Source organism: Tenrec ecaudatus, chromosome X (genome assembly GCF_050624435.1).
Source record: "Tenrec ecaudatus isolate mTenEca1 chromosome X, mTenEca1.hap1, whole genome shotgun sequence".
Classification (NCBI taxonomy): domain Eukaryota; kingdom Metazoa; phylum Chordata; class Mammalia; order Afrosoricida; family Tenrecidae; genus Tenrec; species Tenrec ecaudatus.
Window position 1 is genome coordinate 9025517 of NC_134548.1, and position 144179 is coordinate 9169695.

At 42.4% G+C, this 144179-nt stretch overlaps 1 pseudogene; it reads left to right on the forward strand.

Annotated features, from left to right (window-relative positions):
* The first annotated feature begins 54870 nt into the window (after positions 1-54870).
* LOC142433160 (developmental pluripotency-associated protein 4 pseudogene) lies at positions 54871-96200 on the forward strand (annotated as a pseudogene).
* The last annotated feature ends 47979 nt before the right edge of the window (positions 96201-144179 follow it).

Here is a 144179-nt window from a genome sequence, read left to right on the forward strand (position 1 = left end):
TTTGTTATTGCTTGGCATATCCAGCACACTCCCATGAGGAAGCTTAGTGAATAAAATGGCCAACTGGGGTAGGTAGTAGGCTGGAAGCAGGACCAGTTGGCAATAAGGGGAAGTTTGTCTTGGGTAAATCCCACCTCCAATCTTTTCCTTTCTTCTTCACAACCCTGGTGATCCTCTCCCATTAAGCTGGCAGCTTAGAACCCCCGGGGGACAGTAGGACTCTTTCACATGGGGTCAGGGTGAGTCACCACTGACTCGAAGACCTGTAAGGACAACGTGAGTGGCAGCTCAGAACGTGGTGAGATATTACATTCCTGCTCCAGTTGCGCTTGTTGGCTCAGTGAGAGAATTTTCCACTATGGTGAATGCTTGATTACAGCTCAAAGCACTCTTCCCGCCCCCACATCTGAATTCTTATGGGAGGAGGGCTCTCAACTCTGGAGCTTTCTGGGAGTTGTATCAGAAGACAGGGGAGGGCAAATGCTTGAACTGACCCTCAAAGCAGCCCCAGTGCGTATCGGCGTGAACCTCCCTGGAATTGTGAACATCCTCCGATATGGCCTTTGCTTCCCCCTCTATTTTAGGTAAGAAAGTGATAGGAACACACCTCAGACGTTTTAAGGTTTTCTGGGAGTTTTAATGCCAAGCCAGTAGACAGAGCCTTTGTACCAACTGCAGTGCAGAAACAAGGAACTGCTTGCCCCCGTGGCGGGAACCCACCCAAACACCTGCCCTGGTTTTGCTCCGCCGGTTCAGGCAGTTGCTTCTCCAAGATGGAAAAGAAATGTACCTCCCAGGGGGAGGCCGAGTTGTGACAGCCCAAGGCTTGTCTGCTGGCCACTCGGCATCCCAGCAGGAGAAAGCGTCTTTGTTGCCATGTTATGGTGTCAGATAATCTGGACTTAAATTTCAAATCACAGTGTAGGTTGCAGCTGCAGCCCGGGGCTTTGTGCACAGCCTGCTGTTCTGGCCCCTTTCTCCATGACATCATCGCCTTTCTAATTACAGAGAAGCTTCACTCTTACTTAAGACAAGTGACAAAACAGAACAATGGGCACGCCATCACTGAGGTCTTGGTGCGGAGAAGCCAAGCGCCAGCTTCAGACGGGCAGACATTCTTATCGCCCTGGGGCCGTGGGATAAGGAAAGCTGTGGCTTTCTTTCCATGGAAAGCCCAAGAAGCCATGTTGGACCCCCTGTGTGTATCACTGTGGGGCCTGGCTTCCACCGGGACAGAAACTGCCCGCAACCCCACCAGGCAGCTGTTTCTCATTATGAAAACTGCATCCCTGATGGAAGCGATAATATTTCTAGCAAGGCCTGTTCTGGATGTCCTCTTCCACTGACCTTGTGAACCGTGGGATTTCCTGCTCTGACAGGAAGTCTGCCCTCTGAAATGCGCTGGTTTCTTCTGTCTTTAAACCAAGCTTTCAGTTGACTGTGGAAACTTTCCAGAGCTTTCCAGCAGTCTCCACCTATCCCGCTCTCTCCGCAACCTTGAACGGGAAGAAAGAAAAATAACAAGTGATATGTTTACATTCGGTTTGAAAGTGAATCAAGCCAGCCCTCACCGCTGAAGTTCAACAGAAATGTGGGATTTGTGGGAAACTGAACGATGGCTTTTGGTGAACATTCTTGCCATAGTCCACACTGTGATATCATAACAAGGCTGTTAAAGGGTTATTGCATGTTCATTTGTATTTTGAGTCGGGGTAAGAAATTCTTTGTTTGGAGCTACTGACTCATACGACCCCAAGCACAGCGAACCCAGAATGCTGCACGACCCAGTGCAGTCCCCATAAGGGGTTGGGGGGAAAGATTGTCATAACCAAGAGGGCTTTCACTGCTGAATTTTTAGAAGTAGATTGCCAACCCTTCTTCCTAATCCATCTCAGTCTGGAAGCTTCTCTGAAATCTGATCTGGAACCTATTAAAAAAAAACTAACTCACTGCCATCGAGACCATGCCAACTCACAGTGACCCTACAGGATAGGGTACAACTAACTCTGTGGGCTTCTGAGAATGGAAATCTTCATGGGAGTAGACAGCCTTATCTTTCTCCTTCACAGGAGCTGGTAGCTTCCAACTGCTGATCTTACTGATACGGGTCCATCTCCTAACCCATTACGCCTGCAGGGCTCCTCGTTCAGCATCACAGCCAAAAGCAAGTTCCCACTGAACTACCACTGCCACACATGCCATCTTCAGTCTTTGAGACGTTGCTCCTGAGGAGCTGGTGATTTCCTGCTCTCAAGGGCGACTCCCATCCCATCTTCCTACAGGGCTCTTCAGAGGGATGTTCCATCAACAAAGCCACAAGAACTCTAACTATGTTGATGGCGTCCTCGGGATCAGGAAATGAGGTGTTCATCTGTGGAAGAATAAGTGCCTCAAGAGGGGAGCTACAAATTGAGAATAATGAAGACATTTTCTATGGACAAACCCACGGGTTTATGTACTTCAGGCGAGTTGTGTTTTTAACCCTATACAAATTCTATCTGGCCTTGGAGATATGGGCAATTTTTGCTTGTTGTAATATATATCTATGTAGACAGAGTAAACATGTCGTAAAATATGTAATATCATACCTACCTATATAGATAAATTAAATATACCATTAAACATATTATATATATATATATATATATATATATATATATATATATATATATAGAGAGAGAGAGAGAGAGAGAGAGAGAGAGATGGTATTACAACAAGTAAAAGAAAATACACAAAAACTGGGAGCAGATAGCCAGGTCTTTGAAAAAAGAAAACTCAACCCAAAATATATAATATAAAGTATGATATATATATATATGAGTTTTTAATGAGTCACCACATAACTTGGATAGATGCAGAAGGCAACAAGGTTGAAAATACTATGATTAATTCCCAGTGAAGGAAAGTTGAACCTGAGTTACAAGGGTACTGCCATTCACATGGGATTTTCTTTTATAAATAATTTCCAAGAAACAAGAAAAGGTGAGTGATATAAAGGATAAGCAGCCCTGGTGGTACTGCCAGGTAACTGGTGCACAACTAATCTTAAGGTCAAGGGTTCAAACTCACCAGCTACTCTGCAGGAGAAAGATGAAGTTGTCTGCTCCCATCAAGGTGTAAAAGCCTGGGTAAGCCTCGATAGGGTAAATATGATACGGAACTGACTCAGTGGTAGAGAGTTTGGTTTGGTTTTTTTCCATAAGGGATAGTGCCTTGGATCAAGAAAGAATTTGTAATTTTTTGATGTGATATGAAATATTTTATGTTCTAATTATAAACACTAGTCTGAAACCTATGGTTAGCTCCCAAATAATGTAGCACATTAGGAAAATTTGTTGAAGTGGGTCCTAAAGCAATATCACTAGAGTTAGACAAACTAATCTATATTATTACCTTGGTTCATAGTTCAATTTCTCTCTCAAACAAAGCAAAAACAGTAGTTATCGGTAAGGCAATCATGTGTGTCGGAGTAAGGCTATGATTCATTGGGCTTCTAATGGTTGACTTTTTGGAAGTAGATGTTTGGGCCTTTTCTCTGAGCCATGTCTGGTTGATTGCAACTCTCCAACTTTGTTTGGTTAGCAGCCTTGCACACTAACCACTTACACAACATGATTGGCTATAAAACCACAGAATCTTCTAAACATCCATAAAGGAAAGACCAGTGCATGAGAAACCTAGCAAACTCAACACAAAATATAAAATTATCCATTGAAATATGAAAGCAAAAAGTCAGTCTACAAAAGTCAATAAAGGGCACCAATGAGACGATTGATTGAGTGGTGCATTCATTCAACTATTTACTGAGCACTTGCTATATACTAGATGCCCTATGAGTCACTAGAAATAAAGGGGTACAGACCATCTTACTTCCTGTGAGGAGCCCTGGTAGCAAAGTGGTTACGCGTTGGGCTGCAGTTCTCACTCAGCAGTTCAAAACCACCAGCTTCCCTGTCAACATTTATAGGACTGTAGACAGTTATGGTCTCAGAAACCCAGAAGAGCAGTCCTACCCTGGCCTGTAGGGTCACTCTGAGTAGTCATGACTCCATGGCAGGGAGTTTGGTCTTGTGTTTACTTCCTATGATCTCATAGATTGTGTTAGAAACAGACTCATTCACAGAAATTGATAACACAATATGAAGCCGTCTATAATAAGAGTGCGCACAATGTGCTGTGGGAGGAGGAGAAATTACTGTTTCCCAGACACAGCAAGAGAGTCAGTGGAAACATTTTAGGCTAACTAGTGGGGGAGTAAGATTTACCAGAAGGTGAAAGAGACTTCCCCGAAGGGGAAACCGCACAGGCAAAGGATTATCAGTGGGAAGACATAAGATGCATTGAAGGAAATAGCCTCAATTTTGATCTGGCTTCCATACAATGCACTTGGGAAGTTGGCTGTGAGGGCTACATTGGGTTTTCTCCATTAATCTACTGATGACAGCAGTGGTTGGTTGTTCCTCGATATGCTGATTATCCATGATAGCTATAATTTTGGATTTAAGTTTCAATGGAATAGCTCAGAATTAACAAAATAGGAAAAAGCATGAACATATTATAGAATCCAAAAATACAATTATACTTAGGAGAAAAATAAGAGTTCTGTACCCCACCCTTCCTCATCCTCAGTCTTTCTCCAGAAGTAACCATGAATCAAATCCTTGGCTTTTCTTCTATCATGTCTACTATCCTCCAGATGTAAAATCCTTATCTACCATGATGTAAAGTCAATATGAAGTATCTAAAAACTAAACGATTTCCCTCATATCGGTGCCTCTTCTCCCCACAGTGATATCACAGCATTTGGTTACATAATTCTTAGTACTGTTTATTACCATGTAAGTATTAGTCAGTGTTGAGCCAAGCAATGCCTAATGATTATACAATAATTCCCACAAGTCAAAATCACATCATTTTGCATCTGCTTCATTTTTTAATGTACTAACTGCTAATTCATCTCATATGTTTTAGCATATGCATTATGGATAAAAATACAACATTTCAGATGTGTTTGTTTATCATTTATTTATTTAGTTCCCTTGGAAATGCGCCGTCTCAACTTGTTGCTTTCTAAATCTGCCCTCCCAGTATCCTCTGAGGATTTCTTCCTGCTTGTCTTCTATGTTGGGTTCCATACATAGTGGTGCTTTTTGTTCTGTGCTGTTTTTGTCTCTCATGTGTTTGAAATGTACTTGCATGTCACTAAAACCTCGAAGTCTATTTCAGTTTTACTTGCCCTCCTTTATAAAGTCATTCAGACCAATATTTTGGTCAAAGGGGTAAGAGATCTGGAGGGATTTTTGTTGTTGTTGTTTGTTTTGTTTTTAAACTGTGAGCCTTCATTCTAGTTTTTGTTTGTTTTTAACTTATTTTGGTTTTTAAAGAAGCATATTGTATATAGTTATACAGCCCATCTCAACAAATGAAATCCGTAATAATATCCCATTAAGCCTCCCCACAAATCTGGGGGCGCTTTCTTTTTCTTTTCCCTCCCATCCTCCCTCCCTCCCTCCCTCCCTCCCTCCCTCCCTTGCTCCTTCTGTAATGTCCCATTCTTCCCCTTTGTAGTGGATTTAAAACAGAGCTGCACATATTTTGACTCTTCTCCCATTACCAGCGGGCTCTTAGTTCTTTCCTCTTGAATCTGGGGGGCTCGAGACAGCTTCAAATACTATAAGTGATGCTATGTGAATTCAGAAGGCCAGATCATCCATGGCCTTACAGTTCTGCCTTGTTCACTGGAAACACTTGCTGTAAGAGTTCTGAACTACCGTGTAAGAAACCAGAGGCCACCATGTTGGAAGAACACATGCGGCTCTGCAGTAGATAGTTCCACTTGGATTCTCTCTGTTGGCCAGCCCAGCCCAAGTGCCAACCCCATGAGAGAAGCAGCCATCTTGGAAGTGGATCTTACAGCCCGGGCAGTTTGAGTTATTCCTTGTCCGTTGAGTCATAGGAGACCTCATAGAGACCCCAGATATCTTGCTGTGCCCAGTTTGAATTCCTGGACACATATAGTTGGGGTTTTTTTTGCCACTGCATATTTGCGTGGCTTATTCATAGCACAGAAAAATATAACCACACCACCACATTTTGTCTCCTTAGATTTTTCCTTTCTTTCTTCATCTTGTGTTTGTTGGTTTAGTTTCCTATTTTGGTTGAGGAGATCCATCAGTAGTTTTCTGAGGGCCAATATATGGGAGATAAATCATTGAATATTTTTATATCTGGCTATTATTTTAACTATACCTTTTATAGTTACTTTGCCTGGGAAAAGGAACGTCAGTCGAAAGCTTAAAGACATTGTCTCTGCTCACTGTGGACTTATAGTAAGTAATCTGTGTCCCTATTAAGAAGTATAAGTGAGATTGTATTCCGAATTTTGTGTGTGTTTGCTCACCTTCTTTCCCAGAACCGACTCCCTCCACACCCCTGTGGACTTGGTAGTTTAAAATTTTAAAAAGATTCCTGATGGCGCAGCGGGTTAAGCATCGGGCTGCTAAGCAAAAGATTAGTGGTTCAAACCCACTGACCGTCAAGGGAGAAGGCTGAGGTAGTTTGCTTTTGTAGAAATTATAGCCTCAGACATCCTATGAAGCAATGAAACAAGTGTACTCTACTGAATAGGGGCTCTAGGAATTAGAATCAACTCCATGGCAGTCGGTAGTGTGAACTTTCATATTGCTTTATGCCAATCATGTTTCATTTCTTTTTGCTAGACTCTCAGTACGTTTCAACCTGCAGATCCATGCTCTTCTATTTAAGAATATATTCCTGTCTTATTTTGTGACCGTCTTCCCTCATTTCCCTGTTCTCTATTTCTGAAACTTATATTAATTAGCTAGTGGATCTGCTAGGCAGTCGTTTTATTCACCTTTCTCTCCCATTTTCTATTTGTATTTTACTTTTCTTTGGTCTACTTAGTTGCACACCTCCTCCCTTCACCAGACAATGTCGATTGCTTTCCACGGAATTGTTCCACAGGGCAGTGTGTCTGGGAGATTACGATGTCTTTATTGACCTTTTAATGCTATTTTTCACTTGGGCTATAAAAGAATAATTTTCTCTTTATTATGTCATTCTAATCTTGTTTAATGTATAAAGTATTGTTCTTCCTAGCTCTAAGAATATTTGTTTTGGTTTCTTTAACTATTTTCTTATTCATCTTGGTTACTTACTAGCCCCTTTCTTTGGGCATGCTTTGGCTTCTGTCTTCCTCATCGGAGGCTTTCCTTGGCTCTGTGTCCACATTTAAGACTGAAGCATGCAGAGTGAATTTAGAAGCTCTGTGAGCAGAGGGAGGGCTTGATGATAGTTGGATTTTACTGACAGCTGCGGGTAGATTTTATGCTAGTGGACCTCCCAATATTAATATCTACAGATCCTTTCTGTGAAATAGTTACTTTCTTCAGTTACCATTCCACAATTAGCTTTCCAATCCACCCCCAAATATTGGTGTGTGTATGTATGTGTGTGTGTGTGTGTGTGTGTGTGTGTGTGTGTGTGTGAGAGAGAGAGAGAGAGAGAGAGAGAGAGAGAGAGAGAGAGAGAGAGAGAGAGAGAGAGAGAGAGAAAACCATTGCTGTAACTATATACCATCCCCAAATACCAATGGCACAGGACAGGAAACACTTATTTTTTGCTAAAGTTACATGAGGACTGTTCTATCGGGACTCAGGATCCAGCTTTATTCCATGCATCTTTGAATTTCAGAACTCACGTTTAAAAGCAGACACCATGGAGAAAATTTTACTCTCCTGGTGAAAGACAGACGTACAATATAAAGAACCAAACCACAGAAACACATTAAATGCTCTGTTCAGACATATGTTAGATATTATTTGCTCACATTCCATTGGTCAAAGTCATTCAAATAACTATGTCCACTTCTCTATATGGGGTGGACAAGTAATCCCTTTGGAAAAACAGAACAGGTACAGGCAGGCAACAAATAATGATGAACAAATAATAAAATCTATCACAGTATCTCCTCTTGACTGGTGTCATTGTTTTCTATTTTCTATATCTGTGTGAAGTTAAACTGTTTTCATAATGTTGTTACTTTTTTTTTTTTTTACCATTTCAATGGCTTTGGGGAGGACCAGAGATAATATTATCACTGATCCTCCCCAAAGCCAATCTTCAATGTTGCAATGAAATTCTGCTGTTAATTTAAACACTGGGTAATATCGCTATTGTTGAGCCAAACTTAATATTTTTAGAAAAAGGGAAAAATAGAGAAATAAGAAGGAATATTTATATTTGTTTGTCTGAAAATCTAGGGAGAAAACAGTAACTGTTTAAAGAACCAAGAAATGGAGGGGAGGAGGTTGGTAGGAGCAGATCTAGCACCTAGGATGGTAAGGACTTTTGCATTATATGTCAGTTTGTACTTTCTAGGCAGCCCTGGTAAGCATTGGTTTGCTAACTGCAAGGGCAGCAGTTCAAACCCACAAGACACTCCACTGAAGAAATATGAAGCGATTTGCTCCTGTACCAGTTTACAGCTTCAGAACCTCTACATCGGATCTAGGGTTGCTATCAACTGGACTGCACCTGGTGGCAATGGGGTGATGCACAGTGAAGTCTGTGAGGACCTGAATTCAAGGAAATGGTCTTGTTTTTCTGCCTGTAACAAGCTACTGTCTTAATACCTTTTTTCTTTTAATCACTCAGTAGGAACGATTTGAGTTTTCCTTTTCTGATAGGTTTCCCATTTGCATAGGTTCCTTTTTTTTCTTCTTCATATTTTACTATATTACCTCTTCAGAAACTTCAGTTCCCCAGTAAATTCCAACATTGCTAAGTCTGAGAATGGCCATCCATTTTCAATGTTTCCAGGACTAGACTAGCCAATCAAATGCATGGTTGGCTCTCTTCCCCAAAGCCATAAATCATGTAATATCTTTCTGTTTGTTACCTGGGACAATTTTCCTAATACGTAAAATGAGAATGTGATATTAAATCTCTCATGCACCCCCCTCTCTCCCAATGATATAATTTGAAATTCCTTCTTGGGGAATAATAGATTTTCAATTCAGAGTGAAAAAAAAGACAAAACCAAACAACAACAACAAACAACCCGCCGTTTCCTAAAGCTTATTGCTCTGCTTGGAGGCATGACATTCATTTATTCCCGTTTTTTTCCGCTGGAAAAAATGGAAGTAGAAAAGAAGCTCACAAGGGAGAGAGAAAGTATTTTGCTATTTCCAGCACAGTCACAGGGAGGGTCAGAGAACAGAGGTTAAGTTCCTAAAATGATTTACTTCAAATGTTACTTTTATAGAGATTTCCTCCATCTATCCCCACCTAGTCCTGTTCCAGGAGAGCAAATATCTTAGGCCTCTGTGTAACAAAGCTCTGTTCACCCTGACATGATGGTGCTCATAAATTTGTAATGCAGTCATTGATTTATGTGTCTTTATCCTTTATTAAACTGGATTTTCTGAGCCTAGGTTATGACTTTGTAACCCTAGGAGCAACTCGGTGCCTGGTACTTCATAAAATCTCAGTGAATTGTTAATGAATGCATATGCAGTAGTTCCCTTTGGAACCGAGTTTGGTAAAACTAATAAAATGCTAACAAAAGAAACTATTCATTTTATGACACGTTACATTCCAATGCTGACATTTAGAGAAATTCTGTTTCCTTTCTGTTACCTAACTTTAGGTCCCTCCTTAATTGTTTCTGTTTTAGATGAATGGCCACAGGAAAGAAAGGTCAGGGATGCATTCATCTTTTTCCAAATGTTGTCTCCAAATTTTAAAAATAATGCAGGCTTTCTGAACTCTACAAGACAAACAAGTAAAACGATAGAACAAATGGAAAGGATGTGAAGTACAATGTGAATAAACCATTCCATAATTCTACCCTAGGGACTTTTCATAGGGGCAACAGCTTTTAGCAGGTATGGAGATGACTGCAACTAGCACACACACCCACACACACAGTAACAACCAAGAAATCAAAAATATAACCATTTAAATAAAAACTCAAGAGATAAGATGGCCTTCCAATTAAACACAAATTGGCCTCTATTCCTCCCAAAATTATATACTAAAATGGTAATAAAGAGATTTGTTATTTTGAAGGCATAACCTTATGATGAAGAGAATCAATTGAGAGATGACAATGATTACATTTTGAGAGGTGAACAATGATTTAAAAACCAACAGCCAAACTGTTCCTTGAGCTAATTCTGGCTCATGGTGACCCCTTCAGATACAGAGGGGAACTAGAAGCCGTGGCTATGATATCGATACAAGCAAGTCACTAGGTCTTTCTTCCATGCCATCAGTGAATGAACTTGAACTGCCATCTTTACAGGTTGGTAGTCATTCCATAAAGATAGATGTTGTTAGGTGCCATTGAGTTGTTCCCTCTCATAGTGACCCTTGGTGCAACAGGACACAATTCTGCCCAGTCTTCTGCCATATGCACAATGGTTCCTCTGTTTGAGTTCATTGTTACACACACTGTGTCAACCCACTTCACTGTCACTCTTCCTCTTTGCCACTGACCCTCTACTTTCCCACGCATGATGGCCTTCCCAGAGACTCGTCCCTCCTGATATCTTGACCCACGTATGTGAGATGAAGTCTCAACGTCTTCACTTCTCGGGAGCATTTTGGCTTTATTTCTTCCAAGAGAGATTGGCTTGTTCTCTTGGAAGTCTGTAGCCTACATTCAATATTCTTCATCAACACCATAATTCACAAAAATTCTGGCAATGCCCTCAGAATTTATTATTCCTTGTCCAGTGCCTGAATGCTTTTGACACAACTGAAAATATCCTGGATTGGATCAGGTACACCTTAGTTTGCAAAGCGACACTTTTGCTTTAAAATACTTTAAAAGAGTTGTGATTTTTGTTTTTTTTTGGAGCAAATTAGTCCAAATGCAATATGTTACATGATTTCATGACTGCTGCCTCTAAGGATGTTGATTGTGGATCCAAGTAAAATGAAATCCTTGACAATGTCAGTATTTTCTGTACTTATCATGATGTTGGTCGAGTTGTGAGGATTTTTGTTTTCTTTATGTTGAGGTGTAATCCAGACTGAAGGCTGTGGTCTTTGATCTTCATCAACAAGTAAGTACTGCAAGTCTTCCTATCTCTTACCAAGCAAGGTTGTGAAATCTGCATATAGCTGGTTGTTAGTGAGTCTTCCTCCAATCCTGATGCCATGTTCTTCTTCATACAGTCCAGCTTCTTAGGTTATTTTTTCAGTGTACAGTTTGAATAAGTATGGTGAGGGGATGCAACCCTGATCTACATGTTTCCTGATTTAAAACTATGCAGGATCCCCTTGCTCTGTTTCAAGTACTGCCTCTTGGGCTCTAGACAGGTTCCAAGTGAGCACAATCAAGTATTTACAAATACTCATTGTTCCTAATGGTATACGTAATTTGTTATGGTCCACATAGTTGATTGCCCTTGCATAGCCAAGAAAACACAGGTAAACATCTCTCCTAGTATTCTCTGCTATTAGCCAAGACTCACCTGAAATTAGCAATGGTACCCTTGACTCCATGTCCTCCTCTGCTATAACTTGAGTTTCGGCCCTATTGATGTACAGCTGCAACTCTTTTTTCATTATCTTCAGCGAAAATTTACTTGGTGTGATATTAATGATGTTGTTTGATAATTTCTGCTTTCGGTTGGATCACTTTTCTTTGGACTGGGCACAGATATGGTTCTAGCATTACACCCATTTGTTACAATATTCATATTGGGATTATGTCAATTCATGGAACCTTAGTTTTTGTTATTTGTTTGTTTGTTTGTTTTTAACAATGCCTTCAAAATAACTTGGATTGATTCCTTCAATATCATCAGTTCTTGGTCATATGCGACTCTCTGCTTTGGTTGCATGTTGACCAATTCCTTTTGATCCAACGGCTCTGTATTCTCCTCATGCTTCTTGAGTCATTCAGTATTGTGCCTTCAAGACTCTGTCAATATTACAACTTGAGGCTTGACTTTTTTTCTTCAGTTCTTTCTGTTTGAGAAATGCTGAGAATGTTTTTCCCCTTTTGATTTTTATATTCTATGTCTTTGAGTCATGTTTTGAAATCGTTTGTTCACCTCTTTGGTTTCATCATCTCTTTCATCCTTAGCTCATCTATGTTCAAGATGAAGTTTCAGAGTCTCTTGTGACTTGCATTCTAGTCATTAATTTTTTTCTCATAGTTTTCAGGTATGATGTCTTTGATATTCCAAAAGACACCTGGTCTTCAGTCATAGTGTCCAATGCATCAAATCTATTCTTAAGAAGGTCTCTAGATTTAGGTGGGATATAATCAAAGTTACTGGTCCAGTTATGAGGATTTTGGTTTTATGTTGAATTGCAATTCATACTGAAGGCTGCAATTCTTGATAACATCATGATACATGGAAAAGGTTAAAGTTGCCAAGGATTTTGTCTTGCTTGGTTCCCTAGTGAATGCTCATGGAAGCATCAGTCAATAGCTCAAAGGATGTGTTACATTAGGTAAATCTGCTGCACAAGACCTCTTTGGAGTATTGAAAAGCAAGGATGCTAATTTGAGGACTTGGGTGGGCCTGACTCAAGCCAAGGTATTTTCCACTGTCCCATATGCATGGGAAAATTGGACATTGAATAAGGAAGATTCAAGAATCATCGATGTCTTTGAATTGTCATGCTGGAGAAGAATATTGAAAGTACCATGGACTGCTAAAGGAACAAACAAATCTGTCTTAGAAGAAGTAAAGCCAGAGTACTTCTTAGAGGCAAGAATGGTGAGACTTTGTCTTCCATTCTTTGGACATGTTGTCAGAAGAGACTATCCCTCGAGAATGACATCATACATGGTAAAGTGGAGGGACAGCAAAAAGAGGAAAGTCCTCAATGAGATGGCTTGAAACACTGGCTGTAACAATAAGCTCAGGCATGGGAACAATGGTGAGGATGGCACAGGACCATGCAGTGTTTCATTCATGTGTTCCTAGAGTCACTATGGGTTGGAACTGACTTGATGCACCTAACAACAACAGCATAATCAGGGTTATAATTTAGCTCTAGTTGACTTGTTTTCATTTTCTTCAGCTTCAACTTGAACTTGCATGTGAGCAATTGATGGTCTGTTCTGCAGTCATCCCCTGACCTTGTTCTCAATGATGATATTGAGCTCCTCCATAATCTCTTTCTATAGGGGTACTTGTTTTGATTCCTATGTGTTCCTTCTTCACTGTTTAGGGGTTTGAAGAAAGGGATTTACAATGAATAAGTTGTTGGTCTTGCAAAAATCTACTATACTATCTCTATCTGGCTGTTTCTATCACCTAACTGTTTTTCAGCGACTGATCTTTCTTTGATTCTAACTTTTGAATCCAATCACTGGTAGTTATTAATGCAGTTGATTGCATATTTGATCAATTTCAAGCTGCAGAAGTTGGTGAACACCTCTACTTTCTTCATCTTTTGCTTTAGTGGTTGGTGTATAAATTTGTATGGTAGTCACAGTAGTAACAGCTCTTCCTTGAAGACATATGGCTATTATCCTATCACTGGCAGTATTGTACTTCGGGATATATCTTGAAATGTTCTTTTTGACATTGAATTTGACCCTGTTCCTCTTTAATTTGTTATTCTCAGCATATGTAGACCATATGACTTTGATTTAAATTGGCCAACAACAGTCCATTTTAGCTTGATAATGCCCAGGATAGCTCTCTTCAAGCACTCCTTTTCATTTTTTGACAACTTCCAATTTTCCTACATTCATATTTTGTACATTCCATATTCTGCTTGTTGTTAGATGCTTAGATGTTAGATGTAGCTGTTTCTTCTTATTTTGTGTGCCTCCCAATCTGAGGAGTTCATCTTCCAATACCATATAAGATAATGCTCTGTGAAGGTCTTTAGAACATTATTATTAGATTGCCAGGTTCACTAGGGTACTTGAAACATCAGTGGTATAACTTCCAGCATCAAACAGGCAAGCCACTACAGTATGACAAACTGACAGATAAGTGGTGGCCTTCCCAATAATAACCTTATAGATTCAAGGAGAAGTAGCTTCAAAATTCTGGAGAAAAATAAAATACTGGAGATTAAATTATTCTATACCACCATTCATTCAAGTATGAGGATAGGAAAGATACATTTAAACATGAAAAGATCTGTAACTTCTCACCATTCCCCCTTTTATTTTACCAATGGGTTGTTTGTTTTTCTTTCCTTATTTTAAAATCATTTTATTGGGGGCTCTTACACCTGTTATAACATTCCACACATCAATTGTATCCAGCATAGTTATACATATGTTGCCATCACCATTTTCACAATATTTTCTACTTTAGCCTTTATATAAGCTTCTCTCCCCCTTACCACCCAACCCCTCCCACCATCTGTTTTGCTTTATATGGTGAAGTGTGTTGCTGTGATGCTGGAAGCTATGCCAATGGTATTTCATCCATGGTGCACAGGTTTCTACAGTTTCCACACTAACGCAGACTAAGAAGAAAGGTCCAGTAATCTAGGCAATGAAAACGTTATGGAAACAATTCTGTCTGACTTGCTGACTTTGTACATAGTAGTAGGATGGTTCAGTCGCTGGAGAACATCATGTTTGATGAAGCAGAGTACCAGTTAAAGTGGAACACCCTAGGTGAGATGGATTAGCACAATAGCTGTAATGATGGACTCAAAAGTGCCAACAATTGTGTGGATGACACAGAATCAAGCAATATTTATATCTTATTCCTTTTCATTTTTATTCTATTGCTTACCCCTTTTCCCAAGTTAATTAGTCATTTACAATGGTACATAGAGTGGCCATGAATTGGAGGCAATTGGATAGGAAAGATATCTATTTCTTTCTTTGAAAGCTACAGGGGGAGGAACACCACAATAATAAGGAAATAAATAAATAAAGAGGAAGTGATGGGATCTAGAATCTACTAACTTTATACAGAAGAGAAGCAATGGGCACCGCCAAGATTATGTGGAGGATATTCTGGGGTGCTAGAGTACTCAGATATCAGCCAAATATTTTCTAGTTTCCCTCCATCAGAGATCTTGGAGGATAGATGACCACTAGATCAAAACTAATCAAATAACCAAAAACATTTAAAAAGGCAATTCTTAGCTCCAAAGGTAACCAAAAGCCAAATTGAACGCACTGTCACGGAGTTGATGATGACTCCCAATGAACTTATAGAACAAGGAAGAACTGCCTCTGTGAATTTCTGAAATTGTGACTCTTTATGGAGGAAGAAGTCTCACCTTTCTCCGGAGGAACAGGTGGTGGTTTTGAACAACAACAAAAAAGAAATTTGAGTACATTTATTAATAATCTTTATATAACCATGAAAATGTAAACACCAAATATTGATTAATTTAAGAAATGATCATGTGATTCGATTAGGAATGAGGCCTGGTGGTGCAACAGTTAAGAGCTTGTCTGCTAACTAAAAGGTTGACGGTTGCAACTCGCCCAGTGGGAGAAAGTCCTGGAAATTTGCTTCTCTATGTTATAATCTAGGAAATCCTTTTGGGGCAGTTCTACTCTATCAGAGAGAGAGGGTTGTTATGAGTTGAAAATAGACTTGACAGCACCCAACAGCAACAACAATTATATGAGGGGCTTCAGAAAATTCTTAGAAAAATCCCATTATCTTTCAATTCCATGTTTTCAGGACACTTTTGAAGCCTTCCCCTATGAGGAGGATGGGGGAGGAAAATGAATAAATACCATCTAAAAACTGGATAATTGAGAGACAGAGGAAGCAGGGTCTTGGTTTTTGTGGTGGTGGAGTTTTGCTTTCGGGTTTTTATTTTTTTAAGTGGAATTAAACCCCAGAAGAAGCATCTAAAAGATTTAAAATTGGCTGTCTATGGGGAAAGACAGGTAGGAGGAATGAGGAGAGGAGTGATATTTTGAAAGAACTATTCACGCGTCGCTTTGTGTACATATAACTCTGATGAAACCTGTTTTAGTTCCCTAGTGATGCTCTAACAAAAATGCCACGAGTGGGTGGCTTTAATGGACAGAAATGTTTGGGCTCACAGTTTAGGAGACTGGAAGTCTGAATTCAGGGTAAATATGAGGGAAGGCTTAATCTCTCTGCCTGCTCTGCAGGAAGGGCCTGGTGTCTTTGAGCTTCTGCTCTTGCATGTTCTTTGTATGGCTTGGCGTCTCTTGTTTCTCTCTCCCCATCTCTGTTCTGCTTGCTGGTTTAAACTCGTTGAGATCTTAAAAGAGAGATTTACTTAAGATAGACCCTACACTTACCCTGCCTTATTAGCACAGCAAAGATAACCCATTGCCCCAAAGGGATTATAACCAGTGATATAGGGTTAGGATTTCTGACACGTATTTGGGGGAAAACATAACTCGATTCATAACAGAGGCAAAACGTGGGGGAATAAAAGTTAATAGATGGCATAAACTTTCAACTGGCTTCACCAAGCACTCCCTGACTAAATTTCTTACAAGAAAGTCATTCTAAATCTCCACCTAATTTATAGATGATTCCCAAGCCCTGAGGATAAGAGAACACCAGCTGGGATGGGGTAAAGCAAGTGGGTGAGAGAGAGTGAGGAAAACAGCAGAAGGAAGCAGACCTTGGCCAACTTTTTTGCAAAGAGAGAACTTGGATTTTTAGCACCAAGAAGGTTTTATCTGTCGTCATTTTAGACTCATCTCATTAATGCTTCGAAAAAGCTTGAGAATTCTTTAGCGGAATGAAATTATGTTTATTATCCAAAAAGAGAACGTGCCCCCATGTTTAGGCAGTTAGCAAAAGCGGTATTTTAAAGCTGAACGTAAAGATAATTGTAGATTCTAAAGACTTGAACAGATTAGCCAGTTAGTGAGGTGACCACTTGTGAAAGAATTCAAGGCTGATGAGAAGATTTTTCCATTGGGTAAGAATCTGAGTTACCTGTAGTTTAAGTTTGTAGGATTCTCTGACCTCTTCAGTCTGACATTTGGCATTCATTTGTATACTCAGATTGCTATCTTTATACTGAGGCAAATATATTGAAAGATCATCTTGTCCACTCACTTCATTTTACAGATGAGAAGACATGATCCCGTCTATTAATGATTCCCTAATCATAGATTGAATGCATAGCCAAACTAAGATTAAGAGCTTAAAAAAAGGAACTTAAATTTAATTCTTTCTAATCCGTGTGTGTGTGTGTGTGTGTGTGTGTGTTTGGGCAATGAATGTATATTTCCCATGTTATAGTTACTCTGTGAAAATTTCAACTCTGTTGGTGAGATTTTTGTTAAACATCAAGAGACTCAACATTTTTCATTAGGAAAAATTTCAAAGATACAGTGAAGTAGAGAAAATGAAACTCTCACATACCCTTCATTCAAATTGAACAATTATAAAATTTGGCGACAATTTCTTCATATAGCTCTTTTCCCCCTTTGTTACAGAGTGTAAAATAAATCCCTAACATTATATCATTTTACCTTTAAATATTTCCCATAGAAATTCTAAAACTGCACACACACACATTTTCTTATGTAAACAATGCGACTCATGCTGAACAAAAATGAGCAGCTAATACCCAATCAATCCATAATTAGATATCCCTGATTACCTTAAAAATTCTATCTCAATCTGTATATCTCTCTCAAAGTATTAGTCTGTTTGAATATCAAAACCAATCTACTCATGGTACTATATGTTATCAATAGATTGTGGTTTGATACAAGTTAGAGAATCATTTGGGTTAATATCACACTCTGATTTTCAGTTTCTACTTCAATGAAGACTTTGGGGAAATAGAAAATAGTATCAAATACTTACCTGGTTTAAGTGAGATGTGAAATGCAATTGAGACAAGGCTAGCAGACATACCAGAAATCTTAAAACCTTTGGCCACTTCCCCCAAGATCTTAAGTATAAGATATCCTTGGAGGCAAGTTGGAGCTGATAGAGTTCAGAATTGGGGTGAATCCCTAGCTGTAAAAGACCCAAAGCCCAGATACCATTCGGCCTCTGGGAATCTCATTTTCTCCCCCTTTAAAATTTGAAGGAAATTACCTTGACTTTGTAGATAATTTACTCATCTAACAAGCTAACTGAAGAACACCAGGTAAAAGAAGTACCAAATGAATCTGCTTCTGCTACCTGGTATTTTTAAATTGTTTTATTAGGGGCTCATACAACACTTATCACAATCCATACATACATCAATTGGGTAAAGCACATTTGTACACTCATTGCCCTCATCATTCTCAAAACATTTGCTCTCCACTTGAGCCCCTGGCATCAGGTCCTCATTTTTCCCCTCCCTCCCCGCTCCCCCCTCCCTCATGAACCCTTAAAAATTTATAAATTATTATTTAGTTATATCTTGCCCTGTCTGATGTCTCCATTCACCCACTTTTCTGTTGTTCATCCCCCAGGGAGGAGGTCACATGTAGATCCTTGTAATCGGTTCCCCCTTTACAACCCACCCTCCCTCTACCCTCCCAGTTTTGCCACGCACACCACTGGTCCTGAAGGGATCATCTGGCCTGGATTCCCTGTGTTTCCAGTTCCTATCTGTACCAGTGTACATTCTCTGGTCTAGCCATATTTGTAAGGTAGAATTGGGATCATGAGTGGGCAGGGAGGAAGCATTTAGGAACTAGAGGAAAGTTGTATGTTTCATCGTTGCTACATCGCACTCTGACTGGCTCATCTCCTCCCCGAGACCCTTCTGTAAGGGGATGTCCAGTGGTCTGCAAATGGACTTTGGGTCTCCACTCTGCACTCCCCACCTCATTCACGATGGTAAGATTTTTTTTGTTTTGATGATGCCTAATACCTGATCCCTTCAACATCTCGTGATCACACAGGCTGGTGTGCTTCTTCCATGTGGGCTTTGTTGCTTCTGAGCTAGATGGCTGCTTGTTTACCTTCAAGCCTTTAAGATCCCAGATGCTATATCTTTTGATAGCCAGGCACTGTCAGATTCCTTCGCCACATTTGCTTATGCACCCATTTATCTTCAGTGATCGTATCACGGAGGTGAGCACACAATGGTACGACTTTTTGTTCTTCGATGCCTGATAACTGATCCCTTCCGCACCTCATGATCACACAGGCTGGTTGCTTCTTCCATGTGGGCTTTGTTGCGTCTGAGCTAGATGGCCGCTTGTTTACCTTCAAGTCTTTAAGACCCCAGACACTATCTCTTTTGATAGCCGGGCACCATCAGCTTTATTCACCATATTTCCTTATTTACCCGCTTTGTCTTCAGCAGTTGTGTCAGGAAGGTGAGCATCATAGAAGGCTAATTTAGTATAAGAAAGTATTCTTGCATTGAGGGAGTACTTGAGTGGAAGCCCAATGTCCTTCTGCTACCTTAATACTAAACCTATAAATATATGCACATAGATCTATTTCCCCATCCTCATATATAACTATATTTACATATATGCATGTCTTTATGTAGACCTCTGTAAATGCCCTTTGCCTCCAAGCTCTTTCCTCCTGTCCCACTATCATGCTCAGTCCCCACCAAGGTTTCAGCCGTTCCTCTTGGTTACATTATCCTTGATCATACCCTACCAGGCCTCCCTACATCCTCCTCATCACTGATTTGGCTCACTTGTTGTTCACTTGTCCCTGGGTTTGTTAACACCATGGCCTTTCCCCCCACCTCTCCCTCTCCCATGTCCTCCTGTTGTTTTCTCCTCCAGATTGTTCATCAACTTATCTGATTTAGACAGACCTGCGGAGATAATAACATGGACAAAAACAAGACGGAATAAAACCAAGCCACAATATACAACAAGACAACAACAACAACAAACCAATGACAAAAAACAAAACACATCAAGAAATAAAAGCTTGTAGTTAGTTCAAGGATCATTTGTTGGCCTTTAGGAGTGTTTCCAGTCCAGTCTGTTGGGGCACCATGCCCTGGTCCCAAAGTCCACCTTCAGCATTCACTGGGGAACTTGCCACTCCATTCCCTTGCTGTTCTGTTGCACCCCCTTAGTGTTTTGCCTTGGTGAGGAAGGATCAGTTTGGGTGCAAATAGCACACTGTGTCTCAGGTGTTGTCCCCTGAAGGGCTATGGATCAGTGAGGGACGTCATGTCTCATAGTGGGGCCAGCTATTTAGTCCTCTCTTTGTACTGGCTACTCTAATTGGGAACATCATCCTTATGGACTGGTGGGCCAGGATGTGCTCCACTCTCTCCTCCTCCCGCTTCATCTGCTCCCATGTGCTCTGATGAGATATGTCCCTCTCCCAGAGCTGCAGATTCAATACCATCCTTTGAAATAAATTCTTCTGGGGGGGGCAGGAATCCACTTAGTAGTTGTGATTAGGGCAGGCCTCCCTAGACCTCTACACTAGTTCCCTTCTCCATGCCGGCATGTTGCATTCATATCTTAGAGCACTGGGTTGAAGTCAGGTCCCTCTTTTGAGCCTTGTGACAAACCCATCTGTCAGTCCATCATCTGACCATCCACCCATTCATTGACTTTATCTATTCACTCACTTTATCTGTCTGTCCTGCCTGCCTGCATACCTACCCATCCCCCTACCTATGTACCTAACTCCTCCTCCCCTCCATTCCTAGTTTACTCATTTGGTAGACTACCATTCGATTAAAGCATGAAGAAGTGGAATCCTCTCTTCTCCTCACATTATAGGTTAAATTTTTATTCATTGGGTTATTCTTTTTGTTTTTTTAAATTTTTTTATTCTTTGCCTAGTTCCTCCTTTGAATTGGAGACCTGGGTTCCTTAGTTCAGTTCTTCATGAGGAACATACAGGCTTTAGACTTTGCTATCTACCATTGACATTTCTTAACACTTGTAGGTGGGAGAAAAAAACGAGGCTTTCTATTCCTGTAAAGAGTCACAGTCTTGGAAACCCACAGGGGAAATTCTTTAAAGTCATATAGGGCCATTATGAGTCAAAATTGACTTGATGGCAGTGAGTTTGGTTTGATGACACTTGTAGAGAAACGTGTTACACTCAACTGTCTGCAGCATCCTCTGGTTATTTCTCAGCCTTTACCTCTGTGGGTACACAGAAATTGGTTATGGATAAGTTATACTAACTACTCATTCAAAAATATAAGTTTTTATGACCTTGTAGGTCAAGCTCAGTAGAAAATATTCCTTACCAGAGCAGATAGCCATGATCTTGTAGGTTTTATCTGAAAACGGGCTTTGATTTAAAAAAAAAAAAAGACTCATATATGAGGTTTTTGGGAATTCTTATCTGTAGGTTAGAATTGTCTAGAACTGTTTTCTGTGGGAGATATCAACCATTTCCATAAACATGCTCTTGAATTGCCTTCTCCATGTGATGGGTGTGGGGGTTTTCATCTCAATAATCTATCTTGGATCAGACTCTACGATTTCTCTTTGATGGTCAAACATATGGATCTTCCCATAATTGGCAACCAAACTTTCTAACACTCTTGGCTCACATCAAGGATAATGACCTTGAATAATCTGCTCTGCCAACTTAATCAACAGCAGATTTACAAGGAAAGAACACTTTTGAATGCTTGCTTCAGAGTAATGACCAAGTAATAATCAAGACAATCCTTTGAAAGTCTTGTTCTTGATCTTCAATCATTTCACCCTACACAGAATAAATTGGTAATTTCCTTCTGCCTTATGCATTAATTCTACAATGAACGACCTCTTTAAGAAGTGGTGTCATGAAACTCATTTTTATGTTGAGAAGTTATGCAGAGAAGTTGCCCAGCATGCCATACAAACTTGCTTTTCAAAGTGGGGTCCTGAGAACAGCAGTAATGTAATCACTTGGGTGTTTGTTAGAAGTAGTGAATATTGGGCCCCCCTCCCAGAACTACGGAATCAGTATTTTTATTTTAATAAGATTCTTCGGGTGATTTGTGTGCTTGGCAGGCCAGGCAGGCTCAGCTCCCATAGCAGTCAGTATGGACTGCTCAAAGGCTGGAGACCAGCGTCATATGAAGTCTTATTGGTGTGTGGACATTAATGCCAGCTGTTGGATGGGAAGACAAAACTCCCTGGAGCAGTAGTCCAAACTCCTAATGTAGTCTATCCACATAGCTAGGACTTCCTCATAATGTGGTGGGTTAGTAACAAAGGTTGGTGGGCATCCAAGATAGAGCAAGCTGGGTGGAAGCTATATTGTTTTTCATGGCCTAGCCTTGGAAGTTAGGCTACATTATTATTATTTAAAAATTATTTTTTATTGTGAAGTAGGTAGGGGTTTGCTGACATTTCAGACCATCAACTCTACATTCAATAGTTCAAACCACTCATCAAATACCCTTCCCATATTCTATCCCACCACCGCCACACCTGATTTGTTCACCCACTTACAGATGTCTATCTTCCCTTTCATCTAAGACAATATCTGTCCACCTCATAGTCCACTGCTTCGTCTTCTCATCCTTGCCCTCCGTCCCTTGAGAACTTCTAAAGTCTAATCATTTTGGCATGCAAATCTTTGTGTTGGATTTTATCCTCATAAGCAGTGGACTCACACAATATGTGTTCTTTTGTAATGGACTAACTTCACTGAACATGATGTTCTCTAGATCCATCCATGTCGTGAGGTGCCTCATGGTTTTATCATTGTGTTTTAGCGATGCATACGATTCCATTGTGTGTCTGTGCCTAAGTTTTTTATCCATTCCTCTGCTGATGACCATTTGAGAGTTTCCAACTTCTTGTTATTGTGAATAGTACTGTGATACACATGGGAATGCACATGTCTGTTCATGGTATGGCTCTTAGTACTTTAGAGCATATACCCAACCGAGGTATTGCTGGCTCCTATGGGATTTCTACTCCTAGTTGTTTGAGGTAGTGGAAACCATTTCACTTTCCACGATAGTTACACATATTTACAGATCCACCAGCAGTGGATGGAAGTTCCAATCTCTTTGCAACCTCTCCAGAATGAGTTGTTTTCTGTTTTTCTTTTAATGGGCTTGTAATTTTTGGTGTACGGTAATATTTCATCAAATTATATTTGCTACATTCTCTTCCTATGGATTGCTACCAAAGTCTTGCCCACTTCCAAGCAGAAGGAAAATAGACTGTATTCATTGAACGGAGGGGCGACAAGATTTTAGAAGAGCATATAGGATGAGAAATGTTGCTAGGGTTGGCTTATGGAAAATATACGCTGCTTCAGCTAATCATAAGGACCTCTGGTGGCATAGTGGTTATGCATTGAACTGATAATCACAAAGTTATCAGTTAGAAGCTACCAGCTACACCATGGGGATAAGATGGAAGCGTTCTACTCTTAAGAGTTACAGTCTTGGAAACACAAAGTGGCAGTTCTACCCTGTCCTATAGGGTTTCTATGAGTTGGAATCAACTCAGTGAGAGTGAGTTTGGAGGGTTCTTTTTACAGCTTTTCATATATATTCTTTAATTATTTCAAAAATTGGGAAGGGGTAAAAGTTAATAATTGACAAGTTATTGGAGGCTATTTATTAGAAGCAATACATTTCTTTTTTTGCCCCAAGCTTATTATGAATCTTGACTTTCTAATAAACAGCTTGGTTGACCAGAAAAAGAGTTAAGAGGTTTTAAGAAACTTGTGTTCTGATTCTTCTGTTGGAGGCTCTTCTAATGCGAACCAGATCTAGCCTATGTGTTCATTTGAATTTGAGGCCACGGTGTCTGCTTTCAAGTCTCAACTGCAAAATGCATCTACAACAACAGATCATTTGGGGAGCTTGTTGAAATGCTGACCTAGAGGGTCTGAGGTGAAGCCTGAGATTCTTCATTTCTAAGAAGGTACCAGACGCAGGCACTTGGAAGGAATGCTAAAGGAAACAATGGGTGCAAAAGTACTTTTAAGGTGAGAAATATGGAACAAATATAAAAGGGCCAAGATGGTGGCTTAGGGGAAGTCATAGGCATGCTAGCAAGGAAGACATAGTTTTCTCTTTTCAGACCCAGAATGTCTATGAGCCAGAATCACCAGGGATCAAGCTTGAATGGAATCTGAATCTCTGGGAGATGTGGCCAGGAATCTGCCTTTGAAACACACCCCTCATACTGGAGTCTTGAGAACCAGGCTGCTGGCCCACCTTAGGATGTTTGATTGACCTCTGTTTGTCTCAGCTTCAGTAAGAACATGGAAAATGTCGATTTTTCCTACCTATTTCCAAGTCCCAAGTGATCTGAGCACCAGTCCTAGCTTGGCATTCCACAACCAACCAGAGCTGGCCTTTCATTTATGAGACAGTTCCATGGTCTGGTCTAGTTTCTGCATATCTGGCTCTTATTCTAGACCTCCTGAGTTCCTTTCTAAGAAGGTTCTCCGTTTTTAGCCTCGCTTCAGCTCACACTCATTGAGTGTGCTCCCAGGTTTCCCAGACTAAATCCCTAGGCAAGCTTTTGTTGCCCTTGGGGAGTAATTATCACCACCTTCTCTTTTTGAGCTACGCCTAGGGTGTCTAGGCTACCACACATCACATGAGTCAGTCTTGTCAGAGGAAACGAAGGCTCAGCAATAAGCCAAGTCATGTGGGGATCATCTCTTCACCTGTGGACAGTGGTGTGGTGACAACCTGCCCCTGCCCAAGTGCTGGCTGGGAAGCCACAGGACTAGCAGCTCATAGCACTCTTCCCCTGACTCGTTTCAGAGAAACAGCCAGACCTTCACTTAGCTATAGACTTACTACCATTGCCACAAACCTTCACCATCCAAGAACCGGGAAACTGGGATCTGTGTGTGCAGCCAAGATCACTTCAGAGTCATATTAGGTCTCAGCGACACACTGCTGAAGCCATGGTGGCGTAGTGGTTAAGTGTTCAGCTCCCAATCACAAGGACAGCCATTTGAAATCACCAGCCACTCTGGGAGAAAGACAGGGCTGTCTACTCCCGAAAAGAATTAACCGTCTCAGAAACTCACAGGGGCAGTTCTACCCTGTCCTATAGGGTCAGTGCGAGTCACCATCGACTCAATGGCAGTGAGTTTGGTTTGCCGTTTGGACACACTACTCTCTTAGCTTTCACAGAAGAAATCTATGCAACAGAAGTGAAAATTTGGCTCATACATAAGTAACAATCCACCAGCTTCAATGGACTTTTTGAGCAGATGGAAAAGTCCCATCCTAGTTAGTCTGGCTATAGATTTGAGTGTTAAGACAATCTTATTTGGCTTATTGTCTGGAAATCATTTCCTAACACATATATGTGCTTCTGAGAATGTGAGAACATTTGAAGAAGTAGATTATTTTATTCCAAGTAGCATTTGTACCTCTATTACTTTCAAGGTCCTTCTCTGGGGGTAAATAGCATAGAACTCTTCTGTCGTTATCAAGTGAAATGATGGTAGACGCGTGGAGGGGATTCCTTTCATTGGTTGGCATTCAGGCTGACTTGCTGACTTTGTTTAGAGCTCACCAATATCAACTGCTGTTGAGTTAATTTGAACTCATAGTGACCCCATGCGCTGGGTGGTGCAAATGGTTAACATACTTGGCTGCTAACTGAAAGGGTGGGAGTTCAAGTCTACCCAGAGATGCCTCAGAAGAAAGGCCTGGTGATCTCCTCCCCACCAAATCACCCATTACAAACCCCATGGGACTGGAGTAATGGTTCCTTGAGAGTAAGGCAAGGGAGTTTGGGGGAAGGGGAATGAGGGGCTAATCACGAAGAGTATGAAAATGAAGAGTGTGTTCTAAAACGGATTGTGATGATGATGATTATACAACTCTTCTTGATGTGTTTAAACTATGATTTGAATTGTATGATATGTGAATTATATGCCAATAAAACTGATTAAAGAAAACTGATTGGATTTAGGAAACAAATAAACTGAATATTAGTAAAAATTAAAAAAAACACCAAAACCCAACCAACTACCTCACCAGAGTAGAGCAGCTCTACTCTGACCCACATGGAATCGTCATGAATTGTTTAGATTCAGTTGCAGCAACTGCAGCTCTCATGCTTTGCTCTTTGTGAACAAAATCATTTTGGAGCCCAGCCACATCTATTCTTTCACATGTCGCCTGTGGCTGCTTGCATCCTCCAGTAGGAGTTGAATGGTTCTGATTGAGACTATATGGCCCATAAAGCTTAAAATACTTACTATGTGAGCCTGAGCAGGAACAGTTTGACAATCCTTGGTTCACATTGTAAGCATCTTTAGGTCAGCTCAAAACTCACTGCCATTTTGTGTTGATGCCGACTTATAGCAGCCCTATAGGACAGGGTAGACCTGCCTCTGTGAGTTCCCAAGACTGTACACTAGCTTTCTCCTGAGGAGCAGTGGTTTCAAACAGCTGACCTTGTGGTGAGCAGCCCAACCTGTAACCACTACGCCACTAGGGCTCCTTCCCAGATCAGCGAGGGTGCAGTTATTTTGTAAGGAGCGCCATACAACTCTTTATGCCTGGTGGATCCATCCTGGTGTTGGATTACTTCCAGAGCTGAAGTACATAAAACCTCTGGGTAAACAACATCAACAATAACAACAACAAAAACCCAAACTCACTTGCCATCAAGTCAATGCTGACCCCCTATGGGTTTCCAAGACTATAACTGGTTATGTTTTATCTTTTCCTTTCTCTCTTTCTCTTTTTCAACAGTTTTATTGGAACTTAATCCATGTATCATATAATTCAATAGTTCAATCATATCAAGAAGAATTGTACAGTCATTACCACCATTAATTTTAGAACATTTGGTAGTCATTGTTATTCATGCAATTATTTTTTTAATTGTGGCAAAATATACACATCAAAACATTCTCCAATTCAACAACTTACACATGTATAATTCAGTGTTATTGATTATATGCCTCGTGTTGTACAGTCATTATTGATATCCTTTTCCAAATTATTCTACTACCATTAACATAAAGTCAATGCCCCCGAAGCAGATACTCTTCCTCCTTCATCCGTGGTGACCATAGGCCAAGTTTGGTTTCCCTCTTTCATTTTTTAGTAGTTTTCTTAATATAATATTCATCTGTCATACACTTCCAGAGTTAAATCACCTTGCGAAGGATTTGTCTACACAACACAATCAGTTCTAATGTTTCCTTCCCCTTGTCGTTCTCCCAGAGAACTGCTGCAGGTTTCATGCTGCCAACCATGCTGATCGTAGTTTCATACTGCAGGTTTCATACATGCAGGTTTCATACTGCCAACCATGCTAACTAGGGTTATCTTTGAGTTAAATGATTATGTTTAAATTTAATGAAACTCTTTAATTTTCTTCTTTAGTCTTTCTGGATTTGTGAGTTTTGTAAAACTTATTATCGTACAAAATATTATTTTAAAGAAGAGTTTCTTTAAACTTCATTTATAGAATTATTTATTAAACACACATACACAAGTGTATATAACAACACATCCCAGCACACACCCCCTACCCAAGTTATTTGGTATGACTTAGGTCTTTTTAAAAAAAAACAAAACTAAACAATATGGACTACTTTTTCCCTAAAGTCAATGTGGACATGAGAGAATAAAAAATCTTTCTCAGCCAATGTATAATTGAATTGAAAACTGCAACATTCAGAAGTCTTTCTTTTTTAGCATTGTGCCCCTGTGCTAAATAATCATGAGGGTCTTTTACTCAAAAGAAAAGTTAATAGGTTTGGATTATTCTAGAATATATTTCAAGAAGCCTAAGTCCAGGTCAAAGAACTTAGTGCTAGATCACCATATTTGCCAGATTACTATTGATTGCTGAGCTGTGTGTTGGTCAGGACTTTAGGGTTGCAAGTGACAGAAAACAGGCTCAAATCACCTACACAAAAAGAGAAAAGGCATTGCTGAGGCATACACATTCAAACCAAGGAAGGCTGGCGGAACAACTGGCAAGAGCTGGAAAGCCACCATCTCTCCCTGGTTCTCACCATTACTGCTGTCTGCTCAAGAGAGTTGTTCCCTCAAGCCAGCTCATTAGATAGAGTTTGAAGGCCCACAAGTGGAGATCAGTCTGGCTTGAGTCCTAGGCTCATTCTTGGTTTGAGGATGAGGGTGGGAGATGGAAGCATATTCTGCAGGAGGAAGTGGATAGGGGTGAATTGATAAAGCCTCAGTCCCTGGGGTGGGTATGAGTAGTATAGATTGTGGCAGGCCCTGAGACTGAGGTCCACTGACTGTAGCTATATGGCACTCACAGGGCCTGGACACGTATCACCGTACATTGCTGACCTGTAGCTCATCTCAGGAAATCCAAGTTATTTTAAATGCTTAAGGACCATTCACCAAATGCCATTAATACCTAGGCCTCCAATTCCTTCTTGCCCCTCATCCATGGAAATGGAAGTGCTTTCCAAATGAAGCCCCATTTCCTGGCTAATAGAAGGATGCTGCTATGCACCATCAATGGGCAGCTCCTTCTGTTCCGCCACTCCCTCCTACATTTTGCACTCCATTCTGCTGGGTAGATTCTGGATCTCTCCTGCCCACATAGCCTCACCGCCATTTGGAAAAGCAGAAGAGCTTGCACTGGTGTGCTTTCATCTTTATATTTGATCTGCCTGGCCCTTGGAGGCATCTGAGGGCATGGGACTCTGATGTCATAGAACTTCCTTATTTTCCAGAAGAGGGAGAAGTGGTAAGACAGCCCAAATTGTTTGTCTAAGGCTCAACAGTGGAGCCAGACCTGGAATCCAAGTCTGTGACAATGACCACAGTGCTGAGGGCCAGCAATTCAAAACCACCAGTCACTCTGAGGGAGAAAGATTGGGCTTTCTACTCTTATAAAGAGTAACAGTTTGGGAAATGTGCAGGGGCAGTTCTACTCTGTCCTATAGGCTCATGATGAGGCATCATCAACTCAATGGCAGTGAGTTTTTTGGCACACATATGGGTATTGTATTATTCATTTTCCTGCTTATTCTTTCAACATTCATTCTTTATACGCAGTGTTCATATTTTCACACAAATTGAATGTTTACATACAGAGTTTAAAGATTCCAATGTATACCTAATAGCAGCATTGAACATATGACACATTTGAGCCAAACCATTTATTTAGAATTGCCTCTGAATGCTTAGAGATAGAAATGTTCCAGCAGTAATTTCTATTTTTGAAATACCAAATTGAAGCTTGCAGTGTGTTGAGAACGGATGGCTCTTTCATGTAGCAATGCAGAGTGCAAACAGCTGGTCCCTTGAGTATGTGCACCCTGGCCAAACCATTTCTCTGCCTGTCCAAGACACTTTGCATCAGCTAGGCGTTTTTCATCCCACTCACGTTTTGTCATTTTAGTATCAAACACTGGTGAAAGAATCAATGACACCAAAGCACAATCAACAAGGAACAACACAACCACAAGTCAGACAATAAACAACCCCGCAAATTCAAAATATTAGAGAGCAAAGAAGCTATGAAATGACATTTGGGTGCTGTCTTTCCCTCCTGGGTCAGCAAATTGTCCCTTGCATGCCAAATCCTGTAGCCTGCCATCTACAATCAGAATTAAAATTCTCTCAGAACACAGCCTTGCTCCTTCTCTGATGTATTGTCTATCACAGCTTTTGCATTCCACTGGGAGAGTTGATTAGTTGTGACAGAGGGTGTGGCCCACAAAAATATGGATTTACTATCTGGATTAGAAAGACAAAGCTTGCTAACTCTGCTCTTGGTTATGCATTAACTTGTAACATATGAAATTTCCAACATTTGGCCACTTTAAACTTACACATTCATGTGGTTTGTCCAAAAGCAAAGGAAAGTAATTTCATTGAAAAGTGACATCTCTGCGATACCAGGAGGGTGGAGGGAGGGTGGGCTGGAAAGGGGGAACCGATTACAAGGATCTACATATAACCTCCTCCCTGGAGGATGGACAACAGAAAAGTGGGTTAAGGGAGATGTCAGACAGTGAAGGTATGATAAAATAATATTTTATACATTTTCAAGGGTTCATGAGGGAGGGAGGAGCGGGGAGGGAGGGGGAAAATGAGGAGCTGATGCCAGGGGCTTAAGTGGAGAGCAAATGTTTTGAGAATGATGAAGGTAACGAATGTACAAATGTGCTTTACACAATTGATGTTTGTATGGATTGTGATAAGACTTGTAGGATCCCCCAATAAAATGATTAAAAACAACAACAACAAAAAGAAAAGTGACATCTCTTTTCTTGCAGGCTACAAGGTACAGTGATTTTCCAGATTCAAAATGGAATTTCACCCTGGCTATGCTTCTCAATAACATCTCTTTCTTGTCTACAAATAAATACATACAAAAAGAAAAAAACGTTTAAAATGTTTTGAGAATGATGGTGGCAACAAATGTACAAATGAAATTGACACAAGGGATATATGGATGGATTGTGATAAGAGTTGTATGAGCCACCCAATAAAATGATTTTTAAAAGAAGAAAAAAAGGAAAAAGTTTTTTGGTAAATAATATCATCCTTTCTTTCCCCAGAAAATGTATAAGGCTGCATTGATCCACTGGTTTTAAAACTGAATTTTTGATGGAAAATTTGTGCAGTTCTCTGTGGACAAACTAGGCACTTACCCAACTTCAAAGAACTCTCTACACTGCAGTTAGTCATTCTTGAACACTTCCTAATAGCTAGCTCTGCACATGCTGTCTTCAGCACTCCGTAAATGTCTATGCTTCACTGAGGAGCTGACATTAATTATTTGTATACCATGGGTGATTGCTTGTAAGTCATTGCTCATTTAATGGAACAAACCTTTACTCAGATGCCATCAAGCTATACCACACCCATAGCTGTCAATTTCTGTCTTCCTCTATAGAATTACAGAACATGGTGAGGGGAAAGAGCTCCCATTTGGGACATAGACCAACCCACTTTGTTGCTATCAGTTGCATTAATAATGAGTTGATTCTGACTCCTGGTGATCCTATGGGTGCAGAGTAGAACTATTCCAAAGAGTTTGTCAAGACTGTGACATTTTGGAAGCTGATCGCCAGGCCTGTCTTCCACTGCACTTCTGGGTGCGTTCCAACTGCCAACTTTGGGGCTCATTGTTGAAAGCTTTTTTGTTTGTGTTACCCAGGGATTCCTCAATCGACTTTGGAAATGTGGGATGAGCTCTACCAGCTTTGTGAATCTGGGCAAATTTTCTAGCTTCCATGAACACCATGTTCTATAGCTATAAGATGGGCATGATGCCTATTTTGCAGATGTTGTTATGCAGATTAATAATAATGCCAGCCTGATACTGGACCATTAGTAAATGACTGTAAATCAAATTGTATAAAATGGCTGGGAAATTTGGCAACTCTAGTTGCTTTAACCTCAAGTTGTTTTCACTGGGATTGTTATCACTGTGTATGGCTGACCAAGGCCAAGGTGATGTGGACACAAGCCCCGTGTGCCACCTGGGAATGCCAGACAGGGTGGGACTAAGATAAAACAAGTCTAGGGCCCAGAATGTAAGGAGGCACTTCCTCTCAGGTGCTGACCTTGTACTTGAATGAGTGGCAGAATAAGCACTCTGTTTCATTGAAGCATAATTAGATGCCAAGGGGAGAAAAAAAGAAAAATAAATCAGTAAGATAATGACAGACAATGGAAAAAATGGGCAAAAGACTCAGAGACTTGACAAGGAAAACATACCCACATGGCCAATCCAGACACAAAAGATGCTCAACTTTGTCAGGGAAATGCAAATGCAAACCACAATGAGATGCTTCTGCATACCTACTAGAATGGCTGTAATAAGAAAGTTGGAAAATACTCGTCAAAGAGGTAGAGAAACTGGAACCTGTACACCGTAAACTCAAACTCACTGCTATCACATCCATGCTGACTCATAACGACCCTGTAGGACAGGGTAGAACTGCCCCTGTGAGTTTCTGAGACTTTAGCTCTTCACAGGAGTAGAAACACCTGTCTTTCTCCCACAGAGCTGGCTGGTGATTTTGAACTGTCAACGTTGGGGTGAGAAGCCCAATGTGTAATCGCTATGCCAGCAGGATTCCTTTTGCACTACAGCGGGACCATAAATGTACTACTTAAGAATACAATTTGCAAGTAGTAGACTACATGTTAGACTGCTAACGGCAGGGCCAGTCGTTTGAAACCACTAGCTTCTCCTCAAGAGAAAGGTGAGACATTCTACTTCCATTAAGAGTTACAGTGCTGCAAACCTACAGGGGCAGCTCTTCCCAGTACTATAGGGTCTCTATGAGTTGAAACTGATACAGTGGATTTGGAGGTATGGACAAAGTTGATCCAACAATTCCTGGTTCAAGACCTACGTTCTACAGTTACTGAAATACATGTATGAGAACACTCATAGGAGTACTCTTCATAATAGCATCACCTGGATACTACCTAAATATGCAGAAGAATAGAAAATATAAAGACATTGTGGTATAATCTACAAATGGAACACTATACAGCGGTCGATGTGAATGAGCTCTAGCTACCACAGGCAACTGCTGAGCAGAAGTCAGACAGAATAGAATGCATATTGTATGATTCTATTTTCAGAAACTAAAAAATGGGTCAAATGAACTTCTAGGGCCCCATGTCAGAATAGTGCTTTCCCTTGGGAAGCAGGTACAGGCTATGAAACACCGTAAGTTCTGGGCTGCCCTTGATGCTGTCGATAGTGTTCTTTTCTTTCTTTTTTAAAATCTAAGTACTAGGTGCATAGGTCTAGGCATGTTCCACTTGCGAAAAAACACAAAACCTATGTGTTTAAACTAAAAGCAACAAGCTCCAAAGGAAAAGTCCTATTTGTGTGTCTTTTGCTCTAATTAAGTGGGAGGCAAACAATGGCCTTTATGGTAAATCTGGCCAGCCACCTCTTTTGGACAATAAAGTTTTATTGGAGCCCAGCCTCACCCATGTACTTATGTATTGTCTATGATGTTATTGCATGGCAGTTCTTTGGAGTTGTGTAGCGATTACATAGCCCGCATAGCCATCTACTTTGGCTGAGAAGCTTCTGATGCTGTCAGTTCTGACATTTTTTAAAATAAATCATTTTATTGGAGCTCATACAACTCTTATCACAATCCATACATACATCAGTTGAGTAAAGCACCCTTATACATTCGTTGCCCTCATCATTTTAAAAATTCGTCTTCCGCTTGGGTTCCTGGAATCAGCTCATTTTCCTTTTTTCCTTCCCCCTCCCTCCCCACTCCCCCCTCCCTCATGAAGCCTTAATAATTTATAAATTATTATTTTATCTTATCTTACACTGCGTGGCGTCTCCCCTCACTCACCTTCCTGTTGCCCATCCCCCAGAGAGGTTACATGTAGATCCCTGAGATGGGTTCTCCCTTTCTACAGCCCCTTCCCTCCCTGTGTTGCCACTCTCACCGCTGGTCCTGAGGGGTTCATCTGTCCTAGATTCCCTGTGTTTCGAGATCCCTACTGCACTGCTGTGCATGATCTGTTCCAACCAGGTCTGCAAGGTAGAATTGGGATCATAATTGGGGAGGGGGAGGGCGGGGAGGGAGCGTTCAAGAACTAGAGGAAGGTTTTGAGTTTCATTGTTACTACACTGAATCCTGAGTGACCCATGACCCATCTCCTCCCCACTACCCCTCTACAAAGGATGTCCAGTTGTCTACAGATGGGCATTGTGTCCCCATCATGCACTCCCCTCACTCACGATGATATGATTTTTTTCCCCGCCTTTGTTGTTTGAAACCTGGTCCCTTCAGCCCTTTATGATCACACTTGTTGGTGTGCTGCTTCCATGTGGGCTTTGTTGCTTCTGGGCTAGATGGCCGCTTGTTTATTTTCAAGCCTTTAAGTCTCCAGACACTATATCTCTCAATAGCCGGGCACCATCAGCCTGCTTCACCACACTTACTTATGCACACATTCGTCTTCAAATTTTATGTGGGGAAGGTGATCCCACAATGATGGATTTTGTTCTTTGGTTTTTGCTACCTGGTCTGTTCAACACCTTGTATTCACTTAGGCTGTATGCTTCTTCTCTGTGGGCTTTGTTGCTTCCGAGCTAAGTGGTCGCTTGTTTGTCTTCAAGTCTTTAAGACCCCAGATGCTATATCTTTTTGCAGCTTTGACTTCTTGAGCCCTTTTATCTCATCTTCCTCTTACCAAAGCTCCTTACCTATGCAGACAGCCTGTGATCCTCTGAGTCAATGGCAAGTGTGGTCAGGACCATGATCGCAATGTGTATGAGCCCCAATGTGTCAAAGATTTCTATTGGAATATAGCCTGAGTGTTTCAGTGATGTGCGCAATGAAATGAAATGATTACATTGTTCTTTTGGCCCTTACTAAGATGTTCCTGAACATAAAATTGAATTGGATAATGATGTTAATCAGGCCATGTGGAAGCCTTGCATACACTCAAGCTGCTTCAGTGGAAAGAGATTTATAAGTGCTCAGTTTTCGAAAAGAGACATCTCGATGAAATTGTCTGATTACTAACATCAATCCTTCTCCCGCATGTGATTACAGATGGGTTTTAGATAACCACAGCTTTGTTTGAAGGTGAGAGTATGTGACACATACCAGGTGTTTGGCAATTATTCAGCACTTATTGTTTAAATCAAGGAAATTGTCACCACCAGACAGGTGGGAACTTTGATTTTCTGAAGGGTTTTTCCTCTCCCATTTTATAATCAGTTGTCTTTTAGCTACCCTCTACCTTAAGAAAGGAGACATTGAAATGGAACAAAGCAACATTGGCAGATTGTTCCACAATAAAACCTATACACCTGGAGTGACCATGTGAACTCTCTTTTCTGTGTCCTTCCAAAGATATGCTCTGTCATCTTGGGTTTGTTTAGCCTATCACCTTTCTTCTGCAATAAGAACAATAACAAAAAATGCTAAAGTTCATGTTAACTTCCCAATTATCCAGTTAATGATTGTTGTCCAAGAGATTGTTTGAGCTACCTAGGTGAAATGAGCAATGGGATTTACATAAGAACCCCTGGGGCAAGGGCCAATACATGCTGACTGTCATTAATTTGTGATAAAGAACAAAGCTTCTTGTACCTGTACCACATCCTGGAGTGATACAATCAGAATGCTAACTCTGTGCCTTTGTCCCAGAGGAGAGAGGAAGAAGGGGGATAAAGAGAATCTTCTACAGGAAGATGGAAATTGTATGGACACACAAAGGAAAGGAGTTTCTAGTGTTATTTATTAATTCTCTCTCTCTCTCTTGTTGCTTATATGTGCTTGAATTTTTCGTTCATTCCCCAGTGCAATGATTAAGGTTATGTGTCAACTTGGTTGGGCCATGGTTCTCTGGTTTCATAGATATGGAATGGGGTGATGTGGTGGCTATGTAATGATGTAGTCATCTCTATGATGGGATCGGTCTTGATTTGATGAAAGGGAATCAGGGTAGTATGTACCATCCTTACTTGGGTCACGGCTCTGACTCAGGGATTTGTCCTGTATCAAATATGTGGGGGCTTCCTGGAAAAGGAATTCTGCATCTGGGTCTCATCAGCTGACCTCCAGTTTTGGGGACCTGAGTCAGAGGCCTGTCAATCTTCAGCTCTTGGACTTGTCAGACTCCAAAGCTCCTGAGTCAGCAGCCTGCTATTTGACTTGTTGATCTTGGGTTCCATTTTGAGTTGTCAGTCCTTGAAGTTACATGAGTCAGTATATGTACACACACACGCACATGCACACACAAACTTCATGGATTTTGCTTATCTAGAGAACTTAATCTAAGACAACCAGAAACATAAACTCACCAGATATTATGCTCAAAGTACTATTGTGACTACAAAGGATTTTAGAGTAAGAACCGTAAGTTGAAATCTTGGTTATACCTACCTCTTACAGGATATGTGGCCCTGGGAAAACTACTTAGTTTGTCTGAGCCGTTGTTCTTTCCTCCAAAAACATGGAGGTAATTATTGTTATGGATTAAATGGTCCCCTACTCCCAGACAAAAAATGTGTTGGAATTCTAACTCCTATACCTATGTATGCGATCCCACTGGATAACAAGCTTTTCTTTGTAACCTTATCAAGGACAGATCAATATAAGATGTGTCACAAACCTAATGACTTCTGAGCTATAAAAAGAGCAGGTTAGACACCAAATGAATCAAGCAAATATCCAGAAAGATGGATGTCCCATGGAGAACACCCACCATGGGACCAAGTGGCCAAGATAAGTGTCATCTTCAGCAACAACACAGATGGAGCACCTAACCTCCAAAGCTATGAGAAAATAATCTCTGTCCTTTGATAGCAGCCACTTGTATTCTTGTTACAGCAGCAATTAGAAACTAAGATAACTCTTTTTTATCGTTTTATTAGGGGCTCATACAACTCTTATAATCCATATATACATCAATCGTGTGAAGCACATTTGTACTTTCATTGCCCTCATCATTCTCAAAACATTTGCTCTCCACCTAAGCCCCTGGAATCAGCTCCTCATTTTTCCCCCTCCCTCCCCGCTCCCGCCTCCATCATGAACCCTAGATAATTTATAAATTATTATTTTGTCACACCTTGCCCTGTCTGATGTCTCCCTTTACCCACTATTCTGTTGTCTGTCCCCCAGGGAGGAGGTTATATGTAGATCCTTGTAATCGGTTCACCCGTTCCAACCCACCCTCCTTCTACCCTCCAAGTATCGCCACTCACACCACTGGTCCTGAAGGGATCATCTGCCCTGATTCCCTGTGTTTTCCAGTTCCTATCTGTACCAGTGTACATTCTCTGGTTTAGCCAGATTTGTAAGATAGAATTCGGATCATGATAGTGGGCGGGGAGAAAGCATTTAGGAGCTAGAGGAAAGTTGTATGTTCATCATTGCTACATCGCACCCTGACTGGCTCATCTCCTCCCCGAGACCCTTCTGTAAGGGGATGTCTAGTGGCCTACAAATGATCTTTGGGCCTCCACTCCACACTTCCCCACTCATTCACAATGATATGATATTTTGTTCTGATGATGCCTGATACCTGATCCCTTCAACACCTCGTTGATCGCACAGGTTGGTGTGCTTCTTCCATGTGGGCTTTGTTGCTTCTGAGCTAGATGGCCGGTTGTTTACCTTTAAGCCTTTAAGACCCCAGATGCTATATATTTTGATACACAAGCACCATCAGGTTTCTTCGCAACATTCACTTATTCAACTGCTTTGTCTTCAGTGATTGTGTTGGGAAGGTGAGCATCATACAATTTCAATTTAATAGAAGAAAGTATTCTTGTTTTGAGGGAGTACTTGAGTGGAGGCCCAATGTCCCTCTGCTACCTTAATACTAAACCTATAAATATATGCACATAGATCTATTTCTCCATCCTCATATATAAATATATTTACATATATACATGCTCTTATCTGGACCTCTATAAATGCCCTCGCCTCCTAGCTCTCTCCTCCATTTCCTCCAACTCTCCTCTTGTCCCACTATCGTGCTCAGTCTTCAGTTGGGTTTCAGTAATTCCTCTCGGTTACATTACCCTTGGTCACACCCTACCAGGCCTCCTACACCCTCCTCACCACTGATTTGGATCACTTGTTGTTCCCTTTTCCTTGGGTTTGATAACACCAGTACCTTTCCCCCCACCTTCCCCTCTCTCATGTCCCCCTGAAACTGTTGGTGTCGTTGTTTTCTCCTCCAGATTGTTCATCCAGCCTATCTCATTTAGACAGACCTGTGGAGATAATAACATGCACAAAAAGAAGACAGAGAAAAACAAGCAATAAAATACAACAAAACAACAACAAACCAATGACAAAAAACAAAACACAAGAAAGAAAAGCTTGTAGTTTGTTCAAGACTTTTTGATGGCCTTTAGGAGTGTTCTCCAGTTCAATCTATTGGGGCAGCAAGCCCTGGCCCCAAAGTCCACCTTCGGAATTCCCTGGGGACCTTGCGGCTTCTTTCCCTTGCTGTATTGTTGCACCCCCTAAGTGTTTTGCCTTGGTGTGGCAGGATCAGATCGGGCATAATTCCCACACTGTGTCTCCGGTATTGTCCACTGTCGGACTATGGGTCAATGAGAGAAGATCAAGTAAACACACACTCCTTAGCATTGCAGTGAGGAGGGAAGGGAATAATGGCTGTGAAGTGCTCAGTTGAGTGTTTGGAATGGAGCCAGCAGCAAAGATTAGCCATGACATTGTTGTCATTACAGTAAAGAGTATTTCTCAGTCAAACTTCCTTTGGGCATGAGAAAAAATGCCCCCAAGTTAGAATACAGGTAGATTACAGTGCTCTTTCAAAGCCATATTAGAATACTGTTCTATAAGCCCACCAAGAGGCACCTAATGTTTTAGGGAAAGGCACTCTTTTTAGTTCTTTGGTTAAAACCTAGCATCTCTAAGATCTGGTGATAACTTTAGAAGAAATGAATAACCCCAAATGAGTTTTATTAGCTGGAGATACAAATAATTTTTATTCACGTAGAAACATATTCCAGTTTTATTACCCAGATAGCAACTGTTTTTGCATCTCACTTAGAGATCTTATTTCTTTCTCTCAGAGACTGTAAATGTGTAAGTCTTTGGAATTTTTTGAATGAAATGTTACCATCTTGCTGGTTCTTTCATTAGTGAATTCAAAAAATCTTTAAAACATACTCCCTCACTGATGGAATTCTAGTTATGATTTTGAAAATTATAACTTGGTAGTTTCTAGCCTCATCTTCTCCCTCTTCTCATTGAATTGATTAGAAGAGGAGAGCATTTGAATCTGTAAAGATGTTCGTTGGAGAAGCAGAAATGGTTCTGTTAGGGGATGTAGGATTGTTCCCAATGGAAAATCTCTCATTATAACAAAAAGTTGTTGTGTGGCCATGCTTCTGAATACGGAGTAGATACAAAGGACTCACCACCACCCACCAATACCCCCCAAAACCACCATCCTCTCACATTTTAAAACCTAAAGTGGGTTTCCTTTCCTGTGTACAACGTATGAGTTGGATATTATAATTCTGTATTCACTCTAACAATCGCTGCCATTTGATTGAAATGTTTAATCCATTTACATTCATTGATATGGTTAAATTTACATTTGTCATTTTGCCTTTGTTTTCTGTCTTTTTTTATTCCTATTGTACTCATTTATGACCTACTAAATGGATACTTTCTTTTTTTTCCCCAAATAGATACTTTCTAATGTATCACTTCATTTATTTTAATTATTATATCTTAATTGGCTTTGCAAATAGTTTCTTAGTGTTTGACCTAGAACTTATAATATATGTCTTACTTTATCATAATCTACTTCAGGTTTGCTAATGTGATTTGTGTAAGATTATATATTTAGTAGATATATTTAGTCGATATATACTTTGTTCATTTACAGTTCTATTCGCCACACTGCGTGTGCTGTTCTTAGAATGTATATTATCGCCATGTATGTGAGAAACCCAGCAATGCATTTCAAACACACATATAACATGCCTACAGTGAGGAAGCTTTGTTATTTATAGTTATGTCTTTTCAAGAAGCCAAGCCCGGGACAGAGATCAAATATGTATTTGTGGTTTGTAATATCAACCTTCGCATGTACCATTTCTGGTTCTCTTTCTTTCTTACCATGGATCTGGGTCACTATATAGTGTCATGTCTTTCTTTCGGACAGTCACAATTTAACTTCTTTACTAGAAGTAGACTTGATGGTTTTCATAAGATGTGATAAGAAATTTCAGCTTCTGGATTTTGATAGAGTCCTAGAGATATATCCATGCCTTCTTTGTTTCATTTTATGATCTTTGTGAATACATTTTTAAATGAATCATTTTATTGGGTGCTCTTACATCTCTTATAATAATCCATATATCAAGTGTAGCAAGCACATTTGTACATTTGTTGCCGTCATCATTTCCAAAACAGTTTCTTTCTAATTGGGCCCTTGGTATCAGCTCCTCTTTTCCCCTCCATCTCCCACCTGAACCCTTGATAATTTATAAAACATTTTAATTTTAATGTTTTACACTGTCTGCCATCTCCCTTCACCCACATTTCTGTGGTTCATCTCTCGCGTCCCCCTGGGGGGTTGTACATGAACAAATTTTAAGCTGATTTCTTCACATTTAAAATGGGAATATCAGATTTTAGCTCAGGAGCATAGTTATACAGAAAGACAAAAACAAATATTTAATTAGTCTTACTTAATCTCATCCCAAATCCTTTCTCCTACAAAGATTTTTTTCTTAAATATGGGGAAATTGGGGCTCTTTTGATGACACTGGCTTATTTGGACAAACTTCAAGAGTTTGAGTAACCTAATAGAATAATACCCTTTGATTCTTCAACCTAATAGATTTTCCTGGAAAAAAAAGACAAATTGTTTTGTGTGGGTTGTTTGCTTTTTATCTTTTTCCCCCCATAAAGTCTCTGGGAATTTTGAGAAACAAATTTATAGTCTATTTGCACATTCTGGATTTTTTTTAAAAGCCTAGCTTTGCTGACAAAGTCCCCTCAGAGAAGCCTGGAGTGTCTGCCTCTGGCAATGTTAACCCTCAGATGAAGAGGCAGGAGCTCATATTTGGGCTGCAATTCTAATGCAGATGGTAGAGGGTGAGGCCAGGGATTCTACCATATGTACTAGCAAGATTCCTTGTGAAGCCAATTCTGATGGGCAGAGGACTTTACCAATTCTCAGGTTTGATGTACTTTGCAATAACCTGCAGAGTCCCATGAAAATTCACTGAAACCTAAATCCCATTCATAGAGATTTCATTGATCTGGGGTGACCCCTCAAGTGATTAGAATGTGTAAACTCATTTGTGAATCACTAGTTAAGAGGGCAAGAGACTATGATGAAGACAGGGCTATGCTGGCTCTGTCTACAACTCACAAAATCCAGGTCACTTTGGTTTCTGAGGAGTGTCTCATGATCTATTTTGTCACCTTGATCCGAACTCTTAACTTTCTTACTACTACAGTCAGATGTCTTTCTAGCGTAGCATACCAAGGAGGCCCGTTTGCTAGGGTGCCATCAATAAATGAATGCATTATCTGTGGAAGATTTTAAAACAATGGGAAGACTTTATACATACATACATACACAAATAGTGATCCCGTCAGACGACAATAGAACTTGGATCCGCCATCTCTCCAGCTCCCAGCGAGAAGCCGAACAACAACCTCTGCAACAATTATTCTGAGGGGTCCGATTTGGTCAGCGATTGTCAGCGTTCCTATATTTTGCCCAACCCCTTCCTACTCAGGATCAACCAGGGAAAGCTACATATGCTTCCCTAACCAATCCCATCACATGTCCTACGTGTCATTAAGAAGCCCTGGTGTCACAGTGGTCAGGCCTCCAGCTGCCAATGGAAAGGACCACAGAGGTTTGAATTCACCAGCCACTAGCTGGAGAAAGATGTGGCAAGCAGCCTCCAAAAAAGATGACGGCCTTGGGAACCTTCTGGGGCAATTAGTTGGAATCTGTCCTACAGGGTCACTATGAGTCAGAGTTGACGGACTACACACAAGGACATCTTTAGGTAGCTCAACAACCTCCAATCAGAGCACATTTGCTTGTTTCCTTATCAAGCTTTCCCACCTCCCTGCCTGCTTTTGTCTCTGCCAAATACACGAGATGGTGGCTGACTCCCTCACTCGCAATAGTTTCTGTTGGTTCTCAGTAGGGTAGCCTGCCGTTATTTCCACAACATAATGAAATGGACTAAAAGTCAATCTGATTTTAATTGTCAGCACGCACCAGCAATTCTCAATATTTTTTATGACCCAATGTGCCTCCTTGATGAGAGTGGACTGCTCCCATCACCGAGCCCCCTTGGCAACATCACTGCTTTGTACGTGAAAGGTAGAAAGATTAGGGATAAGGGGGTTGTCTCCATCAAATGCGTACCCTAAATAAAGTTCAGTTGACCATGCCACAATAAAGGGATTGCAAAGAAATTAGGCACACATGAGACACCTGTAGGGACTATCCAAAGGTACGCATGCCCAGACCAAAGTTACAAGTCACCTAGACCCAGGTTAAGCACAACCTGGGCTTGAGTATTAGGCACCAGGGCCATTACATCACACACATGCTCCTGAACTCAGCCACTAAGCAAGGCCAATACCTTCAACCCCCCCGCCCCCAGCTCCCAGCCCCCAGCAAGTGAGGATAGAGGGGACAAATAGATAAATAGTTGGCTGAGGGCAGGCCATGCACTCTCTCAAGTTGCTCTCTTACAGGTCAGGGGGTGGGATCTCTCCAGGTTGCATGGCACCCACGCGCCTGTGTGCCCTCTTGGGGCTCCCTCGCATCCTGGCTCTGCTCTCTTGGCTCTGCACTCTGGTTCCATGCTCCTGTTGTGGTACTCCTTTCACGTGTCTTCCTCCCCCACCCCCACCCCCTGTGCTCCCCTGAAGTGGCTATCTTTAGTCTCGAACTCTCGCGGTTCTCCACATAGCCTTGCATGTTTTCCAGAGATAGCATGCCAGCTCTGGCTCCAGGCGGCCCTGGCACTCTTGACAGCTCTCTTCCTGGAAGATGGGGGAGGGGTATGTATAACACTGTCATAGGGGATGACACCAGAATGACCGTCTATGCATTTTATGTTGTGGTGGAAAATGATTATTTCTAAAATAAGTGTAGCCCCATAGTTAGTCATAACAACAAAATATTATTTTTCCAGGCCCAGTTATATGTATCCATATACCCACATGACTAAATCTACACGCCAATTTCCTTTTAAACCAGCTAGTATGCTCTGGTTAGAGCTGCCATTATTACTCAATTACAAGAATGCTTCTAATCACATGCTTTCATTTGGCACGTGGTACAAACCCTCCCACCCCTGGCTTCATTTTCATTGCTGTTGGTGTGTTTAGAGTCACTGATATTTTTATCAAATTTCTTGGTGTTTTACCTTGAATACCACGATATTGAAACTATATCAGTAATATTTTTTTGGGGGAGAATGAAGTAGTAGTTTGAAGAAATGGAGGAGAAAAAATGTAAAAAGACTTCTACTCCATTACTGATAACATTGTAACTAATAATGTTGTGATTCAACATAAAAAGACTACACAAAACAATTTTGTTGTTTGTATTCATATCATCTAAGCAATATTTCGTGTGAGCAATTTATAATTATATTGCTTGCGATTGGCATTGGTAATAAACATGATTAAGGGTTCTGCATGGGGTGGGACAGGAGAAATTCCATGGTGGGGGGTGGGAGGGTGAGGGGTGGGGGTGGGGATTTAGAGGGTTACTGCAACTATAGTGTTGTCACTGCTCCTAGTACCCTGCCACCATACTCCGGGCTTCCCTTCACCTCCAAAGACCGTGCTTCAGCTTCAGTTCGAACTTTTCAAGATCATATTTTTTTCTAATAGGTCACCACCTCTGACTCATGCTCGGTCTTCCCAGCAGCTCTCCCCACTTCCCATCCCAACTCCCTGGGCTAGGCGCCAAACCTCCACTGTTCACTTTGTTTCTATTGTTCTATTTCCTGCCAATTGAGTTGCAAATTAACAGACACAGAATTGCATAATTAGCATGGGGTACAAGGAGGGCCGCTGATCAAGGAAAAGAGAAGAATTGGCTCATCTCCGCATTAGCAAGTTGGTCATTTAACGAGTTGCTTTCCCTGATCAGTTTAGCAGTTTCTGGTAAGAAACATTGAGCCTATAGTTGTTATTTTTTTGTTTTTGTTTTTCAGCACCACTTGGCTTTGTTTAGTTTTGTTTCTTGTTTTCCCTTTCCGGTTCCATCTATCTTCACCCTCAAAAGGCACGTCTTCAAAGTTAGAATGTGTATTGAGGGCTTTCAAGAGGCAAGACGCACATTTTCTTGCACATTCATTATTATGAATCAAACTGGAGCAGGCCGGGACTAATAAAGCAAGAAAAACCATCCCAAACTTAGAAACATAAGCAATCTTTGTAATGTCATTTTGGAACATTGTTTGCCAAGCCCACCCAAGATTATGTAATCGTCCATGGGAACATACCTACTTTGGACTCATGAAGTGATGTGTCAATTACTTTATTTTGTGTAATAGCAATGCAAATCGTTGTGGTCCAGGAGAAATGACAGCCCCAAACAATGAGCCCTGGTGGTGTAGGGGGTTACACATTGGGCTACTAACCAAAGGTCACCTCTTCAAATCCACCAGCCTCTCCTTTCTACTCCCATAAAGAGTTACAGGCTTGGAAACCCCAGGGGTTCTCGGGGCAGTTCTTCCCTGTCTTGTCGAGTGGCTGTGAGCGGAGACAGAATGGGCTCTAGGGCAGTGAGTATGGTTTGGCTCTGCAGGACATTCATCAGTTTTGTATGTAACTTATCCATCTCATTGAACTTTGTTCTTTTCCTATTTTCCCGATGCCTCTAAATATTGGATTCAAACTTCAAATTTCAATATTAGGTTCTATTAGCTTAGGGACAGGGGGTGGTCCCTCCCATGCATGCAAAGGCCCCCACAGAGGAGGTTGGGAAGAAATCAGGCAACCGTCAGACACCTATGAGGACCCCAAATTGAGCATGCTCATACTCAAGCCCCCAAGCCAGGTGGGAGGTACACCTGGGCAGTCCAAACTAGTCCCGGGGTCATGACATTGCTTTGGTGGGCTTAATTCAGCCAATGAGGCCAACCAATACCTCCACCCATGCCTTCCTCCAGCCAGGGGGTGGGCCAGAATAAAGGCAGGGAGCACACCCTGGATGCTCTCTTGTCCACTTGCTCCCTTGCCCTGCTCCTGGTCAGTGGCAGGTTGGAGGATGGGTGTGCACACGTGCTGCCGGGTGTGCCCCCTCAGGGCCCGCTCCAGGCCTACTTGGGGCCCACATGAGCTGGGGCTTCTAAACTCTTTCCGTTTTGCCCCTGCATTCTCTTGCCCTTGTCTCCCTTGACCACTTGGTCACCGAGATTCCCCTCCACCACCACCACCCTGTTCTGCACCTGTGGGTGCCATTCCCCATGTGATTCTTCGTGCCCACTTGTGAACCCCTTTGAGATTGTAAAACCTGAAACATATCTTGTGCTTCATAAAAAGCCACCTGGGGCACACAACGTGCTTCAACATGAATTCTTTCCTCGTGCAAAGCAAAGAACAGAGGTCTGACCCAGTTTGTGGGACTGCCTATGATTTACAGCGAAGGCCGAAATCTGGTTTTGAGTCTGCACATAGATTCAGCCTTCATTAAATTCTGATCATTAGCCCAGCCGTATGAATGGCTTTGCCCTCAAGCAGAATGTGTTTGGAAACAGAGCGTTCACCCTGCTAGCCAGCTGAGGGAGGGGCAGCCTAGCCCGGACAGGCTAGAGGGGGTGGGGTGGGGGTGGAGGGGGTGTGCCCTTGATGGAATATGGGGTACTAGGACCCGCATGATCACGAGTCTTGCCATGGCTGCCTTGGTCAGAGGACCCTGAACCAATCTTGTAAACTTTTCTATCTGGAATAGGGTGCATATCACAGTCATGGTTCCTGCCACCCCCCACCCCCCACCCCCAACCTCTTCCATGGTTCCCTCTGCCACTGTGATGTATCGGTTTGCCACCAATCAAACTTGTGGAACAGTTTCCCAAAGAATACTCCCTGCTCTATTTAAGTGGTCGCACCTCTGTGGATCCTTGGACACTGTTAAGGCCCCCTGCTGGTGCTTTCCCTCATCTGGCTGAGGCGTCTTTGTCCTACTTTAAGACATACTGTGTCTCCGTAAATTATATTTGAGCCGGGGCCTCTTTTCTTTCCTATAACAACACAGTTACTGCAATACTTTTTGAAACATTTTGATCTCTCATCAATATACTGCCTACCATATATGGCTTGCATCGTGTTCTGAGCTCTTTGAAAAATCCACTTTGAAAGGAGCCCCAAAAGGGCAGCATCTGAGCCAAGGCAAGTAGACACGGTTGACAGAGAGCGTCCTGATTTATCAGTGAAGCTATTCTAATCTTTTGGCCATTTCCTCCTGACAGTTATATTTTTGTGTCTCTCCCCCTACATGCCGCCTGCAAAAAAAAACAAAACAAAAAACCATACTATTAATTTCCCTCCAGGAACCATAGCTCCAGAAAAGCTCTTCGACAGCCTTAATTAAAACAGGCACCTGAAAATGTAAATAACATTTGTGGCTGCTAACCTGCAGGGTGATACGCTGGTGAAAGCACATGGATATTCGAACATAGAACAAAGGATAGCAGTCAGAGCGCGAGGCCACATGGCAGAGAACAGACCTGGCCACCATTTCCCAGAGCTCACACCAGGAAAGGAAACAGGCAATAAAGCCATCGGGTTCAAGTCTAAATGTCAGCCACAAAGTCACATTAGAGCAACAGTTAATTCAGAACACCACCAGTAAGAACGCAGACACCAGTGATTTCTAATCTTAAGCCATTGCAGCAGTGAACGATAGCAGTGCTTGCTTATGAAATTGCTTAGCAGTCAAATATTTGAACAGCTGGGGCCTGGGGATACTTTTGATGTTGGGTATTTTCACAAAGAAGTTGTCTTTATTTTCTCCACTCAAGGAAGGGGAAAGAGCTTTTCGTGGTGGTGTTTCAGAGGCAGGCATTCATTCTTACTAGGTCAGTTGGCCTGATAGTTTCTTGGGTAGCTTAGCAGACAAAATCCCTTCTCCTTGCTGATGTGTTTGAATCATCTCGTGTGTGGATTGAAGTGGCTTTTCCTAATGGAACCGGCAGTTCTTTGCGGGGAGGAGATGTTCTAAGGCATGCTTTTCTCTTCCTGGTAGCGCTGGTAATTCAGGCTGCTGTTCCCATTGCGCTCTGCTTTTTGGTGAATTTTTAGGTTTATCCCGTTTTAAAGTATTGTGTCCAACATCAGGCAAACTTGAGGAAGCTTCAAAAATTGGGAAAACAGAATGGAAAGATCTCGTGGGATTTTCCCATCAACCTTTAGAAGTCCCCTCATAGCTAGTGGTAGACATAATCGGATAGTGTTGATCTACACTGTAGATTCTGTAGCCTTCAGATCTCCAGCCTTGTGGGGGGTTGTTTCATCTTGGGTTTTTTTTCGGTTCCAAGTATGCAGGTGACCAAGTGATCATTACATAGATTAAATGAAAGGCTTATGTTTTAGAAAGCCTCCTTAAATAAAAAACCAAAAAAAAAAAAAACCAACCCCCACACAAAAAAACAAAACAAACCCCAGAGTGGTCATTATGTTAGGTAGCTAGATTTATGGACGGGGGTTGTCCCTGCCATGCTTGCAAAGGCCCCCTAGAGGAGGTTGGAAGGAAATCAGACAACCATTAGACGCCTATAAAGACCCCAAACTGAACATGCTCATACTAAAGTCCCTCAGCGTGGGCAGGAGGTACACCTGGGCGGTCCAAACTAGGTCTAGGCTCATGACTTCACCCAGGTGGGCTCAATTCAGTCAATGGGGTCAACCAATACCTTTAACCACACGTTCCCCCAGCCTGAGGCTGGTAATAGCCTGACTGTGGGAAGGTCTCTCTCTTCTACCCTGCTGCTGGTCAGAGGGTGAGGGAGCACATGCGCAGCCCAGGCACGCTCCCTCACGGCCCACAGCCTCTCTCGCCCCTTCTCTTGCCCTGTGCTCTGGCCCCCTTGCTCTCTGGCCCCCTGCTCCGCATGTGGGGGCGCTCATTTCCACGAGGCTGTACGTGCCCAGTTGTGAACCCCTTCGGGACTGTAGAAGCTGAAACTTGACCTGAGCTTCATAAAAGCCCACTTGGATTACAAAATGGGCGCCGGCGTGAATTCTTCATCGTGTGAAGCCGAGAACCGAGGTATGACCCACTCCAGAAAGCCTGCAATTTCATATTTTAAGATTGTGTTCTGAATTTATTCGCTAGAAATGCAAAGGGTTGATGCATTGTCCAGACCTAGTGCCGTTAGAGTTGGCCGATGAATTCTCTTAAACCGAACAAGAACCGAACGGTGAAGGATCCATCTGTTCCAGAATGGAACTGAGTCCTCAAACAGGCTGAGGGGTTTCCGCTACACAATGAACCTCTGAACAACAGAGATTGAACTGCAGGGGCCCATTTCATCGTGCATTTTGTTTCCTGTTGCTATGGTGGCCAGTTCGAATGGTGCTAATAACCACCAGTAAAATGTTCTGGGACATTGAGACGTTGGTCATCTCCGTGTGAGCAATGCGACTCTTCGGTAACTGCTAGTTCCTCAATCTTCCGTCCCCTAACTGCCCAGAGGAACTGCTCACACGGAGAATTTTCATTTCCCAGGGCATTTTAAATAAACATTTGCATTACTGGAGCTCATCCTCATACCAGAACCTCGAATCCAAGCCCACGGTCATGCTGACTCATAGTGAGCCTGTCCTGTATAGGGTTTCCAAGACTCCAAACCTTGATGGGATCAGACACCTTCATCCTTCTCCCCCAGAGCAGCTGGTGGCTTTGAACTGCTGAACTTGTGGTTAGAGGCCCAGCCTCTGCAGGGCTCCTTCACCACCGGAGCAACAGGAAAAAAACCAGCCCACACATAAGTGGACCTGTCCAGTTCAAACACTGTTATTCAGGGGTAAACCATAAATGACATGTGGGATTTTGACTGTGCTAGAGGTTGTTGTCCCCATCCCTGAGTTGTTCAAGGGCTAACTATAGTTCTGTCTGGCAAAACAATACCCTCTTCTACCTACGCATACCCCAAAGGCTTCTGATTGGGATTTGCTCTTCTCCTGGGACTCCCAGCATTCGCCGAGACACACTGCTTCATACATCGCTGTTCTCTTCTTTCACTGACTCCCCCTCCTCCCACATATCTTTGCTATATTTCAATGAAAAATTGGCATAGACCGTTAATGAACTCCGCTGCTCCCCAAAAGGTTGGAGGTTTGGGTCCAGTCAGAGGTGCCTCAGAAGAAAGGCCTGGTGATCGTCTGAAAAATCAGCCCTTGAAAACCCTATGGAGTACGGTTCGGTTCTAACACCCTTGGTGTCACCCTGCGTCCGAGTTGGGTTAGAGTTGTGATGAAAGGTATATTGTTTTCCTTACATGGCCTTCATGCTGACTACCTCCTAAGAGATTGTTGGAGGAAATGCTCCCTTTTTGAAATGGTTGCTTCCTTTCGGTGGTATTAGCTTAGACTTTTCCTCGGTATTTTTTTTTTTCCAGAAAGGAGCTAGACCATGTAAAAGCCTCGGGATCTGCATTACCTCTTCTTGCTTTCAGGGACTGTTGACACCCAAATACCACTTGCTCTATTCCAGGGAGACTTTCCTTTGCTGCTCCTAATTGGATTTGTAAATGGTGTGTTCACTGCAGAGCCCGGGCTTGTCTATTTCCCCTTCCGTCGTGCTGTTAGTTTCGAAGATTAATGGTGCCTCATAAATCGCTGTTCTGTTCATTTGTCTGCAATTCCTGAAAGCCATTACCCGATCAAGCAGGTAATAAAAGTGAGTGGCACAAAATCAGCAGCAAGTGGAGAGACGCATTAGAATAGCTCATTTTGTCGCATTTGTCTTGATTGTCCTTGTTCTGATCTCTTCGAGTTCCCAGGCACCCATGCCCTGGCCCCTGCATGGAGCTGCTGTAGGCTGTGGTGGTCCCCAAGCTCCTTGTTAGCATCAGTTTGTGCCTCTGACCAACTTTCCCTTCCAGACCTTTTAGGTGAGACCTGGCTTCCTCTTACCTGGAAATGAAGCCTAAAAGCAATCTCTGCTTCTCTTGTGGGTTAGATAATTTGTTGCAATGACCACACAGAACTGATCGCACCTAATCACAGTTATGATATTTATTAGGGCCATGCCCATAGGCGGGCCTCTCTTTCTTAACCCTTGCCCCATTGGCCTGGCCTCTACCCCACTCAGTCACGTGTTATAAAGCTCTTTAGCTCCATAGGTAAGTGCTGGGACACACCCCACTCTGCCAGCAAGCCTCTTGCCCCAAGGCACTCAGCTTTCTCCCTCGCTGGCTCAGCTCCACTGTGACTGTTTGTGCTAGTCTCCTGGTTCTGCTTCCCACCACCTTGGATCATCCCCAGTGTTTGACTCTCTGTCTCCTGGGTCTAGCAAGTTCTCATTACAGGGATCCTGGGTCCCAAGAATGCCCCCCCCAGCCCCCAGTCCTGGCTCCTTTTTCTTGCAGGTAGTGAGGTCCCCTCCTCCTCAATTGCTCTGGAATTCACTCTCTTTTGAAGACTAAAGGATGGCAAAAATGGACCCAATCTCCTCATTCGGGCCCCTTTCTTGTAGGGTTTCACATAAAAGCAACCCATTACATCAAAGTCACACAAAGCCCTGCCTTTTTTACATACTACATGACTTAGTTGTGGTGGCCTCTTTTCTTTTGTACTGACACCCAAGACACTCCTTAATATGTCCCTAATGTTCCTCTAAGGCTTGACCATTTTTTTCCATCCACGTCCAAACTGTCAATGAAAACAATCTTAAAACTATTTAAGTCAAGCGCACCCCACCCCCCAATAATAATTTAGCACTTTGAGACGCTCGGTCTATATTTTTTCAATGAGTAAGAAACAGATCAGAAAGCACATTACTTTGGGAAGAGAGAATTATGAACATTATAGAACAGCAATGGGTCTAAAGTAAATTAGAATCAACAGCAGCACAATTAATTATGCCTGCAGTTTGCAGAGGAATCACAGGTAAGGGGAAAGAGTTGAGTGTCACTGAGAGATGTGGAAGGGTTCTTTCAGGGCCAGAGGACAGAGCTACATGGCCCTCTGAGAGCTAAGGCTATAGAGGTGCAATGGGATGAGGGAGAGCTATGTAAGGCCAGATGGTTGCATGGATGAGTATACAGAGGGGTCATAGGCTAGATTCTGGAGCTAAGGCTGCCAGATGATGATGGGAGATAAGTATGCAGAAACGTGGCGGGACCACATGATGGAGCTGGATGGGCTCCGTGGAATAAGCTGTCATCCTGTCAACTACAGAGGCAAAAGAGGTGAGCTTTTGGTGGCAACACTGGATGGAGGCAAGGCCCAACAGCCGTTCTGGAACAAGGGTGGAGTGCTTTGTAATTGCGACCTCCACCCTGCCTGGGCCCTGGTCCTTGGTACCTGCCTTTCTTCAAGAACATTCCTGGGCACGATCAGAGGCCAGAACCCAGGGAACTGGCTAATAGGTCATGTGACTTGCTTAAAAAAAAGAAGCAGAAATGATGGTTCACCTGCTTCAAAACTGGCTGGCTGGTCAAGGCAAAATGCTGGGCACTGATGAAAATGCCCACCCCAATCTCCCGTAGATGCTTTGCTTGGCAGGATCTTCTCTCTAGCAGAAAATGGGGAATCCTTAGCAGTTTTGGAGTACAAGCATTTTCTTTCCTCTTGAGATACCAAAACCAAGTGAGGGGGGGGCCCTTTCCACCTTAGTGTACTTACTAGAGACTTCTTGGGGAACACCAAGACTAGACGTTCGATAGTTATCAGTTCCCTATCTTCGTGCTCAGAACCAACATACCCATCCATGTCTGCCTTCATTTTCACATGCAAGGTTTGGGGGAGAGTGTTCTCAGGAGAAAGGCCTTGCCCTAAAGAAATGAATGCTACAGTCCCATTTGATGATGATTGTACAGAGAATGCACCAACGTCAGACGATTGTCTGCTTGGTTATACGCTCCTTGGGATTCTCTTGGGGAACTGGCAACATAAACACCAACAAAGAGCTAGCTCCTCCTCCCCCTGAAATGCTGAGCTAATTGGTCTGAAGGTTCCTGATTTTGTTTTGAATGCTTCTGAGGCCACTTCAATATGTAGCCAAGACGTAAAACCGCTGGATTAGATTTTTTTAATCCATTCAATTTATTATTATTATTATTACTTTACTCTCTGTGGTTTAGTGATTGGCACTGATTTTCTGCTTCCAGAGAGAAGAGGTAAAATTGAGGTCATTGGCACAGGGTTGAGAAAGAGGAAACAGAGCAGCTGAGAAATTCGAAGGTGTGTCTGAGGGTGAAAGCTTTTCTGATGAAAGCCTAAACCTCCCCTTGGCGCAGATTCTATCCACATGGCATCCTAAACCCTACCCCCAACTCTATTGCTGTCAAGTTCAATTCTGACTCAAGGCTAGGAGAGGAGAACCGTCCCCTTAGGGTTTCTGAGGGTAGAATTAAAAAAAAATTATTGGGGGCTTGTACAACTCATCACAATCCATGCATACATCCATTGTGTCAAGCACATTTGTACATTTGTTGCCCTCATGCTCAAAACATTTGCTTTCAACGTGAGCCCTTGGTATCAGCTCCTCATTTTTTCCCTCCCTCCCCAACCCCCTCTCCCTCATGAACCCTTGATAATTTATAAATTATTATTATTTTGTCATATCTTACACTGTATGACGTCTCCCTTCACCCACTTTTCTGATGTCCATCCCCCAGGGAGAAGGTTATATGCAGATTCTTGTAATTGGTTCCCCCTTTCCACCCCACCTTCCTTCCACCCTCCAGTATCGCCACTCTCACCATTGGTCCTAAAGGGATCATCCATCCTGGATTCCCTGTGTTTCCAGTTCCTATCTGTACCAGTGTACATCTCCTGGTCTAGTTGGATTTGTAAGGTAGAATTGGGATCATGATGGGAGTGGGGAAGAAGCAATTAAGAACTATAGGAAAGTTGTATGTTTCATTGCTGTTACACTGCACCCTGAGTGACTGGTCCCCTCCCCGTGAACCTTCTGTAAGGGAATGTCCAGTTGCCTACAGATGGGCTTTGAGTCATTACTTCACATTCCCCCTAATTCACAATAATATGATTTTTTGTTCTTTGATGCCTGATACCTGATTTTGTCAACACCTTGTGATCACACAGGCTGCTGAGGCTAGAATTTTTATAGAAGCAGACTGCTGCCTTCGTCTCCTGTGGAGCAGCTTGTAGGTTGGAACTGCCGACCCTCCATGGGTAACTAAGTGCTTAACCTTTGCATCACCAAGGTCCCTTCACACAGCTACAAGGGTGCTCCGCAAACGCCACAGTGAGTGACTGAAAGGGGCAGAGAAGGAGTTGCAGATCTCTCCTTTATCTAAGTCACGGGTCTCAGACCAAGTTGACTGACAGGGTTGGGGCTGTTCTTTAAACCTAGGTTGCTGAGCCCAGTCCACAGGTCTGTATTTAGTCGGTTTGAGGACACGTCAAGTATTTACATATCTGACAAGTTCCCAGGAGCCAGTGATGATGAGGCTTGTGGGCCTGGCTTTGTGAAGCACGGCTCTAAGGCAAGGGAAGATAGGACGACGAAGGTAAATGTATATTAGGGAGCACCACCCAGTTCTTTTTCTAGCACCTACTATGTGCCTGGCCCCATGTCCACCTTGGGGATACAGAGGAGGAGACAGCTCTTGACTTCCATAAATGACCATTTAGAGCTCGAATAGTATCAACCAAAAAAATTACATGTTGTTAGGTTCTGTGAATGGGGAGAGGTGAGGGTGTTGCCAGCTTCTGTTCAGAGATGCAGAAAACTGGAAAGATCAAAATCCCAGACAAAGGACAAGTTCATGAGTTTTTTTGAACACATGAGACAGCTGAGGTCCCAAAGCAACCAATGAATCCCAAACCAAGGGAGAGTCAGAAATTCTACTTTTTTCTCTGTGGAGTCTAGTCAAGAGGCTGTATATCAGAGTGCTCATTCGGCCAGTCATTCAAGTACCGTGTCTGCACTAGCCCTAGACTTGTTTTACACTACTCCCACCCTGTCTGGCATTCCCAGGTGACACAATGGGCTTCTCTCTCCTTCGCCTTGACCTTGGCCAGGCATACACAGTGATAACAACCCCAGTGGAAACAACTTGAGGTGAAATCAGCTGTATTTGCCATTTTTCCCAGCCATTTCACATCATTTGACTTATTATAATTTACTAATGATCTGGCAATGAACTGGCATCATTATTACTTTTTAAATCATTTGTGTGTGTGTGTGTGTGTCCGTATGCTTTATACTCTTCCACCACAAATTTGGGGTTCTCAATTAAAAAAAACTAATTTTATTGTGGACTTGTACAACTTTTTAAAAATCATTTTATTAGGGGCTCATACAACTCTTATCACAATCTATACATCCATCCATTGTGTCATGCACATGTGTACATTTTTTGCCCCCATTGTTTTCAAAACATTTTCTTTCTACTTGAGCCCTTGTTTACAGCTCCTCATATTTTGCCCTCCCTCATGAACTCTTGATCATTTATAAATTATTTTTTTCATGTCTTATACTGACCAATGTCTCCCTTCACCCACTTTTCTGTTGTCTGTCCCCCAGGGAGTGGGTTATATGTAGATCATTGTGATCGGTTCCCCCTTTCTCCCCCCACCTTCCCCTCCTGGCATCACTACTCTCATTATTGGTTCCAAGGGGTTAATCTGTCCTGGATTCCCTGTGTTTCCAGCTCTTATCTGTCCCTGTGTACATGCTCTGGTCTAGCCATATTTGTAAGGTCGAATTGGGGTCATGATAGTGGGGCAGTGGAAGCATTGAAAAACTAGAGGAAAGTTGTATGTGTCATCAACGCTATACTGAACCCTGACTGGCTTGGGCTGGCATTATCATTCTGCACAACAATGTCTGCAAAGTAGACATCATGCCCATTTTATAGCTATGGAACTTAAGGTCCACCAAAGCCAGAAGTCTTTCCCAGGTTCACAACACGGGTAGATTTCATCCCACATTTCCAAAGTCAATCGAGGTATCCCTGGGTAACACAGAGAAGCTCTCAACAATGAGCCAGGAGATTGGCAGTTGGAACACACCCAGAGTTACACTGGAAGACAGGCCTAGCTATTTTCTTCCAAAAGGGAGTCGGAATCAATTCATTATTTAAGCAGCTAATAACAACAAAGTAGATGGATCTGCATCCCAAATAGGAGTCCCTTCCCTTCACTGAGTTCTATATTTCTAGAGGAAGACAGAAATTGACAGTTATGGGTGTGGTATAAGTTGAGGGCATCTGAGCAAAGGTGTTCTTGAAATGAGCAATGACTTGCCATGACCCATGTTATACAATTACTGTCACCTCTTCAGGGAAGCACAGATGCTTATGGCATGCTGCAGGCAGCATGGGCAGAGGCAGCGACCAGAACATCTTCAAGAATGACTAACTACAGCTCAGTGAGCAACAGCCTGGAATGGATGCAGCAGGAGTTGAATAAGAAGAATTTGATCACTAGTCGAAGAACTGATGACGGGTATGTGTGGTCTATCTGGCCCCTTTTGGGAAGTCCCGGGGTATGGCAAACCGCTGCTAGCTGAAAGATTGAAGGTTTAAGTCTACCCAGAAGCACCCCATAAGAGAGGTCTGGTGATCTCTTTCTGAAAATAGTCATTCAAAAACCTACAGAGTACAATTCTACTAATTTGACGGATTTTGAAATTCTTTGGAAGGTTCGTTTTCCAAACATCCCACTCAAGTAGCCCACAGACAAAAATGAGGAGAGTCTTAGAAAAGTTTCCTCAGGCTGCTTGTCCCCGGGGTGTGAGGGGGGAATAGCTGGAGAGGAGCTCAAACTCCTGCTAGACTCTTCTGTCTGCCTCATTCGTAACAGATGACTCACTTGATGGAGGATATGGCACCAGAAAACACATCGTTGGGAGTTGTTAGTACACTGGTGAACCCCATAGCACATCAGAGATTAAATTTTAAAAAGAAAACCAATTCCTTTGAGTCAATTCCTACTCATAGTGACCCTATATGGCAGAGTAGAACGATGCCTGTGGGTTTCCGAAGCCGTAAATCTTAACAGGAGCAGAGATCCTCATCTCCTTCCTATGGAGTGGACGGTGGTTTTGAACTGCTGACTTTACATTTAGCTGCCCAGAGTCAAATCCACAATGCCACCAGGGCTCCTAGAGAAGAGATTGTTGTTTTAGATGCCATACAGTTTGTTCCATGTAATCGTGACCCTATGTACAGCGCAACAAACCACTGGGCAAGATTCTGCGAAATCCTTAAATTGTTGTGTTTGAGCCCATTGTGGCCACTGTGCCAATCCATCTTCCTCTTTTTCACTGCCCTTCTACTTTATGAAGTATGCTGGCCTTTTCTAGGGACTGGTCTCTGCTGACAACATGGCCAAAGTACTTGCGATGAAGTCACACCATTCTTATCCCTAAGGAACTTTCTGGCTATACTTTTGCTACAACAAATGTGTTTGTTCTTTTAGCAGCCCATGGTACTCTCAATATTCTTCACCAGCACCATATATAAAAGCATAGATTCTTCTTCTGTCTTCCCTATTCACAGTCCAACTTTTACATGGCTATGGGGTGTGGCAGTTACATAATCTGTTAACTTGAACAAAGGGGTAGAGTCTAGCTGGGCAATCAGGTAGCAGCTTGATGACCTCATTTGGAGGCTTGATGGAGATAAATAACTCACTGGAGGCAAGACTCACTCTCCCTGCCTTTGAGACATTCAGAGAGCTGGAGGAGACATGTGGATACCTGCATCAGCGTTGAGAGGCTTCCACTGCCACTGGATCCACAAGATTTTTTACTCACTGACCTGTGATCTTCCTGCATTTGGTATAATTGCATGTGCTGTGTGAGTCTAAAGAGGATTTTATGGAATAAATCAGACTTATGGACTTGATCTGGACTGGGCTGGGATGTTTTCATAATATGTGATTGCTCTTTTATATAAAACTCTTTCTTATACATATATGAGTATCTTTGAATTTGTTTCTTTAGTTAACCCAGACTAACACATGAGGCAATTGAAAAACCAGGGATTGGGTCATGTGCACCTTAGTTCTTAAAGTAACATCTGTGCTTTTCCATACTTTTAAAGAAGTCTTATACAAGAGACTTTCCCAATGCAATGCATTCTTTGATCTCTTGACTACTGCTGCTACCATGAGCATTTGATTTTGGATCCAAGCAAGATGAAATCTTTGACAACTTCAATCTCTATGTTTGTTTGCTTGCTTGCTTGCTTGCCTGCTTGCTTATCTTGATGTTGTCTCTTGGTCCAGTTGGGCAAATTTTGGTTTTCTTTACACTGAGTTAGCATCTATACTGAGGGCTAAAGTTCTTGATCTTCATTAATTAAAACAAGTTCATGAGAGTCAAACAGGACCTTGAGTCTATCCTACCTGAATTTAGAGACCATCTCAAGAACAGGTTTGCAACATTGAACACCAATGACAAAAGTGATGAGCTGTGGGAAGCTGTGGGAAGATATCAAGACTATTATTCATGAAGAAAGCTAAAGGTCATAAAAAGAGACAGGAAAGATCAACGTGGATGTCAGAAGAAGCTCTGAAACGTGCTCTTACTCATAGAGTAGCTAAGGCAAAGGAAAGAAATGATGAAATCAAAGAGCTGAGCAGAAAATTTCAAAGGGCAACTGAAGAAGACAAAGTAAAATATTGTAATGAAACGTGCAAAGACCTGGAGTTAGAACCCAAAGAGGAAGTGCATGCTCTGAATATATATTTTTTAATGTAGTTTCTTTTACCTCTTTTCAAAATAATCATTTTTAGTGGGACTCGTACAATTCTTATCACAATCCATACATCCATTGTGTCAAACACATTTGTACATTTGTTGCCATCCTCATTCTCAAAATATTTCCTTTCTAAATGAGCCCTTGGTATCAGCTCCTCATTTTTCCCCTCCCTCCTTGCTCCCCCCTTCCCCGCAAACCCTTGATAATTTATGAATTATTATTTTGTGGTCTGAATATTTTAAAGTGTAAAAACTCAAGAAAATATTCACAGTCAGCATTGCAATATTGTAAGATTCTATGGGCAACATATTGAACAATGCTGGAAGCATCAATCGAAAATGGAAAAAAAGCACAGAGTCACTGTACCCCCAAACAATTAGTTGACATTCACCCACTTCAAGAGGTATCACATGATCAAGAACCAACGGTACTGAAGAAAGAAGTCTAAGCTGCACTGAAACCACTAGCAAAAACAAGGCTCTAAGAATTGATGAAATACCCATTGAAATGTTTCAACATGCTGTTGAAGCCCTGCAAACACTCACTACTCGTCTTTGCCAAGGAATTTGGTAGACGGTTACCTGGCCAACTCACTGGGGGAGATCCATATTTATATCCCTTCCAAAGAAAGATAACCCAACAGACTGCTCCAATTATAGAACAATAGCATTGCTATGACATGAAAATAAAATTTTGCTGAAGATCATCCAATAACAGTTGCAGCAACATAATTGACAGAGCCGCCAGAGGTTCAGGCCAGATTCAGAAGATAACATGAAACAGGGAGCAGGTATCATTGCTGATGTCAGAACTTTCTAGGCTGATAATTACTTATGTTCTGTTGACTATGCCAAGGCATTTGACTGTGTGGATCCTAAGAAACTGTGGATGGACTTGAGAAGAGTGAAAATTTTGGAACACTTTGTTGCGCTCATGCAGAGCCCGTACATGGATCAAGAGGCAGTTGTGGGAACAGAACAAAGGAAAACTGCATGGTTTATAATCAGGAAAGGTGTGGGGCAGAGTTATATCCTCTTCCCATAGATAGTCACTCTGTATGCTGAGCAAATGATTAGAGAAGCTGGACTAGATGAAGAAAAATGCAGCATCAGGATTAAAGGAAATCTTATTAACACGCCCGATATGCAGATAACAGCCTTGTTTGCTGAAAGTGAGGAAGACTTGAAGCACTTGCTAATGAAAATCAAGGATTGCAAATTTGCAGACAAGGGCTAGAAACAGCAAAACAACCCTGTAGGCCAGCGGTTCTCAACTTGTGGCTCACAGACCCTTTGGGGGCCGAACGACCCTTTCGCATGGGTCGTCTGATTCATCACAGTAGCAAAATGACAGTGATGAAGTGGCAACGAAAATCGTCTTATGGTTGGGGAGTCACCACCACATGAGGAACTGTATGAAAGTGTCGCGGCATCAGGAAGGTGGAGAACCACTGCTCTAGGCCTAGAACAGGCCACCCCTCTAGCCTCAGGGACACAGAGTTTAACTCAGGCTTAATAAGAATAGCAGAGCCTCACTCCATCACGATGCCAATCAATGTCCAGTAAGAGTGACCCATGGACACTGCGGGGAGAGCTGCTGGAGACAGAAGTTGGAGGAGAGTGCACAGGAAACACCTAAGAACCAGGGATGCAAACCCTTCCGGGAAACCAGACTCCAATCTTAATTCAAGGTATTGCTAGAGCTGGGGTCCGCAAGGAACAAGCGGGATTTCACCTCCTGCTGCCACCTCCCTGAGGGCACTGGGCGATATCTGGAGATATTTTTGATTGTCACAGCTAGCGCAGTCCTCCTGGCATCTAGTGAGTACTGCCAAACAGCTTACCATCCACTGGACAGCCCTCAACACTAAATCATCTGGCCTCAGATGTCAATAGTGCAGAGAAACCCTTCACTGGAGTAATTTGGCGCTGGCGTTGCAGTTAGAGTAGCCATAGCAACAACAAACCTCAAATCCAGTTCAGCCGCCATCTAGATTAACATGAACCCTGACTTGAATTGAAGGAATGGCTTACAGAAAAGTTATCGACAATAGTGCCTCCCTCCTGCCCTACAGTACAGGTCTGGCTTTCAACTGAGAATTGCACAGCATACAAAAGAACCAGGAAAACAACAAAATCTTTTCCTCAAAGACAGTCACCACCAGAATCAGATTCAGAGATGACACAGATGTTGAAACTATCTGGCCAGGAATTGAAAATTACTAAGATTAGTATGGGTCAGGCGTGAATGGACACCATACAAAATAAGATGGGAACTTTCTTCTGTGAGACGGCAAGGGGAAAGCAAGCTCAAAGACTGGAAAGAAACACACAGAAAGCATGCCCTCGCTGCAATCACCAGTAGACTCTACCCAGACGAAGAAAGAATCAACAAAGCTGAAGCATAAAGGATGGTGGTGGTGGTGGAAAGAGTGAAAAAGCCTATGAAAGCATCCACAGATTGTAGGGGGTAAAAAAAAAATAAGTTCTACATATGCATACTCAGGAGCCCAGAGGAGAGGGGAGAGAAAAAGAAGCAGAGATAATATCTGAAACCTATGGCAGGAAGATTTATACAATGGCTTCAGTCAGTACAGTAAGCTCCTTTCTTTGCAGTACTCTAAAGAGATCTCGTGCGGCACATTTACCTAATTCATTAAGCAGATTGAAGCCTGGATGCTTTGGAATTGTGGTGCTGGAGAAAAATATCTGCAAGTACCATGGACTGCTACAAGGACAAACCCATCTGTCTTGCAAGAAGTGCAGCCGGAGCGCTCCTTAGAAGTAAAGGTGGCAAGACTTCATTTTACATGTTTCACACGTGTTGTCAGGAGAGACCAGTCCCTGAAGAATGACATCATACTTGGTAGAGTGGAGGGGAGTGACAAAAAGGAAGGCCCTGGACGAGATGGATTGACACTGTGGCATGGGAGCAATGGTGAGGCTGGTGCAGGGCCTCGCAGGGTTTTTTTCTGTTGTGCATGGGGTCGCTATGGGTCAGAGCCACTCGATGGCACCTGACAAGAACAACAACATGGCAGGAAGGGCTGGTAATACGTTTGTCTGGAATGAGGGCTCAGGCATTAGGGCAGGTTTCCTGAGGAATGATCTACTGAAATCTGCTTAGGAGTCAAACAGTTAAAGTATACATAGGCGTGTGTACTTAAGTGTGCGTGTGTATAGGCGTATGTTTGCGTTCTTAGGAGAAAGAAGAGCATGTGTTCAGGCTTGGAGGAAAATAGAATGTGGTTCATTGGAAAAAACAAAAAATTTAAATATGGCTGAAGCATGAATTGTGAAATAGGAGCATGTTCATAAACAAGGCTAGGAACCACCTCCCCCACCTTCCCCCCACAACGGGTTACAACCGGGGCTGGCAAATTTCTTCAATCAAGGGCCAGATAGTAAATATTTCAGACTGTGTGGGCCAGACATCCTCTGTCGCACTACTCAGCTCTGCCGCTGTAATCGTATATCAGTGAGACAATACATAAACAAAGTAGTTTGGCTCTGTGTTGCAATAAAACTTTATTTACAGAAAAAAGTGATGGACCAGATTTGGTCTGTGTTCTATATTTTACAGACCTCTGTGTTGGAAGATAAAAAAGATTGTTCAGCCTGCAGAGTCCTGGAGACAGATGGATTATAGGCCCTATATCATATCCTACCCCCCCCCCACCCGCATGTTATACTAGTAAATATTAAATATACACAAAATTGAAACTAGTACATTGAACCACCCTGTGTTCTTTACCCAGCTTAACCACCGTAAATGTGACAAATTTTATTTTGTGAAGATTCCCACCCATTTCTCCCCTCTCCTCAATATCTGGATGTATATATTACATGCCACTTGTAAATATTATCAGGACCTAAACAAGGTCCACATATTGTAATGAGTAGTTGTTTCCTCTAAGTCTCTTCTCTTTTTTGTCTGAATAAATAAAGTTTTATTGGAACACAGTTATGCCAATTCATTTGTAGACAGCCCTATGGATGCTTTCTAGATACCATAGAGCTAAGCAGTTATAGCAGAAACCATATAGCTTACAAAGCCTACAATATTTACTATATGATCCTTTGCAGAAGATTGCTGACTCCTGACTTAGGCACCAATTGGGCCAATTATTATTATTTTCTAAGTCTCTTCTTCTCTACCAATTGGCTCTCTAAATCATTTATTGCTGAAGTAAACCAACGATGTATTTGTTAGGTTTGTCTTTTAAATGAACTTTATTAAAGCCTCATGAGTTTTGAGTCAGTTTGACATCCATTTTGAAAGGAGACCGCCAGCTATAACACCTTGTTTCCCCAAGTGACCACCAAAGGGAAATAAGAGTGAGGAGAGAATCTGAAAGAGAAACACTCAAACGGTCCACTGTCTCTGACTCCTCTAAGCCAGGAATGAACGTGGATGCATTTGAACTATTGACGGAAGCTCAAGCGCAACTCTGAGCTTTCGTGTTTGGGGTACAAAAGGGTCTGCTGTAGGAAATGCAGTCAACAGCTGCAATACCAATTGTTCCAGATATTACTCGTACCAACAGGATGTTTGGCGTTCCAGAATTAGGGCAACCAGGTGGATCAACAAGGTTCCATTTTTAAAAAGAAATATGTATTGATGTCTACAACTGGTGGGCATGTCCCTTGGTAGCTCTGGGACATAACTTAGAGTTGTGTCTCTCCTGTCAGAATGCCTATTGCACGATAAACTCACTCTAAGGGTTTAGAAAGTAAAAGAAGTAAGGGCAGTGTCTTAATAATAGCTCGTCATAAGGAAACTCACGTAACTTCTTTTCTGTCTAAATGTTATAGCCCTGTACGTCCAAGATGAAACTGGAATGGTATTGCAAGCTCCGAGAATAAACACTGTGCTTGCTGAACTTCCGGAATTCTTTCATGTAAATCCTATGGCTGTGTGTCACTTTTATTTCCTAGGGACTTTTGAATAGCATTTAGAATTTAATGGAAACAAAGATCCTCTTCAAAGAAAATGCTGATAACGAAGATTTGCTTCCTCTTAATGAAAGGTCAACAGGCACCATGGTGACTTAGACAAGTGAAGGGTAATTCTTTATGTATTTGTGTTCCTTGTCCTTTGTATCTTGTTCTTCATAGCTTTTATGATCCCTGGGCCTCTCTGTGGCCCACAGTGACAGGGGTGAGACCCACGCCAATTTCTCCTCTCCGTATCTGTGTAGATGGTTTTTACTCCCTTTGAAAAGAAGTGCCCCCCAGCATCTTCCCTAGCCATCACAGCTTTGGCTATGTACCAGCAACTCAGAGAGCCATGCAAGTTTTGAATTAAGCAATGTTCTTTGTTTGGTTGTCAATATAAAATGTAATTGCTAGAATTACCAGTAATTAATCCGATGGCCGGCATTTCCTAACATTCTTTTTTGTTGGTTATGTCTTGGGGGGTTTGTTGTGGTTTTGTTTTTAAATCTTACACTTTAGTCATCCTCCCCTCAATCGAATTTCATCATTCAAAGAGGAATCGGATCCATTTTCCAAATATCCGGAGTTATAAGTCTTTTTAATTCTCTCCAGAGACTAGACTGTTGTCTAGCTGTCACCCAGATTCTTCTCAGTCCCACCAGTATTGGCTTGACTCTGCCAGAGGAGTTCCACATCGAGGATTTTATGATTTTCTTGTGATTTTCATTCTCAGTTCCATATGATGGTCTCCACACCAAATTCTCAACATATGTATTCAGGGTTTTAATTTTTTTTTTCATTTTAGGCCTCTCTTGAAACTGTTCCACTTCTCCCCATCGGTAATCCACCCAGGTGCCCATTGGATGTCCCGTGCCGGCATGGATTGCTGCTGACCCATTATGTCCACTCTCCACTGAAGCCCACAACTGAGGCGTGGCCATTCCTCCGTTGTTTTGCAGGGTTGGCAGAGGTCAGAGTCGAAAGAGTCTGAAATGCAGGAGCCCCGATGGTGCTGTCAGATAAGCACTGGGCTGCGAACTTCAAGGTAAGGGTTAAACTCACCACTGCTCCTCAGGAGAAAACTGAGGCTATCTTTGCTATTAACTGGATGGCAGTGCTGTTTTTAAAAAGGAAGCCTGCAATGTTTCTCCGGCAAGTTTTCCTGATAGTTGTGTTGTCGTTTTGGTTGAAGGAAATCGTCTTGGCAAGTTGAGATCATCCAGCGCACACATGCTTTCACCAAAGTCATGCATGATATATGCTCCCTTTCACTCGCACATGGATTATGCAGTCTTGTGGATCACAACCCAACATGTAACCACTATATCACCAGGGCTTCAGTGTGCAAAGTCGTTTCCTAGATAACCAAGAGCCAAAAGCCTCCTGTCTGCTTAAGTGGAGAGCAAATGTTTTGAGAATGACGAGGGCAATGAATGTACAGATGTGCTTGACACAATGGATGGATGCATGGATTGTGATAAGGGTTGTATGAGCCCCAATAAAATGATTTTTAAAAAGCCTCCAATTACACACACACACACACACACACACACACACACACTGACAAATACATCACAGGAAAGGGCTTGTGCTAGTGAGATGTTAAGCCAAGGGTCGGTGTCCATTTGTTCATTTTGATTAGGCTTAAACCGAAAGCTGTTTATTGGCCGCTGGGTGCACAGGGATATGTCTTGGCTTTACTTTCGAAATAGATTCTTGGCACAGTTTCACTGTTAGGGACATAGGATCCAAGACCCCCAAACCCGTCCTTTAGGAGTACATGAAAGTTATGGCTCACAGATCATTATCTGTCATGATGTTTTGCAAACTTGCTTTAAGAGAAATACCATTGACATGGAGTGGAAGGACAGGAAGGAAGGGGAAGCTGTGAGCCTAGCCAGGAAGTTAGGAATAACAGCTGGTCTATTTTCCGGAGCAGGGGGAAATAAATTGGACAAGAGTTAGAAATACATGGGTGTAACATAACAGCAGGTCTGACTGGGGCGGGCTGGTGGTGAGTCCATATTGCTTGTGAGTTGAGGACAATTAAAATTAGTTCATGCAGAGTTCAGAAAGATGATGAATAAAGTTAATGTACTCCGCATGGGTTCCATCTCCGGAACATGGGCCTTTCCTGCTGCAGTTCGGGGAAGAGTGTGCCGGGGTTCAATTAGTTCTTTATCTTGTTTACTTTTCATTAAATGAACAGACCAAATCTCAGCGGCTTTTTATTTCCACCTTGCACGATGAAATGGAGGTGTGCTCGATGATGACTGATAACAGGTCCAAACCCAAAGGCCACAGGGTCTGAGTGACACACCCTCCTCAGATTCATCTCTCTGCAAAAGACTTGGTTAATGGCTTCTTTCTTCTTTTTTTCTCCTCCTCCAAACCCAACCACTGTGAATGACTTTGTCTATGGCTCTCCGTGGATGGCTCATTTATTAAACTCAGAATGAGAACAGTCATATTGGGCCTGCAGGTTTCTGTGTTTCTGTACCTTCATAAATGTGTATGCTGTTTTGTGTTTGTTGGCTTTTCCCTTGGGCCAGACTCTGTCCACACTACAATGTAGAGAATAGCATACTAAAAAATTAGCCTTTTGGCAATTTCTTTTCTATGACTCAGTGGATTAAATGCATCAAAATCAGTCCAACCATTTAACAAAACAACTGAGTTCAGAGTGTATATCAGATAACCATTATAGGCATTGGGCACATAGCAAATAAAGTGGATACAAGCTTCTGTCCTCGTGAAACTTACATTCTAGTGCTGATACTGAAAAATGGTGATAGGCAAGAGGAGGGTAGGAAATGCCAGTGGTGATGGTGATGGCGATGGTGCACTTTTGTAGAGGTTGGTCTGAGAAGATGATGTTTGAGCAAAGAACTGAAGGAAGAGAAGGAGGGAGTCAAGTAGATGTCTGGAGGAGAGCCCAGGGTGTATTAATTTAGCTGCTAAATTCGTAGTGATTTGTTACAGCAGCCAACAGAAACTAATACAGTAAGGCAACATGGACTTTGTCAACCCAATTCTCACCAAAATTACTTGTCTAACTTATCTAGTTCCACTGTGACAAATACTACAACGCTCATAAATTTGTTTTCTCATGCTGTAGCGGGCTAGAAATCTACATTCAGGGTACCAGCACTAGAAGAAAGCATTCTTTGCTGATTCTGCAGGAAGGTCCTTGTCTTTTCTGGACTCCTGTGCAATTTTCATATGGCTTGACTTCTTCTCCCATCTCTGCTAGCTGCCTTGGTTTTCATCTGTTTTTTATATCCCAAAGGAGATTGATTCCAGACATACTACACTAATCTGCCCTCATTAACATAACAAAGACAACCCCTTCCCAAGTACAAACCACATATTTGGGGTGTGTGTGTGGGTGATACAATTGAATCCATGAAAGGATATATCATGCAATCATTTAAATTATTTGTGTAAGTTCTCTATAACAAAATAGAAAGCATTTAGGATCTACATTTTAAAGCAATATATACACACATATCTATAGTGTAGTTACAATTATGTTTGAAGAATGAAGACACAAAAACCTTAGTTAAGTGGATATGAAATCAATCTGGAAGAAGATTCACAAAATATAAATGATGTATAATGTGAGTGGTGGAAGGATGGTGATTCATTTTTCTTTACTTCCAATGTTTATGAATTTTCCAAATTTCCTTTAATGGGCCAAGATGGAAAAAATTAATGGATTTATAAATAGGAAAATCCTACTTGTAGAGCTGCATCGAGAAATGTTGCTAAAGACAACCGCCAATCATTATAGCCATGGCAAATGGCAGTATTCTTTCCCATTTAGGAGAGCATATGGAGAAACCTTTATTGTTTTAGCAGCTAGTACTGAAATTCCTATGAAAGGAAGAGTTCACCTTAATTGAGAACTTGAAAAGAAGCTTTGTCAAGTCCACTGGAGAGAAGGCGTTTCCCAGGCCGAGTATTGAACTGTTACACAGATTTCATCTTAAAGAAGGCAGAAGGAGGAGCAAGGGGCTGAGACGACTTAGAGCTGGATTTTGAAGAATGCAGAGATATGGTGAGTGGGACTGGAGGAAGATATATGAAAGCAACCATGCCTACAGTATATTTTCAAAGAAACTTCAAAGTGTGCTGTAGATGTGCTGCTTCCCTGTTACCCTCAATGTTCAGAAAAAAATGTTACCTACAAATGATTGGATTTCCTGCATCAGGGATGATGCAGGGTTGACACTAGGAATCATTCAGGTTGACCCTGAGCTCACCCAGTGGATGAGGGGAGACAGCTATAATTGGAATCACATGTCCCTTGAACATGTGGTCGGCAGCAGTTGATGCATCTAACATGGGCTTTCAATTTTGCCTAATCAGTCCACTGGACTCAAGAATGTTCTGCTCTGCCCACAACTTCTCTTGCCTAGGGTAACTCCTGGCTATTAGGCAGCAATAACCTGGCCCATTTTTGAAATCACAACTATTCAAGGAACTATTTTAATACCCAGAGTTGCAGCCCTTACTTTACTGGGCTTTGGGCCAACTTATTGCGAAGCCACCACTAACCCGGTCCCCTGAGGACCTGTGGAAGGCTCCTTGCCACTGATGTTCCCTAGGGTTTAGCAGCTACCCACTCTCCAGTGTCTGAGAGGGTTCCAGAGCTGGGCGCCTGCAGACATTCAAAGCAGCCATGCTGTTTGGGCTGTCCTCAAAGCACAGAAGATGCTGTGTGGGGAGTTTGTTAGAGAATCCATCAGGAATTCTATATCCTCCAGGGTACTCTTGGGAGGCGAACAAACATCTCTCCCCGAGACACTCCAGAAACAGCTCCTAATTCCTGAGGTCTCATGATTGAAAACAAGTGATCTTCCCTAGATATCCTGGGGATCAAATCCAACTGTGGTCTCTTCAGAGTGGCAATGGCTTCTTAGGTTTTCTCCGTTCCTGTTCTAAAATCTCAATGATCCAGAACTTCCTTGGGCTCAGGTGATATCTCAGAGGTCTAGTGGCTGAAATGGGTGGCAAAACTTACTGCCAATAATATGGAGGAGTAGTGGGGTGTGTGTGTGTGTGTGTGTGTACATGCATAAGTGGTGAGCGACAGGACAGGTAGGGGTGGACACAGTTTGTTTTTTTTGGGGGGATCCAGTTTTTGTGGGGCATAAAGCTTATATGATTTTGAGGGCCCTCTTCACAAAGAAAGGAGAATACCAAATTACCAGTTCAAAATGAGGTACAAAAGCAAATACATACTTAGCAAGAAAAAAGACAACTATAAGGAACTTGACAAATTCCAAGCCATGAAAAAACAGCATATAAATTAACTCATTAAATTAATTCCCTGAGACACCTTTAAACTATCTTCCTTACATTTTTTAGCGTCATCCTCTCCGATTGTCTCTTCAGGTGGCAATTATGGTGGAATGTTACCTGAAGCATAAAGAGAAAGTTTGATTCTTCCCCATCTAGCACTACTGATTCAATATTTCAAAATTATTGCTAGCTTAGAAATTGATATACAGCTTCACAATGCAGTTTAAGCAATGCCATGTAAAATTTTAGAGTTTGTTGTCAAATTTGAAAAACCTATGGAGTTTCTTTCATTTATAAGCTGTCAGATTTCAGTTCATTCCAAATTTCCTTTACACCATGACTAATTTTTAAAAATCATTTTATTGGGATTCTTACAATGCTTGTAACATTCAATACATCAATTGTATCAAGCATATTTGTACATATGTTGCATTGCCATCATAATTTTCTAAACATTTACTTTCTATTTGAGCCCTTGGTATCATCTCTTTTACCTACCCCACCATGAACCCTTGATAAATTATATATTAGTATTATTTTCATATTTTTTATGATTGTATTTATATGGTATTTAGATAGCTAGCTAGATAGATCTATTTTCATATCTTACACCGATCACTGTCTCCCTTCACCCATGTTTCTGTTGTTCGTCCCCCTGGGGGCGAGGTAGTGGTGGTTATGTGTCAATTATTGCAATCGGTTCGCCCTTCCTTCCCTCCTTCCCCCACCTTTCCCTCACCCTCCTGGTATTGTTACTCCCATTTCTGTTCCTGAGGCGTTTATCTGACCTGGATTCTGTGTGTCATGAACCCTTATCTAGCCAGAACTGAAAAGCAGTGTGTAAGTCTGGGTAGACTAGAGAAACAAATTCATAGATATTCATGTGTATAAAAAGGGCTTTATATAAAGAACAATTGCACATTAAGAAAACATTCCAGCCCAGTCCTGATCAAACCAATACGTCCGATCTTAGCCCAAATGTCTGTAACTAATATATAAAGTCCTCTTCAGATTCACAAAACACATGCAATGATGCTGAATGCAGGAAGATAACAGGCCAGTAGGTGGGAGGTCTTGTGGATCCAGTGGCGTTGTGAGCATCTCAGTGCTGGCAGGGGTCTCCACTTGGATCCTTCAGCTCCAGGGCTCTAGAATAGCTCCATGAGGTGTCTTGTCCATGGGAATGTCTCCCAGGGAGGGAGCATGTGTCCTACTTCCAGTGAGCTGTTTATCTCCTTAGCGCCTCCAAATCAGGTCATCAAGCTGCAACTTGATTGACAGGCTAAATTCCACCCCTTTGCTCTTAAGTCCCAAATTGACAACAGATTATGTAACTACTACTGGCAGAACTTGGGTCATGATAGTGCGGGATGAGGAAGCCTCAAGGAATCAGAGGAATCTTGTGTGTTTCATTGGTGCTATACTGAGCCCTGGATGACTCATCCCTTTGAAGGATGTCCTATTGTCTACAGATGGGGTTTAGGTCTCTGTTCTGACCCCCCCTAATTCTCAACAATATTTTGTTGTTGTTGTTTTGGATTTTCTGATGCTTGTTCCTGATTTTGTCGACACTTCATGATCGCACAGTCTGGTGCACTTCTTCCATGTGGGCTTGTTGCTTCTCAGCTAGATGGCCGCTTGTTTATTTTCAAGCCTTTAAGACCCCAGATGCTGTATCTTTTGATAGCCAGGCACCATCAACTTTCTTCACCACATTTGCTTATGCACCCATTTTTTTCTTCAGCGATCACAACAGGAGGGTGAGCATCACAGAGTTCCAGGTTGTTGGAACAAAGTGTTCTTGAATTGAGGGAGGGCTTTGAGCAGAGGCCCAAAGTCCATCCACTTCCTAAATGTATTGCCATATAAATGTGTGTACATAGGCCAATACCTCTATTTTTATTAATTAATATGTTTGCATAAGTACACACCTCTGTTTATACCTCAATCCATAGCTTTGCTTCCTAAATCTTTCCTGTTTCCTTCTACCTTCCTCCTGCCCCACCATCACACTTGCCCTTCTTCTGCCTCTTAGTAATTCCTCTCAGCTAGATTGCTGTTGCTCCAACACCACTGGAATCTCTATGTCCCCCTCCTTGACTAATTTTAAACAGGCTTTGAATTGATGACACTCATTAAAAAAATTGTCACTGATGTATATGTCTGGGGGTGGTATTATGATTTTTATGTTAACCTTTGTCAATACTGTATTGTCTTGTCACATGGGTAAGAAATGCAATTTTATTCCCAAGTGTTCTATGATTCACTTCTCTTCTCAAGAAGCAAACAACTCAGAGCCTGTTAGTTACTTCTGCTCAAAATTCATTTCTCCCTCTTCCTGTATTATTGAGGTTCTTATGATAAAAAGATGTTTATAAAAGGTATTTTAATCACAATTCATTTCTCCATTCAGAATACCTTCCGCTGAGTTGGTGTAGAAATATACAGATATAAAATGAGCTGTCATAGTTTATTCTTGACAGGAGAGAACTTCCATTTTGACTTGAGGCCCCTGACATGAAATCCCATTTACAATTCTACACTTCTCATGATTGAAAGATTTTTTGCATAGACTCACTATATTTCAAACTCTGGTGGATTTTCCTCCATAACCCCATACTTCTGGTGATGCTACATGTGATGGCATACATTAATATGTAGGTCTCTAGCCCTACCCGCTTATGTCAATGGTTCTCAGCCTTCCTAATGCTGTGACCCTTTAATCCAGTTCCTCATGTTGCTACGTCATCATTGTCATTTTGCTACTGTGATGAATCAGGCAACCCTTGTGAAAGGATCAATTGACCCCCAAAGGGGTTGTGATCTACAGATTAGGAACTACTCCCTTCTGTCGTGATGCCAGATAAATTATCTAAGAGATAGGAGAGTCTAACCATCAGTCATTCCTACAGATGGATGCCCTGTTGTTGTGTGTTGTGTATTGAACTGTATCCCCCCAAAAGATATGTTCATGTGCTAGAACCTGGCCTGGTGAATGTGACTTTGTTTGGGGAAATAGTGCTTTTTGTGTGTGTGTTATTAGGGAGGTGATTGCGTGGGTCCTAATCCTTTGTGAGTGGTGTTTTACAAAAGAGAAAGACAAGAAGCATAAACAAAGTCACATGCAGGGGAAAGATTCCACGTAAAAATCCTTCTACCACGTAGAGAGGCCAAGAATGGTTAGCAGAAGCCAGGAGCGAGGAGAGAAGGATAGAAGTTCCTCTCTCATAGCCCTCAGAAGGAATCAGTGTGGCTGAGACAAGGATTTGAACGTCTAGCCTTTAAAACTGGGAGAAAATACATTTGTGTTCTTTAGAGTCGTTCACTTTGTGATATTTTATTATGGAATCCATAGTAGACTAAGATAGTACTAAATACAAAATATGAATGCTCATTAGACCCTAATTTTTCCTCCCTCCATTTCACTTTTCTCAGATTTTAAAACTGCCCATGGCCATGCCCAATGCTAGCCTACACATGGAATGGAGGGCCAAGTGAGAGGGTCAGTAGTCTTCAAGAGTCTTCATTCATGGTGGGCAAGACATATCACTTTTGTAATTCTTACAGAAATAGATGATCACACTGAGACATTGCCTTGGAAAGGCCCAGCTGTGAGTAGGGACCTGAAGTTTCATTAACTTTAAAATCAGCCCACCTCAGGGAGTAATACAACTTTACTAGAGCCTTCTCTCTCCTTTGTATTCTAAAATAGAGACTCTGTTCTTACACATGCATATTTGTTAGATACACACCTATTGGTATCACATCTCTTTCACTCACTGCTCCCACATTTACAATGGAAACAGCTAAGCTAAAACCATACTTCAAAGCTATCTATTAGAAATGGAAACAGTTTTTAAAATTTTTAGCAGAGTTACTTTTCCCGCATGAAACAGATAAAAATGATTTTCTTTCAGGACTAGACAAATGCTAACTCTGTGCCAGGGATCGAGGCTATTTTAAGAGAAATAAAACAATCTCCACAACCCTAATGATAAAAGTTGCGATTTCAGCTTACTATGAAAACAAGAGTTCAAATAATGTGTAAAAAGAAAAAAATCGCAGAGAAGTTATTTTAAACGACTTGATTCTTTTGAATAACAATGCTTACAATTTGAATAAGATTAAGCTTTTCTTTTGAAATCTCATCTAGAAAGCTTTTATAATAGAATCTGTATTTATTAATCATTTCTAGATCTTTCATCAGCACACTCTCCCCACCCCCAGCCCCCTAGTCTTAATAAAGACTCTACTGATATTAGTAGATTCCTCCCTAGGGGGTGTAAAGACTCTTTGTGTAGCTCCACACTGGGGAATAAAATGAATCTGTGTCCTCTTGGTTCTTGCTGAGTTCTTTCTGATCCTTCTCTGTCTGTGAGCGTGAATGTGTTTGCTTCTCTTGCACACAACCCTCCCCGACACTTCTAATGGCCACCGCAATCTCCTTTGCACCCAGGGACTGTTCAGCATTCTAAAAATAATTCCAATCCTCCAGAGTCAGAGTGTTTGGAGTTACTGCTGCATAAACTGCAGGTAGGGCTTTGCCTCAGATCCATTTTGAAACACAGTCAAAAGACTCAGAAAATGGTGGAAACAGGAAAATACATTTTGGAAATTAGTATACTTAAACATGATGAAAGTGAAGTTCTCTAGCCACCAAAGGACAAACGTCTAGGGTGGATGGGTGATTTTAAAGGCTTAAGAGAACTCCATTGCCCGCCCCCCCCCCCCCCCATATCAGCTAGAACTGGTCTTACAAACAAAAACCAACTCACTGCCTTCGAGTCCATGCCAGCCCGTAGTGACCCTGTAGGACAGGGTAGGACTGCCCCTGTGGGTTTCTGAGACTCCAAGTCTGTAGGGAGTAGAAAGCCACACCTTTCTCCCACAGAGTGCGCTGCCTGGTGGCTACAAATGCTCTCTTACTTACCCACACACTGAGAGAGATAGAAGCCAGTTGTTTTAGTAACAGCTTCTATCATGGAAAATTCACTTTCTCCTTCAATTCATGTTGCTTAGAAATGCCACAACAAGGACAAGTTTCTGAAGGACACCCTCCCCCCACCCCCCCAAACCTGGCTTTCTTTCTCTGCATTGCTTTGATTTCCTCCAAACATATCAAGAGGAGTTTGTTTATTGTCTGCCCCTCTGTTCCCAGCCGTGTATTTTTAATACGTCTCTTTTGTCACTGCCAAGTACAAAACAGACATGCAGCGAGTATCTGTGGAATGAGTAAATAAATGTGGTTAGCATCACTGTCTTGAAAATCAACACATCCAAAATCCATTGAATTTCATTAGAGTTGCATGTTGCCCAGCCTAGTCTTCCTACTGTGGTCTTGATACAAACTTACATGTTTTCCTGGGGGATCCCTTGTTTTCTCATAAGCCCTGAAGGCTAGTGTTACTCCTTCTCCTGAACCCAAACTGCTTTCAGGAAGGTTATTGATTATGCTACAATTTGCAAGTCCAACAGCTTTTTCACCCATGTAACTGCCCTCAGGTTAAGCCACATTGAGGACACATGAGGTCAAGTCCATTCTCCGGGGAGACAAAGTTGTGTACTGTTCAGACTCCTGGGGGCATTGTAAGTGAAACCTTTTAAACATCTAAAAGTCTTCATCCTTCATACCAACACTCTCACTAGCTTCCTGATGCGGGTTGGATGTCAAAAAAAAACAAACCCTTGCTGTTGAGCTAATTCCAGCTTGTGGCTGTGCCCTTTCGGCAATACATTGCCAGGTCTTTGTTCCGAGGTGCCTCTCAGGAGACTCATATTTCCAACCTGAGTGTATTAACTGTTTGCATTAGTCAGGGATACTTAAATGGAAGAAGAGCCAGCTCATTTTTTCTTAGATTTTACAATTAAAAAATTCATTTTAAATTGGGGGCTCATACAACTCTTATTACAATCCATCTATCCATCCATTGTGTCAAGCACATTTGTACATTCATTGCCCTCATCATTATGAAAGCATTTGTTCTCCACTTAAGTCCTTGGTATCAGCTCCTCAATTTTCCCCTCTCTCCCTCCCCAATCCCAGCTCCCTCATGAAACTTCGATAATTTATAAATTATTATTATTTTTTCATGTCTTACCCTGTCTGACGTCTCCCTCCCTTCACCCACTTTTCATTTGTTCATCCCCCAGGGAGGAGGTGATCTGTAAATCCTTATAATTGGTTCCCCTTTCTACCCCACCTTCCAACCACCCTCCCAGTATTGGCACTCTCACCACTGGTCCTGAAGGGATCATCTGTCCTGGATTCCCTGTGTTTCCAGTTCCCATCTGTAACAGTGTACATCCTCTGATAAGGCCAGATTTGTAAAGTAGAATTGGGATCATGATAGTGGTGGTGGTAGGGGCGGGGGGAGGAAGCATTTAAGAATTAGAGGAAAGTTTTATGTTTCAATGTTGCTACACTGCACCCTGACTGGCTTGTCTCCTCCCCACGACCCTTCTGTAAAGGGATGTCCCTCTACCTACAGATGGGCTTTGGGTCCCCAATCTGCACTCCCCCTCATTTACAATGATATAAGTTTTTGTTCTTCGATGCCTGATACTTGATCCCTTCAACACCTCATGGTCACACAAGCTGGTGTGCTTCTTCCAGATGGGCTTTGTTTCTTCTGAGCTAGATGGCTGCTTGTTTACCTTCAAGCCTTTAAGACCCCAGACACTATATCTTTTGATAGCCGGGCACCATCAGCTTATGCACATGTTCGTCTTCAGTGATTGTGTTGGGAAGGTGTGCATCATGGAATGCCAATTTAATAAAACAAAATATTCTTGCATTGAGGAGAGCCAGCTCATTTTAAAGCTATTCACCTTTTTATCAAATTGAATTATTTGTTCTTCCTCACATCCCTCTCTACCTAACTCTCAACTCCTGCAGGTGCCTAAAATCAAGATTCCAGGTGGTTTTCTCTTTCCTTCCCTTGACTAGCCCCAGTGACATAGTGGGTTCCATGTTGGGTTGCTAATTTCAAGGTCAGCATTTCAAAACCACTGGCTACTCCTTGGGAGAAAGGAAGATATTTACTTTCCTATAAAGGATCATAGCCTTGGAAACTCATAGGGGCAGTTCTATCCTGACCTAGAGCCAGACTAGACTCAAACGCAATGTGTTTTGTTGTCCTTTGCCCCCCATTCACTTAGACAATTTTCTTTGTCCAGGACTTCCAAATTCTTGATAGCTATAAAACTTTCTAAATCTTCTCCCAGCCTCCGGCCTCTCTTGACTCCCAATTTTGTTTTCACCCTACTGGGGAGTAGTCTTTCTAAAATGCTGCTTAGTAGCATCCCAATGCCTTTAGTCACTGCCATAAAGTCAATTTTGACTCTAGTGCTGCAGCCTTCAACCTGGATTACAACTCCATGTCAACAAATTCAACATTCTCACAACCGGACCAATGGGTAACATCATGATAAATGGAGAAAAGTTGTCAAGGATTTCATCTTGGAGCTACAATCCATGCTCCTGAAAGCAGCAGTGAAGGGAGACAGTGGACAGCATAAGACAAAAAATCATAACAATAATATATAATTGATTAAGGATTCACTAGGGAGGGAGGTGGGGGAAAAGGAGCTGATACCTAGGGCTCAAGTAGAAAGAAAATATTTTGGAAATGTTGATGGTAAAGTGTGTACAAGTGTGCTTAATACAATTGAATGATGGGTTATCATGAGATTTGTAAGAGCCCTCCAATAAAATGATAAATTAAAAAAAAAGAAATCAATAGATGTATTGTATTGTGTAAATCTGTGGTACAAGGGCACTTTAAAGTGTTGAAAAACAAGGAGGTTACTTTGAGAACTAAGGTGCGCCTGACCCAAGCCAGCGTATTTTCAATGGGCTCATATGTTTGTGGAAGTTGGACATTGAATCAAGAAGACCAAAGAAGAATCAACACATTTGAATTATAGTGCTGGCAAAGAATACTAAAAATACTAGTCTGTTTTGGAGGAAGTACAGCCATTATTCTTCCTGGAGGCAAGGATGTCGAGACATCATCTCACATATTGTGGATGTGATATTACAAGGGACCCAGTTCCTGGAGAAAGACACCATGCTTGAAAAATTGGAAGGGCAGAGAAACAGAGGGAGCTCCAAATTTACCTATCCTATATTTCATATACAGACAATAATTTTTAAAATCTAACAAGTATAACAAGGTAAAACAGGTAAAAATCTCAGCTGAAAAGATAGCAGAAAATAGTCAAAACTAAAATAAACATTAATAGTGCCTAGGGGCGATCAATTGATAAGTTGCTAAAATTTAACCTAACTGCATCTTCAACCATTCACTTTTCTGGAATAATTTTGGTTCCTTCTTCAAGACTCACATCTGTAGGCTTCTCTTTGGGGAAAGTCCTCTGTTCCCCTTGCCTCTGCTCCTCTGCTGTTGACTGCTCTTCCTTGCTGTTTTCATTTGCAACATATAATGAACCTCTCATTTGTGGAGTTCTTAAAAGTAGAAACTCTGTAGATAGAGCATGTCTTCCTTCCGAGAAAATAAGTCTGAATACATGTAAATAAGAAATACTTATTTCTTTTCTTTTGCCATGTATTCAGATTATTTTTTATTTTTTCAATTATCTATCATATTTTACAAGCAGTGGAACATACTAGAACTAATATCCAGAAAAATACTTATTTCTAACATGAGATAAGTTGAGTTGAGTTTCCCTCATTAAAAATACCACCCAGGCATGACCCAGAACAAAAATCTTGTCAATGTAAATGAGGGGGAGTGCAGAGTGGAGACCCAAAGCCCATATATGGACAACTGGATATCTCCGTACAGAAGGATCACAAGGAAGGGACAAATCAGTCAGGGTGCAGTATAGCACCGGTGACACGTACAACTTTCCTCTAGTTCTTTAATGGTTCCCCTGCTCCACTTCTATCATGACCCCAATTCTACCTTACAAATCTGGCTGCACCAGAACATGCATATTGATTCAGATAAGAGCTGGAAACACAGGGAATCCAGGACAGATAAACATCTCAGGACCAATAACGAGAGTAGTGATATCAGGAAGGAAAGGGAAAGGTGGGGGAGAGGGGAGAAAGGGGGAACTGATCACAATGATCTACATATAACCCCATCCCTGGGGGAATGAACAACAGAAAAGTGGGTGAAGGGAGACATCTGTCAGTGTAAGACATGAAAAAATAATAATAAATTATAAATTATCAAGGGTTCACGAGGAAGGGGAAGTGGGAGAGGGAGGGGGAAAATGAGCTGATACCAAGAGTTCAATTAGAAAGAAAATGTTTTGAAAATGATGTTGGCAACAAATGTACATATGTGCTTTACACAATGTATGTATGTTTGCATGATTCTCCAATAACATGATTTTTTTAAAAAGAAGAAAGAAACCAGCACCCTGGCTCTGGACTCCTGGGAAATGACTTCAGAAATAGTCACTTCACCATTTAAATGTAAACTTAACCAAATACTGGCTAGTTGAAGATGACCTGAGTTAGAATGTCAAATATGTTTTTTTTAAGTAGCTTTAGCTTATGGTTGTACTTTAGTGCCAAGATTGGTTTCAATACATTTCATGACATGTGAGCATAAAAACCACACTGTCATCTGATGCGGGGAGAGTCGGGGCTGGGGCGGAGGCAGTTACACAAATGAGATCCTGCTCTGTTCTCTTCTTCTCCCATCTTTTTAATTTTCATTGTCATAGGAGCTCTTTGTTTCTACCAGATGGAAATGGCAATGCTAATTTCTTTGAGTGGATGGTGTTAATATAGTTCTGGGGTGGGGGGGGGAGGCGGCTGGGGGAGATGCTGTCACAAAAGGCACTGGAAATGATCTCACCAACTTGCCATCCATATGACCTGTGTTCTGGGCTATGTTCCAGTGATGAAAATAGGTTCGCTTTGTTCAGGAGGCTTTTTCTCACCCCAAATTCTCTGTCAGCTCCCTTTCCCTGTACATGCCACAGAAATTATTACCAATAAGTTTTACTCTAGTACTACTGTACCTCTGCAGCTGTTTCTCTCTCTAGTCATTCCAAAGCTCATTCTCTCGGATCCTCAGTGGTCTCATTTATAAAACATGGCTTATCATACCTGCTGCATAGGGCATAGTGAGGCCACATATATAAAGTTCTATATCCAGATAGTGTCCCTCCTCACCCACTCTAATTCTGTCCCATATCGTTGCATTTTCTATGTAAAAGCCACATATTTTCTTTTGTAAATCCCCCCACATCCCCTTAGACCCTATTGTTTTAGGCAGGTTATTTCTACAGTTGAAGATCTCATTTATAGATCGATATCATTCTGGCTGATTTGTCTTGTTGTCTACCATCAAGATCCCCACTCAATGAAGAACATTTTGCTCTTAGCTGTTGCGACAGCTGGTGGCCAGTGGGTTGCAGCTGGCAACTCCTTGAGGGGCCACCCAACTGCAGAAAACTCCTTCATCCAAGGATAATCCCCTGCATCTGGTGATTTTATGGTAAATGCCTGGTTGATAAATGCATATAAATCCTGGTCATCCCTGGAAATCACTGAAGGGCCATTCCAGCCCCAAAGCCCCTCCCAGGGCATCTGAGACTGTTACTGGGCCTTTGTCGCAGCTTGACTTCTCTCTTTGCTCAATTCTGCTTCCTTTCTCTCCCTTGTACAGCTATTGATCCCAAGATGTCTCCTTATATTAACTTCGATCTCAAAGAACGATTCCTGGAGAGCCAATGTACCACAGATTGGAAGGAGAGAGTGTCTTCTGCAGTGTTTTATTCATCAGTCTTGCACACTTCCAGATTGGTCCCATAGCATACACTCAAGAAATCCTAGTGGGTGGACCGATGGTGCTCCATAGCTGAGTCTAGCTGGCCAGAGTTGAGAGTGCAATGTGCTTTGAAGGAGCCCAGAAGTCGGTTGTCCCCGTGATGGGTCGCACACCCAAATGAATCACCCACCATTTGATCCCAAGCCCCTTCTCATTACTGGCACTAGTGAAACATCTTTCTGTAGACTTAGATGGCAGGACAGCTAGACGCCCTCAAGACCTGATAATAAAACTAGTCCCTCTGGATGGAGTCATGGGTAACCAAGAGTAGGAATCACGACCCCAGTGTAATGGTTTGGAAATGGATGATGAGGAGGTTTCACTTCAGGGAACCAAGTGCAAGGTCAAGAGAATATGGTGGTGCAAGCACATTGGCGGAAAGTCACTTGTCCCAGGCAGATATGGCTGTTACAGAGGGATCCAAAAAGAGCGGAGGTCGCCATATCGTCACCGCTAAACAATAAGCCCCTTTGGCAAACACATCCATATAGAGGGAGTGGAAACCTCAGCAGCTTTAGTTATCCATTCCAGACAACTCCCCTTGCTTTGATTCCCTGCCTCTCCAGAAAGCACATTGTGGAAGGAGCTGGCAAGAGGTTTGTGGTTTGCTTGGCAGAAGTCATTCTCGCAGCTAAATGAATACATCAGGATTCTGTTACAAGCACCCGTCTACTGTGAGTTTTGTTAACATGGGTCATTCCCGACAAAGTACTCAATTATGGGGCCATGGCCTAGTTAGCTTCATGGGTCTGTAGAGCTGATGACAGTACTCCAGACAGGGAAAGGAGTAAGTAATTACCTGTCCAATAAGTCAATTGGTTCCCCAGGATCACATCTCTTTGCTTTCTCATTTTCTGTAACTATGAGGTTTAAAAAAAAAAAAGTTCTACTGCCAAGGAGCCAGACAACTCATGTAAATGGATATGAAGTATGCTTTCTTTTAAAAAGCCCATCTATTTATTTACTCATTTAAATATATGTTGAAGGTCAACTTTGTGCCAGGAACTGTGCCACAGACCAGATAGTTCAGTGATTACCATATATACTCGTGTATAAACCAAAGTTTTTCAGCACATTTTTAATGCAGTTTCTGTGGTAAAATTAGGTGCTTCAGCTGATGTTCAGGTCAACTTATAGTCAAGTATATATGGTATTTACATTGGAAACTGCCACTGCCTCCAGGAAGCACACAGTCTGTGTGTATATAGGCATGCTTACATGTATCAGCCAAGGCACTCTGGGGCTTTAAAGAGGAATGTGTCACAATCATCTCATCTCCTGTTCTGGGTGAAAGCCAATACACTTACAGGTATTTCCCATATTCCCAAAGACCTGCATGTTCCGGGCAGGATGCTTCAGGCCAGGCATTCTCATGGACGCCTGTCCCAAGTGCGATGGCTTACCTCTTCTCGCTGCCCTCCACATCCAATCCAGACAGGGCGGCACTTATTTTCTCCCTTAAGACCTCTCACATGGCTATTGTGTGTAGACAAGTGGCCATGTTCATCATTCTAATTGAGTCAAAGATGTGCCATATTTCTAAAAGCTTTCAAAGTGTCCCACCACAGGGAAATTTCTCCCAGGTCAATTATCTCCACAAGCTCTGGTCTGCCACCATCCGTACCTTGCTTCTTCATCCTACTCTGCTCTGTCCCGGGCCCCATATTATTAGCCAATATCCAAGCGATGGAATCTTTCTTTCTCAGTCTTCTTATAGACCATGCCTCATTTTTCTCGAAAGCATTTAGGTTGAACCATGTGCTGGTATTTGAACCAAAGTTGATATTGATCAATGAACCCTGATGACACAGTGTTTGTTAAAGCATATGGCTGTGGTTCTAATATTTGTCACTCCACAGGAGAAAAGATCTTTAAAGATGACAGCCTTGGGAACCCAATGGGACAGTTCTCCTTTGTCCTGAAGGGTCACTAATAGACTTAAATCAATGGTCATGAGGTTTTGTTTTTTGTATTTTATCATACTTGATCATGGTAATCACCTAAAAATTAAATCTAATAATGTTCTGAACAAATACATCTTCCTAAGAATGCCATTTGCTTAAATAGAAATATTATATCGTAAGATATACCTAAGATCCTAATGCTAGAACTATTGAAGTGAATAATATGCAAATTACAAGGCAACAAAACTATTGATAAAAAAGAATAATAACAACAAAACAGATATCCATAAGAACATATCATTTACATCCATGAAAATGCACAGGAAATGTTGTAAAACAGAAAAAATTCTAAGGAGATGAAGCAATTGTTATAGATTCTTACACTTTTCTTTATGCCTCTATGTGTTTCCATTTTCTATAGTGCATATACATTGCTTTTTATAATCTGAAAAAAACAGTGCTATTTTTTAAGAAGATCCATGCAAGGATGAAACTAATAAAACTAAGCCATTGACCGGTTTAACTCATAATCCACTACCATGGAGTGGATTCAGATGCTTAGCGACCCCATTGGACAGAGTAGAACTGCTGCTTTGAGTTCCTAGGATAAATCTTTTTAAAAAATCATTTTATTGGACACTCTTACAGCTCTTATCACAATCCATACATATATCCACTGTGTCGAGCACGTCTGTACATATGTTGCCATCATCATTTTCAAAACATTTTCTTTCTACTTGAACCCGTGCTATCAGCTAATTTCCCCCCTCCCCCCACCTCCCTTCCTCATGAACACTAGATAATCTATAACTTTTTTTCATGTCCTACACCCATCACTCTCTCCCTTGACCTACTTTTCTGTTGGCGATCCCCCTGGGAGGGGGTTATATGTAGATCATTGTGATCAATTTCCCATTTCTCCCCTCACCTTCCCCTTCCTTCCTGGTATCGCTACTCATTATTGGTCTTGAGGGGTTTATCTGTTCTGTGTTTCTAGCTCTTATCTATACCCATGTACATGCTCTGGTGTAGTCTGATTTGTAACATAAAACTGGGGTCATGATAGTGGGGGTTGGGGGGAGGAAGCATTAAAGAACTAGAGAAAAGTTGTATGTTTCATTGGTGCTATACTGCACCTTGACTAGCTCGTCTCTTCCTGTGACCCTTCCGTAATGGGATGTCTAATTGTCTAGAGATGGTCTTTGGGTCTCCACTCCACCCTCCCCCTCTTTCATATTGATATGATTTTTTGTTCTCGGTCTTTGATGCCCAATACCTGATCCCATCAACACCTCATGATCACACAGGCTGATGTGTTTCTTCCATGTGGGCTTAGTTGCTTCTCAGCTAGATGGCCGCTTATTTATCTTCAGGTCTTTAAGACCCCAGATGCTGTATCTTTTGATAGTTGGGCACCATCAGCTTTCTTCACCACATTTGGATATGCACCCATTTCGTCTTCAGCGATTGTGTCAGGGAAGGTGTACATCACAGAGTGCCAGGTTATTAGAACAAAGTGTTCTTGCAGTGAGGAAGTACTTGAGAGGAGGCCCCATATCCGTCTGCTGCCTAAATGCTTAGCATATAAATATATGCACATAACTCTATTTCCCTATTGTTACATAAAAATATATTTGCATATGTGCATGCCTGTATTTAGACCTCTATAAATGTAGGATAAATGTTTATGGGAGGAGAAAGCCTCATCTTTGTCCTTCGGAGCAGCTGATGGGTTCAAACTGCAGACCTTGTGGTTAGCAGCCCAACTAGAAATCCACTACATCACCAGGCCTTCTCCTAGTTCTCTAGTAGACCTTTCCCACTGAGTGATTACTGTAGTAGAGTGAGAACCCATCCACCAGGGCAGAAATCCTCTCATAGGTGGAACATCTTCATCGGAATCATCTAAACCACTGTTTATTAACATGAGCTTGAGAATGATGACAACAAATGTGCTTGACACAATGGATAGATGGATGTGATAAGAGTTATACAAGCTCACAATAAAACGATTTTTTAAAAGTTAGTTCAATGTTGCTTGATTTTTAAAAACATTTTGTTTCTATAGAATATAGATATAGTTGTTTAAAAGAATGAACATTGCAGATATGTCAAAAGTAAAAAATGGGATATGGCTCACAATTCCTATCCCCACAGTTTAATATGCAATCTTCCGTATAGTATGAGATTTGCAATGTATACTTTATTTTACAACCGCCTTTTTCACTGAAAATACCTATCATATGTATATGTATGTGCAGCTCGATACATGTGTGCTAGTCAAGTGTTGTGTCAACTTGGCTGGGCCAGAATTCTCAAGTAGTTTGGCAATTGCAGCCTCCTCTGTGATCTGCTAACATCATGTCATCTACTCTATGATGGGCTCTTCTGTGAGTAGCCAAGAGTGGAGCACTAATCCCTTAATCAAGTCATAGTCCTGCTGAAATTAGAAGGAAGTTTCATCAGGAGAATGTCCTACTCCTATATAAGTTAATGCTGTACAGAAGCTAGATCTCTTCTTGCTGTTACAGATCCTGCATTGGTCTCATCAGCTTCAGGGTTTTTGGACTTGGCCAACCGCCCTTCAAAATGTCTGCCGACCCTGGGAGCTATTTGAAACCTGCCGTAGTGCTTGCTAATCTTGTATTCATTCAATCTCACAGTGGTATGCCTGCACTAGTGACCTTGGATTCATTTGCCTCTGCCTCCATGAGCCTGTGGCTTTTCTGTTTCATCAGGTCCAGTAGCCACATGGGTCAGAAGAGGCCCTCAGCTTAACATATGACTCATACACTTGAGCTGGACTGAACTCCCCCACTTGGACAACTGCAAGAATCATTTTATTAAGGTAAATTTCTTTCTTTATATGTACATATTAGCGGTCACTAGTTCTCTAGAAAACAGCCTACCACAGTATGTTTCCTTTGTATCAGCTTTTCTTCTTCACTGATATGTGGCCAAAAAGGAAATGGCTCACCAACTGTCGATCTCTATCTCCATCTATATGAGGATAAGTCAGAAAGTATTGCTACTGGGGAGAGTTTCAGTACATATATGCACAATTTTATCTCAAACAAAACATGTTTAAACATGACTCTGCAATCATGGTTGGCTACAGACAAGTTCTCTCAGTAACACACTCGAATTATTCGCACTAATAAGGGTGCCTTCTCCCCAGAAAGGTTCAATCTAAACAGTATTTTCAAGTGGATTTGCTGGGCCAATTAAATTCAAGAGAGAGAGGTCAGCTCAGGAAATTATGATGACCGTTTTGGGAGATTTCAAAGGGATAATCTTGATCAAGCTCTCAAAGGATACAAGATGATCATGAAGGCTTGACCCAAAAGTCACACTCACTGCCATCAAGTCAATTACAACTCATAGCACCGTATAGCACAGAGTAGAACTTCCCCTGTGGGTTTCTGAGAGTGTCACTCTTTAAGGAAATAGAAAGCCTCCTCTTTCTCCTGAGGAGTCCCTAGTAGGTTCTATTTGTTGACCTTGTGGTTAGCAGCCCAACATGTAATGCACTACCCCAGTGGTTCTCAACCGTCCTAATGCTGCCCCCCTTCCATACAGTTCCTCATGTGGTGGTGATCCCCCCAACCATAAAATGCTTTTCGTTTCTACTTCATAACTGCAATTTCGCTACTATAATGAATCTGGCAACCCCTGTGAAAGGGTCGCTCGATCCCCAAAGGGGTTGCAACCCACAGGTTGAGAACCGCTGCACTATACCATCATGTCTCCAGAGGGTTGGTAGGAAGGTGTTTTAAGAAAATTGAAAACTGCATCGGGAAGAAAAGGCTCAGAAACTTTTGCCAAGGAATTTTTTTCATTATACTAATGCAGTTGAGGGTAACAGGAGCTGACCAGTGGGAATTTTTGTTGGAAAACCTGGAGCTGGGGTAAATGTTGGACTGTTGACCATAAAGTTTGGTGGTGCAAACTCATCAGCGACTCCACAGGAGAAAGATGAAGCTATCTGCTTTGGTAAAGATTTACAGCCTCCGAAACCCTATAGAACGTTGCTAGGAGGTGGGATCAACTTGATGGCAATGTGTTTGATTTGGTCTTTGGACTTACCCTGCAGCTCTGATCTTGCCCCTTAACCTTATTCTGCTTCCAAAATTACTTCCAAGGAACAAAATTTGAATTCCCCCAGGTTGCCAAAACTGTCTTTTGGACATGGTGTAAATCCAAGAACACAAATATCTTTACAGAAGGATCAGAGAGATGGAAACACTGCCTTCAGAAGTATATAGACCTAGATGGAGAACACATAGAGAAAAAATAACTTCCCATTTTGTTGTTTTTGTTTGTTAAAGGTTTCTATGATTTTGTAGCAATATTTAAAAAATCATTTTATTGGGGGCCCTCACAACTCTTGTTACAAACCATATATCAATTGTATCTGACATATCTGTATATATTTTCCATCATTCTCTTCTAGACATTTATTTCCATTGAGCCCTTGGAATCAGCTCCTCCTTTTTTCCTTCCCTTCTCCCTCCCTCCCCACCAACCCTCTTGCACCCCTGATAGATTGTAGATTGTTAATTATTTTCAAATCTCACACTGACCACTGTCTCCCCCTCTGGTTTCGGTTGTTCTTCCCCCTGGCTGGGGGTGTGTGATTACATGTCATTCATTGAGATCAGTACCCCCCTCCCTTCCCACCTCTTCCCCCCTTTCCCCTACCCTTTTGGGATCTCTATTCCCATTCCTGTTCCTGGGTTCCATGCGTTGTGAGTTTTATCTCTTCCCTATACCTATGTACATATTCCTGTCTAGTCTAGATTGGGAAGCCGCACTGGGGTCATGATAGCGTGGGATGAGGAGGCCTCCAGGGAACAGAGGTATATTGCGTGATCCATTAGTGCTCTACTGCACCTTGACTGTCTCACCCCCTCCCTGTGACCCCTCTATGGGGGGATGCCCCACCATTCATAGATGTAATTTGGGTCTCTGCTCCAACCCCTCTATTCTCACTAATGCATTTTTGTTTGTTTGTTTACTGTTTGTTGTGAGTCTTCCGATGCCCATTTCCCAGTCTCCACACCTCACGATCACACCGGCTGGTGTGCTTCTTCCATGTGGGCTTGTCGCTTTACTGCTGGATGGCCGCTTATTTAACTTCAAGCCTTTAATACCCCAGAAACTTTATCTTTTAATAGCCGGGCATCATCCTCTGTCTTTACCGCATGTGCTTACGCATCCATTTTGTCTTCCGCAATCATGGAGGGATGGGGGTGAGCATCACAGAATGGCAATTTGTTAGAACAAAGCTTTCTTGCATTGAGGGAAGGTATAACCAAGGCCCAATGCCCGTCCGTAGCAGTATTTTTTACTTACTCCTATCGCTCTCTCCATACAACATCATCAGCTCTGTTGAGCACAACTGAAACAGCACTTCTCAATCAGCCTGCAAAAGGCTGCGTAAACTGTGGGACAAAATAAAGGCCTCTGATCCTTAAACACGAAAGTGACTGGAATGAAATCTAAGCTAGGTCAATCTATAAGACAGCAACTGGAATAAAGGGTCCTTGGGGGCATGGCAGGGGAAGTTGAGGGGAAATGGGGCACTAATAACGATGAGTACAAGAATGAAGACAATGTTCTAAAATAGATTGTGGTGATGATTGTACAAACTGTTCTTGATGTGATTGAACGATTGAATTGTATGCTACATGAAATATATGCCAGTAAAACTCTTAGGGGAAAAAGGAGTGACTGGAGGGGAAGGTGGAAGGCTTGGGTCGTCTCGGTCAAAACGGCATTGACTTTGTTGGTTAGCATCTGAAGTTTTCCTCCTAAATACTTTGTTCCATATGAACATGTAAAATTGGACTTCTCATCCTGTTTAAACAAGTAATCTATTTAGAGATACCAGAAAAGCAAATTAAAACAAAACAAAAAAACATACAGTAGGGTCAACAAATGTATTTCTATCATATGGTACTGCATGGAAGTACCCTTAAAGAAAAATGTGCTTATTTCTGGGGAAAAGGGGAAGAAAGAAGATGTACGAAGGTATAGCACATTTAAGGTAATCTGACTTTGTTCAGAAATAGCTAGTTGTGGCCTGATATAACAATAACTAAAAACATTTCCTAACTTTTTGAACCCGTGATTCAACTCCACAGAATCCAACTGGGAAAAGTAAATTGAAGTTCCTTAAGAGCTTTGTACAAAACAATATTTATTTCATTACTGGTAATAGCAGCAAATAAACTAACAATAAGAACATCCTGAGCATCCAAAAAAGGTAGATTTCAAGTACTTGTAAATAGCCATATCTTAGGGTATTACAGCTTATTACACAGCCATTAACATAGCTATGAAGCACTGCAATAATTGGGGAAAATGTTTCTGCTGTAGTAGTCCATCAAAAATTTGTTGACCAATGACAGGTAGAGGGGAATTGTAAGTGTTCTAAAATTGAGGGCTTTTTATTGATCATTTTATAGACATTATAACAATCCATAAATCGATTATATCAAGCAAACTTGTACAGATGCTGCCATCATCATTTTCAAAACATTTCCTTTTAATTTGGGCCCCTAGATATCAGCTCTCCTTTATTCCCTCCCCTGGTGAAGAGGGTGCAGCTTTTCTGGTCGTGCTTGTTCAATCGATTTGTATCTAGGAGGAAGTACTTAGAGGTGAGTGAAGGGCGAACATAAAAGTAGGGTAGGTGGGAGAAGATATGTACATAAACATGTATGTATATAATAAATATTATTTATAAAAATTGTTGTCATGTCATTAGGTGCTTTCAAGTGAGTTCCCACTCGTTGAGATCCTACGTACAACAATGCCAGTCTTGCCTTGCCAGCGTTGCTCCCAAAGAACATTCTGGCTGTACCTCCACCCTATTCATTCGTTTCCTTGGCAGTCTGAGGTACTTCAGCATTCTTCTCCAATGCTAGAACGCAAATGCATCCATTCGTTTATGTCTTCCTTGTGCCTTTCCAAGCTTTCACAGGCACATGAGGCAATTGAAAAAGATCATGGCTTGGGTCAAGCCCCCTATGGTTATCAAATTGACATCCTTGTTCTTTGTGGTAGTTACATAATCTAGTGTCAATTTAAGGATTCAGAGTGGAGAGACGGAGTGTAGCCTGTCAATCAGGTCACAGCCTGATGACACCAAGGAAATAAATAGCTCACTGGATGCAGTGTACAGACTGACTCCCTGGGAGACATTGCAGCTGTCAAGACACATGGAATGACGCTACTGCCTTGAGCTGGAGCAGCCATGTGGAGACCCCTGCCAGAGCTCGAGATACTTCCACCACCACTGGAACCACAAGATTTATCACCCACTGGCCTGTGATCTTCCTACATTTGGCATCATTGCATGTGTTTTGTGAGTCTGAAGAAGACTTTACTGATTGGTATCAGACATATGGGTTAATTTCTGATTTATGGACTTGATCTGGATGGTACTGGGACCTTGTCACAAAATTCGATTGTGCTTGTATATAAAGCTCTTTCTCATATACATATTAATGTCCATGAATTTGTTTGTCTATTCTACCCTAACACTCTTCAACCCTTTAAAGAGGTCTTGTGTAACAGATTTACATAAGCATTACATTGTTTGATGTATTGAAACAATGTGAAAATTTTAGGACATATAAAAATATGTGGACAGAGTGATCCCAACAATGTTAAATACATGTGAATCAAAGATGCCAAGGAAATACACTAAACTTAAATGTGGCTGATTCTGGTGGGTGATCTTCACTTCCTTCAACTTCTCTATGTCTCCCACTTCCTAGAGTGAGCATGTCGTTCTAACAGGTTGTTGTTGTAGGCACTGTCAAGTCCCTTCTGTTTCATAGAGTCCCCATATGTCAGAATAAGATTGTCCGATAGAGTCTTCTAGGTTGAGATCTTTATGGGAGCAGATTGCCAGATTTTTGGGATCTATTGAGTGTGATCAAATTGCTAACCTGTCCTTTCCTTTAGCAGCCAAATACCTAAACTGTGTGCTACCACAGCTCCTTAGTACTCTGATAACCATACCAATAGCAAACTCACTGCCATGGAGTCAATGCTGACTCATAGTGACCTCCCTGTGGGTTTCTGAGACTGTGAAGCAGCTGGTGGTTTTGAACTTCCAACCAGGAGGATCACAGCCTGATGTGTAACTACTACATCCCCAGGGCTTCCACCTATAACAATATACATTGTTTAAACTTTGCTAAAAACAAAAAGAGATATAAGATTTGAAGCCAGAATGCAAGCATCTAATGGCAGCTAATTCTGTGTTTTGGGGTCATTTTTCACTTTTATGCTTGTTTACTCATCTTCTCATTAGAGAATAGTGGAAATGATCTGTGTCGTTCTTTCTTCTTTAAAAAATCATTTTATTGGGGGATCATACAACTCTTCTCACCATCCATCCATCCATCCATCCATCCATCCATCCATCCATCCATCCATCCATCCATCCATCCATTGTATCAAGCATAGTGTCGCAGTTTCTTAGTGCTACTATAATAGAAATAGCAGGAGTCGGGGGATTTAACATACAGAAATGTATTTTCTCCCCATTAAAAGGAAGAGTCCTAGGGTCAAGGGCAGTGGTTCTCAACCTTCCTAATGCCGTAACCCTTTCATACAGTTTCCAATGTGGTGGTGACCCCCCAACCATAACATTATTTTTGTTGCTACTTCATAATTGTCATTTTACTACTGTTATGAATTGGGCAACCCCTGTGAAAGGGTCATTCAACCCTCAAAGGGGTCTCAACCCACAGGTTGAGAACTGCTGTTCTAGGAGAAGGCTCAGTCTCTCTGTAGGCTCTGCAATAAGGTCCTTGTCTTGTTAGCTTCTTTGTCCTGGTTCATTGGCAATCTCAACATGGCACCATTTTTTTCCCAGTTTGTCCTGTTTTTCCTTGCTTCTGTATCAAATCTGCTCCTTTTATATCTCAGACGTGAATGGTTATGACACGCCCCATGTTATGGGCCCATTAAAATAGTAATGGAATCCCTATTCCCAGATGGGATTATAACCATACATTTAGGAGTCAGGGTTTTCTGCTTATATTTTGGGAGACCTCAATTCAATTCCCAACAGCTTGGTTATTCCATTTTTCAAATATCCAGAGCCTAGCCTCTTACATTGGTGTTTGGTTTCTGTCATCATTCATATTCAAATGATGTGCCTTTCATGATTGAAAAAAATATTGAGCAGGGGCTAGAGGGTGTACAACATTTGGAATTCAATGAGATGGTAAATAATAATACAATTCATCCACAGACTTCTTAAGTGCTAGGGAGATAGCCACAGATCTGAATAGATGATCTCTACTTGTTTTTTTCTTTTTCAATTCTTTGTCTTGAACTTGTGTCCCTGTAGAAGCCTGGTGGGATAGTGGTTGAGGGCATAGCTACTAACCTCAAGGTCAGAGGCTCAAACACAACAGCCACTCTGTGGGTGAAAGATGTGGCAGTCTGCTTTCATAAAGATTTACAGTCTTGGAAATTCCATAGAACTCTTTGTCTAATAGGGTTGCTATGACCCAGAATCAACTCGAAAGCAGTGGGTTTTGTTGGTTTTCTTTTGTGTGCCTCTATGAATAATGGCACTGACCTTTGTAGAAAAATGTTACACTGCCATACCTATATTTTAGGCAATAACAATATTTGAATAGGAATCTCAATATTATTCAGACACATTGTGACATTACCAGAACTCAACGTCTTTGAAGGGTTCTAATTTCCTAATATTTCTCATCACATTTAGTGTAGGCAGGTTGGTTGTGGTCATGTTAGCTGCTTTCAGTAAGTTGAATTGTGTTTTTTGATGTTCTGGGATGTCTGTGGTACCAGTATTTTCTGAAATCAAAGTTTGTTTATGGGATAGCATTAAAACATGTCCACAAGTTCTTTGATATTGCTTCCTTTAAAAAACCCAAAACAAAAACCAAACTCACTGTCATTGAGTTGAGGCTGACTCACAGCGATCCTATAGGACAGGGTAGAGAAATCCCTGTGAGTTTCTGAGACTGCAACTGTTTATGGGAGTACTAAGCCCTCTCTTTCTCTCATGGAGCAGACTCATAGTTTTGAACCCGGGACCTTGCGGATCACAGTCCAATGCACAACCACTGTGCCAAAAGGGGGAGCACACCTCTCCCCTTGAATGTGGGATATACTTAGTGATTTGCTGCTAACAAATGGTAGTAGAAGTGATGGTAGTTGACTTCTGAGACTGGGTCATGAAAAACATCATGGCCTTCTCTTTGTCTCTTTCTTGGATCACTTATTCTTGGGGAAGTCAGCTGCCATATTGTGAGGCCACACATATTCCTGTGGAAAAGGTCACCTACAAGAAACTGAGGCCTCCTGCCAATAGCCATGCGAGTAGGTCATCCAGAAAGTGAGTGGGCCATCCAGAAAGCGAGTGGGCCATCCAGAACGCGAGTGGGCCATCCAGAAAGCAAATTCTCCAGCTTCAGTTGAGCCTTCAGATACCCACTCATAGTGATGTCCAAATGACAACCTCTTGAAAGCTTCTTCTACAATTGCCCAGTTAAGCTTCTCCTCAATCCCTAACCTAGAGAAACTGCTAGAAAAGAGTGATTCTTGTTCATACCAGTGTTTTAGGGTAATTTGTTATGCAACAATAGATACCTCCTACAACTTATCACAGAACTTTATTGCTGGAAAACAATCTTCATAGCTTCTATTACTTTTACCTTGTAGTACTATCATATTACAAGTTCTGGACTACATGCTAGGCATATGAAAAACCAAATCAAACCCACAGATGTTGAGTCCATTTTGACCCAAAGCAAGCCTATAAGGCAGAGTAGAATGACCCCAAAGAATTCCCAAGGAGGCCAACTGTTAAATCTTTGTTCCATGAAGCAACCAGTGAGCTCAAACCACAGATCTTTAAGTTAGCGTCTGAGCTGCTTAAACCACAGTGCCATGTGGCTCCCAGGTAGGCATATAATGGTAAAAAATATCCCACAGGTCTAGAATCTGCCATCCAGAAGTTTCCCATCAAATTTTATAACCAGAAGAGGGCTTCAAAAAGTTTGTGGGGAAAATGGAAGTAAAAGATTAAGGGCATTTCCCCACAAATTTTTGAGGCTCCCTCATGTAATCAGAAAAGAGAACAGTCACATATGTTTGATGTTGAGGAAGTTATGCCGGGTAACATAGCCTCAGCTTATGGAATGGAGAATAGCTTCTTTCAAGGTTGTCATAAAGTTGAAAACTAATATAAAAGACCATACCTGGCACAGTCGTCACTCCATAAATGCTGACTTTAATTGTTACAGGGGGAGAGATTTTCATTACTGGCTGTCCTCCACCCCTTTGCCCCCCTCCTCTCAGACTTCAAATTAGAGCCCTGGCTTTATTCCAAAAATATATAATCATTCCACCTTTCTGAAGGGCAGCCTTTTCATGGTCAGTTCTGAAGTCAGAAGGTTGAAGAAATGTTCTCTGCTGTCCTTCTGAAAACTATTGGTGTGAAAACCACTTGAGGAAAGTATGTTGCGATGGTTTACACTGGATTCAGTACCTATCATAAAATGGCTACGCATATATGTTTTCATTGTAACCATTTCAACGAATAAATCAGCTAAGTTCTGCCTCTGCTAGGTCAACGTACTAAAGACCATCAGCCATTGGGTTAGCAGATAGAGTAATAGCTACTATTCAGGAATAGATGTGTACTATTTTATTTTAAAGCAATACTCTAATTATTTAGATGATTAATTATTCATCATCACATTAATTTATCCAAAAATTACAAGGTACGTCCTGTCCTTTCATTATGTTGTTTGCTTCACTCCATCTTATCAATTATGTTGATTACTTAAGCCATTGAGATGAGAGGAGCTGACTCACACCCACTTTGTTTATTATGCTGGGCTTTTAATATTCTGGGAATCGTTATGAGAAAAAGCTTAGAAATCTAAAGTTTAAGAAGATGGTCAACAATTTTCAGAACCCAAATCTAGGTGATTGATGCCCATCTTACTTTTCCAGAGCTATTGTAAAAAGATACCAGGGAGAGGGAGACTTCAAGCTATAGAACAGTGTTGTCTCCTTTCCTGGAGATTAGGAGCCTGAATCCATAGGTCTGCAGAACCAAGTCCTCTAGCCTTCCACATCTCCCCTGGCCGCCCCAGGTGTTGCTTGACTTGTAGATGGATCTTCTTCTGGCTGTCTTCTGTGTAAGTCTCTTCTCTTTTATAAGGACACTGAGGCAGGTTTAGGACCCACTCTACTCCTGTAGAGGGTCACTACGAGTCAAAATTGACTTGAAGGCAATGAGTTTTGCTTTTTTTTTTCAATCCTGTATGATTTCAAGTCTACTTAACTGATAACATCTTCAAAGACTCTAATTCCAAATAAGGTCACATTCATAGGTACCAGGGTAGATAAAGCAGACCATCCAATCCAAAGAAATGTAGAAGGTGAAATAGCATTATAAGTAAGGCCTGGTGATATAGTTTTGAAACACAGACAATGAACACCTGCTGATTAAAATGGTCTGATCCACAGAGGGGTTTAGGAGAGGAGATGTGATGTAGTACCGATGAAGAACACAGCTTTCCCCCAGATCCTGGATGCTTCCTCCCCCCAACTACCATGATCCGAATTCTACCTTGCAGGATTGGATAGGGCAGAGGTTGTACACTGGTGCATATGGGAGCTGGAGGCACAGGGAATCCAGGGTCAATGATATCTTCAGGACCAGGGGTGTGAGGAGTGATACTGGGAGAGTAGAGGGTGAATGGTTTGGAAAGGGGGAACCGATTGCAAGGATCCACATGTGACCTCCTCCCTGGGAGATGGACGGCAGAGAAGGGGGGAAAGGGAGACTCCAGATAGGGCAAGATATGACAAAATAACAATCTATAAATTATCAAGGGCTCATGAGGGAGGGGGGAGAGGGGAGGGAGGGGAAAAAAAGAGGACCTGATGCAAAGGGCTTAAGAGGAGAGCAAATGCTTTGAAAATGATTAGGGCAAAGAATATACGGATGTGCTTTATACAATTGGTGTATGTATATGTATGGATTGTGATAAGAGTTGTATGAGCCCCTAATAAAAAAAAAAGAAATATAAGGAAAAAAAATAAAATGGTGTGATCCATGACGGGTTCATGAGGATGGTACAGGACCAGGCTGCATTTTACGTGATTGAGGATAGGATCACCTAGTCAGGAACCAATTCCCTAACAACAACAATAACAACATGAGCAAAATGGTTATTTCTGACCAGAGGCTGGCTGTAACTTTCTGGCACAAACACGCCCCCAGTTTACTCTGTTGCTATGGTAACCATCACTTTGCTATACATTACAATCTGCTATTGAATATACTAGAAGCACGCAGCATACATTTTTCATATTTTCCCAGGTTCATGTTTCATGGTTCTATGTAGCAATCCAACATGAAACTTTTATTAGAGATTGAAAAAGCATAAACACACATGCTCCCCCTTTGAGTTTAGAATTCGCTCTGTGCCTGCAATAGCAATTCACCATCAGACAGATTTAGTCAATTTCAAATGATTAGGCTCCCTTGCAATGAAAGAAATGGGACAAAGTGCACCTGGTCCTCCCCTTTGGAGGACCTACATCCTTCACTGCCCGATGCAAGCAAAATAGCTTTCGGATTCCTACCTACTAGGAGACAGGATACAGGGATTTCAAATGAGGTGTGATATTTTTGTTTCTATTCCACGGGGAATAGATGAATGTTGACACTGACCTGCTGCTCTCTGCTTAATTCATCCAGCAAACTCATGGGCTTCTCAACACAAGCCCTGGACTGGCTTTCACCTGTGTCTTCTGAGAGAAACACTTAGGCAATGGGACAACCTATTTTTGTCATGGTAATCGCTGGCAGGCAAATAATGAGTGAGGTAGTGGATGTAGATGATAGGAAAATATAGCTAACTAAAATGGATTTCTTTTTTTAAAGAGCTTTCACTTACTTAATCCAGAACTACCAGAGATGCCCTCCAGGGAGATTTTTGTATCTGGTTCATATTAAGAGAGTAGGCCTTGTCCATTTCTCTTCCAGGTTTTTGCCACAAAATTCCTCTTTCGTTAGGGAGAGATTATGTAACTAAACATATCACACCAAGTGGAAGGAAGTCAGACAGAAAAATTCCGATGTGGAGAAAATTGCTGATCTGTGTGCATTTCCGCAAACATTTCTTAGATGTAAATTAGGTCTGGGTTTTTTTGACAATATTAATAATCTTGAGCTACATGAACTGTTGTGTAACAATATTCACATCAAAGTTAGAAGATAATGTTAAGTCTTGGCAAAGAACTCAACCATGCAAAGTTTGAAATCTGCTTTTGCAATCTTGCCTTATAAGTTTTTGTAATAGAAAGATGATTTCAATTAATTGGGATTAAATAGAATATGGCTTGGGAGGAAAGAAGGCGTTTCATTTACTAGCTGGGATATGATTTATGAACTTGGGAAATGAAGAGAAAAAGAAAGATTAAATGTCTTAAAATGGCCGTCTGCCAGAAGGTTAGGTAGGATAAAGAAAATGAGCATCCCCTCATTTATTTAGAGGCAACTCAAATACCACAAACAAAACCAAGCTACTCCCTGGGCTCATGATACAAACCTCATTAACTCCAAGTGGCAAAGAATTGACATAGGCTACAGCAGTTCCCAGTCTATCCACTGTCAGGAAACTATTGACCCCAAGTGGATTTCAAGAGCAGATATAAGGGAGCACATGTCCAAAGTGGTGGACACCAGCAAGACCAGGGACATCAGAGATTGGCCCCGAGACTCAGAAAAGCAGAGCTGAGGCTCTGGATTACATTCTCCTGGGAACTGAGACTATGGAACTATGGGACAGTCTCAGAGAGGTCAGCTTCCTGACACTTGGAGCCAAAAGCCAAGGGAACACATGACTCAGAGGCTGAGTCCAGAGACTTGGCTGCTGACCCAGGAGACCAATGGCTGTTGTTGCCGTTTTCAGCTCCTGACTCGCGGTAACCTGTTAACTTCCCTACCTACCCCCCCCCACCCCGCCCAACGTGGAACTCCACAGAGAAACTGGAGGCAGGGCGCGTCACTCTCTCTCTCAGGCACGAACCTGTGCCAGAACCTGAACAACTTCCATAGGCTGCTCATGAAAGAAGTCCATTGTCAACTGTACAAAATAGTGCATCTCAAGGGACCCAACGAAAAAGAATGAAAAAAGAAAAAGCTTCCTTCCCAAAAGAGAATTCACAAAACAACTACTAGGTGCCTGGCAAGGAGATTCAGATTCCACCATTACTGTGAAAACGGCCACTAGTTCATTGAGACATCCTGTGGGCCTGGTGCCATCAATTCAAGTTGAGCACCAAAGGCCAGAAATTGGATGCATGTAAGCGACTGTGTGAAGGTACCCACCCAAGTCAAGATAATTTGCCTGCTGCCACAGCAAAGGAAGCCAAGATCCAGACGGGTCTGAAAAATCAAATGTGGACAAGGGGAAAACATCTCTAGATGGCTCTCAGAAAAAGAAGATGTGTTCTGAGGGGACTGGCCCTCCTGGAAGCAGCTCCTTCCCCCGAAGAAGGGGCGCCTGCCTTTGAATCTGTTCTCCAGCAAGATATCAATACAGTTGACAATACGGTAAGATGGACGACAAAATAAGACTCCACCCGTGAGGCTGTGCTGACCTCCGGGTCAAGAACTGCAGGCAGAGCTGGGCAGGTGGAGGTGGAAGAATCACCACAAGAGACTTAGGCTGTCAGGTGGTGTGTGGTACATGGGAGAAGTCTCCCTGCAAACAAAAGTGGCTGGTTGTGGTTGCAGTTTCACGTTGGATGAGACTGGGCCCCTGAGACACCAGGGAAAATGAGTGTTCTCTTCTTCATAGCTGCCTGCAGTTTCCCCCCTCCTCATATGGAAGACAATCTGCTGTGTCCCCAATGTGTCCAGAGGAACACCTACAAAGTGAGTAAAACACCTGAGGAGAGGGCGTGTCCAAGATTGCAATGAATAATTGACATCATGTCCCTCTGGGCTTGGGGCCACGCCCTCCGTGTTCCTGCTCGACGTGGGCACGGGCTGGCGGGTGCGGGCGTCACCCTTTGCAGTCTGGACTGTGAAGTCAACCCTCTTGGCCCCAGTTTTGCTTGCTGCCTCCCGAGTTGAGCTACAGAAGACACTGATGTTTCATATTGCTCCAAATTTACAATGTACCATTTATCCCAGCTAATCAAAGAACATAAACATTTTCAAAGTCCACCAATTCCAACCTTTTCTGGCCCTTCTGAAGTATAAATGGCTTAAGCTGGGCTTCCGTGGAGAGTTCTCCTGCTGAGCATTGTGCCTGAATCACTAAGACAAGCTCGCTAAGTTTGCTTCTGTGCTGAAGTTTCCTTGCTCGAACACTGACTGATTTTAAGAGCTGTTCCTCTTTAACTGTAAGTTTAGCGACTTCAGGTTGTTGAATATTTCAGCCAAGGGAAAAGCATTCATCCTCAAAAATATACAATATTCTTAATATAGAAAACATTTTCCCAAAATACCTGTAATTTGGCTCTGGTATCAGGACATTCCCCAGTGTTATCACTTGTAGCCATTTCATGGCTTTCTGCTCTTGAAAAAGTTTAAAGGTAAATTCCTAACCATAAACACCATGTACTGAAGTTACAGTTGCTCTTTTGTGCTTCATCATTTGTGTGTTAGGGAACAAATATGTGAATTATTAGCTGAAATTCTTAAATTGTCAGGATTAAAATAAAACAAAAAAATAAATGTCTCTCTCTCTTAAAAAAAAAGAGCAGATATATGATGTAGCCAGAAGACTACTTTGCTTAGACGGCTTGCATCATGAGGAGTAGCATCAATCCCAGCCTTGAAGTGGTTCTACATTCTCCTTGCTCTATTCAACCAGAATGCTGCCAACACTGATGGCGACTCCCAGCATGTCCAAGTACATCTGTGCTCCAGAGGATTCCCAATGGTTGTTTTTTCAGAAGTGGATCATCAGGTCTTTCTTCCGAGTTACTTCTGAGTAGACTCAAACCACTAACCTCTATGGTTAACAGCCAATGGTATTAACCATTTGCACCACCCAGGGATTCTAGTTAATGGCCACCACCCTGGAAGTCATAGATTCGACATTTTTTATTGTAGGTTCTGTTGGGCAGAGCTGCTGGAGCTGAACCAGGATGTCCCTGTGTTTATTAACAAGGAGCATGTGACTGTCATGGCCAGCCATACTGAAACTCTTCTGGTAGCTTACTGTATATAGAACACCACATTATCAACCCTAGCCTGGAGTAAGAACAAAGGCTCACCACTGATGAATCAGACATGTGCTGGCAGCAGGCTAAGACAGAGGGGGGACTTGTGGGAACAGCCACAGGTAGTGGGAAGTAGATAGGAGTTATTGTAGTCTCCCAGCCCGGAAATGGTGAGGGGCTGATTGGGAGAATATCAGTGATCTAGGAAGGATGGCAACAGATACAAGACAAATTTAAAACTAACAGTGGTGAGGATAAGAACATGCCTAATTATTCAGCAAACTGGCAAAGTCAGCCCTATTTTAAAATTTTTCATTAAACTGTTCAAATGAATTAAAGAATCATGCTGGTGTAGCGGTTATAAGTTGAACTGCTAACTGCAGGGTCAGCAGCTCGAAACCACCACTCATTGTGGAAGAAAGACAGATCTTACTATTCCTGGGAAGAGTGACAGTCTCGAAAATTCACAGGGGCAGTTCTACCTGTACCTATAGGGTCACCATGAGTCGGCATTGACTCCATGATAGTCGATATTTTGAGAATTATTTTGATAAATTATTACCATAGCAACCATCAGTATTATGAGTGAATGCTGTGAGAGCTGGAACCAGATAGTATGGCCTTGCTTTTCCAGGTTTCTCAGGTTTTCCTCCTCTGACAAGGTGCAGTCTGCCCACCTTCTTATTGCAATTAGTGGGAAATACTTGAATTTTCCTTCACTGACAAGCTTCCATCTTCACACAGGTTCCTTCTGCCTCAGGTTTCCTTGTCTGATCAATGCTTTATTTGATTCGACAGTTTCAGATATTGCACTCCTCGTGATACTGACATTGAAATTTGCAACCCCCCCACCCCCACCCCTCCACCCCCGCCTTTTGTACTGATGAGACTTTGGCAGTGGGAATCTGTTAACAAGAGGTCATGACGTCCATTTTTACAAGTGAAAAATGACAAAAGAGCTTGTCATTAGAGATGCAAAGCAAAATTTAGAAAGTACGAACTAACAAGTATTTAAATTTAAATCAGTATTAAAGTTGATTATACCCTGATTAGAGGTAAATTGGGACCAGGAATAATTCAGATATACAAATGTGATCTAGAGACATTTGTCAATGTAATAAATATTCATTAAGTGCCTTTTGAGGCTCGTTGAAGTCCCTGGACCCTTCAAGGCCAGGGACCCCCCACCCCACCCTGAGTGGGCTTGACAGCGTTGGGCCCAGTAGCTGATCCCAAACCACCCCTCTCATTTCCTTCTTACCTTTGAGATACTCTGGAGGACACACTGGATTAGCCAGATTGAAAGACCACTACATGAAAATTTTTTTGTTTTTCCCTTTCTTTCAACCTCCCAGAAAGAATCAACAGCAGATACAAGATAGTGGCCACCAGTAAGAGCAAAGAGAGACTTGAAGATCAGATCCAAAAGAGAGAGGTCATAGAAAGAAATTGCTTATTACTTGGTGGTCCTCTTTGGAAGCAGAGTTTTTAGAGGCAGAATAAACTCAGAAGGAAGATTCAATGTCAGCTATGAAAAGAAGAAGAAGAAATAAATTAGAGGTTCAAATGAGATGGATAGAACCTTGTGTGATGGAGAAAGGACTCCTGAGGGGATGAGGAGGCAGGGTGGGGGGAGGAGGGGACATTTTATGGAATGATGTGTTCTGGCTATGTTGGTTTCATGTGGCAGTGAGCACAGCAAGTCAAACCAAATCACAAGGACTTTGATGAGCAGAACTGGAAACCACACTCTTCTGAGGTGAAGTGAGTGATGAACTTGATGTAGGAAGACACGGAAACGGCATGTTTGGCCTGGGGGTTATTTCATTCAAGTAAACAAGCTGGTCAGTCATGCTCCTCATCAGTCCCAGCAAAGATAGGGTGCAAGGGTGTGCATCCCAGGCAGCGGCTCTTTACAGGAGGAATATCTCCGTTCGCGGAGAGCAGGGGCAGCTGAAGCCAATAGCAGTTTTCTACTTGAAACAACCTCACACAACATCTTGCCTTGGTGTTTGACTGTGTTATTGTCTAACTCTCTTAGCTTCCCAGGGCTGCTATAAACAAACACCACTAAATAGGGAGATTATAGGAACAAAAGTTTACTGTCTCCCATTCTGGAGGAGGCTGCAATCAAACTCACCCTGTCAACCAGGCCATGCTCCCTCTGAAGTTTTGACTCAAAGAGCCTTTCTTGTCTCTTTGAGTTTCTGATAGCTCCAGGTGGTCTGTGACTTTCCTTGTGGATGCATCTTTACATGGCTGCCTGTGTCTGTGGCTCTTGTCTTTTGTAAGCACACCACTATAATTAGATTAGATCCCTGGGGTGGTTTAATTATTAACCTGAAGGTTAGTAGTTCAAACTCAGAGCTGTTATGCAGAAGCCAGGTCTTAAAATCATCTTCTGAAAAGATTACAGCCAAATTTGGGGGGAGGCATAGTGGGTTGCATGTTGGGTCTGCTAACCACAAAGTCAGTAGTTTGAAACCACCAGCCGCCCCTCAGGAGAAAGAGGAAGCTTTCAACTCTCACAAAGAGTTACAGTCTTAGAAACCCACAGGGGCAATTCTACCTTGCCCCTGCAGGGTCTCTATGAGTTGGAATGAATTCGATAACAATGAATTGTTGGTTTGCGTGTGACTCTCCTGTTTATTCTGTGGTGCCTAGGGTCTTAAAAACTTGCAGTGACCATCCAATATACAATTAGTCTCTATTTGCCTGGAGCAGCAGAGGGTGGAGGAGACTCCGGAATCAGGAAAGGTACTGGATTGCAGGTCTACTTATCTCCACGAACTATTGCCTCCTTAGTTCCAAGCTCAAACCAAACTCACTGCCCTCAAGTCTCTGCTGACTCATTTCGACCCCCCTGTGGATTTCCAAGACTGTAATTGATAGGAGTAGAAAGCCTGGTCTTTCACCAGAGCTTCTGGTGGTTTTGAACTACCAACTATGCGGATCACAGCCTAGTACGTAACCACTGCAACAGTAGGGCTCATTGGTTCTGCGTCTAGAAACACTGCATAATGTCCAGTCCCATTACTGAGTGTTTTGATCAAGGAATCAGTAGATGAATCTTCATCATAAGGAACAGAACTGGAAATTCTTCCAGAATCTAGACTTATTGGACCTCTTGAAACAGGAGGAACCCTCAAATCTATCACTCTGAGGAAACCTTCAATCCGTGAACTGAAATTATGCCCTGAAGTCATCTTTAAACTAAGCAACGGTTTAGCTAGCTGAATGAAGAAGGTGCACCCGGAGCATCGTGTTCTTTTTGAGAACAAGCAGGGTGAGATCCAATTGCCAATAGTAACTCTGAAGCATATGCGGGAAGTTCAGGTGCCGTGAGTAAAGCAATGGTGATGAACCAGTTGGCACGGAGATTGGAGGAATCACGGTGATGTAATGTGATCAAGGTGATTGAATTGTACGTGTAGAAACTGATAGCTGAGTGTGTGTTCTTTTGCATGTAGTTCCACTAAAATTTAACAAAGAAAAAGTTACAGCAAAGAAAAGCCTCTGGAGCCATTCTATTCAGCAACGCGTGACTCTCCAGGAGTCAGACTCGACTGGATGAGATGGCTTTGTTGTCTTATGGTTTATAATTAGATTAGGAACTCCCCCTACACCTTCAAAGCCCCTATTTTCATATAGGCCCCATTTGCTGGTACAAGGAGTGAAGACTTCGATATGCCTTTTGGTCGGGGAGTGGGGGTGGCAGGAACAACGCAGTCTATCACAATATCTTAGACCTTTGAGGGCAAATTTTTAACTTTCTGATTTTAGGTGCTTCTGAATGAATTCAGGGTTGTGTCCTTGGCAGCTTGCTCCTCCCCTTATCTGTGGTGTCAGGGATATAATTCCATAGACCACTCACTACAGCCTCCCAACTGGAAGGAAAGAGCAGTCAGTGTCTCACTTCTCAAAGGGTGGCCCTTGGACCAGCAGCAGCAGCATCCGCAGCACTTTGGGAGCTTGTAGGGAATACAATGTCTCAGGCCATCTCCCAGACCTGCTGAGTCGGAATCTGCATTTGAACCGAATCTCCACGTGATTCCCATACACAAAAGCAGTGGCTCTCCCATTTTAACATTAGCAGGATTTGGGGATGGGGTGGGGGGAATATTAGACTACAGATTGTGGTGAGTGGGGCCATTGGAGGGCCACTCTGCAGGGGCTTAGTGAAAGTAAACTCTCAGAAGGCCCTTGGACTTGCGTCGCTGGGCAAACACCCCCATCTGTCCCCCTACACCCTGTCTCTATGTCTACCATGCCTGAGGAAGGACATTGGGAAGTAATGGGTTGATATAAATTGTTTAGTAGTTCCCTTCTCCCCAGATCAAGTGGTACTCGGGGCACAGGCCACACCTATCATATTTTACCTATGCCTCTGCACCCCAAATGTTTCTGACTGAGTGGGTCAGAGATCGGGTTCCCAAATGCCAATGGAAAACATAGATTCTTAATCCATAATCAGAATGGGTACTTTCACAGGCCCCCAGGTAATTCGCACTCACTCACACTAAAGCCTGAGAAGAGTAGATCTGGAAACACTCATGCCCTCCTCTCTCAGAAAATTGAGAGGTAATTGAGAGGCACTGAATGTGCATTCAAAACGCACTTGCCTATTAATCCCAAGCACACCAAGATGCAAGCAGTTGGAGAAGAGAGCCAATAATACTTTCTGTACCTTAGGGCTTGACTTTCTCCTTGCTTTTTTAAAGGATATTCACAGTAAGGTGCCAGAGAGGAGTCAGAAAGAGAGAGGTGGAAGCAGAGGCCACCTAGGGTATAAAGATTGCAACAGAGAAAGAAAGGAAGCTCTCTGGGGCTGCCAAGGAGAAGTTGGTCACAGGGAGAACTGGTTTCTGTTTGAACAAATGGCGCAGCTGAGTTCCCACCACAGAAACCAGCCCCCTCAATGTTCTGGTGTGTGAGTCTTTTGGGAACAAAGTACTGTTTGGGAGTCATTACCATTTGGAGCTATTTTATTGTATAAACCAAATAAAAATGACTCTTTCATGAAAGTCTCTTGAACAAAATGACATAGGAGTGACTTCAACAGAGTTGGGAATTTTTTTTTTTTTGGTGTTATTGTGACAGCTGAAAAATAGTCTGACAGAAACGTTAAGATAGCAAGGTTTATGTTATAAGTAATATAATTCTGGCACATTCTGGAACCTCCTTAATTCCTGTGGGGGGGCTCATAAGTTTAAGCTTAATTTTGTCATGGAACTTGCTCTTTGACTCCCTTTTCACTGCAATAAAAACAGTTCATTAGCTATCATGGGCCAGCATCCCTTTCGCTTCCTTGAGGCTGGAGAAGGCTGAACACACATAAACAAGCCAGCGTCCCAAATGCCTTGGCTACATGATTTACATCACCCACTATAGTGGAAATAAATACAGTGCTACCCACTTTATAGCTAGAAGACGTTCAGAGAGGGGAAGTAATTTATCCAAGTTCACAGCCAGGCCAGGTTGAGGCGAGGTTTAAAATTCAAATCTCTTGCCTGTAGCTTGGAAATAGCCCTACAAGTGAAAATAGTGAGTTTCAAGTTACAAGCTAACTTTCAAACATTGAGTCTTGATCGCCGTGCTTTTCCTGTCCCTGTCCCTTAAGTATTGCCATCTCCTCGACCTAGAGACATATGCTCATGAAAAGCGAAGCAACTTTGAGGAAAACAAATTCCAGTTAGACCTCTATCAAAAGCCCCCTTGCGAGCAGCTTGCTCCAGTTTAAGACCCTTTTGGATAAATTTAACTCATTTAATGCATAAGCGATCTGAGGCACATGCCTTTCTCGTCTCCAATTCCAAGATACATTAAACATGAAAACCAATCCGCAGGATGGGAAAAACCAGGTAGCGTTTGCTTCTAAGGGTGGGCCTGGGCACTAGAATTGCTGACTTGGAAACGAGAGGGCTTGAGAGAACCTACTGCAGTGAGGGGAATGAGTCATGACCCCTAAAGGTTAGGGCTACACAGGAGGGAGCACACAGTCATCTAAACTCATTGAATGGGCCACTTATGCCTGGTGTGTCTCTCTAGATATTAACTTTGCCAAAAATAAAACCAACTTGCTGAGAAAATGTTTGAGAGCGCAATGGGCTTAAGAGTTCAATGTGCTTGTTACATCTTTATCAGCGGTTACCATCACCGACAGACTGCAACCATAAGTATCTTTGACTCTGAGGAGAGCGGATGGAGCCTCAGGAGCCAGGCATCTGTCGTGGAGGGTGGATTTTCTGGGGCAATTGTCTTCCTGCCGGCACTGCCAGAAACCTAGCTCTGCTCTCCCACCACGCAACTTCCTCTAGCAGCCAATCTTCTGTTAAAATAGGCCCTGGCTGTGAGTATGGGAGGGTGGGCTAGCTCGAGAGTCGCAGGAGGTCTGCCATGGGCTTCCTAGAAGAGAAGCCCTTGCAGGCTGGGGACAATGCAGCCCTTGTCGGGCTCTGATTTTGCTCCCCGAAGCCAGTGCAGAAATGGACCCAGAAATCAGCAGCAGCAAGAATGGGAGAGGTCCCCGTTTCAGCATAAAGGCCAGCAGGCCATGCTGGTTGTACAAAAACGATCAAAGTGCTGTGCCGCGTTGGCGGTATATTGGTGAACATAGCTGTCTTCCAAGCAGTTGACCTGAGTTCGATTCCTGGCCAACGCAGTAGGTCGACCTACAGGCATTGGCGGTATAGTGGTGAGCATATCTGCCTTCCAAAAATGATCAAAACATGTGAATAAAGAAGACGTTTTATTCAATTGGATTGTCTGCTGCTTCTCATTCCCACAGTGACTATCATTTCATTGCCACCCCCCCCCCAATTTACCAATGTGGTTGGCTTCTTTTCTTGAACTATTTCAAGTATAGAAAACGATCCAGTTTGGTCAGCATTCTTCTTTGTAGATTGCAAATGTGTTTCAATGAGGAACATGTGCTTAAATGGCTAATCATGAAACCATTTACGTGAATTTGAATTACTCGTTTGCCATTTCCCCCCACTCCCTTGTCTACTACACAATGGGATCAGTGGTGTTTCGTGGTAGAATTCTTGCCTTTCATGCAGCAGACTAGAGTGATTCTGGGCCAGTGCACCACCAACACAGCCGTCACCCATCTGTCAGTGGAGGCTTACGTGTTGCTATGATGCTGAGTAGGTTTCAATAGAGCCTCCAGACTAAGCTGGACCAGGTAGAACGACCAGGAGATGGACTTCTGAAGACCCAAGTAAGCAAACACAAAACAAAGGTCACTGCCATTGAGTCAATACTGACGCGCAGCTATCCTATCGGGACAGGCAAGAATGGCCCCTGTCAGTTTCCAGGACCGTACCACTTTACAGGAGCAGAAAGCTCCATCTTTCTCCCAAGTTGCTGCTGGTGGTTTCTAACCACAGAGCTTGCGGATCGCACGCAACCCAACGTGTAACCACTGTGTCACCAGAGCACTTAAGACATGCCAATGGAAACCTAAGGGACGATGCTACGGTAGCCAGCAACAACCTCCCACACATAGTTAGAAACTGGCACTTGCACATGATAATCGGTTATTGCTTGGAACTCCGATTTCGCTAAGCAGGTACTTAGATCTGTATGAATGACTCTGCTCTCAGCATTTTTGATTTAGAATTTAAACAGCCAGATGTTTTAATTAATAAGATTATTATTAAAATAATTGGAGTGTGCTATATTATTCATCTGCTTTCCCATCTCTACAACCTGGAAGTTACTGTACTCTTTCTTAGACTCTGAGCAATTTTTAAACTTTCAAACCAAAGTCTTACTTGTAAGTCAGTAATTCTCAAACATTTTGGTCACAGGAACCATTTTTTCCATCTTAAAAATCATCGGGGGCTTAAAAATCATCCAAAAAACCTTTGTGCATGTGGATCTTATCAATGAATGTTGATGGTATTAGAAATGAAAAGCATAAAATATTTAAATACTAAGTCACTCATTTAAAAGAAGAATAATCAAACCATTAGATGTTAACATAAATAGCATTCTATGAAAATAACTATTATCCAAATCAGAAGTAAATGTATTGGGACACATGGCATTGTTTTACATTTCTTTGCAAATCTCATTTTCTGCCCTAATAGGAGACAGCTGAATTCCCATGTTGGCTTCTGCATTCCTTATTGCAAAATGTTTTGGTTGAGGACTAGGAAGAAAACAGGACCGCACACAGAACTGGAGTTAGAACTGGGGGGGGGGGGGGTATCTTAGCAGCCTTTTCAAAGTTGTGAATAGTCTTTCCTGAGACTGTTGCAGATCACCAGAGATGGGAATTTCTGAAAGAAGAGGCACATTGTGAAAATTACAACCTCACCAATGAATTTTTTCAGACCCTCTTATATGAAAAGTCATTGGTTTCTCCGGCATTTTGAATGGTTCTTTTACCCAGGTCTGATTTTGTAACATCATATGTTGGTCGTTAGGGAAATATTGGTACATTGAGTTACAGGGACCAGGATTCCTTATACAATACAAAAACCACACTCATTAATAATACCTCTGAGCTCCACCAAGGGAGTGTTGGGAAACCGTTAAGCTCAGGAGCATAGATTCAAATTTCCTAAAAATTTAATTGTCACTTAGAACCTGAAATTTTATTACTGACAGCACATTTTAGCCATTGTTTTCCTGGAAGTGACAGGCTTGCTTTGTTCATTTGCCAGACAATGTCTGCTTAATCTGTTGAGAATAGCCATGTATTATAAGTTGCCTTTCAAGCCAAAATGAAGGTACATGTACCCAGAAAATAGTTCAGCTAGCAAGTCAAAGACATAGTAGCACCCCATCATCACAACAGAGTGTTGTTCCTTCAGACAGCCAGTGAACTGGGGTGGGGGGGCAGCAGAAATGCTTTAGACATATTTTTCACTTTATCATAGAGTCTCTTGGTGGTGTCACTGGTTGACGCTGGCTGCTAACCAGAATGTACAGGGTTGGAGCCCACCCAGAAGCACCTCAGAAGAAAAGCCTGGTGATCTGTTTCTGAACATTTAGCCTTTGAAAGGTGTCTGGGGCACAGTTCCTACATGGGATGCCACATGGGGGTCATCGTAACTCAGGATTGACTCCCCAGCCACTGGTTTTGCCTGATTTTGTCTCATAAAAATTTCAAAGATATATCCTCAAGACTTCAGATTGAGTAAAAGTAGTACCACTTTTTAGTGGCCAGTGTTTTCCTACAAGTGCACAATGGTGAGGAAGACAATAACTACTGGTACAGTTTGGGGCCAGGGACTTGATTCATGCTTAAGTGCCAACTCTTTTACTCCTCCTTGCTTTTAATGTTCAAACTGCACCAGACTCACTGCCTTTGAGTGATTTCTGACTCCAAGAGGTCCTGTAGGAAAGAGGAGGACTGACCCTGTGGGGTTCCAAAGGGTTAAACCTTTTGGTCACAGAGAGCCTCATCTTCATCTCACAGAGCAGCTGGTGGGTTCAAACGGCTAACCACCTTCTCCGCCATTAGCCGGGCTCTTGCTGTTTTTTTTATTTTATTTTTTTTTATCATCAGTGCACAGTAAAGCAACAACAGCAAATGTCGTCTTAGAATCATTTTGAGGCTAATTTTGACTCCACAGAGGGGACAACAGGAAATGCGTGCTGATGGTATAAGGTCTCTTTCTGGGACAGTGACAGTGTTCTGGGATCAGATGAGAGTGGCACAACATCGTGGATTTGCTCAAAGTCCCTCAATGAGACACTTCAAATGGTTACTTGTGTGTTCTCTGAACTGTATGTAGCGTAAAAGCAGGGCGTGGGTTACTCGCAAGAAACCAGTGCCTACCCAGCTGGCCCTGGTTGTTCTTTCGCCCTTCCCTGCAAAGCTAGAACTATTCAGAGACCTGCATTCCTGTTCACTGCTCCCGCTGCTCCCAGTGTGATAGCCTGGGTGGGCTGGTTTGTACACACAGGCTGAAAACTGGCAGCCTTCTTCCGGCAGTATCACAGCCACTTTGGAGCCCAAGGAGCCCGGTTCTGTGTGTGGTCACCAGCCATTTTAATGCAGAAAAACCCTGCTGTCCTACAAGTAGCATCTTAGTAAGCCTTAACTCTGAAGCTTCATTCTTGTGGGTTCTTTGGCCTCATCCCTTGGTGTCCTGAATCAGCTCTTTGCGCCCCCATTGATTACAGCTGTTTCTCCATGGCAGTGCAGGTGGGGGCGGGGAGGGGTCGTGTGTGTGTGTGTGTGTGTGTGTGTGTGTGTGTGTGTGATCATTACCAGGAGACATTTGGCCATGTCTGAAGGCAAGTTTTCTTATCACAACTGTAGGGGGAGGCTGCTATTGGCATCTAGTGGATGGAGACAGATGCACAAAGCAGCCCCCAGGACATGGGCAGGTCCGCTTCAAATGTCAATGGCGTTGAGACTGAGCACTCCAGGCTCGAAGTGATGTGGACATCTTACTACATCATTGAAAAGTTCAATACCTTACAAATCTGGCAAGACCAGGGGATGTACATAGGTACAGATAGCAACTGGAAGCACAGGGAATCCAGGACAGATGACTCCTCAGGACCAGTGGTGAGAGTGGTGATGCCTGGAGGGTGGAGAGAATGTGGGGTAGAAAGGGGGAACTGATTATAAGAATCTACTTATAACCTCCTCCCTGGGGAACAGACAGCAGACAAGAAGGCGGGGGGAGACGTCAGACAGTGTAATATATGACAAAATAATAATAATTTATGAATGATGAAGGGTTCATGAGGTAGGGGGAGTGAGGAGGGAGGGGAAAATGAGTAGCTGAGATTAAGGGTTCAAGTAGAAGGCAAATGTTTTGAGAATGATGATGGCAACAAATGTATATGTGTTCTTGACACGATGGGTATATGTACGGATTGTGATAAGAATTGTATGAGCCCCCAATAAAATGATTAAAAAAATAAAATAAAAGATCGATATCAACGTGGGTCTGCTCATGGAGACGGGTTCCATACCCTTAGTCTCCACATCTGGAGAGGCCAAATGCTGAAACAGTCCGAGGGGAGGGCCCTGAAACCCTACAGGGAAATCAAGGACCTCAGCCTTGTAATGTATCAATTCCACGAATGAGGACTGTTAGCCCTTACCGCTCTGGGGCCTGTACAGATGTTAGAGCTAGAAAATGGGAGCCAACCTTTCCATTTTCAGCTCGAAGGCACACACATGCTGCAAAAGGATGCGGTTTCTGGACAGAAGAACACAGTCCATAGAGGAAGGAAATAAAGCACGATCCTTCGCATCATTTTTCTATGTGCTCACAAATCATTTTTCCCTTGGTGTCTTCTCTCGGTAACTAGGCTTATGTAGTTATTAGTTGTGATGAATATTTATAATAGGCCAGTCCTTTTAGCTATATACATAAGGGAGATAGTACAAAGCTTTCATTTTCTGTGATAATTTTTCTAATATTGCTTTGAAAACAATTTTCAAAAATGATCATTTTTAAAAGTGCCCTGAAAACAGGTACGATGCCCTCCATCTTAAAAAACAAAACAAAACAAACCTTGTCACGGTCTTTCTTGCAGAGCACAACTGTGAGCTGTATAAAACAGCCAGGGACTCTTAACTCGTTCCCCCCCTGCCTGCCTGATTGCCTCGGTGTTCAAAACACCCGCAGTTGTACTGTCTCCTGTTACCTTAGAACGCACCGCAGGGAAAATCTGGAGTGATTATAGGAGCAGATTATTTTTAAATCATTTTATTGGGGGATTGTACAGCGCTTATCACAATCCTTATATGCATTGTGTCAAGCACATTTGTATATTTGTTGCCATCGTCATTCTCAAAACATTTTCTTTCTACTTGAGCCCTTGGTGTCAGCTCCTTATTTTTCCCCTCTCTACCCTTTCCCTCATGAACCCTTGATAATTTATAAATTATTATTATATTGTCATGTTTTACATTGTCTGACGTCTCCCTTCAGCCACTTTTCTGTTGTCCATCCCCCAGGGAGGGGGTTATAGGTAGATCCTTGTGATCGGTTCCCCCTTTCTACCCCACTCTCCCTCCACCCTCCCAGTATCACCACTCTCACCACTGATCCTGAGGGGTTCATATGGATTCCCTGTGTTTCCAGGTCCTGTCTGTTGCAGTGTCCATCTTCTGGTCTAGCTGGATTGCTAAGGTAGAATTGGGATCATGACAGTGGGGCAGGGGAGGAAGCATTAAAAAACTAGAGGAAAGTTGTACACTCATCGTTGCTATACTCTGAGCAGATTATTTGCTGAAAGATTTACATCCGGGAAAATGATGCTTGTCCTCTCCCTAGCTCCAAGCAAAATGTCACTATTAGGCGATGTCACTTTGAGCACAGGGTTTGACACTGACATGGGGGAGGATTCCGAAGTGTGCCAGTGCATCTGTGCCTGCTCCTCAGCCCAGCAGTAAGCTTTCTAATCCATTGCCCTCCGTGGCTCTCTAGAGGAAATGGATGAGCCATGTTGGAAGACAGGGTCACTTGTTTAGCGAGGGTTATTTGGATCAAAGTTTCTATGAAGTAGAACGGTCCTTTTTCTGCATCCAGGGCTGTAATCAACTCTCTCTGATAACAACGCAACCTCTGGGTAAGCCACCAAGACCCAGAGTCCGTGTGTTCAGGACAGGCAGACCAATGCTACAATGGACAGCCCTGGATTTGGAAGCCCCTGAGTGGATGTTCCAGTGTCTCAGCCGGGCAAGCAGTTCTGGGCCTGAAATGGTCGCATGGAACAGATGAGGTGGGAGAGGGGTGTCAGAACCAAATAGACGGTTCCCTTGAAAAATGCTTGCTTCGTGATCGTGACTTAAGAGGGGGTACCCAGGCACAGGAGGAAACAGAAGTGGTCTGAGAATCACCTCCTCTTAAGGAAACAAACACAAAACTCCCCTTGTGCTTTTTCAAAATTAAAAAAAAATTACCTCATCAAAATGCCCCAAACTTTCCCCTTCTGTGTATTTATTTATTTTTTTCAAACTTTCACCCAGTTATGATGGTTAACAGCTCATAGTCTCATGAAATATTTGTCAGAACTAAGAAATCAACATTGATAGATTACGATTAAATAGCTCTGGCGGTGATGTCAGGTAAGCGTTAGACAAGCAATTGCAGGGTTGCTGGTTCAAACCGACCAGCCACTCCATGGGAGAAACTTGAACTTGTCTGCCCCCATAAAGATTTACAGCCTTAGAAACCCTTGATGTGATGGGTGTGGTTTGGGTTCTCGGATTCTTGAGTCTTCCCACCAGGTCAGACCACACTGTACTTTGTCTTCACGTCTCCTTAGCCTGATCCTTTTTATTTGGTTCACTCTCTTCTCATTATTCCTGACACAAGATGCTTCATAAGAGACTAGGAAAACTTCCCAACTGCACAGAGGCCAATTTTCCAGCTGTATCTTTGTCTAAGTGACAAAGGTGATCAAACTCACGGGAAAAGTGAAACATTCCATTAAATGGCTCTCCTGACCACCATTTTTTTGTGTGTGTACATGAAACCAGTCACCATCCAATGAACAAGTTCATTTTTCATCCTTTGATTGCCTTGTCCCTCATTTCATTTTGGAACACCTAGCTGGAACTAGCTCATGGATCTGAGTAAGAGGCTGTCAGATGACAAGCAAGGACCAGAGACAGAGAAACAAGGTCCTAGAAATTGGACCCCTAGACAGGGAAAGAACTTGACCACGCTGGAGTCCATGAGGGGGAGAGTTCTGATACCTGGGGATGGGTTGAAATGGTGGCTGGGCAGGTGGACTGGCAGGTGAGTGAAGGAAAGTGCTAAGTGATGGCCGAAGCCAGCAGGTGATGATGGGGAAATGAGCTAGAAAAAAGCTGGAAGGACATCAGCTGGGGCCCTTACTGTCTATGATCGGAAAACAGGATCCAGGTGTTGGAGGTCATGGAACTTGGGTTTCAGGTTGATGTCCCTGGCAAGATTTGGGCACACAAACAGGAACCAGATACCTGGAGCTCAAGGGGCAAAATACCTGTGGTTCCAGGAGTCGATGGTTGGTTACCTCCGCATAAGAGTCAGGTCAAGGTGAGAGGAAGGCCTGAATCCAAATAACCTTGAGGGTGAATGAACTGGGCTACCGAATGGGAGGTATTAAATTCCTCCAGACTAGGCAAAGAGTAGGAGGCTGATCCCATCAGACGTACTAAGTAGCCTAAGCTTTAAAAACCTCACTGCCCTGGAGTCGACGCTGACTCATAGAAACCCTGTGAGTTTCCAAGACGGCAACTCTTTATGGGAGTAAAAAGCCTCATCTTTCTCTGGCTGGTAGTTATGAACCGCTGACCTGGCGATCACAGCCCAGTGCATCACCAGGCTCCAGCTGTAGCTTTAGTTGGGGGTGGGGGTGGGGGTGGGGAGAGGAGAAGCAGTCTAGCTCATAGAAGCAGTAGTCAAGAGATTAAAAGACAAGTTGCATTAAGTCAATCTGCTGCACAAGACCTCTTTAAAATCCTGAAAAGCAAGGATGTTACTTTGAGGATAAAGGTGTGCCTGACCCAAGCCATGAGATTTTTCAATGGCCTCTTATGCATATGAAAGTGAGGCATTACATAAAAAAGATGGAAGAATTCCGATGCATTTGAATGGTGGTGCTGGAGAAGACTACCAATAATACCTTGGACTGCTACAAGGACAAACCGATCAGTCTTGGAAGAAGTATGATAGGAGTGCACCTTAGAGGCACCGATGGCGAAACTTCTTACATACTTCAGACTTGTTGTCAGGAGAGACCAGTCTCTGGAGAAGGACATCATGTTTGGAGAAGTAGAGGGGCCACAGAGGAGAGGAAGGCCCTCAAGGAGATGGATGGTCCCAGTGGCTGCAAACATGGGCTCAGGCACAGGAATGAGTGTGAGGAGGATGCCGGACTGGGCAGTGGGTCTGAGCCAAGTTGGTGGCATCCAACAACAGGTGCTAGAACCAGGCTGGTTAGCATATTCCAGAAAGGAAGTCAGGGGGCACGGAGGCACCTTCCGAGGTGACATGAGTGCCACGGTTCCTTCGTAAAGGGCCGCTGGATGTGGCAGATGTCAGAGAAAATGTTGGTCTTAGGGGAAGAGCATGCAGGCTCCGGTTAAGCAGCGTACATGGTGGAAACCTGGGTGTTCCTTCACTTTTCTAATGGGCTAAATCTGATTGAACTCTGCTGAAGGCTGTGTTTGATGCATAAAGCCAAAAGCAATTCTCATTTTCTTTGGGTTCTCTTACCATGCTCATCTGCCGAGCTGTAAAATGCCTCTGCTCACGGTGGGACAGAACGCCACTTCACTGAATGATGCCTCTTGTGCACTGAGTCTTTCTTGTCAGTCTGCTAAAGGCGCCGAAAAACGTCTTACGTTCCAACACCTTGGTGGCTTTGTTACCTTGTATATACAGATCTAAGAAACCTGGTGTTCGAAACCATCAGCTACCCCTTGGGAGAAAGGCCAAGGTTTCTATTCTTGTAAAGAATGACAGTCTCAGAAATCCACTGAGGCAGTTCTACCCCGTCCTATCAGATCGCTATGAGTCAGAATCAACTCGATGGCGGTGAGTTTGGTTTGGGTTTTATATGTAAGTCTGGCCTAGATTTCTCTGATTTTCTCTGTGGTTTTGGTAATTAGGGACCAAAGTGACAGAGAAGAGTGATCTCTGAACCCTTTGCTGCTGAAATCCATACGGAGGTACTCATTCCATGCCACAATATACCTGTGCCTATGTGTAGACCGACTCGAAAATGGCTTTCAGTGATCTCACCTCCTGATGGTCACAGCTTTGTATATCAACCCCCACCATCCTCTTTTGAGTGTGGCTGGACCTTGACCAGCTTTGGGTAAATGGAATATCAGTTCTAAAATTAAGTGTTAAAGACTGGGACTTCCACCTAGTTGTTTTCTCGTTCATACACTGAGGATGTCAGAAGCTGGCTGATGAGCTGTCCTTGTGGCAAGGACCTTAAGGAGGCCTCCCACCAAAGTCAACAAAGGACTGAGGTCCTCAGTCCACCAGCCAGTGAGAACATAACTTGTACCGACAACCACGGGAGGATACTCACCCAGCCACACCCTGAGAGGCCTGCAGATCTGGCGGACACCTTGGCGCAGTCTGTGAGAGACCCTGAGTTTGAGGGGCTCGGCTAAGCCACACTCGGATTACTTCTCCAAAGGGACAGAGATAATTTTTGTTGTTGTTTTGTGTCATTTAGTTTTGGGGTAATTTGTTATGCAGCAGTAGGTGACTGATAGATCAGATGACTCATATACATGAAGGTTATTCTGCATTTAAATCAGTGATGTAATGTTCATGGAACACGGGATACATGACAACACAGGAGAGTGTCACAGCATAATTTGTTACAGAACAGGAGATGGTTCTCATACCAAATGAGGTCATTCTGTACTTAGATCAGTGGCATAGGATTAACATAACGTGGGCTATTATAGGAATATGGGATGCATGACCACACAGGAAATTGCTACGCTTATCATCTCTTCCTTTGTATAATGTGACAACAGTTGAAATGTCTTGACAAAAAAAGAAAAAGGAAAAGAAAAACAGGCATTTCCAAGTCGTTTCTGATTCAGAGCAACCGCATTTGTGCCAGAGTACAACTCTGCTCCATCAAGTTTTCAAGGGCTGGTTTTAAAAAAAAAAAGCGGAGCTTGCTTCCAAGGCGCTTCTGGGTGGCCTTGAACGTCCAACAGAGTGTGCTAACCATTTGCAGATATAAAACCCCCCCACTGCTCTACCATCAATTCCTACTTAGAGTTACCCCATAGAGCAGAGTAAAACTGCTTCCTAGGGTTTCTGAGACTTCACAGGAGCAGACAGTTTTATTTTTCTCCCAAGGGACGGTTGGTAGATTCAAACTTTAAACCTTGAAATTAGCAGCCCCATGCGGCAGCTTAATGATGACCAGGTAGATTCTTTTCTGTCATATTGTGCGGACATGATTACAATGATTATACAATTGTTATACAAGCACAGTAGGAGGGGTCTGCCCTTCAAGTTCACTGTCTATTTGCTCTGGTTTGCAGAACAGCAACAACAACAACAAACCAGTAACTGCGGATCATGGTGGCCCACCACATAAAATAGGGATAACTCTCCTCATTTCAAGGAGGGTAACATTGAGACACAGAGGGATGAAGCCATTAATTCTCTCTACAAGTATAAGCAGGAGGGACAGCACAGAGAGACAAACCACAAAGAAATAACTATTCAATCGCCTCATAAGGGAAAAGACTGCTCAGAACTAGGTAGCTTATTTGGAAAACAAACTGGATTAATCTAGTTCATCTCAGCATTTGTGGTTCAGTGGTAGAGTCCTGAGTTTGATTCCTGGCTGACATACTTCATTTGCAGCCGGCACCCATCTGTCATGGGGGCTTTTCTTGTTGCTGTGATGCTACACAGGTTTCAGTAGTTTCTAGATTGAGAGAATGGGAAGAAAGGCCTGGCAATCTACAACCCAAATTCAACCAATGAACATTTTAGGGATCACTACAGTCCAATATGCAACGCACCAAGGGAATGGTGTATGGCTAGGCAGTGTTTTGTCCAGAATCTCTAAAGTGTGACTCTCAACTAATAAGCACTGCTTTATATTCAACTGGCAACTTGACACCCAACCCAAGGCCGTGCGTGCCCATGATTTTCTTCCTCAATGTAAAGTAACCAACCAGGCCTGTGGAGGCAACTGTAAGATTTTCTCGTCCTCAATTTTTAATTGTAAATTAAAGGGGGGAGTTATATTTCAGAGCATCAATTTTGTATTCAACAGCTAAAATTACTAATCAATCCCCTACTAGTTGCCCTTGAGCAGCTTCTTGAATTCTCTTCTCCCTCTGCTCCCATTACACCCAATTTGACACCTGTCAACCGTCTTAGGGGTTGGCACAATTTTGAGACAGAAAAGTCAATCCAGTTCCTCAGAACAATTTAAAAATTATTTGAGAGCCCGACATAATTTGTATTTTTACAAGCAAACGAAAGCCCCATTATCTGGATAATAACCTTAAAATGTTATCGATGAAGCTATGATCCTTTTATTTTCATTTTCAATTTTACTTCAGAGCTACATATCCCTACTGAAAGAGCCACATATGGCTGGAGAGCCGCAGTTTGCCAACCCTGGGCCCCCTGGTTGCTTTACCTTCCCTCCCTTGTCCTCCCCCCTCTTGGTAGTTTCCAAAGTCTGTTCCCTTTTGTATTCAAGCATGTGTGTTGTTGTTTTTCTTAATATTTTCCCCTTGAAACAGTGCTTTCCTATAGCGTTTGTCCTTTTGTGATCAACTGCTTTCAGTCCACATGATGTTCTCCACGTCCATGGAAGCTTTTCAGGGTTTATAACTGTTTTGTAGTGATGTCTAGCCTTCCGTGTGTGTAAGTTCCAGAGTTCATTATCCGTTCTTCTTCTGGGGAGCATTTTGGTTGTTTCCATCTTCTTAGCTGCTATTTTAAGTTCACTTTGTAATCTTGGGGTTTAACAGGGGATGAAAAAGCCAACTTTTCTCAGAACAGCAGAATCTTCCCCTTTTCAAGAGGCCAGGCAGGAACTTAAAATTCCCTTTCTAGAAGACTCTCTGGCCAGGACAGGGTGTTCCTGTGCAGCTCTCACATTCCGTGTGTGTGATTCCATTTAAGAGTTCTGTTGACTATAAATGCTTGAGGGAATAGACAATCTGGTTCCTCCTTCACTTTTTGTTAGTTTGCTCTGGAAATGCATTTCTGTGTTTTATGTGACAAGTGGAAACCGGGCTCCACAGGAAGGTGGCCTGGGAATAAGGTGGCTAGTTAGTCTGTCAGCACCTGGAAGTACAAACCGAACTGGCAGGGCAATACTGCCAACACAGAACTTTGAGTGCCAGTGAGGAAATAAATCCGACCCTGAGCAAGTTGAGTACCCCAGAGCCACGACACCAGCCTGTCCCTTTGTCTGAGCCAGAAGGGGTTACAAGACACAGCTTAGGCAGAGGGCCAACCTCACGGTTCTCATAATTGATATCTTGTCCATAGCGTTGTCAAGTTTGCTGGTGATCGCCCCTGCTTAAAGCTGATGCTTCAGAGTCAAATGTCTCCAGGTTTTAAATCTGGCTCCACCATTTACACATCTTGTCCAGAGGCCTTAGTTTCTTTTCTTTCTTTTTTTAATTAATCTTTTTGTTGGGAGCTCTTACAGATATAACATTCCATAATTCTTTTTTAATCATTTTATTAGTGGCTCATACAACTCTTATTACAGTCCATACATACATACATCAATTGTGTAGAGCACATTTGTGCATTCATTTCACTCATCATGCTCAAAACATTTGCTCTCCACATAAGCCCCTGGCATCAGGTCCATAATTCAATCACATCGAGCAGTTTTGTCCCACTGTTGCCACAGTCCGTTTCAAAACATTCTCTTTCTTCTTGAACTGAGGCCTTCATTTCTGTACCTCTGAAATAGGAAGTTAAAATCAACTGCAAACTGTTTTGTGTCGTGATCAATCGATGTCACTATTGATTTTTAGCTTGTTGCCCAATTATGAATCATGGGCACTCATATCCCCGGCTTTTTCCACCTTTCATCTGCTCAGGCTCTCTCTATGGAATTATCCATAAAAGACAGTTAGAGCTGAGTGGTTTCGAGAGCTAGGAGGTTAAGCATCATCTCTTGGGAATTGTCCTTGTTCTAGTTGTTTTCTAGGGGATGCTTACCCCTTTATCACATGTTATATATTTAAAGAATATATTTTAAGCAGGCTGCATATTTTGTTATCTTCTAAAACAAAGAAGGGATCTCTTTGCTCCCCTTCAAAGCATACGGCTTAACCTTCAAACATTCCCATGTCCCGCTGACGTTTGACAGACAAAATATGTCCCAAACATACTTCTGTTAAAAAAGTGCTTGCTGTTTATCTGAAATTCCAATATAACTGGGGGCCCTGTGCCAATGACTAAATCTAGCCACACCAAGGCTCCACTAGCATCTTTCCATTTCTAATCTACTGCCTCTAACAGCTTTTGGAGATGCCCAGGGGACCTAGTGGGTTAGGCATTGGGCCGTTAACCACAAAGTCGGCAGTTCAAAAACACCAGCCCCTCTGCAGGAGAAAAATGAGGTTTTCTACTACTGTAGAGAGATACAACCTCAGAAACGTACAGGGGCTGTTCTACCCTGTCCTACAGGGTCACGATGAGTTGGATTTGATGCACGGGTGGTATGGTGGTGTTTGAACGAACAGGTTTCAGTGGAGCTTCCAGACTAAGATGAACTATGATGAAAGTCTCAATTCCTGAAAACCAGCCAGTGAAAATCCTGTGGATACTATGGTCTGATCAGCAGTTGATTCCCGGGGCTGGTGCCCGACTGGGCTGCATTTGATTTGGTTGTGCCTGGGGTCACCCTGAGTGGGGATGGGGTGGCTCACAACACTCTGTTGTAAGGTGAAAACCAGCTGCCTAGAGCAAAGCTTCCTCAAATCTTTCCCAGCTGCACTTAATCTTCCCCAATGCTTTCAACACTCTTACTATCCTCACCGAGTCTACTTCCCCAACACCTCTCTCCTGAATCCTGTGACTCTGATCTCCAACGGCTTTGTGAATCTCTGCAGGCCTGTCCATGAGCATCTCCAGCATAACTGCTCCTCAAAGCAGATGTACAATGTCAATTCTACATCTCAGCCCATAGCCGAGGCCAACAACCTAAATAGCGTCTTTGGTACCACTCTTGTTCATATTCCTTCTTTTGCAGCCCACCTGGTGGACTTCATCTTTCCGGAAGGTTGTGTGGATCTAACTGCTCTCCCAGAGCCCTTGCTTGTCTCTTTTGTCCCCATCCCCTACACTGTAGGGAGGGACCTTCTCAAAGCAGTAATCCCATCATACTTTATGTTTCTCCTCCATGTTTCACATACTCAAAACTTCCAGCAGCTTTCCCTGGAATTACTGGTTGGAAGCTTGTCAACTGGGGATGATTTTGCACCCCCATGCCACCCCTCCTCCCCCCAATCTGGGGATATTTGGCAATGTCCACCTACATTTTTGTTTTTCACAACTCAGAGTGTTACTGAGTTCTAGTAGGTGGAGGCCAGGGATCCTGCTTAATCCCACCTTGGGACAATTACCAGTTGCGATGGAGTTGACTTGGACTCACATCAGTCCCATGCAGGTCAAAGTAGAACTGGGTTCCAGAGAGTTTTCACGGACTGGTTTTGCAGAAGGAGATCAGCAGGCATTTCTTCTGCTTGTGCTCCAAACTTTTGGTTAGCCATAGAATGCATTAGCCATTTGCACCACCCAAGGTGTACGCCATCATGGGGACATGACCCTTAGCCCTCTTATACTGATATTCTACAACAGAGTAGGACTGCCCCACTGGGTTTTCCGTGGAGCAATTGGTGGGTTCGAATCAGCGACTCAAGGACAGCCTCCCCTCCCCCACACACAAACATACACACACCCCATGAGGCTGAGAAAACCTGACCTAAGGTAAGCAGAATCACCATGTTGAGGATGAAGGAGCTAGGGACCTTGCTCTTATATCCACTAGAAAATTCTGAGCTGACAGCCATATCCATTGCATTCATGAACGCCCTCAGGCAACCACTCCCTTCCGCTGCTGCTGGGGAGGGGCAGCTAGTCCCCCCTTGATAGTGATTCAGCAACAAAGAGAAGCCGAGCTGTGTTGGGGAGACTTGTACATTTGGACCAAGTAAGAGCAAGCATAAATAAGGTGCTTAGGGTTTATATAACCACAAGAAGTTCATACCTCTCCTAAAGAATGAAGCAATTAGAATACAAAGCGCTGTGCTCAGAAGGGTGTGTTTCCAAAATCTCAGGAGACAGCAATGAAAGCCTGGGCCCGCCACACTACATATGGCTCCGTAGGGATTTTGCAGAGAACAAAGACCTCTGATTTCCCCCAAGCTGTTATGACATCCATGAAGCAATGGGGAGAAAGTCTCCTTTTTTGGTGGCTTTTTCCAATTAAAGGGCGACATAGGCAAGTGTGTTTTTGATCCTTTGCAAAAAAAAAAAAAAAAAGGAAACTCTATTTCTTCTGTCTCTTCCAATGACATTTCACCAACTTCACAAGAGCAACTTCAGAATGCATGTTTTTCTCACCTCAGAACATTGCGCAAACAACTGTTGATCTAGTCTGCTTTCTGAAGCTACACAGACTTGCTGTAAAGTGGCCTTTCGTGCCCCTGAAGAGACCGGTGTCATTTGAAGGCAGTCACCCACCAAGGCTGCTCATCATTGTCCTCTACTCTGCTCTTAAAGGGGCTCCCTGATGCAGAGGTCTTGTAATCCCTGGTGGCCGGACAGGTTTCCGCAGCCCCAGTGTAACAAGAAGTTAAATAAAACAAGCTGGGTGGGGAGACTCCATGGAGGCCACATAACGGAAACTTAGAGGAACTGGATATTTTAGGAGTTTAAGAATTAGATGTTTAGGGCAGCAGTGATTTTGCTAGTTCTCAGTTCTGGCTGCATGTTAGTCATCTGGGGAGCTTTCAAAGGCCCGATGCCCAGGGTGGGCACCAAGCTCCGATTTTCAGATGGAGGTGAGCCACAGAACGACTGGCGTCCTTACACTCCGCTCCCCCCCCCTCCCACATCATTCTACTGGGCCTTGAAGGTTGAGAACCTTAGACCTAGGTTTCTCCACCTTGGCACTGTTGACATTTGGCCTGGATCATTCCTTGGGGTGGGGCTGTGCTGTGCTTTGTAGGGTGCTCAGCAGCATCCCTGACCCTCACACATCCAGTTATGACAGCCTAAGATGGTTTCAAGCAGTGCCAAAGAGACCCTGGGGTGATGAGATTCTCTCCATTGAGAATCACTGTCCTGAACACCAAAAGGACAGTATCCTGAGGTTTGAAGTGCAAATTCAGCTCCTTGAAAGAAAACACCAATGCAATGAACAAGCCGTTCCATAGCCTACCCTTGGTCTACAGTGGAGTGTTCGAGAATGCTACACTGATGAAACCTTATCCCTGGACCACTGTCACATGGCTAAATTCACCCTAAAGTGTTTACAGTCTATATTTGAAGACACAAGTCATGGCCAAAAGTGTATTAAAGATCTTTGAAAGACAAAGGACACCAATTATTCTCACCTTAATCTAATCTATATATATAATCAGCCAAATCCCATTGTCATTGAGTCCATTCTGACGCATAGTGACGCTATAGGGCAGAGTAGAACTGTCCCTTTGGGTTTCCAAGGCGGTAAACCATTACAGGAGCAGAAAGCCTCATCTTTCTCCCTCCTTACAAGGAGTAGATTCAAACCACTTACCTTGTGACTCAGCGCCCTACTGCACAACTCACTATACCATCAGCCTATTCCCCACCACTCTACGTTATTCCAGGACTAGCTTTCTAGCCCTGAGCTGCCCAATGTAACAGTCACTGGCCATGTGTGACTTGCTAAGTTGAAACCGAAATTCATTACATTCAATTTGAAATACACTTCCTAAGTAGCACCAGCCACATTTTAGCTGCTCAGTAGCCACATGTGGCTGGTAGCATATAAATGTATATACATTGTATGCATATATAGACACATACATACAAATAAAGACACACATACACCTATATCCACATACATACAAAGATGGACATACACATACACACACGTAGAGAGAGAAACATGCATATATATCCTTTATCCTGGGCTTTAAATTTTTTATTGTGGTAAACTGTATAACAAAATAATTGCCATCTCAATCATTTTTAAGTTTACAATTCAGTGACCTTAAGTTTACTCACCATGGTGTACAACACTGTTCATTTCCACATCAAATGATGTTATCACATCAAGCAGAAACAGTACCCTTTAATCACTATCTCCTCTTTCATGCCCCCCACCCTCACTCCTCCACCACAGCAAACGTTTACCTAGTGGTCTCCCACGTCTACCTCAGAGCTCCTTAAGCTCATGAGTGCCTTTATTTCTCTTTGAATAACCCCAAACTAGCACAATGTAGGCACTTTCATTTTAAAAGAACATAATCCAATAGCTAATGAATGAAATGGCATAATTGAACATATTTCACACTGTGGAATTCTAATAACCCATACTGCCATCAAATTGATGGCATCTCTTTGGGGGTAAAAACAGCTGTCTTTCATATTCTGAGCAGAAGGAGCACATCTGGTGGCTCTTTACTAGGAGAGCAAATAAATCCATTGAAAGGTTCTCGCTGATGGGTTAAGAGCCCCAAAGAATGAGAAGGAAAGTAAAGAGGAAATGTATTGTTCTCTTAGGTAGACTTCATCTCTCATACAAATGCAGCAGAAATATCCCAAGGGAACGAATGTGTGAGTAGAGAGAAACCCAGAAGCGACCTGCTACAGTGCTTCCACCTTCATGCCCTCACACATGTCCAGCCCATAAGTAGTGCTGAGCTTGTACTAGTTGGATGATTACGATGAAAATAAATCTATTTTTGGAGGGTTAGGCCAGGGGTAGTGGTGTACAGGATACTATAGAAAAAAGATTTTGAAATTACTACTTAAGAGTACATACATTTCTATTGCTGCCATAACAAATTATGATGAATATTGGGGCTTAAAACAACACACATGTATTATATGATATTTCTGTAAATAGAAGCCTGATATGTGTCTCCCTGGGCTAAAGTCAGTGTTGGCAGGGTTTTGTTTATTTGTTTTTCCTAGAGACTCTGAGGGAGAATCTGTTTCCTTGACTTTCTAGCCTTTGTAGGTTGCCCACATTCCTTGGCTTGTGGCTTCTTCCTCCTTCAAATCCAGCAATGGTAAACCAAGTCCTACTAGCACTGGTGCATCTCTAGTTCTTTCTGATCCGTCTTACCACAGCAAGGGAGGGTTCTTACCTCTTAAGATTCCCCATGATGAAGTGGATCCACCCAGATAATCCAAAATAATTTCCCCATCTCAAGGTTTATAACATTACTCAGTCTACAAAGTCCCTTTTGCCATGTAATGTGACTAGGAAGACGCTAGGAAGCAGCCAACTTTAGAAGTCATTGTTCTGCTTACCATAGAGAGTCAGATATATAACTAGAATTTAAGGGGGGGGGAACTGTCTTGGAGCCCTGATTTATATGCAGCATAAAGAGTCAAACCTGAGGCTTTACATTTGAATAGTTTCCAAGATGTATTTTCTTTCACTTTATATTGTGAATTAGGTGAAGGTTTACAGAGCAGGTCATCAGTCTTACCTGCAACAATACATACTGTTTCAACTCATCCATTGCCAGTCCCTCGATGTAGCACTGCTCTCCCCCAGAGTTTCCTGTTTCGGTTCCTCCTTTCCTAGCCCTCTCCTCGATCAATTTGTAAAATCACATTTTCCCTGAGTGTGTGAATATTAGACAAGGGGACTTCAAAAAGGTCATGGAAAAATAGTATTTAAAAAAATGAAATAATCTTCTCTGACTATATAATGTGCTGCCTCTTATTTTGTTTGCTTGATATCCTTGTGTTGGATATAAGGGTTATTTCTGGGTTTTCAGGAACATGTGTGTGCACAACTCCATATATACATCTCTAATGATTTCCTTAAGGAAACTCAGCAAATGAGGAATTTCTGCTTCAGAAGTTAGCTATGGTTTTAGGATGACAGTCTTTCTCACTGTAAAAGCTGATACCAGTTCTCATGAGCAGCCCTTCTCACTAAACAAGGCTTGGCACTTTCAATGGGCTGGGGAGGTGGGGGATGCTGGTGGCAGGTGAATGCCATTGCTCAATGAATTGACAATGGTTTGATTTTTAGGGCATTGGTCATTTTGTCTATATACCATTTTTCATTTCTCTGGGGAAATTCAAACTATTGTTGGGTCCTAGAAGAGAATATTAAAAAAATCCTAGGCAAAAGAAGGCTATTCAAGAGTTTTTCCATCAACCTAGAATGCTGTTCTTTTGCACAATGTATGTTTTTCAAAGTCTGTGTGAACCAAGATGAAGGCTTCAGTCCATTTATTTTTCTTTGCTTTTAGTCTCCATTGATCTATTATGTTTAAAGGTATTAAGCCCTTGCCAGAAGAATGCTGTTTTGTGTTTGTATACAAATTCACAACAAGTGAGTTAAGCCATTTGATTCGTCCAAACACCACCAGGTGAGATAGGTGATGTTGAGGTTGAATGGTCACTATTACAGGGGAGAGAATGTAGAATTGTATTAAAAAGAAAAACAGGAAGATGCCAATGCTAGATCAGAAAAAACGTGTAAATCCAATGCTTTTGGGATCACATGGAAAGATCACCAAGACCCTCTGGAATGTTCCATAAAAGAAGAACGGATGGGAAGAAACTACAGAAATGTTACAGTTGTAACTTTAAAAGAGAAGGGAACTAAGAAGAGAACTGAAACACGACAAAATGCAGAAGCCTATAGCCCAGTCAACAGCATGCCTCCCTTGTTGGATAATGCATTACAACGGGTTTTGTCACTGTTGTTATTATTGGTACTCTGAAGTCAATAATGCGTAACTTCAGACAAATGTAGTACAGTCAACAGTACTTGTTAACATCTGATAAATCTATCATCCCCTTAGAGCAGTGGTTGTCAACCTTCCTAATGCCATAACTCTTTAATACAGCTCCTCATGTTGTGGTGACCCCCCAACCATAACATTATTTTCGTTGCTACTTCATAACTGTCATTTTGCTACTGTGATGAATTGGGCGACCCTGTGAAAGGGTCGTTCAACCCCAAAAGGGTCGTGACCCATAGGTTCAGAACCACTGCCTTAGAAGGTCAAGGGGAAGGTTTTGGAAGAGGTTTGTGTGGGAGAACGGGGTAAAGTCCCCTTCGGGTCTAGCAAGATTGCGTCCAGCCACAGTAATGAAGATGGCCATGAGTGTGTTGTGGTGGTTGTTATAAGGTGCTACCAAGTCAGTTCCAATGCATAGCAACCCTCTGTACAACAGAATGATATACTGCCCATCTTGCACCATTCTTACAATTACTGTTATGTTTTTTTAAAAAAAACATTTTATTAGGGACTCATACAACTCTTATCACAATCCATATATACATCAATTGTGTAAAGTACATCTGTACATTTTTTAAAACATTTTAATAGGGAATCGTACAACTCTTATCACAATCCACACATACATCAATTGTATAAAGCACATCTGTACGTTCTTTGCCCTCATCATTTTCAAAGCATTTGCTCTCCACTTAAGCCCTTTGCATCAAGTTCTCTTTTTTCCCCTCCCTCCCCGCTCCCTCTCCCTCACACGCCCTTGATAATTTATAAATGATTATTTTGTCATATCTTTCCCTATCTGGCGTCTCCCTTCACCCCCTTTTCTGTTGTCTGTCCCCCAGGGAGGAAGTCACATGTAGATCCTTGTAATCGGTTCCCTCTTTCCAACCGATTACTGTTATGTTTGAGCCCTGCTGTTATAGTGGTTACACATTGGGCTATGACCTGAGAGGTCAGCAGTCCTAAACCGCCAGCTGCTCCGCAGGAGCAAGACGAGGCTTTCACTCACACAAACAGCTACCTATCAGAAACTCATGGGCAGTTCTACCTTGCTCGGTAGGTTGACAATGAGTTGGCATCGACTTGATGGCAGTCAGTTTAGGGGAGCCTATTATTGCAGTCACTGTGTCACTCTGTCTCACCGAGGGGCTTCTTCATTTGTCTGGCCCAAGCATGATCTCCTTTTCCATGGATGGGTCTCTCCTGATAACCTGCCCAGTGTATGTGATACCCGGTTTGGCCATCCAAGGAGCATTATGGTTGCCCTATGAAGACAGATGTGTTTCTTCTCCTGGCAGCCTATGGTACTTTCCATATTCTGTGCCAGCACCATCGTTCCGATGCTCTGATTTCGGGGCAGCCTTCCCTATTCATTGTTCAGCGCTCACATACATAGGAGGTGACTAAAAGCACTGTGGTTTGGGTCAGGCACACCTTAGACTTCAAAGTGGCACCTTTGTCTGTTAACATTTTAAAGAGGTCTTGTGCAGAAAATCTGTCCAGTTAATATGTCATTTGACTTCTTGACTGTTGATTATGGATCCAAGTAAAATGAACTTCTTGAAAATTCAGTCTTCTCTCTATGAATATACAATGGTTATTATATCCATTTGCTAAAAAGGGGACACTAAAACTCAGACCTAGGATCACACAATTCTTAGTGCAGAATTTGAACTCAGATCTTCTGACTTGAAGCTCCAAGTGAATTTCCTTGGCTTCAAAGTCTACATCTCAAAAAAAAACTATGTTTTTTTTACTAGAGTTGCTTCAGAAACCACCTCTTATTGGCCATTCCAGTAAAAATGCTGTTTCAGCAGCTCTTTGCCAAAGCACTATGCAGGGACACTGTTAGTGACTATGTTGATGCTATTATATGACGTCCCATCGGAGATTGTATTTAATACTAGGGTCAGTGGATGAAGCAATGAAAAGAAATAGGTTACAAAAATCTACCCTCTCTTTGTAGGCTGTGACTGTACCTGTGTTCTTCTATCCATGTGACGCCCTTGGTGGTTTTCCTTTCACTTCACTGATGTTCCTTTGGGGACCCTTCTTCTCTGCCGTCATCTGTACATGCTGAGGGACCTGACATTTCGTCTGAGGCCGGTCTCTTCTCTGTCTTTACACTCCAACTGGGTAAACTCATCCAGCCACCTGTCTCTAAAATACTCATCCCCCAGGCTTTGTTTTTCTAACTGATTCTATGTGGAGGCCTCATGGGTGTCTTGAACTTAACACAGCCCAAAGAGAATTCTTTCTTTATACCCTCTGTCTTTTAGATCTTGGTAAATGTTGTACCACCCACTCAGTGCTCAACTCATGGCTCTTGATTCCTGGTTTTTATTTGATTATTGGCCTAACCCTCCCCATCTAGTCCTTCTGGAATGGCAGTTCAGTCAATTTCAAAATATCTCTCAAATCTCTCAATTGTTCTACAGAGCCACTGGAATCCAGGACGCTTCCATTTCTTACTTGGGGTGATTTTAAGTCAATCCTGACTCATAGCGATGCTATATAGGGTATCTGAAGCTGTAAATATTTATTGGGGGCAGATAGCCTCATGTTTCTTCCAAGGAGTGAATGGTGGGTTTGAACCACCAAGCTTGCAGCTAGTTGTCCAATACTTAGCCATCTTCCCCACATGACTATCTTTCCCTGAGGTCAGAAACTATCTCTTTTTCTTCTTTGAATTTCCATTGTTTACTACTGGTATCACAATCAATCTTGATCAGATAAATAAACAGGATAGAGAAGAGAGTTCAGGTTTTAAGGGAGGGCTGTAATAGTAGGAACTTTTGATTTTGGAGTGAAAAAATGAAATATGCTCACATATATTTTGATTAAAAATAACAACACTGACAAAACAAATTTTTGGTGTTGCTTGGTCTGATTGAAGACACACTATTCATTAAATAATTCTATCAGGCAGACACAATTCTAGAAATAGAATTCTTGCATGATTTCTTTTAAACTGGCTATTTTTTAAATCCACTGAATAATTCTTGAAGGCTTAGCACGAGCAACTCACTATGCCAAGTGAAAAAGAAGAAAATACTTCTGCCAATTAACATTTCATAATTCTATGACCTTATGATTCTAAACACCTACATGAGGCATTTTTAAACATTGGCAGTCACGTTGGATCAATTTACGCCAAGAACCAGGCATCATGGGTTCTGAACGTGCACAGATTACTTCCATCAAAGTTGTGCGGCAAGCCAGAGTCATTGGGTCACATGTGGTTTGGTTTGGTAGGGGTATCCTCTTAGAGAGGGCAATCACATGTTCCTTGGCAGTTTACAAAGTGCCAGTTCATTCTGTTGTATGTTCTGTACATTTGTCTAGGGATATGACAGCCAGATGGTTAATTGCCCCTTCTGAATCACCTGCATGCTTACAGAAAAGGTGTGGGGGGCGGGGCCCTGGAGAAGAAAAGTCCCTCACACAGCAGACTGGGTAGCTGGACAGAAGTTGGGATTGTTGGCTCACTCAACGTGCCTAAAGTCTTTTGAGCCACATCAAACCCTGGACTTGGCCTGAGCATATCAAAGGTGCTGAGTGGTGGGAAATACTGTAGGCATTGTTTCATTGTCGGTTACAGAAGCAGAACAAATGATCATCAGACCAGGGCTTCTGGGGTAAATAGATGTTGACATGTTTTCTTGGGTGACGAATGTCTTCTCGCCCCTGCCACTTGATTTGACAACACAACTGCCCATCCTCCTCAAACTTGATACCAAGAGGAATCTTGATATAGCCCAAGGGAGGGTGGTGAAAACCTCCCTGGAACTAAAATGAAGACCCACGCAGTTTCAACCTTAACTTGAACCCTGGCAGGAAAGGATTTGCCATTTTTCCCCCAGACTTGAACATCTTATTGCACACATAGCTCAATGACAAATACAAGCCTCGTTACTCACTCACTAATATTCCTTTGTAGACAGAAGTCACTGTTTCTGTCACAGAATCGCTTTGCGAGGAATCAACCATCTTAATTTTTGATAGTGAAGGAGTAATTTTTCATTCTTGCTGCCCTCAATGCTTTCCCTTTTCTGAAGTTTAAGACCAGTGTGATCGCAGTAGTTCCCATCTGGGGGTGATTTTGATTCCAGGACATATCTGGCAAAGACTGGGGACGGTTTTCGTTCTTACAAATGGGGGAAGTATCTACACAACTGGCATCAAGCAAGTGGAGACCAGGGAGGCTGCTCTACACCCTACAGTGCACAGGATGTCCCCCATCACAAAGAGTGACTAATGGGCAGGGACCAGGGAGGCTGCTCTACACCCCACAGTGCACAGGATGTCCCCCATCACAAAGAGTGACTAATGGGCAGGGACCAGGGAGGCTGTTCCACACCCTACAGTGCTAGAGGACAGGCCCCACAACCAAGAGTTATTCAGCTCCAATCGTCAGTGGTGCCTAGATAAAGACACCCTGATTTTTAGCCTCTGTGAGTATACCTTTTAAATCCTTTTTTGACTCAAATTGCTACTTATAAATGGGCACCTTGAAGAACTTATGTTCCCAAGCTTACTACATTAATTTAAAATATTGACTGCTTTTGACAAGGACACGGTGTCCAAATTATAATTTCTCACCTTTGGCTGCCTCATGGAAAGATTCAATCAAATCAGTGGGTATAAAATTATATGCTAAGCACAGAAGGATGAGAAATTTCCGACACAGAGCAATTTGACCTTCCTACAGCCAACGATATGTCTTTTACTTCATGCTGAGCTGAGTCTTACATATAATACAAAAAGCAAAAAATTTGATTGACGAATTCTTCCCCCTCATTTGGAATTATTTATATCCTCGTAGAATAATGATGCATTGGAGTACACTATACAATTATATGAACCTATATCCCAAACGAAATTCATACCATCAAACTGATTCCAATTCATAGTGACCCTATATAGGGTTTCTGAGACTGTCAATCTTTTTAAAAAAATAATATTATTGGGGACTCATATACCTCTTATCATAGTCTATCCAACATCCATTGTGTCAAGCACATCTGTTGCCATGAACAATTTTAAAACCTATTCTTTCTACTTGAGTCCTTGGTATCAGAGCCTCATTTTCCTCCCTCGCTCATCAACCCTCCTTCCCTCATAAACACTTGATAATTTATAAATTATTATTTTTTCATGTCTTACACTGACCAATGTCTCCTTCACCCACTTTTCTGTTGTTCATCCCCCTGGAAGGGAGTTATACGTATACCACTGTGATCAATTCCCCTTTATTCCTCCCCCCACACACCTTCCTCTTACCCTCTGGATATCACTACTCTCATTATTGGTCCTGAGAGGTTTATCTGTCCTGGATTCTCTGTGGTTCCAGCACTTATCTGTACCCATGTACATGCTCTGGTCTAGCCAGATTTGTAAGGTAGAATTGGGATCATGATAGTGGGGAGGGGGGTACTAAAGAACTAGAGGAAAGTTGTATGTTTCATCATTGCTACACTGCACCCTGACTGGCTCATCTCCTCTCTGAGACCATTCTGTAAGGGAATGTCCAGTTGCCTAGAGGTGGGCTTTGGGTCGCCAATCTGTACTCCACCTCATTCACAATGATACGATTTTGTTGTTTTTTGATGCCTGGTACCTGATCTCTTTGACACCTCGTGATCACAGAGGCTGGTGTGCTTCTTCTATGCGGGCTTTTTTGCTTCTGAGCTAGATGATCACTTTGTACCTTCAAACCTTGAAGACCTGATATGCTTTCACTGACCCATAGCCCTACAGGGGACAACACCGGAGACACAGTATGGGAATTGTACCTGATCTGATCCTGCCACACCAAGGCAAAACACTAAGGGGGTGCAAAAGTACAGCAAGGGAATGGAGCGTCAAGGTCCCCAGGGAATTCTGAAGGTGGACTTTGGGACGAGGACGTGGTGCCCCCAAGAGACTGGACTGGAAAACACACCACAAGGCCAACAAACAGTCCTTGAACTTACTACAAGATTTCCTTTATTGTTTTTTTTTTTTTGGTCATCAGTTTGTTGTTGTTTTGTTGTATATTGTTGCTTGGTTTTTCTGTATTATTTTGTGCATGTTATTATCTCTGTAGGTCTGTCTAAATAAGATAGGCTGGATGAACAATCTGGAGGAGAAAACAATGGGACTGACAGTTCCAGGGGGGCATGGGAGAGGGGGAGGTAGGAGAAAAGGTAGTGGTGTTAACAAACCCAGGGACAAGGGAACAACAAGTGATCCAAATCGTGGTGAGGAGGGTGTAGGAGGCCTGGTAGGGTGTGATCAAGGGTAATGTAACCAAGAGGAATTGCTGAAACCTTGGTGGGGACTGAGCATGATAGTGGGACAGAGGAAAGTCAAAGGAAATAGAGGAAAGAGCTAGGAGGCAAAGGGCATTTATCGAGGTCTAAATAAAGGCATGCATATATGCAAATATATTTATATATGAGGATGGGGAAATAGATCTATGTGCACATATTTATAGATTTAGTATTAAGGTAGCAGATGAACATTGGGCCTCCACTCAAGTACTCCCTCAATGCAAGAATACTTTGTTCTATTAAATCGGCATTCTCTGATGCTCACCTTTCTGACACACTGCTGAAGACAAAGCGGGTGAATAAGCAAATGTGGTGAAAAAAGCTGATGGTGCCCAGCTATCAAAAGATATAGCATCTGGGGTCTTAAAGGCTTGAAGATAAACAAGCGGCCATCTAGAACAGAAGCAACAAAGCCCACATGGAAGAAGCACACCAGCCTGTGTGACCACGAGGTGTCAAAGGAATCAGGTATCAACCATGAAAGAAGAAAATACAATCATATCATTGTAAATGTGGGTGAGTGCAGAGTGGAGACTCAAAGCCCATTGGTAGCCAACCAGACACCCTTTACTGAAGGGTTGTGGGGAGAAGATGAGCCAGTCGGGGTGCATGGTAGCAATGATGAAACATATAACTTTCCTATAGTTCTTAAATGTTTCCTCCCCCCCCCCCCCACTGTCATGATCCCAATTCTACCTTACAAATCTGGCTAGATCGGAGGATGTACATAGGTACAGATAGCAACTGGAAATTCAGGGAATCCAGGACAGATGACTCCTTCAGGACAAGTGGTAAGTGTGGCGATGCTTGGAGGGTGGAGAGAATGTGGGCTAGAAAGAGGGAACTGATTAGAAGAATCTAGTTATAGCCTCCTGCCTGGGGGATGGACAGCAGAGAATAGGGTGGGGGAGACATCAGACAGTGTAGCATATGACAAAATAATAGTTTATGAATAATGAAGGGTTCATGAGGTAGGGGGGAGTTGGGAAGGAGGGGGAAAATGAGCAGCCAATATTAAGGGCTGAAATAGAAGGCAACTATTTTGAGAAGGATGATGCCAAAAATGTACATATGTGCTTGACACAATGGATGGATGTATGGATTGTCATAAGAAAAGTACGAGCCCCAAATGAAATGATTTTTTAAAAGTTAGTAACTGCCACAAGCAGACCCCAGTCAGTGTCAAGCCTTAAGTTATCCAGAGAGGGCTGCTTTGTGTGGGAGTGGGGGTGCTGAATGCCCTGCTGGGGTTTCAAATCACACTTGCTGGAATCAATCATGGCAGATGTTCGTCCACAGGTTGCTTTCCCCCATATTTTTTCCTACTCTTCAGTGTTCACCCAGAATGTTTTACAGCCTTTAGTATTACAGCCAGGTAGGCCAGAAGCAGATGCTTGGGCTGCAGGTCATTTCACCAGTGTTATGAGCAACTGGATCCCTTGGTCTGTTTTGGTGGGTGGCTTCCTGTTTTCAGTGTGAATTATTGCCTGACTGCCACACCTGCCCTTTCTCATTGATGGTTGGGTGGTGGATCTTTGTTTTAAAGGTGACCTTTGGTGGTTTGAATGTGGAATCTGCTGGAAAGTTTATTTCAATTCTGAAAGCTCCCTGATCCTATAGACTGTGTCAAGAACAAGAAGAAGCCCTTGCCAAGTCAATAGATTAGCTTTCTCAACCTGGATGTTATGGATGGTTTTCATTCTTCCACCTTCTTCATTAGCCTTTTTTTGGCAGCCATCTTGGATCTTGTCTTCATTAATCGTATCTTATCTATCGTGTGTAGTAATGTACATTTCTCTCTTCAAAGTTCTTCATTTAAATGATTCTGTTCTTTAGGAAATTATTAGGTTATATACCCTTATAAATCAAAGTTATACTCTCCGACAAAGACCTTCTGCCATTTGTAAATGTATAAACCAGAAAAACCAAACTCACTGCCATTGAGTTGATGCCAACTCATAGTAACCCTATAGGAAAGGACAGAACTACCCCTGTGAGTTTCCGAGACTGTAACTCTATGGGAGGAGAAAGTCCCGTGTTTCTCCCAGTGAGTGGCTGGTGTTTCAAGCTAATGACCTTTTGGATTAAAGTCCAAAGTATAACCACTGTGCTATTAGGATTCCTTGTAAAAGTATACATCTCCTTATTTTCCATAAAACACAATGTCATATATTCTAATACAGTGGTTCATATGAGATTCTGTTAGAGTTTAAGAAAATACTCATTCTCTAGACTTTAAACAGACTGCTTAAAACCAGAGGATCTGAGCATGAGGTCCAGGGATTGATAGTAGAACTACACCTACCCAAACCCCAGGTGTGTAAAGATGGCATGGGGTGGGGTGGGGGTAGAGGGGGCATGGAATCCTGTATCTGACCTCCACTGACTTCCCTATTCCCACGAGGCAGAGGTCACGCCCATCTCCACCTTCTAGCCTTCTTTGCCCTATTCTGACACCCATCCTTCCGCCCAAAGCATGCTACTTCTATGCTAGGTTCAATAATTCATTGTAATGGTCACACAGAACTAACAGATAATGCTCATGATTCAGGGAGGTTATTAAGGAACAAGTTACAAGTCAGGATCAGTGAACAGTAAGGGTGTAGTCATTGGTCCAAAGCAACATCTCTCCTCAGCCAGGAACCAAGCCTCTCTTCAGTCCAGGAAGTCAACCCTCTGGCTCTGCCACACAATCTCACCGTCTGGGCACTACTCTTCTGGTCTATCTCATGGTCTCTTTGCCTTGACCTCTGGTGTCAGCGTGGTGCCTTTGTTCTGCTCCGTGGTCTCTGTTGCCTTGGTCTCAGCCTCAGACAGAGATCTCTGGAAGCTGCTGCACTGCTGACTCTTCTTCTGGTGCTCCTGGGATTTCTCTCTGAGTATATATCTGAGATGATTTATACACAGAGGAATGGCTTTGATGGAGGTATGGTCTTTGTCTTTCAGCAGACTGTTCCACCAAGGAAACAAAGGGTGGTAACTTGGTTCATACCTTCCAATAAGGTGGAGACTCAATCCAACCTTAATTCTGTCTATTAGTGAACAGGGAAATCCCTTCAAAATGGGATTACAGCTATAGGCATAGAGGCTAGAATTTATAATTCATCACATAAGGGATTATAACAGCAGTTTTCAACCTGTGGGTCGAGACCCCTTTGGGGGTGGATCAACCCTTTCACAGGGGTTGCCGAAGACCATCGGAAAACACATTTTTCCGATGGTCTTAGGATCCAAGATACCACTACTCTATCATCTCCAGGAGGGTCCGCCCACATACAGGTCTGCCCAACTAAGAGTACCCATGCTAACTATGCTTCAAGACAAAATTTTCATTTGTCGTTAGAAATAACTATTTCACAGTACATAATTAATTACATATTATTTTGTGATGAATCACTATGCTTTAATTGTGTTCAATTTGTAACCATGAAAATACATCCCGCTTATCAGACATTTACATGATGATTCATAACAGTAGCAAAATGACAGTTATGAAGTAACAAAGAAAATAATTTTATGGTTGGGGGTCACTGCCACATGAGAAACTGTGTGAAAGGGCCACAGTGGTGGCGTTAGGGAGGTTGAGAACCACTGGATTAGAAGAACCATGCTAACTGACTGCAGCTCACCGGAGGATTCTAGCGTCCCCTCTGGGGAAGCTGGCAGGCTATTGAGTGTGAGATTTTCCTCTCTAGTACTAACCAGGGCACTGCAGGGTTTCTGTGGTGGCAAACTTCAGCCTATAGACCTCAGGTGAACTGCTGGGCCATTGTCGTCACTGCAGGAAGGGAATCAGACACCTCATCATCTAATCTAGGACACACTGTGAATGACAGATTGCTGATAATCACAGTGGTATCAAGCAAGATTGGAGTCTGTGGATGTTCCAAGCCTACAGAATTAAAACATCCAGAATGTTTCTTCATTTTATTGGATGGCCTCCAACATTGACGTGTCTAATAATATGGATTTCACTGACGCATTATATAAGCCAATTCTCAACTTGGAATTCCTCACGAATAGCTAGTTTTTATCGTGGATGCCTCAGGAATGGCTCAATTTCTTACCCAAGGAGAAATTTCAAGGCATTGATAATCTAGCAGAAAAGATAGAAGCAAAAGCAAATGACCATAATGCACTGCATTTTACATCACATCAGCAATGTATAAACTGGTAGGCGAGCAGAGTAGAAGCAATAATGAACAATAGCTTCCCCAAATGTGGCTAAGTGTCTAGAGAAACTTCTGGTAAAGAACACCTAACATTTCAGTTCCTACTCTTAGCAACCCTGTGTACAACAAAACAAGACACTGCCCAGTCCTATGCCATCCTCACAAGCGTTAAGCTTGAACCCATGACCCTTTACTTTACCAAGCATGAGGTTTTTTCTTTTCCAGGGACTGTTCTTTCCTGATAATATGTCCAAAGTATGTGAGACAAAGTCTCGCCATCATCACTTCTAAGGACCATTGTGATTTGACTTCATCTAAGATTGATTTCTTTGCTGTTCTGACAGTGGAAGGTACTTTCATTATTCTTTGCCAACATCATCATTCAAATGTATCAATTCTCCTGGATCTTTCTTTTTCATTGTCCAATTTTCACATGCAGATGAGGTCATTGAAAGTGCTGTGGCATGGGCCAGACTCACTGTAGTCCTCGAAACAACACTTTCAAGAACTTTTGTTCCGCACATTTGTCCAATGCAGTATATCATTCACTATGATGACCAAGGACTCCATGAGCATTGATTGTAGATCCAAGTAAAATGAAATCCTTGACAACTTCACTCTTTTATCTATGAGTCAGCATTGCAGCGTCTATTGGTTCAGTTGTGAGGATTTTTGTATTCTTTCGTTTACTTACACCTAAAGATACTGGATAGCATTGTTGGAAAGATACTGGATAGCGTTGTTGGTAGGTGCCATCAAGTCAGTTCTGGCCCAGAGAGACTCTGCATAACAGAATGAAAATGCTGGCTAGAATAAAAGAAAACCCTTTCTTTTTATTTTTTTTTAAATGCATGATTAGACATACAGGAAAGTGAGGAAATTTCTCAGGGTCTGGAACACAATGAGGAAGACAAACTCAAAGATAGCAGGGAGTCCCGGAGCCAGTGTGTGTCTTGAGAACATCTGCTTTGCCCTGAAGGCCTTGAACTTGGATTTTTCCTTGAGACAGAAACAAAGCCTGGGGCTCTCACATAGTGGGAGGGCTGGCAGGAGACCAAGGTATAAATCAGAGCTGATCCTGTCCTGGGAGTCCCTGAGAGGTGCATATGGTTAATGGGCTCAAAAGTCTGGAGGGTTGAGTTCACACAGGGCACCTCAGAAGAAAGGCCAAAAATAAACAACCATAAAAACCTAAGGCACACCGTGTGATTCAGAAACCCACGGCATAGCCAAGAATCCAAGTCCATTCAAAAGCAACTGGGGATCAGAGGCTACTGAATTGACAGGAAAATTAAGGAACACATTACTCCCTAGAGGTAGTTAGGCCATATTTCGGTCTTAGTCTTGGGTTAAAGAGGACTAGACGATTCACCCACAGTAATGCATCTGGGTAGGGTTTTCAGCTCTGGCTCTTTCAGGAACTCGCTGTGGGGGAACTCTGTCCTGCCTCTTCACTTTCCCTGACCTCAATTAATGCCCCTGTCCAATGAAGGAGCTTGGTTATGTGATTTCTACTGTGACTGCTCAATTTGCAAGAAAGCCAACTTCAAGTGATCACTATGATTTCAGAAAAATTTTCTCAATAAGGTAAAATGTACTCTTTGTCATGAAATGTACAGTGCACCATAGGGTCAAATAGTATATCATTTGTAAAGCCATCAGGACTCATTTTTTTGTAACCGAGACATATTCTTTTCATATAAGAAAAAAAAGTGGGCCTAGTGTTTTGGTTCCAAGAGATATCCCGATAACTCAATAGGTCTTAAACTACAGATGGACTTTCTCCCCCTTTCTTTTCATGGGCCAGATAGTATTTTAGTCTGAGTGGGCCACAGATGCTCTTGACACATAGTTTTCTTAAAAAAAAAAAAAGCAAAACCTAACTGTGGGGCTGGATTTGCTGACCCTGGCTTCTTGAGAAAAAGATTGGGCAACCTGCTTCTATAAAGACAACATCCCTGGAAACCCCACAGGTTAGTCCAACTCTTTGCTAAAGGATCACTATGAGTAGGAATTAACTCAATGGCACCAGATTTGTTTAATATAGAGATAGTATTACATATGGAAACAAAATGCATGCTTTTTATTTAATAACAACCAAAGCTATGAAAAGCTACTCTCTATAGAGAGATTGAACCAGGGCAACAAAGAAACCTCAAGGCCAAGTCAGGGACTCCTATTCATCCGCAGCATGGCCAGTTCATCTCAATTTGCTCAGGACTTGCCTGGTGCGAGCCCTGAAAGTCTCTCCGAACACTTGGTCAGCATATACCTAAGACCTCTGCCAAACATCCTGCCAGAGAAAATCCAGAAACCAATTAAAAGAAGAAAACTTGAAATGCAAATGCTTTCCAGTGCTTTTTAACACACGAACAATAGGCAAAGCCACCCAACTGGAAACATTTAAGTGGAAAATTGCAAGGGAAAATTGTGCAGTGTGTTTTTGGCTTGAGCTGAATGCTGCTTGAAGCAGCCTTCCCAGTCTTAATCCAGCAGGCCACAATGAGGAAAGGGCTTATTCACTGATGTGTCAGGTGTTTTATAATACAAGTTTATACATCCTCTGGATATGATAAATTCTGGAAGTTATGATGAAACACAGCCCTACCTACTTACTCAGAAGTGACAAGGATTGTAATTACTTCCTGGGCTTGACTGAAGAGGACACCTGCTATGAACCTAGCAGTGAGTCGAACTAGGAACACAAGGATTACTCATAGAAACTATGCCAGAGACGATGCACTTATATAAAAGGCCCCCAACTTTGGGTGACCCTCCTCCCCCCTTGACTCCTGTTGCAGTTCTGTGTTACGTAGATGGATTGGACACACACCAAGGATTCTGTCCAAGGCCTCCCTTTGGCATTTGTTCAGAAAAGTCAATTTTCTTTATGTGGGTCCCACAGCAAACAGCCTGTGTTCTAGAACATTCCCATCACTGATTCCCTCCTTAACTGGCTGACTCACATCAGAGTCAAATGGTGTCCCATTCCTACTGTTAAGCCAGAATTGGCCTCTCCTCAGAAAATCACACCCTAGTTGCTCAGAGGGCTTTTAGACAAGCCCTAACCACACACCAAAACCTTCTGCCATCAAGTCTGATTCTGACTCAGAGATCCTATAGTACAGAGTAGAATTTCCCCACAGGGTTTCCGGAAGCAGAATGTGTCATCCTTCTCCCACAGAGCTACAGGTGCATTCGAACTGCCTGCCTTGAGGTTAGCAGCCTAGTACTTTAATCACTGGGCCACCAAGGCTCTTCAGACAAGCCCAAAGAGTCTTCATTTGAGCCTCATGAGGCACTTCTTAGGTAGACTTATATTCTCAAAGATAAGAAGGAATCGAAATATTATCAAGTGTTCTGAAATTTCATTCTAGGGGAAAGCAGAGGCCACCCGGGCAATTCTGACTCCTGGGGGTCCCCTTTGTGTCAGAATAGAGTTGGGCTCCCGAGGGTTTTCAATGGCAGAGTTTTTGGAAGTAGACCACCGAGTGCTTCTTCTGGAGTACTTCTGAGTGGAATTGAACCACTGGCCTTTTATTTGGCATCTGAATGTATGAACCATTGTACCCACCAGGGACTCTTTCATTCTAGGGAGGCTCTATACATTCTCTCTATATTTCAAAATGACAATCGTGGAAGAGTAAACACATGAAATTGATGGGCTAGGGTCTGTACAATATCACTTTCTTTCTGCTTGTTATTGTAAGGCCGCCAAGGATTCCAAAGGAAGGTTTATAAAATGTATTTATATTTTACTTTGATCTTTAATCTGGGTCTACATATCAGTGAGCCATGGATTTACAAGCTCAACAAATGCTGGTTTGAGAGCATGTAAATTTTATGGGGGCACAGGAAAGAATTTTTCCTATAATTATTCAGCAGCTGTCATCCCTGAAAACTATAATTGCAGTGCAATCGAATGTTCCCAAATTATGATGAGGAAAGGCACTGTTCTGTGATCTGGGACATGCAACGCCAGCCAGGAAGGCAGCGTGTAATCTGTATATCTAGAATATAAAATAGAAATACTGCGAGGGTATACAAGGCCAACTTTTTCCATTCGTCAAAAATAGTTTACAGTGTTTTGGTCCTTTAAGCATCAATTGGGCCCATTCTGGTATGATCTTGTTTAACCCCTTGGCGTGTTCTAGTGTGATATCTGATTATGCGACTCTCACCAATATAAAAACAACCAGGCTTGTGTCCTTTTAAGAAGCCTTGTAAACAGTGTACTCTGAGCAGCTTCTCCCCAGAAATGTAAAGTGCCAGGCAGAGTTGATAAGTACAGACAGCAACCGGCAGCCTTGTTTCAAGACCTCCATTCCATTCAGATAGTTTGTGATACAATTATCTATGAGCAACTGTCTGGAATCTTAGCAGCTTGAATCAGCAAACATGTATTGTCTGTTGGTTTCTATGGATCAGGAATTCAAGAGCACCTTAGATGGGTGTTTCTAGCCCGGGAGCTCTCATAAGGTTGCAAGCATACTGGCAACCAGGTCTGTGATTATCTGAAGGCTTGACTGGGGTAGGCGGATCTGTTCGCAGACTTGCTTCTGGGGTTATTGGCATGCTTCACGTCATATGGCACCAGAAAGTGAAGTTCTTCCATTGGGCTACACAAAACACAGCAGTTTGTTCCCCTTAGAGAAATCAAGAGAGAATGTCCTCCAGATGGGAACCAGTGTTTTTATAACCTGATCCTCAAAATAACATACTGCTGCTGCTTCTATGTGCTATTCCTTAGAAGGCATGTTCAAGGGGTAGGATTGCAAGAGGGTCGGACACCAGGGAACAGACATCAGAGTTAGCCACCTCACAGGTTGCCCACTCCACTTGTAGCCACCAAGGTGACACCAGGTGTATTGTAACTGACTTGATAGCAAAGTGCCTTTCATATCTTAGCAATGTGATGCTGCCTCCACCGGAGTGATAAGAAAAATTTCATTTTAAGGTCAGAAAATAATGCCATTGTGTACTTTTGTGTCCTTCTCCCCTTTCTTAAGTAGCTTAAATATTTATTGATTGATTGAGCTCTCATCTCACCACCTGGGTTTCTCTAAAAAATATGCAAGCCAATCAAAATGCATTTCTACAAAACCATGAAGACCTTTAGTAATCAAATATATCCAAATGTCAAGCTATTGGTTCTTGATAGCTCCTCCATCTAGGCCTATATACTTCTAACGGTAGTGTTTCTATATCTCAAAGGGTTCTGTGCTAATCAATATCACACCAAGTTGAAACCACTGTGCCTGAAGACACCAACTGTGTCACTTGTAAGTGTTCTTTGAGATGGGGGAACTAGAACAGTCTGAAGGGACAAGATCAGAGGGTGAATTGAGTACTGTTTCCCAATGAAATCCTCACAGGTCAGTCTTTGCTACCCTGAAAAATGAACTTGATGGGGGAAAAAAAGTCCTTGGTGCAAAATTTTTTCACGAATATACTTTTCATTTTCTTATACCTTTTAAATAAGACCATCAGGTGTCCTTAGAGAAAAAATATCCAGATTCCCCCTTTGGGATCACAAAAAGCAGTTGCCATAATCACAAAGAGCTGTCCTCTCTTGTTTTAAATTCATCTTTGAAGTCTTCCTGAAGTTACGTAAAACTCTTTTTTTTGTTGCTGTTTAAAAAATTTATAGGGGGCTCTTACATCTCTTATCACAATCCATACATTTCTCCAATGTGTTGAGCACATTTGCACATATGCCGCCATCAACATTTTCAAAGCATTCTCTTCCCACTTGAGCCCCTGATATCAGCTTCCCATTTCTTCCCCCTCCCTTCCCCACCCTCCCTCCCTCATGAACCCTTGATAGATTATAGATTATGTTTTCCATATCTTACATCATCCTCCATTGTCCCTCACCCACTTTTCTGTTATTCATCCCCCTGGGAGGGGGTTCTAGATTGATTCTTGTGATTGGTTGCCTTTTTCTCCCCCCACCCTCCCCTAATCCTCCTGGTATCTCTACTCTCCTTGTTGGCCCTGAGGAGTCTATGTGTCCCGGTTCCTCCATGTTGTGGGCTCATATCTGTAGCAGTGTGCATGTTCTGGTCTGATCCGACTGGTAAGGTAGAATTGAGGTCATGATAGTGGGGTGAAGGAAGCACCAATGAGCTAGAGGAAAGTTGTGTGTTTCATCAGTGCCATACAGCACCCTGACTGGCTCATCTCTTCCCTGTCCAATTGTCCACAGATGGGCTTTGGGTCTCACTACCATGTCTCATAACTCCCCCACCCCAGTTCACATTGGGTATAATTTTGTTCTGGGTCTTAGATGCCTGACACCTGATCCCATTGACACCTCATGATCACACAGGCTGGTGTGCATCTTCCATGTGGGCTTTATTGCTTCTGAGCTAGATGGCCTCTTGTTTATCTTCAAGCCTTTAAGACCCCAGACACTATATCCCTTCATAGCTGGGCACCATCAACTTTCTTGACCTATTTAAAAACTGCTTTTTTTTAATGTGGCACAACATTCCTGTTGTTGTTCATTTCAATTATTTGGGAAGATGTTAACCTGAATTTTGTTAAAAATTTGACATTAGTCCTGACCTCAAAATCATATTTATGGCACAAAAATATTCTTCTGTGTGTGAGTGTGTGAAGGCATCCTAACAAGATAGAGATAAATGTATTAATGAGATTGTCTGCAGAAATCCACAGAAAGTAGGGATGTGTTTTAACACGTTTTGTTTAGGAATAAACTTGTGCATATATGAACTGAAACCTTAGTGACAATATGTTCTTTTAAGCATATTGTTGAGATTTTACTATATAATCTCTGAAAATATTCAAGGACTATGTAGCCCCCTTCGCTTGGCTTTGTGGTACCTCCACCTTGGCCCTGGCCTGCCTCCCACTGTGCCCTGGAGCCCTATCACCTTTCCTACAGCTTTGGGGGGCATGCCCACACACCTCACCAGTTGTCAGCCTTCTACTCAAAGCCGCAAAATGTTAGATATAAAATTTCCTCCGTGGAAACCTTTACAATTCAAATTGCAGCCCAGCTCCATGGTTTGACGAGTAGCATTTTAAAACTCAAGTGGCAACAAGTCCCACATGATGCAGCTGAATCACTTTATGGTGTTTGCCATACTTGACAGACAGAGCAAGATGCTTGGGAAAAATTAGACACTAGTTTCTAGCATCTGTCCATGAACACCTACTCTGAAAAATATTTCCAGCCAATCCTCTTAGGAGAGATGGAGAAGTACAACCCCCAAACTCAATGCCATTGAGTTGATTCCAGCTTTTTTCTGTCCTATAGGACGGACTAGAACTCCCCCCCTCACCCGCCTCCCACCTTTGCTTTTGTGACGCTGGCAAACTTGTCTCCTGAGGAGTAGCTAGTGGGTTTGAACTGCTGATCTTACAGATTAACAGCCAAAGATGCAACCCAGTATGCCATCAGGGCTCCTTGGATAAGAGGGCGATGATAGTCAATCAAATATCAGATTTTCTTATGTTTATTTTAAAAATCTACTGCCATCGAGTTGATTCCAGTCCACAGCGACCTTACAGGGCAGAGTAGAACGCTAGGGTTTCTGGGGTATAACTCTTTCTAGAAGTGGAAAGCCTCAACTTTCTCCCATGGAGCGGCTGGTGGATTTGAATGACCGACTTTACACTTAGCAGCCCAAGACATAGCTCACTATATCACCAGAGTGTCTGTGTATTTTAAAAGGACCACTGATTGATAGGGTTTTGTCCAATGGGGTGCTGGAGCCAGCTCCTACTAACCCATAAGATCGGACTATTAAATGTTTGGGAATTTTGTGAGTTGGTTGACATGATGTTAGTCTCTTGTAGTCAGCCATGGTGAGAGTACTTATATCATGGGAATCAGCAAAATGCTTGAAATCAGAGCTCTCTTTATCTTTCGAGTCCTTTGGTGCTGCAAACAGCTACCATGATTGACAGTCAATCAAAAGGTGGGAAGTCTGAGTTCATCCAGAGGTGCCTCGGAAGAAAGGCTTGGCAATCTACGTCCCCCAAAGCAACCACTGAAAACCCTATGGTGCAGAGGTCTCTTCTGACACACATGGGCTCACCATGAGTTGGAGTCTATTCAAGAGCTACTGCTGGTAGTGGTAGAGAAAACGATTGCTACAGAATTATTACTACTGCTTCGGAGAATTGGTTTACCAACAGACTTGTGATTATATATATATTTCCTTTCGTAACACAAACCAACTGAAAACTCACACAAGCAACCAACATTATACATGACGTATCCACGGGGTCCCTTTTCCAGATGATGGATTCCTGAAATGAGATACTGTTTTCTCATGCAATTCTCAACCTATTTGAGAGAAAGAAAGAAAAAGAGAGATAATACAATGGAAAGGTAATAGCCAACAAAAGAAGGCAACTCTGACCACGGGAAAATAAGAGTCCAAAGAAAAGAGAGACAGGGATGGTGTGGCCTGGCAGGAGCTTCCTGGACATGTTGGGGCTTATGTTAGACCTTGAAGGGAAGGAAAATGGGTCATTGGGCAGAGAAAATCATAGAAAGTCATATTTGGAAGAGTAGACTGCAATCTACTATGAATAACAAGTGCAAGTGTGGAGCAGGACACTCAGGGACACGGAACATTGATGCCTTCTCACCTAGCATCTCAGTCTGAGCCTCAGACCGAGCCTGAGAGCGGAGGGGAACTAAGGCTCCGAGAATTTGTGTGACACAGCTGTTGTGGGAACCTGTGGCCAGAACTCAAAATGGGTCTTTCGTCCCTGGCTCAGCGTTGCTCCCCCTACTGCACACTGTCACCTTTCATCTGCATGCTAACAGAGAAAGGCAGCAATGGAAAATAATTTTAAATAAATATGATATCTCCCACATTCGGGTCGACTTCAGATAAACAGACATGATGTTCTGAGCTGTTCTGATTGACAGTAATGTGTGACTTCCAAGTATAATTGCTTTGAAAAGTTCAGATACAATTTCTCTGCAAGGCAGTTCAAAGCACCCAAGCCCACAGCCTCCCTGTGTTCAATCCGAACTCATGACAGGAAGGAGAATTATTATCAGACCTTAATTTCTAAGAAAAAGAAAACACAGAACACATAAAAATAGTGCTATCTAAACTATGAGGACGGAATTCTTAGGCCCCCTGAGAGTCAACATTACTAAAAGAAATATTTTTGTTCCTCTTTCCATGCCATATATTAAACTCCCAAAGGGATAAACAAGAACTAAACCTTTGAGTTTAAAATTTTCCAGTAACCTGACTCACAAAGAGCGTTGAGCGAAAGAAGACAGACACAAATGATATGCTTTATGATTTTAGGTCTATAAAGTATAAAGAACCAGAAGAAACTAGCTGAGGCTGTCAGAAATCAGTCTCATGGTTACCCTTCTAGGGCAGGTGTCATGGTAATGGGGTGGGGCCATAAGAGAAGCTTCAGGAGTGTAGGTCAGTTTCTCCATATGAATGCGGTTTACACAGGTATCTCTATTTTATGGAATTTTATAGAGATGTACACATATAAGTTGTGCATTTTTCCTTGTGTATGTTATACTTCAGTAAAATGGTACTTAAAAATATCTTGTATCCTTGAACAGGTCCGTATATAGGATCACAATACTTTAAAAGACAAAGAATGTTTGACTGCTGGAAAAATGCTCAGTCCTGACGTGGCAAGAGAAAAGGGTGGGGAACAACAGAAGCCTGGGTGAAGGGAGACAGCAGATGGTGTAAGGCATGAAAATAATAATTTATAATTTATCAGGGGTTCATGAAGATGGGAGGGGAAAGAAGGGAGGGGAAAAAGAGGAACTGATC